This window comes from Dendropsophus ebraccatus, chromosome 6, assembly GCF_027789765.1.
Source record: "Dendropsophus ebraccatus isolate aDenEbr1 chromosome 6, aDenEbr1.pat, whole genome shotgun sequence".
Taxonomy (NCBI): Eukaryota; Metazoa; Chordata; class Amphibia; order Anura; family Hylidae; genus Dendropsophus; species Dendropsophus ebraccatus.
Genome location: NC_091459.1, coordinates 58,772,561 through 58,916,739, shown reverse-complemented (window position 1 = coordinate 58,916,739; position 144,179 = coordinate 58,772,561). Strand labels below are relative to the sequence as shown.

Sequence of the window (144,179 nt, the reverse complement as noted above, 5' to 3'; positions counted from 1 at the left end):
GTGCGAAAAATTGTTATATCGTTCAAATTTAAACAATAATCGTTCTGTGTAAAGGCAGGCAACGGTCAAAAAAATCGTTCGAATATCGTTGATCATTGATTTAGATCTGAACCTAAAATTATCATTACTAATCGTTCAGTGTAATTGCACATTGTTCATTGTTTTGCTAGGATCAGAAGGAATAAACAATCATAGTAATGATTGCAATAACGATAGTATCTAACGACTATCGTTCTGTGTAATATGGTGAACGGTTTCAGGTTAACAGTAAACAATCACGTTTGCAATCGTTTATCATTAGTCGTTAATTATTAAAAATCGCTACGTGTAATAGGACCCTTACTACTGCACCAAGGCTTGACTTCCTGGATAAAATGGTGATGTCACGACCCGACTCCCAGAGCTGTGTGGGCTGTGGCTGCTGGAGAGGCTGATGGCAGGGGGACACTGAGGGACACAGGGCACTGGAGGGACACTGAGCATCCCTCTGCCATCATCCTCTCCAGCAGCCACAGCCCGCACAGCTCTGGGAGTCGGGTCGTGACATAACAATTTTATTCAGGAAGTGAAGCCTTGATACAGTAGTAAGTGCAGGGGAAAAAAGCACTTTATAAGCATTTCCCATAGTAAGTGTATATTGGTAATTTGCATATCTTTTTTTTTTTTGGGGGGGGGGGGGGATAGAATACTTTAATTAAAATTTTAGCCAGATTTCTCCCTTAAGAGGTAGAACCTGAATACAGTATGGTATGTAATGCCACTGCTGTAAATTTCTAAATACTAACCACAATAGGAGGAATTTATCAAGACAGGTGTACCTTTGTGCCTGTCTTAAAGGGGTAATCCACTTACCTGTTCAATCCCCACCCATAATCTAAGCTTTTTTTGTAATAGGTTTCTATTACATGAGTTGGACCGTTTGTCTGCAGCATATCCTGATTTACAACCTGAAGCTTCTGAAAATCCTCCCTGCCTGGTCCACATAGTCTCCACTCCTCTGTCCTCCCCTTCCCATCTGAGACCAAAGTGACATGAACTTGGCCTCTTCTGTTGCCAGTACGACAGGACAGTGACAGCCTCCAGAGCAGTATAGCTGAAATGTAACAGTTTTTTCATCTCTCTCTCTCTTTTAAATCTATCTATCTAACTATGTAGATGGATATGTGTCCCAGGGTAAGCTTGTCTGTCACTGTCAAGGGTTAATTAATCCCCTCTTTCTGGCAGTTAGAGAAAGTACCAGCACACAACATTGCTAGTTGTCCAGCAGTAAGAGAGTTAACAGCAACCAGGAAGGGAGTCCAGTCAGTGTTCTGTGAGGTAAAATGATGCTCACCTCTGTGTAAGAGGAGAAACAGTGACAAAGAAAGCCATGTATACTGTATGTGGAAACAGCAGCCAGAGATCACAGCACATGAGCTGAATTTGCCACAAGGGGAGAGAATTCAGCCCAGTGGGAATCAGATGGATTATAGGAAATGACTGGTGAAACTCAGGTACCTGTAACTTATCCTCCTGTGAGAAGCAGTCAGACTGTGTGGGTGCTAGGAGGCGTTTCATCATTGTCACCACTGATGTTTCTTTCTGTTGGAGTTTTAGAGTTTACTGTATATACCTGAAAGAATCCTGTTAAACTGCACTACAACAGAGTCTGTTTAGCTTCATGAGGTGTGATATAGAGAGGATACATCTAAGGCCCAAGGCAGCCCCCCCAATTCCCCCAGAATCTCAAATAATTCACAATACCCCACACTGCCATACCATAAGAGTGGCTGTGGATAACAATGCCTCTCAGTAAATCAGGCAGATTTCAGAAATAAGAAATCTACACCTGCTCAGGAGCAGGACGTACATCAGGGAAAGGGCAATGATTTTCACGCACACCACTACATTTTGTGAACAATCATAGATATAATTCCTATTAGTGAAAGTATTCTTATATCAGACTTTGCAATCAGACAGTTCCTCCTCTGTATCCCCTATTGATCACTCCATACTACATGATGCAGCCCAAAATGGCCCAAATGACCAGTCGCCAGTTCTCATTTTTGTATTTTAGTTTTTTCCTCCTCGCCTTCTAAGAGCTATAACACTTTTATTTCTTCATATACAGGGCCATGTAAGGGCTTGTTTTTTTCTCAGGAACAAGTGTACTTTGTAATGTTGCCTTTTAATTTACCATAAAATATATGATAGAACCCCAAAAATATTATTTATGGGGTAAAATTGGAAAAAAAAAGTTCCTGTATCTATGTAATGCACTTTAGGGTTAAAATGACTTGTTATCTTTATTATATACGTCAGTTTGAACACAAAGATAAAATTTGTCTTACCTGTAATTTTCCTTTCCTCGAGTCCTCAGGCAGCACACATATACCAACTGTGCTGCCTTCGGATTTGAGGAAAGATAAAATGTCTTACCTGTAGTTTTCCTTTCCTCGAGTCCGAAGGCAGCACAGTTGGTATATGTGTGCTGCCTGAGGACAAAAAGGGAAATGCATGTTTACATAGCTTTTCTAATGTTTTACTATTTTTTTTTTTTTTACAGGTAAACTTTTTTTGCAAATAATTGTGACTGAAATTGCTCTGTGACTCTTGTGACTCTTATAATGGTTTTAGTTTTTCACCTACAGGGCTGTATGGGGCGTACGTTTTTGCACCATGAGCTCTAGTTTTTATTAGTATCATATTTGTGTAGATCTGACGTTTTACAAACGCTCTTTATAAAAAAAAATTCTGCTACATAATGTAACAAAAAAATCAGCAATTGTGGTGCTTTTTTGCTTTTTACTTTTACGCTGTTTACTGTGTGGGAAGAATATTGTTATATTTTAATAGATCATGCAATTGCGCGTGGAACAACAAATATGTTTTTTTTATTAAATTATTTCTACATGTTTTAATTGTATAATGGGAAAATGAATGATTTTAACTTTTATTTGGGTAGGGGCTTTGGCATATTTTCAAAAGCATTTTTATTCTTAACACTTTAAATTCCCCCTGGGGGACTATTACCAGCAATCATTGTATTGCATATACTGACCAATGCTATGCCATTGGATTGCATATACTGACCAATGCTATGCCATTGCGTAGTATTCAGTACCTGTGAGCCCCAATCGGACCACATGAAGGTAAGTAAGGGTTAATTTACACAGACAGACTTTCCAATGCAATTATTGGAACCAAAGACAGGAACAGACTATAAATATAGAACAGGTCATACACGAAAGACTGAGATTTCTCCTCTTTTTATATCCATTCCTGGCTTTGTTTTCACCAGTTGCAACCAAAAATCTGAACACATGAATAAACCATTAAATGCTGAGATTGTTGCTGTTTGTCATTAGCGGCATTTGCCCGGTTGATAGCAGCCGGTCCTGACACGCTATGACGTGAGCTCAGCCCTTGAACTCACTTCATAGCGCTGTAGTCACCCAATGGCGTACTGGTATGGCATGAGTCGTCTGGTCACATACGCCCATGCATTACCCTTACGGCATAAGTCATCTAGGGGTTAAAGGGAACCTGTCACCCCCCGTGCCGGGGTGACAGGCTCCCGCCCCCCCGCTACAGCCCCCTATACTCACCTGATCCCGCCGGGTCCCGCTTCTGGATCCGGTCGAGTCACGGAAATATCAGCCGCTGCAGCCCGGAGCGGGGCGCTGAGAGATGAGTCCAACGCTCATAGAGAATGACAGGAGAGTCCAGCGCTCCGTCATTCTCTATGAGCGTTGGACCCATCTCTCAACGCGCGCTGGGCTGCAGCGGCTGATATCTCCATGACCTGACCGGATCCAGAAGCGGGAGCGGGATCAGGTGAGTATAGGGGGCTGTAGCGGGGTCGGGAGCCTGTCACCCCGACACGGGGGGTGACAGGTTCCCTTTAAGGAGTGTCAACAGTGTCAGTTCCATGCTCTCCATCCTCCCATTAATTGCATAAATGTTTCAGCCCTCATTAACAAAACTCTAGACTTTCCAGGATTTCAAACCCCTATTCAAACTTTTTTTAAACTTTTATGTTGAATTTGTGTCAACTGAAACATAATTGCTTGTTTTAATTGCTGCAATGTGGGGGCTTCAAAGAGGCCTATACCATGGGGGGAGGGCTATACTATGTGGGGGCTACCCAGGAGGGATATACTATATTGGGGCTACACAGGGCGTCTATACTATGTGGGGGATACATGGGGGGCCTATACTATTGGGGGCTACACAGGGGGCCCTATACTATGTAGGGGCTACTCTGAGGGTCCTATACTATGTGGGGGTTACACAGGGGTGCTACACTACATGGGGCTTCTACACAGGAAAGGAGGGGGGGGTTATACTGTATGGGGCTGATGCACATGAAGAGGGGGGCTACACTACACTACAGAGGGGGCCTATGTTTTATGGGTTATGTTGCATACTGGGGACCTATATGATAGGGGGATTGCTGCACAGCAGGGGATTGTACTATATGGGACTGCTGCACACAGAGGCCCATTACTATATGGAAGCACAAAGGGGGCCCAGTCATATATATGGAACAAAGGGGGCCTAATAATATATGGGAATATAGAGGGGCCGGTTGCGGTGAGTGCTCCGACAGCGTCCCTGATGACCGGTCTGGCCAGTTGCTACAGGCATACCGGCAAAATCGTTCCTAGTTTTGGCCGCGGGCAGGGCTTTACCACCCCCAGATCGACTTAGGTGCTTCTAGTTATGACTTGCTGACTGGCGGCTCACACCGCCAGTCGGCTCTGTAACACTCTGGGGGCTGGAGTCTCTGCCCCAATCAGGCCTGGGGCTGGGCTCCAGCCTTCATAAAACTACTTCCCTCATCATCATCCTTGCCTGCGATAGAGCCTCTTTAGGGTGTGACTAAGCTATCGTTGTATTCTGGTTGTGAATTCCCTGATTTCCTGTTTCCGGCTTTACTTTCTGACTATTGCCCCCTACTTCCGATTCTGTACTGTGACTAATGATAGCTAGTTGACCCTGCGATTATCGTGTTTGTTTTGTCTCTGTCTTTGTGTTTCATATCAGCATAGCGACCAGTCTTCAGGTTGAGTCTGGCCTGCTAAGGAGCTGATCACTCCAAGAGGAAGGGACAGCGGGGCGGGTGCCACCGTTAGGGTTTCACTTGTCCTGTGTCTCTGGGTTCCAGCCTTACAGGATCTACCTCTATATGTTCACTGCTTAGGGTGAATATTGGTCTTTTTGTAGTGGATTTTATACAGTAAGGCTTAGTTCACACTGAGCAAAAAACGGCTGAATTCCGCAGCAGAGAGCGTCGAGAGCGGAGGTGCGCGCTCCCTCCCATTCAGACACTGCAGGACACTGAGCACGGCGGGATGTGAACTCAATGTGAACTGGGCCTAACAGTACAGTGGTATTATCCAGTTACTGTGTCGTGAAGATGGCAGAGGTCATGGTGTATTGTTTGCCCTGTGTATACTGGTATCATTGGTAATACTTGTGTTTATACATAGAGGATTTTCATTCAGTATCAGTATTCAGTTTTTGGAGAGAAAAAAGCAGCCATGTTTTTTGAATTCTGGGTAACCTCTTTAGTCTAGATTCACACATAATGTATCTGCAGAGGATTTCTTGCTGGGAATTGGCAGCGAAAGCAGTTTCACTTCAATGGGCTGACATTGAAGGCAAAACTAACGATTACAACATGTATAACTTTTATTTTATTTAATGGCTTTTAAAAAATGTAAATGCTTTAACAGGATTGTCATCCCGCTGCAAATTCAGTGCCATTTACTCCCACAGCTGGGGACATACTGTACCAGGTCCCAGCTCAGGCCCGCCCCGCACACTAATTGGCTGAGCACCTGGAGACGTCGAGAACCCCCAAAGCAAGCCGGAGCAGACACCCAGTAAAGTATGTTCCCTGGCTGTGGGGGTTAATGGCGCTGAGTTTGACATACTCGCAGCGCGATGACAATCCCGTTAAAGCGTTTACTTTTTTTAAAGGTTTTAATTTTTTAAAAGCCATCAAATAAAATAAAAGGTATACATGTTATAATCGTACTGACTTGAGGAAAATATAAAACATGTCAGTTTTACCATAGGGCAAACAGCATAAACACAAAATGTTTTCTTTTTTTCATTTTCACTGCGCAAATTTCGCTGCATCTTTTATGGAAAAATTAAAGAAGCAGTTCACCCAAAAAATTATTTGCCCCACCCCCACGGTAGCCGCTGGCATGTATACTCACGGAAGGTGATCGATGTCCATCGGTGTAGCTCCGTTCCGGTCCCGTGGTGCCGTACAAGTCCGGCGCGCGCTCAGTTCCGCCGACGCTGTGAGTCCTCTTCTCTGAGCTGTCATTATAGGCCGGAAGGCATGACTTCCGGCATTCAAATTACAAGGGAAAGAAGAGGAGTCACAGCGCCGGCGGAAGTGAGCGGGCGCCAGATTTAAACGGCATCGCGGGATGGGAACGGAGCTGCGCCGCGGGACATCGATCATCTTCCGTGAGTATACTTGCCAGCGGCTACCAGGGGGGTCAAAAAAATTTTTTGTGTGAACTGCTTCTTTAAGTCTGTCATTGCAAAGTATAATTAGTAGCGCATAAAATAAGGGCCCATGTGAGTCTGTAAGTCAGAAAAAGCGGAAATGAGGAAAAAGCGAAAGTGCAAAAGCAAAAATTGGATTGGTACTTAAAGGGCTAATATTTAGAATGTAATTCTAAAAGTAGAATTACACTAAGTATTACAACTGAATTTAAAGAGGTTGTCCAGGCAAACTAACTGTGGATAAGGGACAACTAAGAGATCACGCACGGGGGGGTCTTACCTCTGTATCCCTCGAGTAAAGCACTCGGCTCTTGCCGGTGGCTCCTTAGGAATGAATAGAGCCGCTGGTCATGTGTCATACCCGCGGCTGTATTCATAACAAAGGACCTTTGGGCCGATCTCTTACTTGTCCTTATCCACAGTTAGTTTTGCCTAGACAACCTCTTTTTAAGGTGGATACAGTACCTAAGTTACAATCTAGATGAGACTTTATGTAGTCAGACATTTCTGGTATACAACTCTGGTATAAAAATATTTTCTTTGCTTTCAAGCTAAATTCTGTGAAGCAAATATTACAACTGATCTCATAAGAAAACCATAGCACTTGTAAAAAAAAAAAGCTAAAAATACTTGTCACACTTAGCACAAGTGATAATTATATAGGATCTCAAGAAGCAAAGCGCAAAGCGTGAGATTAGACATAGCAGTGTGGGCTTCTCAAACAATTCAATTAGGTGTTACATATCTCCGCTAGGAAGTTACACCACTGTGTGGTGTGCTTACATGTTTGCCACCTCATTTTATTTTTATTTGTGTGTATTTTATGTTTATGTCTATGCTAATTACAGTCTTATTGATTTCAATGGAGCTTTCTATGTTACTATTGCCACCCGACGATTATAAGTGGCAATGTTTGCCATGACAGCCAGGGACCTAAGAAAGGCCCCCCAGGCCTGCCATAGCTGTGTATCTATTAGGCCATTCTAGAAGCTATTCTATGTACCCCAAATATGGTTATAAAGTCTGCAACCCATGCAACAAAAAAAAACAGGCCCTCATACAGCTATTAGGCTTTGTTCACACTGCGTATGAATCAGTCCGTAGATCGTACGCCGCCGTACATGTGCGGCTGAAACTACAGGCGTGGGAAAAATAGACATGCGGACGGATGCGTACGAACCGCGAACATACGCCCGTAGTACAGTTATGCTTCCCTAGCTTGTTTCGAAGCGATCTGAAACAGGTCATTTACTTGGAAATCTTCGCCCAGCCCCGTAAACCACACAGAACCTTTTGGATCGAAAAATCAAGTTCAATTTGGCTGAAATAAGTACTTCGTACGGGACCGCATGGAAATCCACGGCTGTGAGTTGGAACATTTCCGTCCTCAAACAATGGTCTTGTTCATTTTTCACGGCGCTGTATACGATCCGGCCGTAGGCTCATAGTCTGCACTGTGCGGGCGTATATCGTATACTTTTAAGCGAACGCATCAACCTCAAAACTACGTACGTATATTCGCGGTTCGCACTACGGACGGATTTATACGCAGTGTGAACATAGCCTTATAATGTAAAGAGAAAAAAATGTATGCCTCTTGGAATGCAGCAACACAAAAAAAGATTATTTTAAATGTTATTATACTGCAAAAATACTAAAGAAAACTACTAAAAAAATTAGTGATAGCTACAAATGGGATATTACCTCAATTGGCATCTACCTCATGAGGTTTTTTTTCCATTAATAACAATGTACATGAAGCGTAGCACTCAACAAATAAATTTGCAGATCTTTAATCCATGAAGGTTATGAGAAATGGGACAAAAGATGCTAGTGGACCGTTTCACGCTAGTGCATGTGCTTCCTCTAGGCAGAAAGGAAGCACATGCACATGAAACGGCCCGCTAGCATCTTTTATCACATTTCTCATGACCATTATGGATTAAAGATCTTCTGCAAATTTATTTGGTGAGTGCCACAGTTAATTTCTACGTTGTTATTATTGGATGGAACTTCTTCCTTATATGCCTAGCACCATTGTTTTGAAAAAGGGAGCCTACTGCATTATGTGTCAGCACGTGTTCCTGGTATGTCACAATTAGCACCGGAGTTGGAGTAGTGCTGAGGATATATACAGTGGGGAAAAAAACTATTTAGTCAGTCACCAATAGTGCAAGTTCTCCCACTTAAAAAGATGAGAGGCGTCTGTAATTTACATCATAGGTAGACCTCAACTATGAGAGACAAAATGAGAAAACAAATCCTGAAAATCGCATTGTCTGATTTTGTAAGAATTTATTTGCAAATTATGGTGGAAAATAAGTATTTGGTCACCTAAAAACAATCAAGATTTCTGGCTCTCACAGACATGTAACTTCTTTAAGAGTCTCCTCTTTCCTCCACTCATTACCTGTAGTAATGGCACCTGTTTAAAATTGTTATCAGTATAAAAAGACACCTGTGCACACCCTCAAACAGTCAGACTCCAAACTCCACTATGGTGAAGACCAAAGAGCTGTCAAAGGACACCAGAAACAAAATTGTAGCTCTGCACCAGGCTGGGAAGACTGAATCTGCAATAGGCAACCAGCTTGGAGTGAAGAAATCAACTGTGGGAGCAAGAATTAGAAAATGGAAGACATACAAGACCACTGATAATCTCCCTCGATCTGGGGCTCCACACAAAATCTCACCCGGTGGGGTCAAAATGATTACAAGAACGGTGAACAAAAATCCCAGAACCACGCGGGGGGACCTAGTGAATGAACTGCAGAGAGCTGGGACCAATGTAACAAAGCCTACCATCAGTAGCACACTACGCCGCCAGGGACTCAGATCCTGCAGTGCCAGAAGTGTCCCATTGTTTAAGCCAGTACATGTCCGGGCCCGTCTGAAGTTTGCTAGAGAGCATTTGGATGATCCAGAAGAGTATTGGGAGAATGTCCTATGGTCTGATGAAACCAAAGTGGAACTGTTTGTTAGAAACACAACTTGTCGTGTTTGGAGGAAAAAGAATACTGAGTTGCATCCATCAAACACTATACCTACTGTAAAGCATGGGGGTGGAAACATCATGCTTTGGGGCTTTGGGGCTCTGCAAAGGGGCCAGGACGACTGATGTGGGTACATGAAAGAATGAATGGGGCCATGTATCGTGAGATTTTGAGGGCAAACCTCCTTCCATCAGCAAGGGCATTAAAGATGAAACGTGGCTGGGCCTTTCAACATGACAATGATCCAAAGCACACCGCCAGGGCAACGAAGGAGTGGCTTCGTAAGAAGCATTTCAAGGTCCTGAAGTGGCCTAGCCAGTCTCCAGATCTCAACCCTATAAAAAACTTTTGGAGGGAGTTGAAAGTCCGTGTTGCCAAGCGACAGCCCCAAAACATCACTGCTCTAGAGGAGATCTGCATGGAGGAATGGGCCAACATACCAACAACAGTGTGTGCCAACCTTGTGAAAACTTACAGAAAACGTTTGACCTCTGTCATTGCCAACAAAGGATATATAAAACAAAGTATTGGGATGAAATTTTGTTGCTGACTATATACTTATTTCCCACCATAATTTGAGAATAAATTCTTACAAAATCAGACAATGTGATTTTCTGGATTTGTTTTCTCATTTTGTCTCCCATAGTTGAGGTCTACATATGGTGTCAATTACAGACCTCTCTTATCTTTTTAAGTGGTGGAACTTGCACTATTGGTGACTGACTAAATACTTTTTTCCCCACTGTAGTTACTTGCTAGCTCAAAAGGGTTTTTGCCTTCCCTCTACCTGCAGGGGGATAATACCTTATGGTATCTGTGTATTTTAGGGACAGAATAAACCCCATCTTGTCCTTGTTGATTGTTGATTAAATAAGTATTCCCATCTAAAATAGTTATACTTGTAGTTCTTGTCAAATTAAATATTTTTGCAGACACATTTATTAAGCAAAATCTCCATCTCCGGATTTGCTTGCTTCCCCACCCCCTCCCCCCATCTCTCTCCTCTAAAAGCATTGGCCTGGCTGGTTTATATATACATATTTATATATATCTTACAGTATATATACACTATAGGGGAGATTTATCAAACTGGTGTAAAGTGAAACTGGCTCAGTTGCCCCTAGCAACCAATCAGATTCCCCCTTTCATTCCTCACAAACTCTTTGGAAAATGAAAGATGGAATCTGATTGGTTGCTAGGGGCAACTGAGCCAGTTTCACTTTACACCATCTTTGATAACTCCCCCCTATATCTCTATACATCTACAACATATTTATATATACACCCACTAGACCACTGTTTTTAGAGCAGAGTGGTGGTTGGTAACTTAGACAACAGGCTGTCAACAATTTGTGGGAAAGAGCAGCATATCAGGACAAGGAGACAAGTTTGCTAAATGACTGTATTTACAAAAATATTAAAAGCAACTCTGTACCCACAATCTACTCCCCAAAGAGCTTGTACCGTCAGATAGCTGCTTTTAAAGGAAAAAAAATAAAATCTCCTTTTCAGCAGGCCTGTATTCAGAGTTCATGCTGCGCTAGGCACTTTACATGCTTAGGCGCCCCCCCCCCCCCCCCCCCCCCCGTGTCACTGGCAGGTTATATGCATGGTGCATACCCTGGCACGGCTGGCAGCAGTAGCCCCCAGCTGTCAGCGCAGCGGGGCTCCGCTCAGTAGTACTGGGGGCTGGGTACTGGGGTGCCGCTCTGCTTGATGCCTGCTCTTCTCTTCAAACAGATGTGATGGAGGAAGGAAGGAGGCCGGGGACGTCTTAGTTTGGGGACCGCTTCTGTCCAGTGTCGGACTGGGGTACCTGGGGCCCACCAGAGGAAATGATCCTTGGGGCCCACCAATATAGAACTAGTGAGACACGACATGCTGACCCCGTCCTTTCCTGGATACATCTGTATCTGTGACAAATTCCTTGTGAATAATATTTTTAGTCAAACTAAAACTCTCAGAACACCCTCCATTTATACAGCTCTCAGGGTATGCTGGGAGTTGTAGTTTCTGAGAGGGCAACCCTTTAATAAATCACTGTGTGCAGAGGCACCTGGTGGATGCAATCTGTGGGTGACAACTATCGGCCCTGAAGGTCCAGCAATACATCTGTCTACAGTGTACTACAACTCCCAGCATATCCTGAGGGCTGCAGACTGTCAGTAAATGCTGGGAGTTGTAGTGCCTGAAGCTGTTGTAGTTGGGTCCTATACACTGGATGCTTTGTGGCATATAATAATACATAGATCTGTGGGGGCTCAATGTAGGGAAGTGACCCCAGAACATCACTAATAGGGGGGTAGATGTTTTTGTTCTATCCCCTATTAGTGATGTTCTAGGGTCACTTCCCTACACTGAGCCCCCACAGATCTATGTATACTTATATGCCAGAAAGCATCCAGTGTATGCGACCCAACTACAACAGCTGCAGGCAGTACAACTCCCAGCATTTACTGACAGTCTGCAGCCCTCAGGAAATGCTGGGAGTTGTAGTGCCTGCAGTTGTAGTTGGGTTCTAGTTTAAAAGTTTGCGCTAGTGTACTGTAGTAACCGCTGGGCTGTGTCAGTACACTACCGCAAACAATACACTGACCCATTTAGACCCCAATGGTACAAAGGCTCTGCACACTATAGAAGTGATTACAGTGCAGTTACTAATGACTCACAGTTGACGTCTTCTACGATTGGCGTCGCTCACTTTTTGCTTTCTTCTCTATCTGGCGCAGCATCATGAAGACTTCTCCAACGACAACTCGTTTGCAGGTGGGCAGCTGGGGGTGACTGGTGAAGGGAGGCACCTGGGGGTGACTGAGGAAGGGAGGCAGCTGAGGGTGACTGGGGGAGCAGCTGGGGTGACAGGGGGAGAAGCTGGGGTGACAGGGGGAGAAGCTAGGGTGACTGAGGGAGGGGAGAAGCTGGGGGACAGGGGGAGAAGCTGGGGTGACAGGGGGAGAAGCTGGGGGACAGGGGGAGCAGCTGGGGGGATGGGGAGAAGCTGGGGCGACAGGGGGAGCAGCTAGGGGTGGCAGGGGCCGGTGGAGAAGCTGGGGAGGCAGGGAAGCAGCTGGAGGTGGCAGGTCGAGCAGCTTGGGGGCAGGGGGGACAATGGGGTGGCAGGGGGAGACGATGGGGGTGGCATCAGGGGGAGACGATGGGGGTGGCAGCAGGGGGAGAAGATGGGGGTGGCAGCAGGGGGAGAAGTTGGGGGTGGCTGCAGGGGGAGAGGATGGGGGTGGCAGCAGGGGGAGAAGATGGGGGTGGCAGCAGGGGGAGAAGATGGAGGTGGCAGCAGAGTGAGAAGATGGGACAGCAGGGGGAGCAGCTAAGGGGCAGGGGGAATAGCCGGGTGGCAGGGGGAACAGGGGGTACAGACGGGCGGCAGAGGCAGTCTGGGCAGGTCCTCTCCCAATTGCAGAGCCATGGTGAGCTTCCGATACAGGCTGAAAGCTCATAGTGCAGCCCCGCGATGCCCGAACTTCTCTGCTTGGCGGCGCACATGATGTGAAGCACTGTGAGCTTCCGGCCTGTGTCGGAAGCTCACCCCAGCCACAAAGGGGCACCCTGGCTGGCCGACCCATCCATGAGCCCCCCCACCCCCGGTGCGGACGTCAACGGCGGAGGGGGGGTTAACAAAAAAAGAAAAGATAACAAAAAATGTGTCCTGCGTGTGCCGCCCCCTGCAGGGCGCCGCCCTAGGCACCGGACCACGGTTGCCTAGTGGCAAATACGGCCCTGCTTTTCAGGCAGCTGATCCAAAAGTCACTTTACTAGCATCAATATGGTATTAGTGGGATTTTCTACTGGTGCAAAAAAACTAACCAAGAGGACAATGACCATATAGGGTGCCGGTCAAGATAGTAAAACAGCACAGGGGGTGTGAGTATACCTGGTATGTAATTCCCTCTTTAAGCAGGTTGACCATCCTGCAAAAAGAAGAGGAGGTAAACGAGGGATAAACTAACCAATTATCTATAGTCCATCATCAGACAAATAGTAGGCAGTAAACCATCTCTTCCGAATACGTGAAGAGAAAGGAATTACTGATGAAGCAGGAGGCATATAGACTCCCACTCAGTCTTGGCAAATGCATGAATGAAAATATAGGCGAACAGTTACATAACCAAGATGTTAATATAAAGAATTAAAATAATTAGAGAGTAGACAAGCAAATGTACCTGCAAGATAGACCATCAGTTACCGTCACAGTGAGGTGCAGTAGTAATCTGCCCTGTTTATGTAGAAATAGTGGCAGCCTCCATCAATGTGCCCCAGGACCTGATGGACCTCTTCATTTCCTGGGTCCTACTCTGGTCCATAATCAAGTTGGACACTTAGGTAGGACTTGTCTGGCTTGACTTTTGACTATCCGATTGTTACTTGATTCTGTACTACGCTGCCCGTTTGGTTCTGACCTTGCCTGTTTGACTATCCCATATTGTGTTTGTTTATCTGTCTTGTTCTGTGTGCACGTATCTAGCACAGAGAACGTCTTCGTGGTTGTCCACGGCCACCTAGGGCCGGTTTAGGCAAGTGGGTAGGGACAGTTGGTGGGTTAAGCATTAGGGCTCACTGTCGTGTATGGTTCCTTCCTCCCCTGTCCTGACAGAATAGCCAGCCAACTGGTTTTGCATCTTATTTGCTTATTAAGTTTCCGGCTTTATGAAATCAGTTGGGCTGACTTGGGGTAGTAAGACTTGTAAAAGTCAGGGGCATTAATAGATTCTGAATTCCCACTCCAGCCTGTTGAAGGCTTTATTTGCGTCCAACAACAGGATGGTCCGGACCAACTATTTTCAGAAACATCCTACTCATCCTTTGCGCTATGACCTTGAAAATTAATTTAAAATCCACATTCGAAGCGATATTGGACGATATGCCCCTAGGTCTAATTGGTCTTTTCCTTTTTGGGGGTTTAACACTAATGCTGCTTCCAACATAGATTTAGGAAAATCACCATAAACATAGGATTCATTAACAACTTGGATCAACAGAGGTAACAGAGGAATTACGGCCAGTACAGAGAGTCACGGCTCAATGTGTCCATCAATCACATGACAGCCTTCTCTCTGTGAGCGCTCAGATGACTTGGATAACACAGGACTTCCTGTTTTCTTACTGTTTCCCGTTTTCTTGAGAAAAAAACAGGAAGTGCCGTGTTTTTTTTAAATTAACTTATTGTTTATTTGTATAGTGCACACAGATTCCGCAGCACTTCACCTATCTGTATGTTTTTGGGTGTGGGAGGAAATCGGAGTACCCGGAGGAAACCCACGCAAACACGGAGAGAGCATACAAACTGTTTGCAGATGTTGCCCTTGGTGGAATTTGAACCCAGGACTCCAGCACCACAAGGCTACAGTGCTAACCACTGAGCTCTCATGTTTTCCATGATAACTAAAACATAAATAACATTTACATTTTGAAAGTTATAAGGACAGTGACACTTTAAATTTCGAATGGAAGGCAATCGATACCAGGTGCTGTATTTCCCTTAATTAACTTCAGAACTTTCTCTACGTCCTTCAAAGTTATAATTTTATCCATCCCCCTCTTATTCTCTTCCATTAGCTTTGGGAAGTCAATATTATTGAGATATACTTCCAATTAATTTTCCTCACCATAATTTACTGTTGTATAAATACCCTATACCCTAATAATACCCTATAATCTCTATACCCAATATGCTCTACTAGTTCTTTACTGCTAATAACTGCTTTTAATTATTACTATCTCCCTATTTTCTTTGTGGTTTTGAATTAATTTAGATAAAAGCCAACTCGCTCCCCCCCCCCCCTTACTAAAGTGCTGATACCCTGAAAAGAAAACTCTCTGTTGCGCTTTTCCCAGCAAAAAGTTCTCTTCTGTGATTGTTGTAGTGTATCAAAGTTTTCATCAGAGTCATCATTCCCATATATTTCCTCCTCCTTTTTAACCACCAGCCTTCAGTGTATCCCATGCAATATTAAGTATTGCCTTTCCCTATTTATTTCCCAAAATTGGGTGACTTCATCCTCTACTCCTTCACATATTTCTGGAGCAGTTGGCCAGTGAGGATTAATTCTCAACACCCTTATCTTCTTAGTATTAGTGGGGTGAACATATAAAACTACTGGTGAGTGATCAGAAATGGTTTTGGGCTTGTACTCCATCCTTTCCACTGTCTTAAGTGCACCCTTATTCCCAAACACCATATCTATCCTTGAGGCTGACGGGTAAGAGGCACTAAAACACTCTTTTCTCTGGATAAAGCAATCTCCATTGCGATGAGCGAACCTTGAGCATGCTCGAGTCGATCCGAACCCAAACTTTCGGCATTTGATTAGCTGTGGCTGCTGAAGTTGGATAAAACCCTGAGGCTATGTGGAAAACACGAATTTAGTCATTGGCTGTATCCATGTTTTCCAGGCAACATTAGAGCTTTATCCAACTTTAGCAGCCCCCGCTAATCAAATACCGAACGTTCGGGTTCGGATTGACTCGAACCCGGCTCGCTCATCTCTAGCTACGATATTTAACCTTCCATGTATATATATATATATATATATATATATATATATATATATATATATCGAGACTCCCCTTGAGCAGTTGATGAAAAAAGAATGGTATTCCTCTGCTGACCATTCTTTCTTAATCATATACAGTGTTTCCTCTCTCACATGTGTCTCTGTCAAGCACACAATTGCTGGCAGATGCCTATTAACTCTATCATATACTGCACATCTTTTTCTTTTGTCATGCAGACCCCTGACATTCCAGATAAAGATTTTAAATAACGAAGTCATCTACTGATGTACAAAGAAGAAGAGGAAGAAAAAAATATATAATAATAAGATATTATTTCATAGCATAGCAATTAACATTGTTGATGGTAAATAAGGACAAATATTGTATTAGGTACTTAAAGAAGATAGAGGGGAATCATCATTGGGGACTGTGGAAGCAGGAAAATTAAGAAGTAGGACACGGGCACAGTTGCCTATTGCTTGGCTATAGAAAAAGACATGGGAAAGGGTTAAAAATTGTATGAAAGTTGTGGGGAGCTTTTCTTTTATACCTCTTTGGCATAACTTGAACTTAACCGGATTTCAAGTGATGTCAAGCTACATGCAAGTAAGGGACGCATTGTTAAAAACAATAAATAAGGAGTTATTCACAATGGAGAAACACAAGTTGATGGATATAATAAGATAAAATAGATCTAAAGGGAGGAAGTTAATGGGGAGGATTTATAAGATTATAGTTCCGGTTGTAGGAGAAAAAAACACAGAACCGAAGTAAGGAAAGATGGACGGATTGTGTCACTAATCAGCATTGGGTAGAGGCTATAAAGAAGGTTAATAGAAAATCAATGAATACCAACCATAGGATATGTCAATTTTTGTATATATTCTATTACACCCTAAGATGTTGTTAAATATAGGTAAAAGAGACACATCGGAGTCCCCAAAGTGTCAAGTACGAGAAGCAGATTATATCCATATGATTTGGGGATGCCCTGTGATACCGGGTTACTGGCGAAAGATATATAGGAAAGTCGAGAAAGTGATGGGGAAAATGTTCCCCTATAATCCTAGGGTGGCCATTTTAGATATTGCCCAGAGGATAAGGCAGAAAATGCTTTAAGGACTAAACTGTTTTGTTTTTGTTTTGTTTTTTTGCTAAATTAGTAATATTACGGAAGTGGATACTGTATGAATAACTCTCTGTAGAAAACTGGAGTAATTAAATCATTAGGGCCAGTTCACACTGAGTGAGCAGGGCGAATCCCACCGTGCTCAGTGTGCTGCTGTAAGTGAATGAGAGGGTGCAGGCTCGTCCACTGCCGCCGCTCTCTGCTCAAAGAAGTAACATGTTACTTCTTTGAGCGGAGAGGAGAGGGTGCGGACAAGCATGTGCCCTCTCCATTCACTTACAGCAGCACAGTGAGCACGGGGGGATTCCGCAGCCCTAAACTGTGCTGAGTGCAGTAAAGTAGTAATAATAAATAAAGCAAAAAAAAAGGTAAAGAAAAGTTTATTGCATACATTTACTGCAACCATTATCCCTTCTCCTCAATATTCTCTCTACATACTTATTACTTATTCTCCATCTTTTTCCCCCTATACCATATTATTTCATATCTTTCCACCTTAGAGTAAAGATGACGTAATCCCGCCATGCTCAGTGTGCTGCTTTGAGCGAATGGGAGAGCGCGCGCTCGTCCATGTTAGTTCTTCGAGTGGAGAGCGGCGGCAGCAGACAAGCGCGCGCCCTCTCATTCACTCAAAGCAGCACACTGAGCACGGCGGGATTCCGCGGAAAGGTCCGTCACAGATTTACGCCGTCTTTACTCAGTGTGAACTGGCCCTAAGGTGAAAAGATATGAAATAATATGGTATAAGGGGAAAAAGATGGAGAATAAGTAATAAGTATGTAGAGAGAATATTGAGGAGAAGGGATAATGGTTGCAGTAAATGTATGCAATAAACTTTTCTTTCTTTACTTTTTTTTTTTGCTTTATTTTTTATTATTACTTTATTGCACTCAGCACACAGGATGGAGGGTAGTGGAAGGGGCATGTAGACAGGGACATTGATATGGTGATAATGCTTATTAATATGAATTGTACTTACAGGGCTCCAGATGGCGACCAAAATGGTCGCCAATGCGACTGACTTTTTGCAAATGGCGCCCAGATTTATTAATCTGGGCGCCATTTGCGACTGGCCCCGGCGGCGGCGCGCTGTCTCTTTAAGATGCGCGGCTGATGCGCGGCTGCCGGGGGTGTCCCGTCCTATCCCCGGCAGCGCGGCGCATCAGTGAGCTGCCTGGGGCCCTGACTTCCGGCACAGGAAGCGCACGTCAGAGACGCTTCCTGTGTCAGAAGTCACAGCCCCGGCGTACAGGAGCTCACTGACGCGCCGCGCTGCCGGGGATAGGACGGGACACCCCCGGCAGCTGCGCATCAGCCGGGGACAGCGTCTGAAGAACAAGAGGATCGCCGGGGGAGCGGGTTGTCAGGTGAGTTTGTGTGTTTGTTTTTTTTTTAAATATTGCTTAGCATAGAGGAAAGGGAGGGGGGGGGCTTTATAATGGGGGGAAGAGAAGGGGGGGCATCTATAATGGGGGGAGAAGAGGGGCCATCTTCAAGGGGGGGAGAGGGGGCCATCTATAATGGGGGGGGGGAGAGGGGGCATCTATAAGGTGAGGGGGTATCTATAAGGGGGGGAGAAGAGGGGGCATCTATAATGGGGGGGAGAAGAGGGGGTATCTATAATGGGGGGAGGAGGGGGCATCTATAATGGGGGGAGAAGAGGGGGTATCTATAATGGGGGGAGAAGAGGGGGTATCTATAATGGGGGGAGAAGAGGGGGCATCTATAATGGGGGGAGAAGAGGGGGTATCTATAATGGGGGGAGAAGAGGGGGTATCTATAATGGGGGGAGAAGAGGGGGTATCTATAATGGGGGGGAGAAGAGGGGGTATCTATAATGGGGGGGAGAAGAGGGGGTATCTATAATGGGGGGGAGAAGAGGGGGTATCTATAATGGGGGGGAGAAGAGGGGGTATCTATAATGGGGGGGAGAAGAGGGGGTATCTATAATGGGGGGGAGGAGGGGGCATCTATAATGGGGGGGGGAGAGGGGGCATCTATAAGGTGAGGGGGAATCTATAAGGGGGGGAGAAGAGGGGGCATCTATAATGGGGGGAGAAGAGGGGGTATCTATAATGGGGGGGAGGAGGGGGTATCTATAATGGGGGGGAGGAGGGGGCATCTATAATGGGGGGGAGGAGGGGGCATCTATAATGGGGGGGGGAGAGGGGGCATCTATAAGGTGAGGGGGAATCTATAAGGGGGGGAGAAGAGGGGGTATCTATAATGGGGGGAGAAGAGGGGGTATCTATAATGGGGGGAGAAGAGGGGGTATCTATAATGGGGGGAGAGGGGGCCATCTATAAGGGGAGGGGGTATCTATAAGGGGGGGAGAAGAGGGGGCATCTATAATGGGGGGAGGAGGGGGCATCTATAATGGGGGGGAGAAGAGGGGGTATCTATAATGGGGGGGAGGAGGGGGTCATCTATAAGGGGAGGGGGCCATCTATAAGTGTAGGGCAAACTGGCTGCAGACACTGGGAGATAGATATATGCACAATTATTATTATCAGGGCCCCTCAGGTGTCTGTATTGTAGGGGGTCACTTGCATTAGTCACTAGGTGAGAGATATATCTATCTATATACACATCTTGTGGGGGGTCACTATGGCTGCAGTCAGAAGTCTAGCTCAGTATGTATAGACTGTTGCAAGCTTTTAAAGGGAACCTGTCACCCCCGTGCCGGGGTGACAGGCTCCCAACCCCCCGTTAGAGCCCCCTATATTCACCTCATGGCGCCGGGTCCCGCTTCTGAAGATGGTCGGGTCACGGAGATCTCAGCCGCTGCAGCCCGGTGCGCACACTGAGAGATGAGTCCAACGCTCATAGAGAATGACGGAGCGCTGGACTCTCCTGTCATTCTCTATGAGCGTTGGACTCATCTCTCAGCGCACGTCGGGCTGCAGCGGCTGAGATCTCCGTGACCCGACCATCTTCAGAAGCGGGACCCGGCGCCATGAGGTGAATATAGGGGGCTCTAACGGGGGGTTGGGAGCCTGTCACCCCGGCACGGGGGTCGACAGGTTCCCTTTAAGTTCAAGTTCAGAAGAGTAAGCCTCATTAAAAGGCTAGCCAAGTGAGGCTGAAGTACTGAGTCAGACTGTATATGGTTGTCAGACTGTATATGGTTGTCAAGTTGCAAGTTTCCATGTTGAACGTTTTCAAACTAAGAAAAGAAAGAATCTAAAGGAGGAGGAGGAGGCTGCGGCCTCTGCACACAGTAAGTCCCATTTAACATAACATTAATTTTACATGGTTTAAAATGTTGGCGACCAAATATTCTATTTGGCGCCTAAATTTTTCAGGTTAGGAGCCAATGGCTCCTAGGTAAATTTTTTAGTCTGGAGCCCTGACTTATTATGTGATTTATGTATTTATGAAAAATGGAAAAAAATAAAGGAATATAAAAAAAAGTGTTCATATACAGTATTTAATTTAATAAATTGTTGCAAGTCTCTGGTCAGTAAATAGTTATGATTGCTATACAAACAGTGCCTACCAATATTAACAGTTTATTTTCTTTAGTAGAGAGAGAGAGTTAATATAGATGCCAGCCTGTCTTAGTGGACGTAGGCGATTACTTCCATTTCTGTATCTGCTCTTATACTGTTGTAAATACTTCTCTAGCACACCTATAATCCAAATGCGAAACTGAACTGTTGCCAGCAGTGAAACCTACAGATGGTGGCTCCTGATGGTGGACCAATGGATAAGGCTGTAACTGCTGAGTAACCTTCTGTGGATATGGACTGCACTTAATCATTTCCTGTGCAGAGCAGGATGCCTGCATAGAAGGTGACTGATTCCTAACCCATACTGAATGTTGATGCATTTAGCAACTCCTGACGGCTGCCATTCTGAATACCATTGTTTGTGCTAACTGTAGAATTCACAACAATTTCTTTATAATAATATTTGATTATATCATTTTCCTTGTATGTAACGTTTGTGCGCTATGTGGCCAAAAGTATGTGGAGGAGACCTGACTATAATACCTATAGGAATTCATATGTTCCTTTCCAGGTTTCTGTGTGAGTCTGTTCCTTCGCTTCCCATCCTCTACCGCTTATTTTTTTTTGTTCATCTGTTCCAGATGAGCTGTCATACTGTACTTTCTATTTTAATGCTGTCAGATCTCTCATTTACTGCCTGGTAATTGAGGTACATACCATTCCTGGTTCTGTTAGTAAATTCCCACTGTGTTATTTTGGATCTCTTCTTGACCTCGGTTTATTCCTGACCCTGTATTTTGACTCTTCCCTAGTTTTGGTGCAAGGTTTCTATTGTCCAGATTATTTTCCAGATTAGCAACCTAATTCTTGTCAAAGGGGTATTCTGGTGAAAATGTTTTTCTTTCAGATCAACTGGTGTCAGAAAGTTATACAGATTTATAATTAACTTCTTTTTAAACTTCTGTAGTCTTTCAGTACTTATCATCTGCTGTACGTCCCGCAGGAAGTGGTATATTCTTTCCACTCTTAACACTGTGTTCTCTGCTGCCGGTTATGTCTATGTCAGGAACTGCCCACAGCAGGAGAGGTTTTCTGTGGGGATATGCTGCTGCTCTGGACAGTTCCTGACATGGACATAGGTGGTAGCAGGGAGCACTGTGTCATAGTGGAAAGAATACACCACTTCCTGCAGGACATACAACAACTGATAAGTACTGGAAGACTGGAGATTTTTAAAGAAGTCCGGGCAAAGCTATTTTTTTAATAAGTGCTGGGGAGAGGATAAAATGAATAACATGCTCTTATCTCTCCCGCTCCAGCACTGGTGGCTGCGTACCACTGCTCTGGCCCCTAGCCGCTTCCTGCTCTGAGCCGGGACCAGAGTTGTGACGTGTGCACACATCATGCCCCAAGTCCTGGCTAAGACCAGGAAACAGCTGGGGACCCGGGACCAGCGGCCACCAGTGCTGGAGCGGGGGAGGTAAGAGCATGTTATTACTTTTATCCTCCCCTCTCCAGCACTTTAAATAGAAGAAAATTACAAAGCTATATAACTTTCTATAACCAGTTGATTTAAAAGGACAACATTTTTGCTGTAGTACCCTTTAAAATAGATGCCTACATGATAGTCAAATAACCAGTGGCCTCAGCAACTCTAGTGCCCAGCGATAAGCTGCATCTCCTCACCGGATGTCAGGCAGAACAGTTCTTTCTGTCACCTAAACAACCCTTTTCTGTTGTTTTTTTTACTTTAATAATTTTAATGGGGAACATGAGGAAAGGTGCGTGTGTGTGTGTGTGTGTGTGGGGGGGGTAATAAGTTGATAGAAGCTAAAATTATTATGTTAATTTGTTTTCCCTGAGACCCATTGGCATCACAACATATGGGGTAAATTCGCCCCTGCGACGAAGGAATATTTGATGAAAAAATAACAATTAAATTTTAATCCCCTCCTCCATGAGGTATAAATAGGCTCCACCTCCCCCTAGACCTCAGTCTAATTATAAAGAAACATAAAACACAGGGAGGGAGTCTTGTGATGCCAATGGGTCTCAGGGAAAACAAATTAATATAATAATTTTAGCTTCCCTTACGTCCCATTGGCATCACAACATATGGGGAATTAGCAAGCATTATCCCCAATGGGCGGGTTATTTATTACGTCCGCATTAAGAACAGATCTTGCAAAGGTTGTTCTTGACAAGAAAGAAGTATCCAGCCTGAAATATCTCACAAAGGTAGTCAAAGACGACCAGGTAGCTGACTGGCATATGTCGTCAAGTGGCACAGCGGCACGCTCTGCCCAAGTGGAGGCCACAGCTCTAGTAGAGTGAGCCCTGGTAAATTTTGGTGGATCCAGATCAGCAGAGGAGTAACATAAGGCAATGGAGTCACAGATCCATCTGGATATTGAAGGTTTTGAAGCCTTTCTCCCCTTGTTCTTTCCTGCGAAAGGGATAAAGAAATTCTCGTCTTTACGAAAATCACCTACTCTATGTAGATAGATCTTGATAGCTCTGGATACGTCCAATAAAAAAGATCCAAGTCTTCTTCAGATGATCCAGTAGGAGAAAATACAGGCAATACTATAGGCTGGTTGATGTTGGCAAATGAAGCCACCATAGGCAGGAATCCTGGAAGGAACCTAAGGATAACCTTGTCTTGGTAAAAAAAATCACGTATGGAGGTGCGGAGCCAAGGGCTTGAAGTTCTCCAATTCTCTTAGCAGAGGTAATGGCTAGTAAAAGAGAAACTTTCAATGTTAACTTGAAGTCTACTTCCTCCCAAGGCTTAAAGGGAGGAAGACACAGGCGTCTCAACACAAAGGATAAGTCCCATGGGTCTACCTGCTTTACCAGGTTAGGCCTAGTCTAGCCTTAACAAAATTCTTTACCTCCAAGATCTGAAAGAAACGTGAGTTTAGGTGTGCAGAGAGGGCTGCTATCTGCACCTTGATGGAACTAGGTTTTAATCCTTTATAGAAGCCTTCCTGTAAAAACTCCAATGACTGTGGAGTAGAAGGTTTAAGTCCATCAATACTCCTGCTTGCACACCAATCTTGAAAAATCTTCCAAATATGTGCATAAGATTTATTTGTAGTGCTACTACGAGCGTGAGAAAGGGTATACCATACCTTCTCAGAAAAACTAGAGTCTAATATGGTCCTCTCAGTCTCCAAGCTGTCAAGCTGAGGCTGGAAAGATTCCTGCACAGATGTTGACCCTGGAATATTAGATCCGGATGCAGAGGTAACCTCCAAAATTCCCCTCTGCTCATATTCATGGGCAGGGTGAACCATGACCTCTTTGGCAAGAAGGGAGTTATTATTATTACTGACGACTGATCTTCGTCAAACTCTGGGAATCATGGCTATGGGAGAAAATATATACGGCAGCTGGTATGTCCATGGTATTGTCATTGAGTCCACTACCATGGGATTGTCTGCCCTGTAAAGGGAACAGAAATTCCTCAGTTTGGCATTGCTTGCTGATGCCATGAGGTCTCTCTGAGGAAGCCCCCACCTCTGGGTTAACTGAATGAACACTCTCCTTGAGAGAGACCATTCCCCCGGGAATGTCAGGCCTCGACTCAGTCGATCCGCCAATGTATTGTCGACACCCCTGATATGAATCGCAGAGAGTCTGGTTATTCTGGTTTCTGCCCAACAGAAAAGGGGATATGGTACCTCCCTGTTTAGGTACACCACGTAGGCCATGTCGTTCATCCGGATTCTAACTGCTCTCTGTAAAATAAGAGGAGAAAAATGAAGAAGAGCTGGGTAAATCGCTCTGAGCTCCCTCACATTGGAGGGCAGAGCGAATTCCTGTTGACTTCAAGATCCTGCAGTCGTGATGACTCTCAGATGAGCTCCCTAACCTGTTCCTGAAGCATCTGTCATGATGGTTACCCAGTGTGGTTCTGAAATTAAAACTCCATGTTTGACTTGTCTCCACCACATTAGAGAATGTCTTGTTTGAGTCGATAGAACATGCATCGCATCCAAGTCCTTCAGTCCTCGGTCTTCTCTCTGAAGAAATCTCATGTGCCATAACACCCATGGCACCGCGTCCGCAGCTGAGGGAAGGAGCCCTAGAAAGCGCATTAATGTTCTTATGGATACCTGACGAGGAGGAATTAGGAATTAAGTCTGATTTCTCTATGTTGATAAGCCAACCTAATTGTTGAAGTATGTCCTGGACATAGTTCAACTGAACTCTCAGAAGATCCTGAGTCTGAGACATAATCAACCAATCGTCCAGGTAAGGGATAACTTTATCCCCTGTAAACGGAAGCGAACCATCATGGTGACACTACCTTTGTAAAAACAAAGGGTGCGGAGGTATTCCGAATGGAAGGACTTTGAATTGTAAGTGTCTTACCTTCCCCTGGATTTGGATCTTAGAGTATAGATTTTACCAATCTTATGTTCTCCATGTGGAACATCTTCTTTACGATGCACCTGTTGAGATATCGCAAATCTATAAAAAGCCTCCACTTTCCGGATGGCTTTAGCACTAGAAACACCTCTAGAGCCTCAATGGAAAGGAGGTGAAGAATTTCTGTCTCTAGGACTAAGTGTCTTTCTGGCTTAAGATTTCTTGACAGAAGAAATCTTGGAGGAGGAAGAGATGATAAATGAAGGACATAACCATTTTGAATAATATTTAACATCCAGTGATCTTTTCTTAATTCTTCCCAGGCAGGGAGAAACAAACTCAGACGTCCCCCCACTGGACTGCTTCTGGCACAGAAGTCTGGTTTCTTGTTGGTGTCCTTATTCTGCTGCTTCCCGGAACCTCTTCTGGAATAGTTTCTTCCTCGACCTCTGTACTGGTATCTCCCTTTGCCTCGCTGAGGAGATTTTGCTCTGCGAAAGGAATCACCGCTCTTATAGGACAATGGTAGTGACTTCCCCTCCTTGTCAGACAATTCCTCAATTAATTTATCCAGCTCAGAGCCAAACAGCCTACCTGGCTGGAACTCCATATTACAGAGCTGAATTTTGGAGTTAGCATCTCCAACCCAGGGTTTTAACCAAAGCGCCCTTCGGCAGCGGTCGAGAGCGTACTAGTTTTTTGATGCTAACCTGGTTCCCCGAGATGCAGCACCGCAGAGGAAGTCAATGGCCATAATGACCTTTTTAAGGAGCGAAGGACCTTGTCCCTGCTAGCTCTACTTTCCAAATTTTCCTGGACCTTAGCCAGCCATCTTCTTAGGCTTCTAGAAACCTCAAAAGAAGAAATGGAAACTGCCCCTTGGGCTGCCGCTGCCGTATATGATCTCTTGACGGCTACCTCCACCCTTCTATCCATCGGATCCTTAAGATTGGATCCGTCCTCTGCAGGCAGCACAGTACGTTTCGACAGTTTGGCTATGGCTGGGTCCACCTTTGGAGGCTCAATCCAGTCCTTACATTGTTCTTCCTTGAGAACATATAAGGTCTTAAACCTCTTGCTCAAACCCGGAGCCTTTTCCGGTTCCTTCCATTCCGCCTGTAACATAGACAATGAAGTCTTACCCACAGAAAAAGCCCTAGGCTTTTTTTGAGGAGGACTAACCCTTATCCTCTTCTATTTCCTCAGGGTGTATTTCAGCTTGCACAGCTTAGTAGAGCTTGTGAATTCTATCAGCTGTGAAATACCCCCTGAATAATTCTTTCCCATATTTAGAAGTAGAAGAGGTTTCAGAAGAAGAGGATGACTTAGCTTCATCAATCACAGTGAAAACTGAAAATGACCATAATCCTACAACCATAAAGTAATATACTCACAGGCTGGGAGTAGAGAGAGAAATACTTCGTTTGGTCTTTATCTTAGGACACGGGCGGCGATTCTCATTAGCTGCTAAAGTCTTTTGCACATAGTCCTTGACCCATACAACTACATCCTGAACATCAGGCTCCTCATAGGTTTAGGTCTGCATGAAGGACAGCGTACTGAAACACATAGGCATTCATAAATATTTTAAAAAAAGAAAGGATGAATCTTATCTGGAAAAAATGATCCTCCTATGGTATCCATAGTCGTCAGGTAGAGGAGTCTCACACTCGGCACATGAAGTGCTTCCTTAGAAGGTCTTTTGCCAGCAGCAGGACTGGTCTCCATTTCAGACATCTGCAAATAATCAATGTATTACAATACATATAAACCACTAGCCTGGCCAGAGTGATACTGGAAAGAGACACTAGGTGGCAGCAACACTTACTTTTAAGTATATAGAAGAGAGATCACAGCACTTTGCACAGATAATTTCTATTAGATCCAGATGAGCCACAGAAAATCCTTCCAGAGGAAGACAGCCAGACCTAGAGGTAGCAACAGCTTATCTTCTGCCTTGAACACACAGCTAATCTGGCGTGCAGAGAGCGCGCGCCGCTGCCGGCCCCCGGAAGTGACATCACGCCGACGCCGCAGTGCTGAGTGCGTTCCACAGTCGAACGAGACTGGAAGAGAAGCCAGCGGCTCGGGTGACACGCAGAGTGCGTTCCAAGACGCACTAGGTAAGAAAAACTTAAAAGCTAAGACCTGCAGAAGCAAATATCAGGATACTACCTGGACACCGGCTCCAGCGGCATCCCAGCAATCATTACCTGGAGAGAAAACCTGAATGCAACAGGTAAACAAAGCATAAAAACGGAGGAGGGACAAAGTCCCCTAGGGCTAACAGCAACAAAGTAAAAAAAGACTGAGGTCTAGGGGGAGGTGGAGCCTATTTATATCTCATTGAGGAGGGGATTAAAATTTAATCGTTATTTTTTCATTAAATATTTCTTCGTCCCAGGGGCTCGCAGGGGCGAATTTACCCCATATGTTGTGATGCCAATGGGACGTAAGGGAAGCTAGTTTGTAGACTAGGGAAGAGGCTGAGAGGGGGCTCCCACCTGGCCCCACATTTACTTTTACACAATATAAGTGACTTATAGGTGACGTTATCTCTGGAGTTATCTCTTTTTCTCTAACTCGACAAGTTATTTTTGGGTCGTTAGTTTCTCTCCAGTGTTTAGGAATTTATGAGGTAGCTCAGTTTAATGTGAAAAGTAATAGTATGCCTGGTGGCAGACTGACATTATACGGCTATATTCCCATTTTGTCTTTTTTCGGCCGTTTGAGGCCAAATAATGACTGTTATTTAATAATAACGGCCATTATTGTAATAACAGACGTTATTTTGCCTAAAGCGGCCAAAAGATGTTGCATGGTCGTGGCCTATATGTGAAAAAAAACAATGTGGATGTCACGTGTATGTTAAAACAGAACATGCAAGAAATCAGTTGCTCAATCTAGTTCCAGAGGTCTAATCTTTGAGCAACCAGATGAGGGATAATAACCCACATTTGCTGTTTGCATCTTGTGAAGGAGAGCAGGGCCTCTGTACCACCTTGTTAACAAGATAAAATTAATATCTTCATATTTATTGAAGAAGAATGAGCAAATCCAATATTATCTTTTTTTCAATTGAATTTTAGTTCTAAACTCTCTGTAATGACAAAATAGCCACAAGATCTGGATACGACATTTAACAATATCCTTTTATATTGTGCTCTTAGGGTGCCCTCACACTTGTTTTTTTTTTTGTTTTTTTTGTGTTGATTTTCTGGTCTAAAGGAAAAACGTCCATAGATCTACTGTGCAGCTTGCGGAGCATACCAGCCGTAGCTGCAGCAGTAAAGAGAGAGAAAAAAGAGGCTAGACTAACCAAAAGTAATGCACACTCAATATATAAAGTAATTAACGATAGTTTAGTTACAACCAACAAACAACAGCAAAAAAATTTGTTAAAACCACTTAAAAAGGCCTAATAGGACCAGATGTGAGTACACAAGTGCCCTTACAATATATAGGGCAACAAGTAATGTGCCAGACGAGGGAAAACCCTCACAATAAATATCCTGCCAATATTGCACTAAACATTCAGGGAAACATTATGAAAGCACAAAATGCCAAAAATATATACAGCACGTGATCAAAGGGAAAATTATATATATATATGTCAAATATTACCACAATAACCTAAATCATAATGTAGAAAATAACTGCAATGGCAGGACTACCCTGGCACACAGCACCTACACCTTTACCTCTATGAAGCGGTAAGTTATAGATCGGACCTGGGGGAGGCTGTGGATGTTGTATATCTGGACTATTCAAAGGCATTTGATACTGTGCCGCATGAAAGGTTGGTCTACAAAATGAGGATGCTGGGAATCGGGGAAAACGTATGCAAATGGGTAAGTAACTGGTTGTGTGATAGAAAACAGACGGTGGTCATTGATGGAACATGTTCAGATAGGGTTTTAGTTACTAGTGGGGTACCACAGGGGTCAGTGTTGGGCCCACTTCCTTTTAATATTTTTATATCTTGTTGATCTTGTTGAGAGGCTACAGAGTAGAATCTCCATTTTTGCAGATGATACTAAACTGGGTAATCAGTACAGAGGAGGATAATATCATATTACAGAGGGATTTGGAGAAGCTGGAGGCTTGGGCAGTGAAATGGCAAATGTGGATAAATGTAGGGTTATGCACTTGGGCCATAGAAATAATAAGTACAGTTATGTGCTAAATAATAAAACAATGAGTAAAACTACTTCCGAAAAGGACCTGGGGGTATTGGTGGACAGTAAACTCAACTCACTAGGCAGCAGCTGCCAAGGCTAGTAAAATAATGGGATGCATCAAAAGAAGTATAGAGGCTAAAGATGAGAACATAGTTTTGCCTCTTTATAAATCACTAGTCAGACCACATATGGAATACTGTGTACAGTTTTGGGCACCGGTATATAAGAAGGACACAGCTGAACTGGAGCGGGTGCAGAGGAGGGCAACAAAGGTCATTAAGGGAATGGGTGGGTTACAGTACCAGGACAGGTTATCAAGCTTGGGGTTATTTACGCTAGAAAAAAGACGTCTTAGGGGCGATCTGATCACAATGTACAAATATATGAATGGACAGTACAGAGATCTTTGTAGTGGTCTTTTTACTCCTAGGTCTGTAACCATGACTAGGGAGCATCCTCTACGTCTAGAGGAAAGAAGATTTTATCATCAGCATCGATGCGGGTTCTTTACTGTACGAGCGGTAAGACTGTGGAACTCTCTGCCACATGATGTTGTCATGGCCGATTCATTAAATAAGTTCAAGGGAGGCCTGGATGCTTTTCTTGAACAATATAATATCACAAGTTATGGGCATTAGATTTCCGGTAATACATTGATCCAGGGATTATTCTGGTTGCCATTGGAGTCGGGAGGGAGTTTTCTCCCTGTGGTGGGGCGATTGTCGTCTGCTTCATGGGGGTTTTTGCCTTCCCTGGATCAACACAGTAGGGTTTCCCTAGGTTGAACCTGATGGACTCTTGTCTTCTTTCAACCTTATTTACTATGTTACTATCTTTTTCACCTTTATAAAGCTACTGCTGCAGCCATGGCTGGTATGCTCCGTGAGCCGCACAGTAGATTTATACTGTGCTGCTGGGAACCATATTAGCATTATATTATACCGGTTCTCTTAACATATTTTTACACATTCATACAAACAGCGCAAGCAGGGAAGGGAGGCCACAGAATGGCCCTGCAACCCCACTGTCACAGGACCAAACCCCAAGGGCCCCCCCAAACCCAGCAGGTGCCGCCGGTAGAGAAAGCGGCCACCAAGCAACACAAGTGTGAACAAGGTCTTACTATTCAACACTGCACCGAAGGTAGAATGAGAGAACTAGGAGGTAATTACCATGTGTGCACAAGTGCTTTCTGCTAGCACTCCTTCTTGTAAGACCCATGTGACCCCAATTAGCAGGAAGCACCTGTGCACACATGGCAAGTACCTCCTATTTCTCCTATTCTAAGATCTTGTCCGCACTTGTATTGCTTGGTGGCTTTCTCCGCCAAGGGGTTTGGTCCTGTGACAGTGGGGTTGCAGGGTCATTCTGTGGCCTCCCTTGCGCTCACTTTGTGGGGTTAGCGGTCGCTGACCGACACAGTGTTGATTTAGGGACTCATGTGAGCCAGGAGACCTATGGTTTGATCAAAATATATACCAACATCCTGGTGTTGGTTTTTAAATGTAGCCAAGATGCATTAGTGTCAGCCATAGGTGTGAGGTGCACCAGCTCCTTCTCTCCATGTCCGTATTAATATGAGAACATTACTGCTGAATTATTTTTTTGTTATAGTCAGAGAAGACACAATGTTCTCCTACATTAATATTCTTGGCTCCGTTTTGGTGGCCGTGTATATCATATCCCAGCAGCGACACCCAGATCTGACAGCTGCAATGCACTCAACAACGTCCCTTTTCCTATTAGTAGGTGCACTCATTCTAAAACTTCTTTCCCAAATGTCTCATAATAGTTGCACTAGCTGTCTCTAAAACCACACTAAAATGTCTCAGGCATCTCAGCGACCCTGCAGGTTAATGGCTATCATTAAAATAAAGTGCCCATGAATGCTTTATATGTGTGTGAAGGGGAAGAGGCTGTGAGTGCATGGACCTTGTTAGATGTGCCTTAGATGCCTACCGAGACTATAACACAATTATAGAAGAGCATAAACTTTACCCTGTTCTTTCACATAATACTGATATAGAAACATGGCACTGCACTTTTATTACACCGGAAAGCAATAGTATCATAAGTTTATTAATGGCAATTGTTAAGGTTCAGATTTCGGACAATCTTATCTAAATAAATCCTGCACCTTTAACCTTGAACAACTTACTATACTTTTTTTTCCAAAGTCAAGGTATCGCAGCAAACAAACATTTTTAACCATTTCCAACCCCACAAAATTTGACTTTTAGGGTACAAACACACACGGCATATACGCTGCATATTTACTGCTGCGATACGCAGCAGATACGCAGCAGATTAGATCTAAATAACTGAACACAGCATCAAATGTGCACCATCAAATCTGCTGCGTATCTGCTGCGTATACGCTGTGTGTGTTTGTACCCTAAGCTCATACTTTTCTACTCATCGCCATCAAAGATGAGATTTTATTTTCTGTATGTATTACAAAGCCAAAAAGAAAAAATGTATTTTTAAAAATGTAAATTTTTTTTTTTTTAGGGGTTTATTATAAGAAAGCATTTAATTGCTTACATAGATCAATGGATTGCACTGAACTATTAGATTGGCATACAGCTGGTAAAGTCTGCCACAGGCACAGGCTCAGAGATGTGGGCTACCATGACAACTGGTCGGTACCCCACAATTACATTGTGGAGGTGACAATCAGGCCACATCGCCACCAATAACATCTGTAAAAACTGTTTAGATGCTGCAATTGCTACAGTTAAATGACAGACATTGGAGTGATCTATAACAGCTGTCTCAACATTCTGCGTCATACCCCCTTACTGCCATACATGTATGGCAGGAAGGTGTTAAAGATGTGTTCACTTTCAGAACAGCAGATTAAACAAATAAAAACTTTTTTTTTTTTTTTTTATAAAGGTAGCAAAACATGATTTAGCTACAGACGTTCTTTCTTATAAACAAGGCTGGTGATGTGGATCACACTGCAGCCCACACAGTCACTTTAGGTTCTAATTATGTAAACAAAGAAACATAGCAGAAATGCAACAAAAGGTGCAACCATGTTTGCCAGTGCCAGCCTCGCCCTCAGTTTGTGTGCAGCTCAGTTCCATTGAAGTGAATAGAGCAACATAATCTAAGGACAACTGAAGCGCTGTTTTTGGAAGAAAGTAGCTATGTTTATTCTAATCCCGGGTAACCTGTTAGCAGTTCCACAGATCAGATCTCCTCATAACAATGTAGCTAATCTGTCCCAGTAATAATGCCCCCTGTAGCCAGATGTCACTGTAGCCTGATACATTGCTCTCTGTTGCCATTAATAATGTTTCCTTCCCCAATAATAATAATGCATCCTGTAGCTAGATTATATACCCTCTTTAGCAATTTATAATGTCCCTTGTAGCCAGATTCAGTGCCCCCTGTAGCTAGGTATACCCAATTTGGCCAGTAAAAATGAAGTAGTCAGGTATGACCCCTGTATCCTGATATGCCCCCATGTAGCTAGTAATAATGCCCATGTAACCGGGTATTTTCCATGTAGCTAGGTGTACCTCCTGTAGCCAGGTATTTCCCCATGTAGTCAGAAATGCCCTTTGTATCCAGTTATAATGGCCCAGTAGCCAAGTTTGCAACACATAGCTAGATATATCCCCTGTACAAAACCTAGAAAAGGTGGTCAGCGCCCAGTAAAATAGATACTGTTTCCTTATATCACGGTTTCAGAGCATGAAGGTAGAGCCCCTGGATGCCGGGGTATGCACAAGAAGAAAAGACTGGATTCCTTCAGCTCACATAAAATCAGTCAATTTTATTTCAGTAATTCATTAAAAAGACAGCCGACGCGTTTCGAGCCTAGCCTGGCTCTTAATCATGGCATCTGTATAGTAATGTTACAAGACATACAAGAAATTAGTGTATATACAAACAAGGTGAGTAAAATAACACAAACCAGAATTAGTTAATTAGTTAGTCACATAAGGGATGGACAACAGCATGTTATAGAAAATGTACGGGGTGCATAACCCGTGTGATATTGTCATGATATGCTTAAACCATAGCTACATAATATATCAACCATAATCTACACATAGCTGCACCTAAATAAGGTGAAACGTACGGTGTGATATAGACCGATAGAATCGATAACATATTGCTCAAAATAGCAGGTATGGGAAGAGATCTGTCCAAATGAATAGGAGATACATGAATACAAAGGATCAGCACACTCTGATTAAATACCTGGAATTGGTGCAATCACTGGGGAAAAAGAGTAATGCCTCCCATATTAAACGGTCACCATGAAACAAAGGTCTCTGTAATACACAAATGGAATAAATGCCTAATGTTTGCAGAGACCGATGGCACAAGTTACGTAATCACGTCATATAACCTATAGGGGTCCACTCGGTATAAAGATACAACTACATTGCCACTCACCTATGGGACCAGATCAGCAGGAGAGACGCATTTGGCGCCGCAAAGGATTGCGGCGTCTGAGGCAGGTGACTGCGTGTCAGAATAAATGCCCGAGGAAACCGGAAGTGACGTCTCGCTTCATATTCGGTTTTTGGAACGCATTGAGCGTGTCATCGGTCATCGGTGAGTGGGCGGGCTTAAACTCCATAGTCATGTCGTATTGGCTCGATGCGTTCCAGCTCGGAGCGCATAGCTTGGATACCTGGGCCCCCCAAAAAAGTACATGAACACAGAGAGAAGAATAATAAAGAATAAAAAAACGGAAAAAGGGGAGGGGGTCTGCAGATGTAGTGATGTGGTATGTTGATAAAATGCAAATATAGTAATGGGAAACTTTAGTTCAGAGAAGGGAGGAAACTGTGAGAGGAGTAGGAATATATCACAAAGGAACGCAAAGGCAAATTGGCTGTTTGATTGCTGGGTATGCTAACACCCTCTTAGATGTGCAATCGATACTGATAGAAACATAAGTAAAAAATGTATTACCTATCATGAATACTGCATGAACAAAATGGAACAAATACAGAATTGGATGCGATGTATATATGGATGTTGTGAATACTATATGGACAACATATAATGAAATAGATTACTTAGTAATGTGCCAGATGTAAATAAATAACAAAAAAGTGAATAAATACAAATGTATAAGACGGAAAACATATCATGGTTGGGCGCACCATCAGTATAAAACCAGAATATTCAACAAAAAAGAAAAAAATCAAAAAACGCAAAATAGAAAAAAGCAAAATGTTGTATGGTGCATAACTCCAGGCAGAGTGGATCAGAAAGGAATAAAGAATTAATACAAAAACATGAAGTCGCTTCTGATATTAAGACCAAAAGGTGCTAGTGTACCCAATCTAAAAATCCACTCTGCCTCCTTTGTTAGCAATTTTTTTCTCCAGTCTCCTCCTCTTCTAGGTTCCAAAACCCTGTCTATAGCAAAACATCTGAAGGAATTTAAACTGCCGTTATGTGTTGAGCAAAAATGTTTGGTAGCTCCAGAGAGTTGTAAACCCCCATGTTTTATGCTGTGCACATTCTGCGATACGGACCTTAAGTTTTCTAATGGAGCATCCTACATATTGTAGGTTACATTCCCCACACTGTATAATGTATATAATGTGGTCCGACTCGCAACTTAAATGATGGTTTATGTTGTGTGTCTTGGTCATGTCACTAGAGTGAAAGGTGGTGTGTTTCTCTGTGTATTTGCACATACCACATCGTGGTTTGTTGCACGGAATGAAGCCTACTTGTCTATTGAGTCTTAGGCTTCGAGTTCGTTTGGTGCTAATAAACAGACTGGGAGAAAGTAAACTGCCAAGAGAGGGTCCCCTTCGGGAGACGAAGTCACCACCTTCATCTAATACCCACGCTAGACCCTCATCTTGACGTAGAATGCCCAGATGTTTTCGTACAATGTTTGTAATCTTCATGAACTCCTTGCTGTAGGGGGTGCAGAAATATATTCCCTTGTGGAATCTGTCTTTACAAGTTTTTCTATTATTCTTAAGAAAGTCCCCTCTGGACTTATTGGTTGCTATATTTTTAGCTCTATTGAGAGTAAATGTGGAGTAACCTCTGTCCCTTAATCTCTGTTCAGTGTCATGTAATTGGCGTTGTGTGGCCTCCGGAGTGGAACAAGCTCTAATAGTTCTAATGAACTCGCCTACCGGTATAGACTGGATGGTATGTCTTGGGTGCTGACTCGTGGCATGTAAAACCGTGTTGCCTGCCGTCGGTTTTCTATAGATGGCAGTGTCTACTTTGCCTGTTATGGGATTTCCCGTGAGATCAATGTCCAAAAAAGATATCTTAGTATTAGAGACCTCATGTGTGAAATGTAGGTTACATTCATTTTGGTTAAGCATCGCAACAAAGGATGGTATGGACGACACATCGCCGGACCACACAATAAGTATGTTGTCGATGTATCGCCCATACCACCCGATGCTACCGCCAAACGTATTCTGGTCTGAATAGATGAACTCCTCCTCCTACCAATCCATCACCAGATTAGCTAGCGAGGGCGAAAATTTGGCCCCCACCGGCGCGCCCAGCAGCTGAAGATAGAAAACCTCGTCAAAGGAGAAAAAATTGTTAGAAAGCAAATATTTGATTACTTCCAAAATTAACTCACAGCAATCCTCCGTGTGAGGGCTATATTTGTAAAGGTGATGTGCCACTGCTGTTATAGCAATATCATGTGGGATTGAAGAATACAGAGCAGTGACATCACACGTTAACCAAGAGTGGTTTTTATCCCATTTGAATTTATCAAAAACACGGAGGACCTCTTTGCTATCATGAATGTAACCTGGGACTCTAACCACCAAGGGTTGAAGAAGAGAGTCCACCCAAGTACACAAATTCTCATTTAGAGAGCCAATGCCCGCAATTATGGGCCTAAGTGGGGGAGGTAACACTCCCTTGTGGACTTTCGGATATCCCCTGTAGCCAGATATGCCTCCTTCTGTAGCCATGTATGCCCTATTTAACCAGGTATGCTACCTGTAGCTAGTATGCTTACGTATTATGCTTATGTAGCCAGGTATCCTTCCTGTAACCAGATACACACAATTTAACCAGGTGTACCCCCTGTAGCCTGATATTCTCCATGTAGCAAGGTATGTCCTTGCTACATGCAGCCATATGTTATAGAGTCAAAACTCAGTTCAGATTTCAGAGCTGTCCATCAGTTCATTAGGGTTATTAATTGTCCCAGATTGGCTGGCGGGATTAGGCATACCTCACTGAATATGTCCCTTGATTGAACCATTGTACAAGCCAATGTGGAATGAGAGGAATACACATAACTGTCTGTAGTTATTGGAATGTATAGAACATACTTTCATAACACTCTTCATCAGATCTGATGAAGAGGTTGACTTTGAAACACATCATCCTAATAAAATTTTGTAATTTCTCCACTACGTCTCCCATCATCTGTGATGGGGTAATCTAATGTCCCCCAATCTCTGAATGCTTGGACCTTCAACATGGCACTATCTTCTGATTGAATACTGGGCTCTCCCGACTCTGTGGACAGGCAGCAGGAGGTGAGACTTCAGGCTCGCAGCATGACCACCAGAGCTGAGCGGCCATGTGCGTCTCCAGTGTTTTTATTTTAGTAATGCTGTAACAGGCAACATTCTTTTCATTACAGATAGTTACCAGATATCAGATTCTGTATTTGCATCTAACAGCACAGAAATGGTCACAGTACAATATTCTTCTTTAGGATTGATTATTTGAATGGACTCTATACACAATATTTATTTGTCTGTCTTGTGCACATATGCCCTCCCTATGTGTCTGGGCATTGTAGTGAAGATTCTCTGCAGGTCAGTCATAAATCCTGCTGCGTTTTTTTCCCCCTATCTGCTAGCAGACGGCTTAGAAGTGACAGCAGACCCTGTTATCTGCCGGAAAAGGTGTCAAACTGCATCTCAGCTCAAACCTCTGTGTGCACAATGTCACTCGCAGGCATCTTTCACAACCATAGCTCTCTGTGATACTCCAGGATGAGGGATGCTGTGACAAGGACACACAAGCACATTAACCAATGTTGCTCCAATAGGTAAATATGGATTTATTTCTTTTGACAATAATCACTATTTGCTTATAACATTGTGACCATATAGAACATTAATGAGGTCTAAAGAAAACATTAGATACCAATCATCCATTAGGGGTTGTCTGGGGTAATAAAATGTATCCATCACTTATATTCCGCAGTAAGACATACTTCCCCACTTCAAATAATTGGCCAGTGCCATAAATAATGATAGGGAAAAATATAGTAGGGGTTTACCTCAGCCCAAACTGACACCAAACCTACAAACAATTATACAGCTGAAAACCCAAATTTATATTTAAAAAATCACTTTTTATTAATTTTCAATTAAAATACAAAATAATGATAAGAGAACGAATCAGCACTGGATTGACAGAGCACATGGGCCACTATATAGTAAGTTAAGGTAAAAGAGTCAGCTATAAGTTAGAGAAGACTACACACTGGGGGCATCATAATACAACCTCCTGTTATACAGTAAGTGTCAGTACACAAAAGCCCAGTGCCGTGCGCCCCAACGTACGTTTCGGCTGAACGCCTTTATCGATGGGTTCAGCCGAAATGTACGTTGTGACGCATGGCACTGGGCTTTTGTGTACTGACACTTATAATGGGAGGTTGTATTATGATGCCCCCAGTGTGTAGTCTTCTCTAACTTATAGCTGACTCTTTTACCTTCACTTACTACATAGTCGCCCATGTGCTCTGCCAATCCAGTGCTGATTTGTTCTCTTGTCATTATTTTGTGTTTTAATTGAAAATTAATAAAAAGTGATTTTTTAAATATAAATTTGGGTTTTCAGCTGTATAATTGTTTGTAGGTTTGGTAATAAAATGTATATACTAGGGGGGCACTGTTAGGCAATGTTCACACTATGTATATTTTCGTAAAACTACAGCAATTGTTGCAGAGTGCAACAACTGCCGTGGTTTTATGAAAATATATGTAACATTGCCGCTTATCGGATTCCAGACAGTGTATACACATAGTATACACTCCGGCCAGTTTTCTGCGGCCGCTATTCAATAAATAACGGCCGCAGAAAACACTGTCAGTGCACACAATGGAGCGGGCGGCCCCGGCCACTCGCTCCATAGTGTGCAGTGGGGAGTTCAGATGCAGACGGCCGGGTGATTTTTTCAGAGAGCGGCCGGGTCACAGAACGGCCGGTCTCATCGGTCTCATACTGTCGATTTAAACATAGAAAACGTTAAATTCTTTAAATTTCTTTAACCCCTTCACGTCAGTTATACGTAGATATACGTTCCTATGTATATCTACATTCCTGACTTCAGAGGCTGACCGATGTGTGTCGGACTGCTGCAGTGACAGTGGCCCCACACACATCAGTGTCCCGGGAGCTGAGGATAATGAGAGGCAGCTGCAAAAGCTGCAAAAAATGGTGTAATTAAAAAAGATAAAGGTTTTTAAAAGTATAAAAAAAAAAGCCTTATAACCCCCCCTCCAATAAAAATGTAAAATACCCCCTCCATTATAAAACTAAAAATATAAAATAAATAAACATATGGTATGTCGTAGCGTGCGGAATTGTCTGATCTATCTAAGATTATTATCTAAGATAACATTATTGTTCCCGCACGGTGAACGGCGTAAACAAAAAAAAAAAAAAAAAAACACATCAAGATTGCTGATTTTTTAAAATTATTTATCAGGAAAAAAAATCTATAATAAACGATCAAAGTTTTTCTGTTACACCAATATGATATTAATAAAACTAGAGATCATGGTGCAAAAAATGACACCTCAACCAGCCCTGTAGGTGGAAAATTAAAAGCGCTGTGGCTCTTAGAAGGCGGGGAGGAACATTGCATTAATTTGCATCAATGGGCTCTTGAAGTGGTTAAAAACAATTGTGACAGTGCCTCTTTAAAGCAAATGCATAGCTAGGCTTCCTATACCTGGAGAAAAGATTCAGTTTACACCCCTAAACTTTATCCAAATAACCTGGCTAAACCCATATGGATGCAAATATAAGGCAATGTATTTTTTAGCAACCAGTCTGTCTCAAATGATGGCTGCTCGGCGTAAAGCCGAGGGTTTAGAGTTCTATGGTGCTACAATAAAGGTTTCGTACCATAACTTATATATATGAGGTTACAAATGTTAAGATAAATGTGCATAGCTCACCAGGACAAATCAGGTGTCTAACATTTGATATCTAGCTGTCTCATACTATCATCATATGTACCAAATATAAATTAAAAAGTCAAAACAAGATACAGTGGTACCTTGGTTTAAGAGTAACTTGGATTAAGAGCGTTTTGGTTTAAGAGCTCACAGTTTTTCAAAATCGTGACTTAAGAGCATTGCTTTGGTTTAAGATCTCCTTGTACTGGGTGGGAGGCGGAGCAGGGGAGGGGCATGGTCTGCATAGTGGGGTCTACAGCACTGAATTCTGACCCAGGAAGTCTCCCTCACCTTCCATATCATAGCAGATCCACTTCAGGCTGAGGCTTGCATCAGGGGACAGGACTGTGGGGGGTAATCTCTCCATAGCTGTAACCCCTCTCTCCCCGGACAGAGAGCGCTGCTATACTGTGCCCACATCTGCTCTGCTCATTCCTTCCTGCTCCCTGCAGTCTCTGTCTGCCCTTGTGTTTCCCATCCTCGCCATTATGGAGATCTGCAGTTCCATTCTGTATCTACAAACTGCTGTTTCTTCAGGTTTATGCAGTTACTATACATTATACACCACATGCTGATTGCTATACTGTACAGTAACTTATAATATTACATATTCTGCTGTTTCTAAATCTTTGTTGTATTTGTTTTACATGTTACTCAGAATAAAAAAATCATTATTTTTGGGGTGTGGAACCAATTGTCTGCATTTCAGTGATTTCTTATGGTAAGTTTTGCTTTGGTTTAAGAGTAGATTTGGATTACAAGCACGGTCCCGGAACGAATTATGCACGCAATCCAAGGCACCACTGTATTTCCATTTGTAAATGCAAAGACCTAGATAATACTGCATGTGTGAGATGTAGCAGTGCTGACATCTTCTGGTCTAAAATGTATTGGTGTTGCCATCTGGTTGGCAAGTAATTCATAAGTGTAAACACACTGAAAAAGAAACCTTAAATCGTCACTCTGTCATTCCAGAACAGTTTTATTACAAAAAGAACACCAGTAGAAAACAGCAGTATAGGAGGAGGAAATGTGACAGCCAAGGACAAAGTCATGAGCTCACAATGGATGACAAGGATGTATGCAGCATAAAGCACAATGTCTCAAGGAGTTTTAGACCTCTTCTTCAGGCAGAAGCAGTCATCGCATACAGCGGCCATCTAATTAATTGGAAATATTGTTTATTCCTTTTTACGGACTTTTGATTTTGGTGCTAAAAGTAAAAAATAAAAAAAAAGTAATTCATTGAATGAGTCATTTATCTTGTGTGTAAATGAATAGAGATACCAACCATTAGGGTTTTCTTGCTTGTAAAAGGTCTTCAACATCTCCACAGCTTTCTCAGCTTTGTATCCTGGTATGTACTGTTAAAACAGCAGACCAGAAATCACTAATTCTCTCTTTGCACTGGCTATCTTTTAGACTAATATTTGTAAAGATTAATGAATCAAACATTGGAAATGCAACAAAAAAGTATTTGACATGTCAAAAGTAATTTGCACATCCTGGTCATGTGCAATTTTAGGGCCCATTGATTTCTATTGGGCTAATTCACATGACCCGAGTTTCAGCTGATCTGCAATCCATGCTGCGAAGGAATAGGACATGTCCTAGTGCAGAGCAGGGTCGCGGCATACATTTCCCAATAGAAGTCTATGGGATCCGTTTTTGTTTTGAAGGATTCCACAGATTTAACGTCTGTGTAAGATATGGATGTGATGTCAGCCATGTGATGTTCACTCTATTATAACTAGCAATGTACAATTTTAATGGATCCGCAGGAAAAATGGACACAGATTAAAAAAAACAGATGCAATCATGGACTTTTTTATGCTTTGTGGATGCAACTTTTTGGGGGTTTATAAAATGCCACAATAACCTGCCAGCTTCACACTTCAGTGTAAATTACTATCTGCATTTTTTTATGTTCCTCTGGCATTCTATTCTTGCATTTTTTCCATTATAAGTCATGTGATTCCAAATTTTTTATTGGAGAATTGTGTGAGTGTGGAGGGGAACACAACATGCATACAGACATGACACCTTTTCTAGCATTTTACCTCCCTATAGGAGTCTATAGGGGAAAAATGCCAGCAGAACGTAGGTCCTGCTGAGAGATAAAAAAAAAAACTGAACAAACACATCCTGTGTGTATTGTGTCTTATTATTCCATAGGGACTCTCAGTTAACACCTGGCCGCAGTGTTTTAGACCCCAAAGAAACACCATGTGCTAAATTTGGCTTTAGAATAACATTTAGGGTCCAGCCTCAAAGGGGTTCTTGTAAATGTGGCTTAAAGGGAGTATGTCACCTCCAACCCACCCTCCTCAAAACCCTAAACTAATGTCATCTATAAGTAGAATAAAGGATGATTCCAAATCTGTAATTTGCGTCTTTCTAATCCTTTGTGTTTTCTCGTTGTAAGCCTACAAACTGTGTTGATGCATAGAGAGGACTACTTATACTCCTTCATTTGTGGGCTTATAGCAAATGAATACAAAAACAGACAAAAATTGCAGATATAGAATCAGCGTTGTATACTCTACTGATGTATAATATAATGATTTTCTGGTCTGGAGAGTCTCTTTAAAAAGAATGTACCATCAGGTACATCGCTTTTTTTTTTTTTTAGCTGCTCAGTGCGGGGATCCCAGTAGCATGGTCCTTCTTTTTTTTTTTTTTTTAAACGTTGCCCAGTTCCCTGCGCTGGTCTTTTCACGAGCACCAGCCTGGAGTACTGTCCTCCAGTGAGGCTTGGCCATAGTGTCACGAAACCCCCTCCCCCTCTGTGACTTGGTTTCATTAGAATCAACAAAGCCACGTCACAGAGGGGAGAGCATATGGTCACTGGGGGTGCGCTGGGCCTGGGACCAGTGACCGGGCTGGTGTTCAGGGAAAAAACTGGCACTGAGTGTGGAAACCAGGCAGCGTTTAAAACAAAAAAAAGGACTACGCCACCGGGATCCCGGCACAAGTGGCTAAGGTAAAAAAAAAAAAAAAGCAATGTACCTGATGCTACATTCGTTTTAACCCTTTAAGGACGGGGTCAATTTTCGTTTTTGCGTTTTCGTTTTTTCCTCCTTGTGTTTAAAAGTCCATAGCACTTGCATTTTTCCACCTAGAAACCCATATGAGCCCTTATTTTTTGCGTCACTAATTGTACTTTGCAATGACAGGCTGAATTTTTGCATAAAGTACACTGCAAAACCAGAAAAAAATTCAAAGTGTGGTGAAAATGAAAAAAAAAAAACACATTTCTTTTATTTGGGGGGTATGTGTTTGTACGCCATTCGCTCTGGGGTAAAACTGACTTGTTATGATTATGATTAAAACGATATATAACTGTTTTATCCTTTTTGATTACACCTGTTTGTAATTGCTTGTGAACACATGTATGCATTTAGTTTGGTGTATTGGGTTTACCCGATACCATTTCTGTATTTGTTCTGCGGATGTGGTCTTGAAAAAACAATAAAAATGTGTTTAAAAAAAAAACAAAACGATATATAACATGTATAACTTTTATTGTATCTGATGGCCTGTAAAAAATTCAAACCATTGTTAACAAATATACGTTGCTTAAAATCGCTCCATTCCCAGGCTTATAATGCTTTTATCCTTTGGTCTATGGGGCTGTGTCAGGTGTCATTTTTTGCGCCATGATGTTTACTTTCTATTGGTACCTTGATTACGCATTTACGACTTTTTGATCGCTTTTTATTAAATTTTTTCTGGATTTGATGCAACAAAAAATGCGCAATTTTGCCCTTTGGGATTTTTTCGCGCTTACGCCGTTTACCGTGCGAGATCAGTAATGTGATTAATTAATAGTTCGGGCGATTACGCACGCGGCGATAGAAAACATGTTTATTTATTTACTTACTTTTATTTAAAACATGGGGAAAGGGGGGTGATTCAGACTTTTATTAGGGGAGGGGGCTTTTTACTAATAACAATCCTTTTTTTTTTTTCTTTTTTACACATATGCTAGAAGCCCCCTGGGGGACTTCTAGTATATACACTTTGATCTCTCATTGAGATCTTTGCTGTATAGTAATACAGCAAAGATCAATGAGATCGGCACACGTTTGCTTTCGGCTGCTGCAGCCGAAAACAAACGAGTGCCGAGCCGGGGTCGGCACTATCTTGGAGCGGACCCCGGCCGGCACCACACACGGAGATCGCTCCTCCAGGACGTTCGATCTCCCCCACTAGACACCAGGGAACGGCTGCCCCTGGTAATCGGAGGCAGCTGTCAACTTTGACAGCTGCCTCCGATTACCTAATTAGCGGGCATGGCGATCAGACCGTGCCCGCTAATAGCTGCAGTCCCGGGCTACACGCGACACCCGGGATCGCGGCGGTTCAGAGCAGGGTCGCCGTGCGGCCCCGCTCTGAACACCTCCTAGAGACATATGACGTACGGGTACGTCATATGTCCTTAAGAGGTTAAATAGAATCCGTCTGTTGCCATTAAGATTCCAAACTGCTGACACTGTTAGACTGCCGTTCGGACACTTGGTACCTTTTATATATCTGTCTGTGCTTTCAGAATGTACAAAAATGCTTTCATTCTATAGTACAAAGAGTCAAAGAGGCTTTCCTGAGCTCCTGAAGAGCAGGAAGCTGTAACACCTCTGCTCTTCTCCCATACCTGATCCTGCTGGGACTCAGCTTCCAGGTGTCAGTCAAGTGGGCGAGGGAGAGACGAGACATATCACACACACATATATATATATATATATTCATTCTTTGTGAAGCACACTTCATAATAATTGTGTCCCACATTGTCACAGTTCTGGTACTGGCCCAATAGATAAAGTCACAGTATGAGACCAAACTCCTGGGAAGACTATCATTTAAACGAACATTGCCATCTCATAAACCTCTATGACCACCACTGATTGCATAGTGGTCCATTGAACAGCTGGGCACCACTTTGTAGAATTCCTATCCTTTCAAAAGGCATACATGCAAAGATTTTTTTGCAGTAAAGGAATTGTTTGGCAATGTAATGACAATGGATCCTCATACCTTAAATGGCGCTCCTGTGTTTGGTATATCATCTTCAGCAACATTCAGAACTGATCCGCATCCACCAAACCGTTCATTACGGCAACCGTACACCACAAGAGGAATTCCCAAGTTATTGTTAAGAATGCATTTAGGTATATTTCAGCAAAGGTTAGAGCCTTAAAGGGGAACTATCAGCAGGTTAGACAAACCTAACCTGCTGATAGCCTCCTATAGCACCATAGCACCAGGGACACTGAGGAGGAAGGTATGTAAGTAACCTTCCTCCTCTGCGCCAGTCCTGCGCTGTTAGTCAGGGTAAACTCTGCTCCAGGGCACCATTAGGAGCACTGCTGCGTCATCCGGTCCACCCCCTCCATTATTATCATTAGAAGAGGCGGGCTGGATGATGCTACAGTGCTCCTAAGGGTGCAGAGTTTACCCCGACTAACAGCACAGGACCAGCGTCGAAGTGGAAGGTATAGTGCTATAGGGGGCTATCAGCAGGTTAGATTCATCTAACCTGCTGATAGTTCCCCCTTAAAAGCTGCGGGGATGAAGGCTTTAGTGAGTTTTGAGAGGAAACTTTATGGAATTACTTTTAAAACAGGTTCTAAACACCCAATTATCAGATATGTGTGAAGTACTAAGTGACCATTGCCTCGGGTTGCCTGCCCACAATCATAATAAACACTCCATATACTAGTGCACTGCATTTTGGTTTTCACTACACTGTTTTGCAATACATGGTAAAATAGAGGGTTAAAAAAAACATATATGCCCTGCAAAAAAACAAAAATGTCACTGGACAGAAACCCCTCGTGTGGGTCTTTGACAGTAAAACAAAAAAGTTATGGCAGAAAAAAAAATCGCTACAGCTTGCAGGGGTTAAAACTTATGCTGTTTACATGGAACGATTATTATTCAAATTTTCGCAATAACGATCGCATTTGAGCGATAATTGTTCAGTGTAAACACAGCAAGCGATCAAGTGACGAGCGAGAAATCGTTCAACATGTTCTCAAATCGTTGTTCGCTAAAAATTTGCAGATCGCCTTGTGTAAACAGTCTTTCAAAGATTCACCCTATGTGAAAGATGGGCTTAAGCGATGTTAAAAACTATCGCAATAACCTTTTTTCTTACAAATTTTCTAACAATTTATTTGTCTAAACGCTGATCGTTATAAAACCCAAATTGTTGCTTCAAAATCGTTAAACGATCAATTGGGCGAATTATCCCTCCGTGTAAACGCAGCATAAGTCTAAGCTTTATTCAAATAATTTAAATAAATAGTCATTTATTTCTATTAAAAAATCTCCAGCCTTCCAGTACTTGTCAGCTGCTGTATTTCCTACAGAAAGTGATGTATTCTTTCCAGTCTGACACAGTGCTCTTTGCTGCCACCTCTGTCCATGCCAGGAACTGTCCAGCGAGAGGTTTTCTATGGGAATTTGCTATTACTCTGGACAGATCCTGACAGGCAGCAGGGAGCACTGTGTCAGACTGAAAAGAATACACCACTGCCTGCAGGGCATTCAGAAGCTGATAAGTACTTGAAGACTGTAGATTTTGTAATAGAAGAAGTGTCTCTTTAATTACAATTGTAAATGGAGATTTCGTAGTTATTGTCTGCAATAATTTAACTAACAAACATGGCAACATAGTTTAAAGGTTAACAACTGTACAAAGGGCAGGGCACGGATTAGATCTGAAGACTGAAGATGAAATCTTATCTGCAAATTCCTGGAAATGGAACATCAAACTATGGGAAAGAGAAAGTCTCCTGTTACAGGTACTCCTGCCTAGTTCATAAGCGATATCATAACCATACATCCTGCAACTGTGGAGGGTTCTCTCTGGCATTGAACTAGGATTACTGGTAGAGTATATCACACAGCTCCTAAATCTATAGGTTTGCTATATGTCTGTAACTTGTTAAGTGACAAGCTCTGTTTTACACATAGGGGGCTCCACCTTTCAAAGCCATCGTTAGAAACAGAAGTCTTTAGTTAAGATTTACAGAATAAAGATCTTTGTAATATAGGAAGGATACGGAGTAAGCGGAGTGCTCCGGCACACATGATGCACGGTTCCACCGTCACATACAAGATGGTGTTCTGGAAAACTTCTATAGAGCTCTTGCTATTCTTCTCACACCATTCCAATGCCTGATCAATTGCCACCATTTCTGCATGACGCGTAGCCTGCAACATTAGGAACGTGAAATAAAGTTATTACAAGGATAATCAAGTATTTTAAACTTATAGGGAACATACATTTTAGATAATGTTCTTTCATGTATGGGAGCAGATCATATTGGTGAAACAATCAAAAACCTCACCAGCCCACAGCAACCAATCACAGCTCAGATAACATAAAGGTTGATGGAGTCTGGGCCAATGTGAATCTGGGCCAATGTGTATGCACCCGGCTCTGCTGCTAACAGACATATTCATCACTTACCTACAGCAACACAATATCTTCTGGCTGCATCGTAGTGAGCCCGCTCTGTAGTAATAACATACATGCATTGGTGATCCACTGGCTGAATCAGCTCCATGCAGCAGGATCACAGGGAGCTGATCCAATGTCAGTAAAGCCCACGGCCTTTGCAAGGCCTCTGGGGCTGCCCGACATCTGGGATTGCTTCAGCCTGTCTCTAGCAGGCTAAAGAAATCAAGCCATGATAAAATGTATCAATGCAGTACATATGTACTAAATTGATCTCTCTGAGCAATCAGGGTATTGCTCATAATAATCCTACTCCAAACTGATGAAGTGTATGTGGATTGATGCCTTGCTTTGCTATTTCCCTTGTCATGTCTCAATACTCGCAAATGAGTTAGGCAGCCAAGGTGGGACTTTAACCCCTTAAGGTCAAAGCCAATTTTCGTTTTTGCTCTTTTGCTTTTTCCATTTTATGTTTAAAAGTCTATAACTCTTGCATTTTTTCACCTAGAGACTTATATGAGCGCTTATTTTTTGCGAAACCAATTGTACTTTGTAATGACAGGCATTATTTTTCCATAAAATATGCTGCGAAAACTGAAAAAAATAATTTGCGCTGTCAAATTGAAAAAAAAAAAAACGAATTTGTTTTGATTTCGGGGAGTTTTGCATTTACGCCGTTCGCCCTATGGTAAAACTGACTTGTTATGCATGTTCCTCAAGTTGTTACGATTACAACGATATGTAACATGTATAACTTTTATATTATCTAATGGCTTTTTAAAAAATTCAAACCATTGTTAACAAATATATGTTCCTAAAAATCGCTCTATTCCCATGCTTATAGCGCTTTTATCCTTTGGTCTATGGGGCTGTGTCAGGTGCCATTTTTTTGCGCCATGATGTGTTCTTTCTATCGGTACCTTGATTGCGAATATACGACTTTTTGATCACTTTTTATTACATTTTTTCTGGATTTGATACGACCAAAAATGCGCAATTTTTTTGCACTGACGCAGTTTACCGTGCAAGATCAGGAATGTGATAATTTAATAGATCGGGCAATTATGTGCGCGGCGATACCCAATATGTTTATTTATTTATTTATTAATTTATATTTGTAAAATGGGAAAAGGGGGGTGATTTGGACTTTTATTAGGGGAGGGGATTTTTTTTATTAATAAAAACACTTTTTTTTTTTTTTTACATTAACTAGAAGTCCCCCTGGGGGACTTGCATATACACAGCACTGATCTCTCATAGAGATCAATGCTGTGTATATACACAGCAAAGATCGATTAGATCGGTCATAGATTGCTTTGGCCTGCTGCAGGCCACAGCAATCTATTGCCGAGCCGGGATCAGCGTCATTTCGAAGAACCGATCGCGGGGGGGGGGGGGGGGGGGGAGGTGTTATCCGTCCAGTACAAAGCACTTCAATGCAGCTGTGAGGTTTGACAGCTGCATTGAAGTGCTTAATTAGCCGGCGCGGCAACAGGACCCCATCCGGCTAATAGAGGCTCTGCCCGGCTGCAGATTGCAGCCGTGAGCGGTGCCGTTCAGAGCGGGGTCCCGGCGGGGGTTTGGTGATCTCCCGACTGGGAGGCACCCCTTAGCAGCAGGTTTCTTTCCCAGGCGGAATATTAGGCTATTCTAGGGCTGGGCGGTATACCGTGAAAATACCGATACCGTCACTGGCGTCGGTTAACCGACCTCAACTTGGCCAGGACGGTATCTGCGGTATTTTCTGTATTCCCCGTCTTCCTGGCGCCGCCTAATTGCTGTCCGGACCATGCAGGAGGCATTAAGAATAATCTATTCTGCTGCTGGGGGAGGGGGGACCTGGAAGCAGTCTCTAATTAATAATGTGCTTGGCCAGCCAATCCCCCCCTACACCCGTATTGCGTCGCCCACGTACCGCCTCTGCAGCCCTCCTTTTTATTGGCTGCGTGCGGGTGGGCTTTCTTGTGTTCGCGCGGGCTGGCAGTTGGATGTGCGCCACAGGCGGTAAGATGGCAGCGGCTTGTCACCCAGGCCCGGCCCCTGTGTAGTGATAAGTGATAGAGTTTGGTACGGGACTGCCGATGGTATGCGGGTGAGGGGGCGGAGCCGGCCGCCGCTGTATTGTACACTATTGTTCTGGATGGAAGCTGCTGCTGCACTGTCAGCGTGCACCCAGACCCCCTGTGTGGTGGTAACAGGCTGTTACATCCAGATCGACAGTGTACAGTACAGCGCCGGCCGGCCCCCGCATGGCCCCGCCCCCTCACCCGCATCAATTGCTACTGCACCCATGGACCCCAAGGCTGCTATCACTACTCGGGGGCCTGGGTGCACGCTGACAGTGCAGCAGCAGTACAGCGCCGGCCTCACCCGCATACCACCGTGGCCGGGTGGAGAGGTGGGGGCTAGAAAGCTGATCTTCCGATTTACCTCCCGAGCCACAAGCCACAAATACTGGTGCAGGGCAAGGGATGGAAGATCCTGCTGCGGGGGACTGGAGAGGAAGGCTGGAGATGTGACAGGCTGCGCACAGGAGGCAGCGTCTCCTCCAGTGTGTGCTCAGCACTGCTGCTGCCGGGCGGCTCACTTCTCCTAGCTTCTCTGGAAGCTGCACGGTGAGCCCTGCCCCCCCCTCTCCCGCACATACAGTTGGGGTCAGGTATGGGTCAGCACCTCCATGCTTTACTGGCCACCGCACTCTGTCCCGCACAGGAATCTTCGGAGCCCTGTTATCTTTTGTCAGTGCTGGAAGAAGCCGTGTGTGAGGCTCTGCCCGGATATATGTGCTACATCACTAAGTGACAGGGGCCGAGGATTCCTATGCGGGAGAGAGAGAGCGGTGCCCGGGGGAGCAAGGAGTTGTCCACCTATACCTGACCCCCTGCAGCCACTGAGTGACTGGGAGTAGATAGGAGATAGATAGGAAATAGGGAGATGGATAGATAGATAGATAGATAGATAGATAGATAGATAGATAGATAGATAGATAGATAGATAGATAGGTAGGTAGATGGATAGGAGATAGATAGATAGATAGGACACACATAGATAGGACTCTTATCTATCTCCTATCTATCCATCTCTATCTATCTATCTATCTCCTATCTATCTATCTATCTATCTATCTATCTATCATCGGAATATATACTGTATATATAGTATATATATACAGTGGCACTTGAAAATGGCGTAGGAGACGCCAAAACATTGTGTATTACTTGTGAAGTTTGCTGCATATTGTTATATGGAATAAATTCACGTTTGTATTACCATCGGAAAATGGGGTTTTCGAAAGGGGCGTGGCTTTAAAAGGGGCGTGTCATAATTATCGTTCGATTTATCGTTACCGCGGCTACATGTACGATAAACCGCGATATTGATTTAGGCCATTATCGCCCAGCCCTAGGCTATTCCCATATTTTTTGCATATTTAAATTTTTTAGGAGGTAATGTATCAATGGAGACTCTTGGTTGAGTACTCCATTGGATTTCTTTGCTGATCACCTTGAGCTCAGTGATTGTTGTGTATTGCTCTTTAAATCCAGTCACATATTCATAAAAAAATTACACCTTAAATAGCCTTTAATAACAAAAAATAAAAGTTTTCTAAGAAACAGAATAGAGCAATTTCAAGCACATTTAATAATGTTTAATAAAAGTTGACTTTTTTAAAGCAGTAAAATAAAAGTTATATAAGTTGTCTATCATTGCAACTGTCCTAACCTGAGAAACATAGATAACATGTCAGTTTTACCACAGGGCGAACAGCGTTAAAGACAACTTCCCCCAGCCACGAGACCCTCCCCCCCCCCAAAAAAAAAAATATTTCATTCATATCCTGAACCAAGTGAATTGCAAAAAATACTCAGTTTTCCCAGTTTGTACAGCTGAAAAAAGACATCCACCCATCCAATTCATCCTATTACCCTAAAGGGAACCATGAAGAAACAGAAAGCCTTAGCACCCTTCTCCTTCAGCAATAGTGTTGTTTATTTAGCGAGCCATCAGGTGGTAACACGTGAATACTGAACAGCCTACATGTCACAGCGTGCTTCGTCACAGCCTGTGACGTGTAAAACAGCTGTAGCCTGTTCAGTATTCACATGTTACCACCTGATGGCTCGCTAAATAAACAACACTATTGCTGAAGGCGAAGGGTGCTAAGGCTTTCTGTTTCTTCATGGTTCCCTATTAGGAAGATTTCTACTGTTTCTATTAAGCCTATAGCACCTTCATACAGCGGTGATCTATCGTGGAGTGTCTCAGGAGACAGTCGGGATACTTTTTTTGGTGTCTACTACTACTAAGTATTAATCCAGAGAAAGGCAAAAAAACAAAACATGATCTAGAAGCCAATCTTCCTCCTTTTGAAAAGAAAAACTTCTGCCTGACTCCAACTCTGGCAATTAATAAATCTCAAGATCAATGACCCTTCTCCAATTTTTTTCTTTTTTTAGATCAAATGGCGCCAAGAAGTTATATATATTTGTAAATTAGTTCTATTAAAAAATCTCTTACTTATCGGCTGCTGTATGCCCCGCAGGAAGTGGTGTGTTCTGTCCAGTCTGACACAGTGCTCTCTGCTGCCTCCTCTGTCCATGTCAGGAACTGTCCAGAGCAGGAGAGGTTTTCTTTCTATTTTCATGAAGCTTCCTTTAGGCTGGGGCTACACTGGGGCACTACATTGGAAACACAGGAAGAGACAACTGTGTCACATTCCTTATCATGCTGTATTGCAGCTAATGTAAGTGGATACTTAGTTGTGAGCCACAAATGGCCACAATTGCAACCTGATAATCTCTTGAAATCCATCCAGATGGATTCCTGGTCTTGGTTGCTACTTTACATTACATTAGCATGGCGATCTTTGCCTATATTCCTGTGTTGTAGCCAAAGTTGCTGTGTAGCTCTAGACTAAAGGTGATAGGTCTTTAAGTTAGCGTTTTTCCTATCATTTATACCATATACCCCTTACAGATCACAGGAATACTACAATGAATATATACAATTTTGAGAGCTGCCCCCAGGGCTGTTTTGCAGTAGCGCCCCCTTTTCAGAACACATGACCCCTGTCGATGATGGGAATTAGCATGCACACTAGAGGAGCCACAGTGATGCCTGTCAGGACCCATGCTGGATGCTACACAGCAGTGCAGAGACTTCCTGCTGCTCATATAAACACTTCTAATGGGGGGTATGGTTTAAGTATCAGTGCTCATTAGAAATGCTTATAGTTAAAGGCATGAGGAGGAGGAAAACGCTTTCCCAGGACATGATTTTGCCAAGACTGTCTCTCCAAAACCGTGACTGTTGGCAACTCTGCCCTTACAAGCATACTACATTGATTAAATAGAATGTAATTAAATAGAATGAAATTCTATGAATTCTGAACAGACATACATTTTTTGTTTCGTTGACTTCATTCCTTCCTTGTCCCACAATCTGTTGGTCATGGACCAGGAGACATCCAACAGGGACTTCACCATTATCCAAGGCATCTTGAGCCTGAAAACATTAAACATTACATTATAGGCAACAATACATTAGAACAATGTCCATACAGCATTGTCAGCAGGAAACCATCAGCAAGCTGCACATCTTCTGATCCCCATTTAGTATCTTATGCTGCGTTTACACGGAACGATTATCGTTCGAATTTGCATTATAACGATCGATTTTGAACGATAATTGTACGTGTAAACGCAGCGAATGATCAAACGATGAGCGAGAAATCGTTCATTTTGATCTTACAACATGTTCTTAAATCGTCGTTCGTAAAAAATTTGCAGATCGTTCCGTGTAAACAGTCGTTCACTGATTTAACCTATGTGCGTGATAGGCTTAAGCGATCGCAAAACGATTTTTCCATACGACATATCGCTCCGTCTAAACGCTGATCGTTATAAAAAAAAATGGTTACTTCAAAATCATTAATCGTACGAATTATCGCTCCGTCTAAACGCAGCATTATAAAAGCATCAAGCTCACAGGTGCACAGTTTTCATTTAGGCTGGTTTGCACAGTAAAAAGCTTTTTAGGTTACAAACCCACTTGCCGGATCTGCAGCGAGTCTCCTTGCTGCGTTTTTGCAGCGAGACTCGCTGCAGATCCTGGCCCTATACTTTCAATAGCAGAGAAACTCGCAGCAGGGATGTACATCCCTGCTGCGATTTTGTCTGCAGCCCACCCCATTAACCCCCCGGCCGCCGGACATTATACATTACCCGGTCCCCGTTCCTGCTTGCTTCGGGGCTCCCGGTGTCTTCACGGGCCGCCCGGCGAATCAGTGCGCTGCGGCGGGGCAGCGCACTGATTGGCCAGGCGGAACGTGCCGGGAGCCGCTGAAGCAAGCAGGAGCCGGGATCAGGTAATGTATATCGCCCCAAACCCCCGGCCGCACGATCGCCCCCAGCCCTGCAGCCCCCGGCCGCATGATCGCCCCCAGCCCCGCAGCCCCCGGCCGCACGATCGCCCCCAGCCCCCGGCCGCACGATCGCCCCCAGCCCCCGGCCGCACGATCGCCCGCAGCCCCCGGCCGCACGATCGACTGCAGCCCTGCAGCCCCCGACCGCACGATCGCCCCCAGCGGGCGATCGTGCAGCTGGGGGCTGCGGGGCTGGGGGCTGCGGGCGATCATGCGGCCGGGGGCTGCAGGCGATCGTGCGGCCGGGGGCTGGGGGCGATCGTGCGGCCGGGGGCTGGGGGCGATCGTGCGGCCAGGGGCTGCGGGGCTGGGGGGCGATCGTGCGTCCGGGGGCTGGGGGCGATCGGGGCTGCAGGGGGGCGGGCAGGATATACATTACCTGATCCCGGCTCCTGCTTGCTTCGGCGGCTCCCGGCACGAAGCAAGCAGGAACGGGGACCGGGTAATGTATAATGTCCGGCGGCCGGGGGGTTAATGGGGCGGGCTGCAGACAAAATAGCAGCAGGGATGTACATCCCTGCTGCGAGTTTCTCTGCTATTGAAAGTATAGGGCCGGGATCTGCAGCGAGTCTCCCTGCAAAACCGCAGCAAGGAGACTCGCTGCAGATCCGGCAAGTGGGTTTGTAACCTTAAACTGAGTTTTTTCTGTCAGTATTATTAGCCAAAACCAGCAGTGATCCAAACCACAGAAAAACACCTAGCCTTATAATGGCTACAGCACCTGGATACTTGTGGCCCCACTGAACTGCAATTCAGATCATCACACGGTTCAATGCTGGACTAAGGGCCCTATTCCACAGGAACGATAATCCGCCGAAATGGCCCGATTCGTCTGATAATCGCTTGGTGGAATAGAGAGAACGATCAGCCGATGATCGAGTTATCGGCTGATCGTTCATTTAGGGCCAGACCTAAAATCATTGTTCCCCCACTGCGCATCGCTTCAGTGGAATAGCGGTGCGCGGCGGGCGACCGACGATTTGAGAAGCACAATACATTACCTGCAGGGCTTCTCCTCCGCTCTGTCTTCCTCCCCGGGTCCCACACGCTTTAGCTTCAGAATGGCCTGTCAGCTGAAGGAGCGCTCAGCCAATCACAGGCCGGGACCACCGCGGCCTGTGATTGGCTGAGTGGCCTGTCAGCTGACAGGCCATTCTGAAGCTAGAGCACGCGGGACCTGGGGAGGAAGACAGAGCGGAGGAGAAGCCCTGCAGGTAATGTATGCTGCAAGGGCTGCAAGGACATTGGTAACGATGTCCCTGCAGCCCTTGCTCAACAGTTATCGGGCCGTGGAATAGGCCCAGTAAATGAGCGGCGATCTAGCAGATCAGCGCTCGTTTACATCGTTGATCGGGCCCTGCTCGGCCCGTGGAATAGGACCCTAAGTTTGGGTCCAACTACAAGGAATCCCAGTGTGGCTCCCATAATACCAACCCAAAGCTGCGGCCACATTATGTGTGACACTAATATTAGCAATAGTTGTTCTACACTAAAAAAAAGAAAAAGAAGAAAATATGTGAACAAAAAAATAAAAAAACACTAGTGATTCCAAACAAGCTAGATTTTCATGACAAGTTGATTTTAAGGGGTACTCTGGTGAAAAAAATTGGTCTTTAAATCAACTGGTGTCAGAAAGTTATATAGATTTGTAATCTTGTCTTCCAGTACAATACCTTGCAGGAAGTGGCATATCTGTCCAGTCTGACACAGTGCTCTCTGCTGCCACCTCTGTCCATGTCAGGAACTGTCCAGAGCAGTAGCAAATCCACACAGTTCCTGACATGGACAGAGGAGGCTGCAGAGAGCACTGTCTCAGACTGGAAAGAATACACCACTTCCTGCAGGACATACAACAGCTGATAAGTAATGAAAGACTGGAAATTTTTAAATAAAAGTAAATTACAACTATAACATAACTTTCTGACACTTTTCACTGGAGTACCACCTTAAGGTAGAGCTTAAGTTTAAATTGTGATCATGAAGCCCCCATTTGTGATTCTTAGGAGTAAAGTAGTATTTCAGTACTTAACTACTTACTTCTTACTTGACTGGTACCCCTGGAAGTACTAATATAGTATGCCAGATAAGGTCCAACCACAATAACTTATTATAAAGGAGTTCACATACCATTTGGAAGGCCTTGTCCATCCAACATGTCATCTCTTCAGTCATTTGTGGTGGTTCCATGCTTACATATATTATGCACTAAAATAAATATATCATATTAAGTCTATTAGGGAAACCATACTAGACAGACACAATCCAAAGAATACACAACTGATATATTGTTTACACATTGTATAGGTTGCAACTATGTATCGCTTTGTTTGGTGCACACCTTATCAATAATACAGGCATGATCTAGATACTTATTCATGCCACAAACTATAAAAACCTTCGTGTGAATCTTAAAGGGGTTATCCGGCAACTTTTAATACCCTGCTGCTTAGGCTATGCTTAGCTCTCCATGCTCCCCGTGTCTGTATTCTGGTGTCTCCTGCTGATCGCAGCTGAAATCTTTCACCATATGTCACATGCCTGAGGAAGGCTCTATCTTATTTGTGAGCCGAAACGCGTTGCGTCTCTGAATACTGCTTGTTATATAATACCGCTTGGAGATTCTCCTTGGTGGTGTATGATATACTGGATTTCCCTACACCTGCGCCAGGCTCGTTTGGAAGGTTGTTTCCTGTTCCAGTTGGTTGCTGCTGAGAATTCGCTCTACTGCTACCATATTACACAGAAAGATAGTCGTAACTACAATTGTTCACTCCATCTGATCCCAGCAAGAAAGCGAACGATGTGGAATTACACTGAACGAATAATGAACAAATGCGGAATTACAGCGAATGATTAACAATGATTTTGGTGTCAGCACCAAATGAACGATGAACGGTTTCTCGTTGGCCGGTTAATCGTTGCCTGCATTTATTCAAAATGATTGTTGTTTAATTTCGAACGGTATAAGGATAATTTGCACAATTACTAGGGCTCTAGGACACCGGGGGAGCACAGAGAGGTGAGAATAGCCTCTTTTTTGTTGTCTATATAACAGCAGCAGTGTAGTAAATTTTTGTCAAACAACCTCTTTAATGAAATAAGAAGCATAAAAGAATTTACCTTTTGTGATTATAATAAAAATTACACTGCACTGGAGTGGCTCAGATGTAATAAGTCAATGTAAAGTAAAGCTTTATTAGTCAGTCTTCATGCATGTTCTACCTCTAGGATCCGCTCTGTAAACAAGGTCTTAAGGTAAACTGTTGTATGTGTTTTCTTCACTTCAATCCCAGAATCTCTGGGGCCTCGGAGCCTGTGGTCACCTTTCTGGGGAACCTCATAAAGTACCAGAATAAAACCTATTTAATGAAACATATAATTAGAAAAATAAAATTATTTCTCTAATTTAGTAATAAAAGAGAGTTGGCAGCAGTGAAAGAGGTTATCCAGAATAAAAAATATATTGTGTGCGCTATTACAGCTCAGTTATTGACGTGAATGGAGTTGAGTTGTAATACCAGATGCAACCTGAGGAAAGGGGTGGCGTTGTTTTTGGTAGAAAGCAACTATGTTTTTCTAATTGTAGATGTGGACACACATTAGGGTTTTCCCGCACTTCAATTTGCCATAGACCACAATGTAAAGTACATCCGGGAGCCATACTTTACACTGTGAGCACAGGCTATCTTGTACGGCCACTGTTCACTGAATAGCGGCCTCACTAAATAGAACTTTCAATTATTTTGTGCGGCCACAGAGAACCCCAGCCATAGTGTATACACTACGGCCGTGGTTCCATAAACTACTATTCAATGTAGCAGTACTGTTAGACAACGGCCATTAAACTGTGTGAATGTGGCCTTAGGCTAAGTTCACACTACAGGATTTTTCTGCTGTCTTTGCTAGCGGCTGTCAAAAAGACATCCAATATTTGCTAATAATGGCTGTCTATAATGATCATGATCATGTTGGACATCTTGTTGAAGCCTCTCAGCAATGACAGTCAAAAACGTGCCGGACTAGTATCTTGGTCTATTGCTTTCCAAGGAATTTGAATCCATATTATAACATTAGTTTTCGCTTGCAGATACCATTGGGCACTTATGAGCTGTACTGTGGCCAACAGGATAGAAGGGTGATTGCTGTAACGTGAGCTGGTCACAAAGGTCATTACATTAGAAGCTGTATAAGGCCTTGTTCACTCATCTGTAATTTGCAGTCCACAACTGCGGACTGGCATGCAAAGATGGTATAGGACAAACTAAAGTCTATGGGACAATGCAAACAACCCTAAATGCCATGGCCTGAGCAGGTGCCCAGAGCTTATACTGGGGGACAAAAACTGACATGAAAATTGAGAATTGACATGTTAATTCCACCAGCACGTATCATTGAGTCTATAAAGCGGTTGAACTTCAAGGGGAGGGCGTCCAGTGGAATCACCTTGAAGTCGCTGCGGAAATTCTGTGCACGTACCCTTATGGAGCAGAAGGAGGCTAGAGGCAGCAGCAACAGAAGTAATGCCCATCACAACCCTCTAGAGCTGCTGCAGGTAGCCAGCTGGACGGTGTGCTCTCCTCGCCCAATATTAGTACCGCCTGGGGCTAAATTTAGATTCACAATTGTGATGAAAAATCCAAAAGGTACTCCAAAAGAAAAAAAATACTTTTAAATCAACTGGTGTGAGAAAGGTATAAAGATTTGTAAATTACTTCTTCCAGTACTTATCAGCTACTGTATGTTCTGCAGGAAGTGGTGTATTCTCTCTAGTCTAACACAGTGCTCTCTGCTGCCACCTCTGTCCACGTCAGGAACTGTCCCGATTTGCAGTAGCAATCCGCATAGGAAACCTCTCCTGCTCTGAACAGTTCCTGACATGGACAGAGGTGGCGGCAGAGAGCACTGTGTCTGACTGGAAAGAATACACCACTTCCTGCAGGACATAACATTCTGACAAGTTTTTTTCTCCAGAGGATCCATGTACACACACAGGGTTTACAGTCGTTTTTTTTGTTACGTGTTTGAATCACAAGAACAATCGGGAGTAAAGCGAAGACCTGCAGCGTCAGCCCTGAGCCCCGGTCACATGACTGTACCCCACATTACTGCATGTCTAGGTGTACAGTAGCAGCAGCCCGGTCACAGTATGGCGGCAGTGTGCGTCTGGAGTCACGGGGACCTGCTCCCTGTGTGTGAGACCCCACAGAGCACCATTGTGGACGTGCACACCATGTATATTACTCCGTGTTACTCCATCCTCAGCAGCAGCGCTGCTCCCACCCCGCTCACCTGCGCGGACACACGCCGGTCACATGTTACCCCGGAACCAGGAAGCGCAGCTCTGTATCCGGAGGAGCGAGGAGCCGGGTGCGCTGTGTCCTCCTGATTGTGTCCGGGCAGGCGGACCGCATCTGCTGAGAGCTGAGTATGAACAACACCTCTGCTGCATGACATTACATACAGGGGGCAGGAGGAGACAGCTGACCATGGGAAGCCATGGTGCCACCTGTGCTGTAGTAGCAGCTGAGCCATGGGCTGTGTATAGCACTATACCATAGGCTGTGTATACCACGGGCAGGGTATACATCACATCGCAGTGGGTAGTGGAGGTGCTGCCAGGGGTCTGGAGAAGAAGTAGTGGGCACACTTTGGACTTTGCTCCTTGGCATAGACTTAGAGATAACTATATTTATACTGTATTAGCAATAGACAAGAAGACTGCACCCAGTGTGTATGTATATATAACATTTGTTTTGAAGATGTATGTGACCTGTGATAACATTCTCCTACATATCTACCTACTGCATTCCTAAATGAGATGATGTTGCCTCAGCCCTGGCATTATGTTGTGTTGGCATGATGTCACATCAGACCGTCATTGCCCCTTCCTGCACAGTCATGGTTGGAAAATACTTCCCACTAGAACTGATACTTACACGAACCTGTGCCCACTTCATGCTGCTTTGGTCCAAAGCATCTCAGAAGAAACGTGATGTTGGCAGGCCCGCTCAGCCATTCAGCAGCAGAGGCAGGACACCACTACAGCCACTGAATGGCTGAGCGGGCCTGCCAACGTCACATCTCAAGTTTCTTCTGAAGTGGTTGGAGAACGTGGTACCTCAGCAGCATGAAGTGGGGAGGTCACTAACTTGGTAATGCTTAAAAAAAAAAAGCCTTGTACCCCTTCAAGCAGTGGCTGATCTGCTGCTCTGTAGTAGAACACACAGTGTTCATTTCCAGGATTTTTTTATTAAGATATTTTACCCATTCAGGCATTCACAGTGGATTTTCTTACTCCTAATGTCTTTTGTAATGTTTTTTCATATCTAGTTTTTGCTATATAAATATAATTTAGTTTTTCTCATTACATTTCAGGCCTTCCTTACCTCTGCCATGCTTTCTGTTTGGAATTTCTTAAAGCGTCACAAGAGAAAATTCATCATTGTTGGTGCATTTGCAGGAGGTAATCTTTGTGGGAAAACTGCATACTTAGGGTCCTATTAGACGCGCCAATGACTGCCCAATCAATAATGTAAATGAGCGCTGTTTTGCTAGTCGGCAGCTGATGACTTCGGTGTCAGACCATTTGACACAATCAGCCAATGATCGTTGTCATCGGCTGATCGTTGTCTCCATTAGGGTCCATTTACACAGAAACATTATCTGACAGATTATCTGCCAAGATTTAAAGCCAAAGCCAGAAAGAGACTATAAACGGAGAACAGGTCATAAAGGAAAGCCTGAGATGTCTCCTCTTTTCAAATCCATTCCTGACTTTGGCTTCAAATCTTTGGCAGAAAATCTGTCAGATAATCTTTCTGTGTAAATGGACCCTCACACAGAGCAATAATTGACCTGATTCGGCCAATTATTGCTCAATGTATTTGGGCCCTTAAGGGGCATTCACACATTCCGTAAATGCGGTCCATGCACAGAAGATGTGCTATGGATTAAATTTATGGTGCTGTACTGACACAGCCATGCAGCTGTGTCAGTATAGTACTATGGAGATTTAAACTGATGTCAGGGGGTTTGTAGCACATCGTCCATACAGGGACCAAATTCATGGAATATGTGAATGCTCCCTTAGTTTCATGCCTCAGTCCTTCAAAAGCAGTGCTTCTCAGCACTATCTAGCATACAATTGTGCCAGCATAGAGCAGTACAGCTGTAGCAGTAGATACCCCTTATGTTTTTAAAAGAAATTGATAGCATGTATATATATATATGTAAGTGCTGACAGTTACCTGGAAGTCTCACTGAAAGATCGACAGACAACTCATCTTTACCTACGTTGAAATCCTGCGCAACCGAGCATGAGCCGGCTGTCAATCTTTTAGTTTGGAGGTGGGGGCGGCCTGATGACAGATTGGTGGTTAAAGAGAAGGATGCGCGCTAACAGTGTCGGAGCACTTGACAGGTCAGAGCAGTGTGCTGATGCTGTTCTCCTGAGCGCTCTGTTATCTGGCACAATGGAGAAAAGGCCTGAGTGTGCGGCATTGTGACTGTACATCATTTTGTCCTCTCTGTCAGATCGCAGAGCGATCAGATGCATGGTGTCTGATTGCTGTTCTCCTGACCTGTTAGGTCCCTTGGCCAGTTTGAGAGTCTCTGGGGACCTGACAGGTTCTCTTTAAAAGCAATTTTAGTTTTTCTTTTGTTATTTTGTAATATGGGTTCATTAACAGTTTTATGCTGTTTGGTTTCTGCAGCTCCTATGTACTATTTACTATGCACTATACAGAATTCTGTCACCAGCTGTTCCCACCTTCTCATCTTGGTTCAGTTACGAATTAAAGCGACTCTGTACCCAAAATCAGCCCCCTACAAACCACTTGTATTGTCAGATTACTGCTTTTAATCCTAGATCTGTCCTGGGGGTCCGTTCAACAGGTGATGCAGGTATTGTCCTAAAAACAACTTTTAAACTTGCAGCCCTGTGTCAAACTGCTGTGGCCTGGAGTATCTGTGACCTAACCTTGCACATCCCCCTCCATCCCTCCTCCCCACCATTAGGAATGCCACTGGCAGTATTTTTCTATTCCTCTGCAGTGAACGCTGCACAGGTGCCTTAACAATCCAGCCCATGTGCTGTGCTGACACAGGTGATGAATAGCAGACAATCTGCCTGGAGCATTCCTAATGATGAAGAGGGCGGGAAGGAGGGACAGAGAGGTTGTACCAGCCTAATTCACAAACACTCTAGGCCACGCCAGTTTGACACAGGGCTGCAAGTTTAAAAGTTGTTTTTAAGGACAATGACTGCATTATCTGCAGAACAGGCCCTAGGATAGATCTTGGATTAAAAGCAGCTATCCGAAGGTACAAGTGGTTTGGGGTGGGCAGATTGTGGATACAGAGTCACTTTAAAGCGATTCTGTACCCACAATCTGACCACCCCCCCCCAAACCACTTGTACCTTTGGATAGCTGCTTTTAATCCAAGATCTGTCCTGGGGTCCGTTCGGCAGGTGATGCAGTTATTGTCATAAAAGACAACTTTTAAACTTGCAGCCCATGCCAAACAGGAGTATCTGTGCCTTAACTTTGCAATACCCCTCTGTCCCTCCTCCCCACCCTCTTCATCATTAGAAATGCCACTGGAACATTTTCGCCATGCTGAACACTGCACAGCTACTTAACGATCCAACCCATGTGCTGGGCTGACACAGGTGGGGAATAGGAGGCAATCTGCCTGGAGCATTCCTAATGATGAAGAGGGTGGGAAGGAGGGACGGAGAGGTGGTGCAAAGTTAGGGCACGGATACTCCCGTTTGGCACGGGCTGCAGGTTTAAAAGTTGTTTTTTTAGGACAATAACTGCATCACCTGCCCAACGGACCCCAGGACAGATCTTACATTGAAAGCAGCTATCCGAAGGTACAAGTGGTTTGGGGGGGGGGGGGGGCAGATTGTGGGTACAGAGTCGCTTTAAAGCTGAACAGCTGTAGGCATTCTCACTGCGGCGCAGCAATGTTGTAGTTAGTAGTCCGATTTCTTTTCCTTACTTTTATATTTCTAGGTGTATACATCCTTGGAAAGTATGCACAAAAGAAAATCCGTGAAATTCAGGAAAGAGAAGCTGCTGAATACATTGCACAAGCTCGGAGACAGTATCACTTTGAAAGCAACCAGAGAACATGTAACATGACAGGTGGTTCTTATATTCTTAGGGAAATGTGTCAAAAACTATTTTGTGTGTGGAGTGGTCTACGTGGTTATTAGTCACTGAAGTTAGAGTTGTATTCTCTTATTGAGGCAGTGCAGATTTATAAGAATGGAGCATTATGCAAAAAGGATTAACCGTACCGTACAATAAATTGTACACTTCACGTGAGGCACTTTTGTGAAATGTATTTATTTATTTTTTAAAGAAATCAACGTTAGTTGTGATCACAAGCAGTTTTGCAATATACTATTTTTTTTTTTTAGTATGTTCTGTTTTTTAAATCAATGTTATACATATGGCCACTAGGCATCTCCTTTCACTGAGCATTTATACAGCTGCTGCATGTCCACATTCAGTAGCAGAAAAACCTGAGGGTGCTCACATTGTATGGTCAGCTCTCCCATCACACAGCACCAAAACCTCTGACTGAATTGTTAGGGTGGGTTCAGACTACGGAATCCGCGTGGATAAATTCAGAGGGATTCCGTTGCTCATACCTGTTCACGGCGGTGCACATATCTGACGGCTCCATAGACACCATTCTATGGCCAGGCGGATTCCGCATTCCTTTATGACTTGTTCTCTGTATATTGTCTGTTCCTGGCTTTGGCTTAAAAAATCGGCCAGATAAATTGTTATATATCTTTTTGTGTGTAAAAGGACCCTTATATAGTATCTGCATGAAGTCTGTGTCTTTCCTCGTGTGAGTGTGCAAAGGACTTGGACTTCCTGTGTTTGGGCTCATTTTGGACAGAGAAAAGACACAATATCTGCACGGAGAGAGCATGGAGCACAGTTTGGCCAAATGTATAACATTTATATAAAGATAGGAAAAAAAAATCATACACTTTAAGCATAAAAAGAATGGAACAGTCCAGGACGATGGATTTGAAACAAAGAGAACTATTTGAGATTTGCCTCTAGATTGCATCCAGTTCAGATCTTCCACATTGATGGATAATGCTTGTTACTCGGCAGATCCTGTATTTCTGTCAGCACAGTCTGGTATAAGGAAGCCCATGAGGAGGGATTATCAATAATGTTCATTATTATCAAGGCTTAAGAAGTTTCACATTTTTTCCAGCAATAACATTTGATGGCTAGTCTATCTGTAACAAAGACTTTGCCATATAATTCTTTATAATATGTTGCTTTGTTGGCTGTATAACAGTTGTTAGCCTCTCTGTTCTTCCTATGTAGTATTATCAATGCTCCCTGCTCTGAGAGAGGCGTTAATGCAGCAGCTGAATTCAGAAAGTCTTACAAGTTTGCTGAAAAACAGGTATTCTTAATATTGAATCCATCAGATTAATTTATAGTTTAATTTTAAAAGTATTATTGGTAAAATTCTGTCCATGCACACATTATGATGCTGGGAGCCGCACATACCCCCCCCCCCCCGCTGTGCTGTATATACTTATACAGAGGCTGCAAGACACAGCAATCATGTTGGGCAGCCCCTGGGTACTGTATATAACAATGTGTACTGTACACCTGCTCTGCATAGTGCTGTTAGGCAGCGCTAGATCAGAGCAGGCGATCGGGAGTTCCCGACACACGTGTTGGTGTCGGCAAGGGGGACCCCTTACTGCTGACACTAACCAAAAATGAGCAATAATATTAATGATATTATAACTTTAATAAGGCAATATATTAAAAACTATTTGTCTCCAGAGTAAAAAACATAATTTCGGATCATCTGTAATTTGTGCCCAAACAATTCCCTTAGTCAGTGACAGCCCACCCAGCCAGTCACTGACTGTAAATTATGTACAGTATTTATGTGAGTGTATGTCCTATACTCCAATGATGTTCAATATTTGTGTATGTTGTATGTTAGTGTATGTTGTATACCCCAATGATGTGCAGTATTTATGTGAGTGTATGTTGTATACTCCATGGGCTTTGGTTTTGTTTTCATACATTTCATGTATTTGTTGTTCACCTAAAATTAAATGATTTTGTTCTGCAGACCATCAAACAAGATAGAAATATGGGAAGATCTAAAGATTATTAGTAAGTACTGTACCATCTGAGTAAACTTTGTGCTTAGTTTTCAGAATTACATTCATATTACATGATAAAGAAGACTTAATTATGGTATTATGGTAATATGGTATTCTAATTATTTGCCGTGTTTGAATAGATATTTTTCAGCATTTTTTAACAGTTACTTTTTGAGTATCTCTTTGGAAAGCATGTCCATAGATTTCTGTTACTGAGACTCTGTCAGCAGGTTTATGATGTCCCATCTATGGGTAGCATAAACTAGTGACAGAGAAGCTGAACACAATGTTTTATCGCTTACGTAGTTCGGAGCAGCTGATTCAAAAATCTCCTTCTAAATAACACTGACTCTGAGCACCGCAAGCTAGTCCTCTCTATTATGTGTGTGTCTCAGTGATTCTCGATATTTATGAGCACTAGCTCAACTTTCAAATCAACTAGTGCCAGAGATTTTTAATTTACTTCTATTTAAAAATCTCCATTCTTTCAGCACTTACCAGCTGCTGCATGTCCTGCAGGAAGTGGTGTATTCTTTTCAGTCTGGGAAGCAGCATAGGTTTTTTTGTGTGGATTTGCTACTGCTCTGGAGAGTTCCTATCATGCACAGAGGGGGCAGCAGAGAACACTGTGTCAGACAGAAAATATTACACTACTTCCTGCAGGATATACAGCAGTTGATAAGTACTGGAAGACTGGAAATATTTAAGTAGAAGTAAACTACAAATCTATGTAACTTTCTGAAACCAGTTGATTTACAACTTACTCTAAGTTGTTACTCTTACAATGGGTTGTTTATGTTATCAGTGGTGTAAAACAAAACTGCATGCATAATAATATGCTTAGTCTTTTATTAATGGACTAAAACAAATCTTCCACTTTCCCAAGAGAAAGTATCTGACCAGTAACAATAAAGGCAAAGGTTTTGGGGTACTATATGTGATTTGTATGGATAAAAATATTGAAGGTATTTATTGTGTTTTCCCCTGTTATTTGCAGGCTTTACTAGAAGCATGGTGGCAGTTTACAGTACATGCATGCTTGTTGTGCTTCTGAGAGTTCAGCTAAACATTATTGGTGGATATATCTACCTAGATAATTCTTCAGTGGCAAAGAATGGCAATGTAAGTAAAAAAAAATGTTAGATTGAATACTAGTTTGATTTTACAACATTTAGTCGATAGTTCATAATAATCACTCCACAGGGATATATACAACAATATAAACAATGTCACAGAGCACGTGTACCAACGGTTGGAACTTTGTCAGCTTTTCAGAGAAAGTTAATTCCAGAAGTTTACAGAGCACTTGATCTGTGCTGGCTATTTGAAGTTAGTGCCCACCATGTTTTCTGCCATGAGCTCCAAAACTGTTCAAAAGTGTGCACTACTGACTCCAAAAGAATGCTGGTCCAAAGAATGCCGTCTCTGCACGGAAAGTTTTTTGCAGACGTTGTAATGCCCCCTTAGGGTCCGTTTACACGCACAGATAAATTGCTTAAGCAAACAACAAGCAATGATTTTTTTCTTTTAGACAAAAAGATAAATCACTACAGCCCAAAACATGCAATCAGTGATGTATAAACCAATTTTCATTTGCTGTTTGATTGTTACCACGTTTACACCAGAAGATTATCGCTTAAATTGTAATAATTTAAGGATTTATTGCACAATAATAGTTTTGTGTAAAGGGCTCTTTTCTATGCTTCCTGGCCACTATTATTACTGAGCTCTGGTCCCACTGTGTGCTTTTAGGTACAGGGTCAGCATGTGGTATGGCCCACACAATGGCTGCAGTGGAGACCCTCCTCAGCCACTGATTGGTTAAGCAGGAAATACTTTGACCCCCAATCTCAGAAGCACTGTGCAGCAGGACTGGAGCTTCATGATATCAGAGGTGGTGGGGAAGTGAGCAAAGAAGAGATGAGCAAATTTACAGTACAAACGAAGCAAAGTGCTTTGTTAGCGCAGCAATCTGCTTATCAGCCTTCTGCCTTTGAAGTCCATGCTGCTCTGTGCCACTCCACCCTGGGTGCCTGGAAAAGCTGGATCCACTCCTGGGAGAGTTTCCCAGGACTGGATCCAGCTTTTCCAGGCACCCAGGGTGAAGTGGCAGACCTCTAAAGCAGCAGGCTGGTAAGCAGATTGTAGAGCTTGCGAAGTGATTCGCTTCATTTGTACTGTAAGGAAAGTGAGTATAGCTTTTTTTTTTTTCTGTTCACATTTTTATGTGTTTTTTTTGTGGAATTTAAACATTGTCCAATAATACAGTAAACGGTTTAAAACAAATAGTTAAAAAAATAGTTGGTTTGTATAATGGACACGTACTGTAATGACTGGGAAATAGCAACGCTGGAAAATTCTTCATACAGGAAGGATAGCACAGAGAGAAGCAGAGGTGGAGTAGCCACTTAGTAGCCTAATAGACTACTATGTACTGGTAATTTTGACATTTTTGGGGGGCAATCCTCTTTAATGGTTTATTATCTATGCTCAGACCTTTGCTCTTCACTATAACATTGTGGGCAAGATGTAATTTTGTTTTTAACATTGGAAGAACAAGAGCTGTAACTGTGAATCATCCCTCTGACAGCATTTATTCTGTCTAATGAAATGTTATTCCTATTTCAGGGATTGCAGGCATCCCCCGAGGTACAACAACAATATCTGTCCAGCATTCAGCACCTCCTAGGAGATGGTAAGATTTCATTATATTCTTTACTGCTCTTCAGCAGACCACTATTACTACATGTCACAATATCTGAGACTACATGGTGTAAGAAACTTGGCCTGTCATTTCTTTTACCTTAGGTCTCACTGAACTGATAACACTTGTGAAGCAGGCCGTACAAAAGGTGCTTGGCAGGTGAGTCTATTAGGATGTGAAGAGATTGTCCAGGGAAATCTTACACTAAACATTCTGCCTTTCTGTGGTATAAAACAACAAATAAGCCATACAGTACTTGCTGCCCCTACTGCTTCCACTGTGCGATCTTCTGGTCCAAGCCGTGTTTCTGATTCTGCCAGCTCACACTGATGTCCTGCTCCCCCCCCCCCATTCAGCTCTGTGATTGGATGAGCAGGGAGTGTCCCACTTATGTCCCATAAGGAGAAGCCAGCAAAACGAGAACACACCTGGGACCAAAAGATTGCACAGCAGGGAAGCAAAGGGGCATAAGTATGGCTAGTTTGCTTTATGCTATGGGGAGGGACTAGAGGGGTACTTGAGAGATTTTTTTTTCCTTCACATCAGCTGCTCTCAGAAAGTTATACAGATTTGTAAATGACTAATTATTAAGAATCTCCAGGCTTCCAGTGCTTATCAGCTGCTGTATGTCCTGAAAGAAGTGGTGTATTCTTTCCAGTCTGACACAGTGCTCTCTGCTGCCACCTCTGGCTGGACCAGTAGCAAATCCCCATAGAAAACCTCTACTGCTCTGTAAATTTCCTGACATGGACAGAGGTGGCAGCATAGAGAATAAAGAAAGAGAAAGAATACACCACTTCCTGCAGGACATATACTGTATGACATAGAGGTAAATTACAAATCTATATAACTTTCTAAAACCAATTGATTTCCTGGGCAACCTCTTTAATGATGGTTGTACTTTTTTGACACTATTCGAGATTCAATGTTTAAAATCTTTTATTAGTGTAAACTAGTGCACAACGATGAAAATACAAAATGATTGTCAAGCAGTGCTAAGTATATAAGAAAATAGATAAAGCGTTCCAGCATTACAGTTTTTACATACTGCAAAATTTAAACACATAAATAGGCAAACAGAAAAAGATTGTATGCAAATAGAAAGATTGTGCACCCCAAATGTTATACAACAATATTACAGTAATGCGTTGGATGCTTTAGTGCCCATCTGCAGCTGTATCATTGTTTTCCTACAGTGGTAAGCACACTTTTTTTTTTTTTTTACTTATAGTGTAAGTAGTGCAAGTACTAAATATCCTCAGCAGAGCATAAGACTCCCAGATGGCCTTCTTTCCATAGTGCATCCTGTTGATTTCTGTTCCCTAAATGATGAGCTTGCACCTTGCTATCCACATAATGTAAAGGGAAATGTGATACTTAGCTTGCTTTTAGCTGTGCAGAGAGGAGATGAAGAGGCACAGAGCATTCAGACAATGTCCTCCTGGCTCTTCCTCTTCATTCTAGCAGTTTTGTCTAGTGGGGTCTGGGTGCTGAGACCTCCACTGATGTAAACTTCTGACACAACGCTCTCAAATGATAGGTAAAGTTTAAAGGGGTATTGTGGTCAGGTAAAATATAAATCATCCCCTCTTCTGGAGACTAACAATTTGTTAAGTTAAAGACATGTATGGAACAAATTGTTAGTCTCCAGGAGGGGGTCTGATACAACATGTATTTTACCTGAGTGGAATACCCCTTTATGGGTTTTTTCCCTTGACAAGGTTCAGAAGGATTTTTGATATGTGAACCTAACCTGTTTAGGAGTCTCAAAAACATAATGAAATTTGTCACCCTATGTATTCTATCTTACCAGTTTCTCTCTAAAGCAGTGTCTTTCACTTACTGATTTGGAGCAATACATTAAAGAAATCCGTACATTGGTGGAAGATTGTAATAAGACCTCAGATCTGGAGGCATCACAGAGCAAGTCACTTTTATGTCGTTTCATGATGCCAGATGAAGAGAACCCTCTGACTTCTCAGGTATTTATTCCATAGAACTATAGAATGTACGTGGGCAGAAGGGATTTACTACATTTGTACATTCTTTGTGAGCTGAAACAGAGAGTCATGATGGTCTAAGCTTTAAACAGCTGATAATGACAATCTGCTTAGGGAGGGGGGGGGGGGTTATAACCAGGAGTCAGGACACTGTACATAGTAAGAACACAGGTATGTACACAATAGATAGTTTCCCAAGACTTTATGCTGCTGAAAAGGGGGAGAGGGTTGCCGCCCAGGGTGTCGACTTGATGCAGGCTCCTGGTTGTGGGGCACTTGTTCTAGAAGGGCAGGGAAATTTTTTTTTTCCTGCTTAAGTGTTGTTTTTCAAATGCAAGCACGTCCATAGGACATGTCAGGAGGTTAGGTTAGGTGAGTAAGCTAAGGGGATTTGACTACTGGGGAAATTACATACAGGAGGAGCTGGCTACTGTGAAAACTTCCTACAGGGAGGTACCTGGCTTCTAAGAATGCTATCAACAGAGGGGAACTGGCTACTTGGGATAATGCCTACAAGTGGGTACCTAGCTACAGGGAAAACATGAGACAACAGGTTGTGAGCCTCCAGGTGATTTGCACTGACTATACAATCTCAGCTAATCTTGTTGTGCTAGTGCACCTTGCAAACCCAGTGTATTAATAGCCCCTTCTCCCCTACATGCCATCTATTGTAGTGTACTATACAGATTGCCAGCCCAGCACAATGCAAGCAACAGCACAAAGTAATGACCTAGTGGGGAGGAGTATGTGATGTGTTCTGCTGCGCTGTGATTATTTGGCTAGAAAAGTCAGGGAAAGAAATAACCTGCATGTAATACTGGAAAACAGCTAACCCTGGTCCCACCCATAATGTAGTGAATAAGAAATTCACTGTGCATTATGGAGGGGAGGCTCAGTGGTTCAGTAAAGCTGCGAGAGCAATAAAATCATCTTGTCACCACTTGGAAGATTTAATGTGATAAAATGATACATTGTATACAGTCTCATTGGTGAACAGAATGAAGTATATGATTTACAAATGTACAAAGGTATAAGTGCACCTGCTAAAAGGTGGACCAAGGAACAGAGGGGGGGATGCTACCGCTAGTATCAATGACACCTCATAACAAAAACAGAATTTTTAGGATGAAATTTATTTTCTAACATACTGGTAAAATAGACCCAATAGGGGAGATTTATGAAAGGGTGTAAATATACACCTGGTGTAAACTGCCCACTGCAACCAATCACAGCTCAGCTTTCAGCTCTGGTCAAATTAAAGATGAGCTGTAAATTGGTTGCTGTGGGCAGTTTACACCAGGTGGATATTAACACCCTTTCAAAAATCTCCCCCAATATTTTACGTATGACAATACCTTTTATAAATGCCGAATAGTTTTATGCAAAAGAACACTGCAGAGACACCATCACATGTCTCGACGTCAGTGAACTAGCCAGACCTTCCCTCCGGGAAGGAACAACCAAGCCAAAGCGTTCTCCAGTCAAGGAAACCACCTCAGCAAGGTATCCATCCACAGACAGCCGTTTCGGGGTTTTTGCCCCTCATCAGTGTGGAGTAGGTTTCTGGCTAGTGGGAGCAATGACTAGTAAGTGCATGCAAAAGGACGCTGGTTGACCTCAGGGAGATCAACCAAAACACCGCAGAGACACCATCACGTGTCTCAACGTCAGTGTATTCTAGAACATTGCCCCCTGGGAAATCGAATATGCAAAAGAACACTGCAGAGACACCATCACATGTCTCGACGTCAGTGAACTAGCCAGACCTTCCCTCCGGGAAGGAACAACCAAGCCAAAGCGTTCTCCAGTCAAGGAAACCACCTCAGCAAGGTATCCATCCACAGACAGCCGTTTCAGGGTTTTTGCCCCTCATCAGTGTGGAGTTTTATGACGTCTTGTCTAGACATGAACCGTTGTGATTTTCAGTCACATTTCTGGAAGGCGCAGACAGGGAATCTGGAGTCATTCTATAATTTGTCATAAAGAAAATAGAACACTAAAAGGCAACACAGGAACAAGTCAGTCTGACCTTGTCTATATCTACAGCCTCTCTATTTCTCAGGATTTCATAGTGTTACCATATTACATCCATTTATCACATTTAATAATCATTAACTTGGACGTGTTCCTCCTTCATTTGTTCCTTCTGAAATGCCGGTTTTATAGATCAACCTGAAGATAGAGTTAGGTTAATATGTATATTAAGGCCTCCTTAGCATGTGTAAAAAATATCTTATCTTTTATAACAGTCCAAAGGATCAAACACTCTTTGGAGATTTTGTACCTATGATCACATGCAGCCCTTTTTTCCCCCTATGATTTGTTACTTTACTTTTGCACATTGGGCCTCTTAATAGCCAGTCAGATCGTTTATATCATTAAAGAGGATATTGGGACTCTCCTCAATATTAGATTGATGGGTTCAAACTCTTTAACAACCACGCCGCCAATGGGTGTCTATTCACGTATCTGTTTTGTTCTGATCACCTGCTGCCGTTGCAGCTTCTTGATTAATCACACTTTCTATTTTTAAAAGATAAGCATACCCACTGAAGTTAGGTCTTATTATTATTATTATTATTATTATTATTATTATTATTATTATTATTATTATTATAGCACCAGTGTCCTGCTATTTAGGATATACACCCTCTGCCCCCCTCAGCATGTTTCGGCACCATTCGCTTCATTTGTCAAGAGGTTTAGTGGACACTGTGTTAAAGATGATGCTCCGAGGGTTTTAGAAGCTCTCATCTTGACATCATTAGTGTGCTGCTAGCCTATTGCATAGGTGGACCTCCCCCTGTTTTCTGTTCAGTCCAATAGGACTAAATGTGTCAACCAAAACTTATTAGAGAATTTACTAACAGCTAGGCTGATTGGCAAATGTCATTGGAGAGAGTGATTATACAGATGCTCAGGAAGACCTGCCAGATTATCTGCCAAAGATTTGAAGCCAAAGCCAGAAATGGATTTGAAAAGAGGATAAATCTCAGACTTTCCTTTATGACCTAATTTCTGATTATAGTCTGTTCCTGGTTTTGGCTTCAAATCTTTGGCAGATAATCTGTCAAATAATCTTTCTGTGTAAATGGACCCTTGGATGGAATACAAATCGAGTCCTTGTATTGCACATGTGACGAAGGAGTTAGCCAGGAATCCCCTCAGAGTCTTGAAGTCTTGAACGTGTCACTAAGGGGACTTTTTTTTTTTTTTTTTTGTAATGGTTGAATTTGCCCTCTAAAGGCCCTATTACACTCAATGATTATCGGCCGTATTTGGCCAATATTGGCCGTTATGGACGATAATCCTCTGGTGTAATAGAAGACAACGATCAGCCGTCATGAACAATGTCGGCTGATCGTTGCTGTCGTTTGTCTTTCAACATGTTGAAAGACAAACGACCAGGATAGCAAAGAGCTGCTGTCGTCGCTCTGTGGAACAGGAGCGGCAGCAGCAGACCACTGCTATCTTCTATGGGCTGCCTGGACGATCACCTGGGCAGCCTGCGCTCGTTTGCTCTTCAACATCTCCTTGTGTAATAGGGGCTTACCTGCCTGTCTACGACCCTGTGGGTATGGAACAAGAAAATTTTCCCTGGATAACCTCTTTAAACAATTACAGCTCTCCCGGAATCATATTGATACATGATGCCAGGACAGCTGCAAGCCCACTTTGCAGCTTCATGCTTCGTAACCTACGTAACCACAGTGCCCATTTAAATGGCGAAATGCTGAAATTTCTAGTTCTTCCGCTACGGAAAGTATGACATTTGCTTGTACAAACCAACATTAAATATAAATGTTACAGAAGCTGCAGCACCTTTTTTCATCTGATCAGTGGGGGAATCGGGAGTTGGAATAATTAACATTGTAATCCTATAGATAGGTCATCAATTTTGGATGAAAATTACACTAAGAGAAAAAGAATAATTTGGCGCATGTCACTATTTATTAACCTGTATAAACAAGGCATGATAAGCCATTTAAAAACCCTTAACTTTGCTTAGAAATATGGGCAAATGAGCCAACCAAAGGGGGAGCCCTTTAATAAGGGCAATACTTGGGGATCAGACCTAGAAGAATATTACAGCTCACTAAAATCCATATAAAGCCATAAAAATTTGGACACAATATAACCCAATGCATATAGATAGTGCTGAATGCAAATAAAGAAGTTCTAAAGCTATATATGAATACATACTGTGAGAGTATATACATGTACTGCAGTTTCCCCATACAAATATATGTTACAGGGAAATAAAACATAATTAGGTATAGGAAGCCAATTTGTTCCCATAATCCCCACTCATATCATTGTGCTAAAGATTGTTGGCAGTAAAAGCCCACCTGGTCCATCTAGTCTGCCCTTTTTAAGGCCCTATTCCACGGAACTACTATCGGCACTTACGGCCGATAATCGTCCTGTGGAGTAGAATGCAACGATCAGCCGACGTCGTTCAAGTCAGCTGATCGTTGAGGTCGTTTGTCTTTTAACATGTGAGAAATAGCGGCAGCAGCGAGCAGGGAACGAGGAGCAAACGAGCGCTCACAGCTCCTCACTGTTGGCCCGTGGAATAGGGGCTTTAGTATTTCCTTTCTTATTATGTTAGAATAGGTATATGTTAATCCCAGGCAGGTTTACATTCTGTTGTTGTAGATTTTCCAAGCATCTACTACTCTTTGAGTAATATTTTCTCACGTTGCTTCTGATCTTTCCCCCAAGTAACCTCTCATTGTGTCCTCTTGTTCTTGAATTAAGTTTTTTTTTTTTTTTTTTTTTTCTCAAAACATATTTAGGGTGCCTTCACACCTACCGGATCCACAGCGGATCTCACTTCTGCGAATTTGGAGCGAGATCCACTGCGGATCCGGTACCATTCACCCTAATGATAGCACATACCCGCAGCGGGATTGACATCCCGCTGTGAGTATGAGCTTTAACCCCCTGATGCCCGCAGCCCCGCCGCATCCCCGCCTCCTGCAGCTCCACCGCTGCCCCCATCAGCCCCGGCGACTGCATCCCCAATCGCCGCCCGCACGCATCCTCGATCAACGCCTGCATCCCCCATCATCTCTGCAGCCCATCTGCATTCCCGATCATCCCCCCAGCCGGCACGCATCCCCGATCGCCGCCCGCAGCCCCCCGCTTCATCCCTGCAGCCCGCCGGCCGCCGAGAGCATACATTACCTGCTCCTCGGCGCAGCTGCTGGGATGATGCGGGCGGGCTGCGGGGATGATCTGGGATGCATGATGGCTGCAGGGATGATGGGGGATGCAAGCGGCGATCGGGAATGCGTGATGGCTGCAGGGATGATGGGGGATGCGGGCGGCGATCGGGGATGCGGGCGCCGGGGCTGATGGGGGCAGCGGTGGAGCTGCAGGAGGCGGGGATGCAGCAGGGCTGCGGCCATCGGGGGGTTAAAGCTCATACTCACAGTGGGATGTCAATCCCGCTGCGGGTATGTGCTATCATTAGGGTGAATGGTACCGGATCCGCAGTGGATCTCGCTCCGAATTCGCAGAAGTGAGATCCGCTGTGGATCCGGTAGGTGTGAAGGCACCCTTAAAGGTTTCAATCAAGTCCCCCCTTTCTCTTCCTATCTCACATATTGTTAAAGCAATACCTCTCACTTAAAAAAATGTTAAACTACATTAACCCCTCAGAGTGGTGACATAGTATATTTTAGTGCTCCCACTGAGCCCCTGATGATCCCCTCTATGGTGCAGAGCTAATTTTAGGGGGCGGGCCCAGAGCTGGGTTGTTTGCCATTATACACACAGGGGATACCCCTACTCCTCCCTGCTATTAACATGTAACCAAAGTGCAAGCTACTTCCATTTAAACATTTGCTGTGTTTTTTTGTGTTTGTTTTTATTAGATTATACTTATTTAGGCGTTTATCAATGTATACAGTCAACATAGAAGAGAGAATAATTGTATCAGAACAGAAACATCAAATGATGTATAACACCAACAAGAAAAATAAGCAAAAATAAAAAGAACTATCTCTTATTCTGTGCGAGAGATAAAGTGAGGTGGAGAACCTAGCCTGCCATCAACCAGTGCACTTATGTGTATAATGGAGCCTGGGGTGGCAGTAGGCCATTAAAAGGACATTGAATATGACAGTCAGTTATCTCAAGAAGGGATTGAGAAACATTTGCAGTAAGCTTCTACAATTTTGTAGAAGTATCCAACCACTTTCCATAGAACAATTCATATTTACAGAAACATTTTCCTCTCTCCGATCTGATTGCAGCATTCTTCCTGGGAAGAACAGAGTCCATCGAGAAGCAATGGTATTTCATGCCTGATATAAAACATATTCATCGTTTGCAATAGGGGTCGTTTGAGATCGTTTATCGTTGAAAAATCGCTTTGTGTAATAGTACCCTAATACTAGATGGGTTATGAATGTTGGTGGTAAGGCCCCCTTCAATTCAGTGATTAGTAGGTTTACAACACAGCAGATAAGCAAGTTGTCCTGACAGTGGTTTGCAGTCAGGCTAGAATAGGGGCAATGATCACCTTGGATATGTTGCATACCACACCATTCTAAATCCGCATTCATCTATCAGCCAATAGTGAGAAAAGATCAGCAATGATGTGACTTTCAGCCAAGGTAAACATTTATTTGCTTTTACTAGGCATGTGGACTAACCGAGAAGGACATCACCACCATCCGCCTTTTGAATGAAACCAGAGACATGTTGGAGAGGTAAAGTAAAAATTGGCTTCGTATGTGTGATGTGAACTGTGTGCAATCTCTGATCTGTGCACACTTTTTCCAGCAGTTCTAGCTGGTTGTGATGTGTTCTGAAAACTCCTATATGGCTTGTTCCCCTAGTGATTTGTAGGTTATGCTCACCACCTCTGGAAATGATTTCTTTTACTTGACTTCAAGATGTTTGCAGCAGATTCTTTTAAAAAGCATAGTCGCAAATTTTTTTTTTTATTATTTTTTTTTTTTTTTTAATATTTAAATCAACGCTATTCATATGGCCACTAGATGTCTCCCTTCGCTGCACATGTGTACAGCTGCTGCATGTCCACATTAAAATTTGATCTGTCTCACTTTATGCGGGTATAGCTCAGTAATGCTGTAACTTATCTATGCGATTCTGAGAATGTTTGTTTGTTTTTATCACATTGTACTTTAGGTTAGTGGTAAATTTTGGCCGATATCTGTAAATTTCCTTGCCCCATTTCATGAAAAAAAATTACAATTTGCATTTTGTGCAATTACTGTGTGGGTTTACTCATGTGATAATTTTATTTGCTGCGTGGTTACGCATCTGCTGATGCACTTTTTACATTTATTATTGCATTAGGGGGTTATGGGCATTATGTGCATATTGCGCTTCATTTATTTATATTTTTTTGTGTTCTTTATTTTCCTGTCCCACCATGGGGACTTTACAATTAGATTGCCTGATGACAGGCAGAATACATTGCAGTGCATTGCATTGTTATTTGCCTGTCATAGGTGATTGCTGATTAGTCACTGTAGCTATGACACTGGAAGCCTCCAGTTGTTGTAACTACCATGGCACTAACTCTCCCTCTGTTCTGCCCTATAGATGCTGTGATTACACTGATTGAACCATCTATACGGTTAAAGAGGTTAAACTAATCCCCTATCCACAAACAAATAAGAGAATGTGTGTGTGTGTGGGGGGGGGGGGGGGGGGGGGGCGACCTCTATACCCCCTGGTGATATCCAGATCGATCCCTGGCTTCTTTGTTTTGTTATGGATATGGCCCATTCATTCTCTATGTTGCCACCGGAGGGAGCAGAGTATAGCATTAATCTCTGTCCAATGGCTCCACAGGAATTAAAAGAGCTGTGGGTGACATGCTGTACCCGTGGCTGTATTCAAAACAAAAGTCGGGGGACGATCTGGGTGTCACTAGGGGGTATGAAGGTTGGACCCCCCCATGATCCCTTAATTGTGCCCTATCCTGTGGATAGGGGACTAGTTAGTTTAGGGTGGACAACCTCTTAAACTGCCACGATCCCAGCTCAGTTCAGGTTGCGGCAGATTCTGCACCCTTTTCATCTGAGGATATCAGTAGCCCTCTGCGTTGGGTTGCTCATTTTGTTCTGGGAGCAGTGGTGCCTCCTACAGCTCACTGAGGGTTAACTCCCTGGCACCATTGCTCCCAGAACAACCTGAGCAACACAGAGGGCCACTGATACCAAATGCAGCACAGTTTGCACATACGAAAAGGTATCCCTTTACAGGGGTTTGAAAGGCAAACTGACAGGCACTCTGCTCCCATTCCGATAAACTGTTTGGTGCCACACTACAGGGAACAGAGTTTGTCTCTGCTAACTGTGTAGCAGTGGCAACCTCCTCTAACTGAAGCTGAGCTCCTATTCACTTGAATGGGACCTGAGCTGCCATTACTAATCACCACGGCTACACAATGTTTAGTGACAATGTGACTGCGTAGTGCAGCACCAAACTACTTTTTTCTATTTTCCCATTCTAAAACCTAGGTGCCTCCTATTATCAAGTGCGTCTTATAAAGCGAAAAATGTGGTATATAGATTTGTAACTTACATCTATTTAATAAATCTGCAGTCTTCCAGTACTTATCATCTGCTGTATGTCCAGCAGGAAGTACTGTATTCTTTCCAGTCTGACGCTGTGCTCTGCTGCCACCTCTGTCCATGTCAGGAACTGTCCAGGGCAGTAGAAAATCGCCATAGAAAACCTCTCCTGCTCTGGACAGTTCCTGACATGGACAGAGGTGACAGCAGAGAGCACTGTGTCAGACTGGAAAAAATAAACCACTTCCTGCATCACATACAGCAGCTGATAGACTGGAGATTTTCAAATCTCGGATGCCCAACAGAAAATCTGCTGCGATACGGTGTGTGTGAAGCTACCCTAAAAGCTATTTCTTTTCTCCAGCATATCCCATTAACTGTGTGTATTTATCTGATCTGTGTTTTAAGTCAGGACTTCGGCACAGTGTTGAACTCATGTTTGAATCGAGGATTCGGAAGACTTCTTGACAGCATTGCAGAGTTTTTTCGACCAACAGAGCAAGAATTAAATCACAACAGCTCATTAAACAGGTATGTTCTATCTGTTCCCTCACATCACTACATAAGCATACTTACCCTGCTCCTCCTGCTGCTCTCACTGTGCAATCTTCTGGTCCTAGCTGTGTTCCCATATTCTAGACTTCTGCTGAGGACCTGCCCAGCTCTGTGATTTGCAGCACAGGAACACACTCAGGACTGGTGGATAGCACAGCAGGGGGCAAGGGATTTATGATTTCCCTGTTGAATAAAAGTGACTTCCTGAATGGACACTAATTCAATCTGAAGTCACACACTCCCGGAAGCACTCCTCTAATTGTTTTAACTCATTATGTAGCTAGTCCACCAGTTTATATAATTCAGTTAGTATTACCTCATTAAGTTACTACTTTCTATGTGAAAATTCCTTGAATCCCCCCTCCTCTTAGCTTATTTAGAAAAATAATAAATAGAGGTAAAGATTAAACCTTCCTCTCAGCAGGCAGAGATGGTACAGCTGCCCATGTGATGCTGAGCTGATACATTATGGGTTTGAAACAGAGAGAATGCAGTTTTAAATGTGTAGATACAGCAGAGCTGAAATGATAATGATGACACTGCAGGAATAGTGGTGGTAAATGTGTATTATATAAGAGGATCTGGGAGTGCTTTTTTAAAGTGGCACTCCGGTGAATTTTTTTTCCAAATTAATTGATTATAAAGTTATACAAATTTGTAAATCACTTCTATTACAAAATCTCACATTTTCCAGCACTTATTAGCTGCTGCACGTCCTGCATGAAGTGGTGTATTCTTTCGAGTCTGAAACAGTGCTTTCTGCTGCCACATGTCTGTGACAGGAACTGTCCAGAGCAGTAGCAAATCCCCATAGAAAACCTCTCCTACTCTGGACAGTTCCTGATATGGACAGAGGTGGCAGCAGAGAGCACTGTGTCAGACTGGAAAGAATACACCACTTCCTGCAGGACATACAACAGCTGATAAGTACTGGAAGACTTGAGATTTGTAAATAGAAGTAAATTACAAATCTGTATAACATTCTGAAACCAGTTGATTTTAAAAAAAACAAAAATTGTTGCATTACCCCTATAATGTATAATAAAAAATGTTTAAGTTCCCACGTTTAGTTTGTCTCTACCTAATATATATCGACAAAAAGAAAAAAATACATTTTCACTTTATAATATTTAAATGAATCCTCTAAACTTTTTTACAGCCTTTCCAACATTAGTCTTCCACTGGCCAAAATTATCCCTATAGTTAATGGACAGATTCACTCCATCTGTAGTGAAATGCCCAACCACTTTGTCCAGGTAAGCACTTTTTTAGATAGTGTATAGATTGTGACTTTCTGCCCTGTGGCAATTGTGTTACCACTCCTCTATTCACTTATCCATTCATGGGATGATTCCTTTAAGTCCTGAGTCTCCCCTCTAAATGGAGAGGTGGTCATGCATGTACATTTTCTCTCCATTCAATTTCAGTGGTACTGCTCAGTACTAGAGATGAGCAAGCCCTCCGAGGTTCATGTTTATACGAAACTGAACTATTGGCTTTTGATTCCTGCTGTCTGCCCGCTCCGTAGAGAGGGTGGATGCAGCCTGAGGACCACCTGGAAAACTGGGATACAGCCTATGACCTATATCTGTATCCCAGTTTTCCAGGTGGTCCTCAGGCTGCATCCACCCTCTCTACAGAGCGGGCAGACAGCAGGAATCAGAAGCCGAAAGTTCAGGTTCGTATGAACCTGAACCTCACCCAGCCCGCTTATCTCTACTCAGTACCCATACCCATTTAAATGTAGCGATTTGGGTTTTTTTTAGTTCTCCAATGCATGCTGTATTGCTGTGTTATTGTCTACTGAGAGTACAAGTGCTTGGAATAGGGAAAACAATGCAGCATGTAAAGTGAGTATGTGTCCATACTTCCCACATGGGGCTCTGTTTCCACATAAAAAAATAGGCTGCAAAAAATAGACTAAAAGCGATTTGGTACATTTTTTAATTGTTCTTTGGTTTTGCTCCTTTTTTTTTTTAGCTGTTTTGCAATCAATGTATGCATGAGATCTAACAATGTTAAAATGGTTGTACTGGGACCGCTGATCCCTACTAATCTGACTGACTTTAAATAGGTTGTTCAGACCATCACCTATAGGTAGAATCAGCAGAGAGATGCACTTGCTAAGCTTTTTTTCTCAATGCTCTGTCTTTATAGCAGGAGACTGATTTCAATAGAAGTCTATGGGACCACCTACTGCAGTCAGATAGAGGAGCTTAAAGGGGTAATCTAGAGAAAAAAAATAAACTGGTGTTAGAAATTTATATGGATTTGTAAATTACTGCTATTTAAAAAAAAATCTCTGGTCTACCAATACGTACCAGCTGCTGTATATGCTGCAGGAAGTGCTGTATTCTTTCCAGTCTGACACCGTGCTCCCACCTCTGTCCATGTAAGGAACTGTCCAGAGCAGCAGTAAAGTGTAGTATCTGTTTTTATCAGTTTAATATCTGAGACGTCCCCTATCTGGGGACCATATATTAAATGGATTTTTAGAACAGGGAGATGGAAAAAGAGCTTGCTTTGTCCTCTCCAGGCATTGACCTGGTATTGCAGTGCTTTCAGGTTCAGTGCATAAAATAGTGCTCTGGAAAGTTCCTGACATGGACAGAGGTGGCAGCAGAGAGCACTATTTCAGGCTGGAACAAAATACTCCACTTCCTGTAGGACATACAGCAGCTGATAAGTACTGGAAGACTGGAGATGTTTAATCGACTGTATAAAACTTTCTGACACCAGTTCATTAAAACTTTTGCCATGTCTCTAGGACATTTTTTAAAATAAACTGGTGCACTTTAATGCAGTGTCAGATTTACTTGTCATAAAAGTCTATTTTGGAACCACTTTAACCCGTTAACACCACAGCCACTTTTGGCACCAAGGACCAAGGCATATTTTTCAAATGTCTTGCTTTATGTGCTAATAATGTAAACTTGTCCAAGAGGTTCTAAGATTCACCCTTTATCTATGAAAAACTCTAAAATGTCATAAAAATATAAATATAAAATAATTAGCATTTTTCTAGGTTTTTAATTCTCTGCATGTAAGAAACATAGCAAGACAACACAAATGAGAGAATTCGCACTCATAATATACACCTACGACTATGCCTGGCCCTATCTATAAAACATACAAACACTCCCAAAAAGAGAGCAGCAGACCGCCGCTTTCTTCAGTGGGCCATCTGGACAATAAGGATCGCCTGGGCCGCCCCTTCCGGAGCCCCACCAGCTCCTCCCTCTTACTCTCTGTGCACTACAAATCAAAATTAACTAAAGGAACATTAAATTAGACAAAACTAAAAGGTTACATCAATTTCACCAATATGAATTTCAAGCACAGTTACCACTCTCTAAACACACACATCTCCTCACTCCTCTCCCTGTGACCTCCTGAGCCATGTTTGGCTCCCTTTTTTATACCATCATGCTGCATTGTTTTCCTTTATACTTGCGGACATCCTGCCTCTAACTTGTTAGAAAGAACCCCTTTGATCATTGCAGGGCCAACATATCAGTTGGTCTCACATTGTTATATTGCATCTGTAAACACTCTTACCTGTGAAACCAAGTGACGACCCGATGTGAGAATCTTGGCAAACAATGGGTATTTAGCACTTTTGCAATCCAGACATGCCACAATATACATAGTCCTACATTTCCTTAAATGAATACCTAATAAAATATATCTGCCTGCTGTAAGATTTTCTAAGGTCCATTTCTTACAACTGGGATCTATACACCATTCTATTACATCACTGGTATCGTCTGTATGCACCATTCTATTACATCACTGGTATCATCTGTATGCACCATTCTATTACATCACTGTTATCATCTGTATGCACCATTCTATTACATCACTGTTATCATCTGTATGCAGTGTTGCACTGGCCCACCAGAGGATCTTCCGGTGGGCCCCCAGCTTAAGAACATGCACTAACACTGACTGACATGTTTCTCGCTGGTTCTTCATTGGTGGGCCCCCAGGATCATTTCCTCTGGTGGGCCCCAGATACCCCAGTCCAACACTGTCTGTATGCACTTTTCTATTCCATCACTGGTATCATCTGTATGCACTATTCTATTCCATCACTGGTATCATCTGTATGCACTATACTATTCCATCACTGGTATCATCTGTATGCACTATTCTATTCCATCACTGGTATCATCTGTATGCACTATTCTATTCCATCACTGGTATCATCTGTGTGCACTATTCTATTCCATCACTGGTATCATCTGTATGCACTATTCTATTCCATCACTGGTATCATCTGTATGCACTATTCTATTCCATCACTGGTATCATCTGTATGCACTATACTATTCCATCACTGGTATCATCTGTATGCACTATACTATTCCATCACTGGTATCATCTGTATGCACTATTCTATTCCATCACTGGTATCATCTGTGTGCACTATTCTATTCCATCACTGGTATCATCTGTATGCACTATTCTATTCCATCACTGGTATCATCTGTATGCACTATTCTATTCCATCACTGGTATCATCTGTATGCACTATTCTATTCCATCACTGGTATCATCTGTATGCACTATTCTATTCCATCACTGGTATCAGAATATATTCACCATTCTGTTACTTCACTGGTATAAGCTCCCAGTGGCAGGGGAGAGGACAGAGATTGTGGCAGTGCACTCTGCCAGCCTTTCCCTCTCTCTCTCTGTGGCCTCTGTAAACAGCCAGGACACCCCTCTCTCTCTGTGGCCTCTGTAAACAGCCAGGACACCCCTCTCTAACTGTCAGGCTCTGTAAACAGCCAGGACACCCCTCTCTCCCTGTCAGGCTCTGTAAACAGCCAGGACACCCCTCTCTCCCTGTCAGGCTCTGTAAACAGCCAGGACACCCCTCTCTCCCTGTCAGGCTCTGTAAACAGCCAGGACACCCCTCTCTCCCTGTCAGGCTCTGTAAACAGCCAGTTTCACACAGTGCTCTCTGCTGACATCTCTGGCCGAGACAGGACCAAAAGATGTCAGCAGAAAGCACGGTGTCACACTGAAAATAAAACATCATTTCCTGCATGACATATAATAGCTAATAAGTATGGGAAGACTTGAGATTTTTTAATAGAAGTAAATTACAAATCTATATAACTTTCTGATACTGGTTCATTTGAAAGAAAAAGATTCACTGGATAACTCCTTTTAAAGGAGTTATCCAGTGCTACAAAAACATGGCCACTTTCTTTCTGAGACAACACGACTCTTGTCTCCAGTTCAGGTGCGGTTTGCAATTAAGCTCCATTCATTTCAATGGAACTGAGCAGCAAAACCTGCACCCAAGCTGGAGACAAGAGTGGGGCTGTCTCTGGAAGAAAGTGGCCATGTTTTTGTAGCGCTGGATAACCCCTTTAACTAATTCATGTACCTGTTTGCGCTAAATTGCAGCAACCCCAGACAAACATGTACGTGAAAATAATTTGTCCTCCTATATCAAACATGCTGAAATGATGGGATAAATTTGTTACTGATGTTTATTTCAACATCTGTTTTGTCTGTAAATGGATTATTCTATAGGATCTCTTGCTCATGGAACAAGTAAAGGACTTTGCTGCCAATGTGTATGAAGCTTTTAGCACACCCCAGCAGCTTGAGAAGTAATGGTCCACCACACTGTCTCCTGAGAAGCCACAATGTTTACAGCCGGTGTGTGACATTCCCCTTTTAAAAATACGGTGTCTCCTTCCGGACCTGCGGAATGGATGTCTGCTGTCAGTGCTGTACAAGAAAGATGTCACTACTGCTTCTACTCATCAGGATGTCATTTACAGCAGATTCATGGGAGACCTCCAGTCCTATCTTTACCTAATACTATATGAGATCTATACATTTTCATTTTTGGTACAAAAGATGCATTAACTTTATAGTCCAATCCAAAATACTGTGGCATAAAGAGCTTACAGATATATATTAAATATATCTGCTTTATAAATATAGGCGGTACTAAAAGGCCATATTAACCCCTGGTTTTAAACAGAATATTGCTAAGTCATAACTACTTTTATACTTAAGATAAAACTAGTAAAACACAAAATACAAGAAACTTTAAGGGGATTTCTTTTTTCAAATGAACTCGTTTTAGAACATTATATGGATTTGTAATTTACTTCTATCTAAAAATCTCCAGTATTTATCAGCTGCTGTTTGACCTGCAGGAAGTGCTGTATTCTTTCCAGTCTGACACAGTGCTCTCTGCTGCCACCTCTGTCCATGTCAGGAACTGTGCAGAGCAGGAGATTTTCAGTGAGGATTTACTACAGCTCTGGACAGTTCTTGACAAGGACAGAGGTGGCAGCAGAGAGCACTGTTGTCAGACTGGAAAGAATACACCACTTCCTTCAGCACATACAGCAGTTGAAGACTGGAGATTTTTTAATAGAAGTAAAATTACAAACCTGTAAAATTTTCTGAAACCAGTTCACTATAAAGAAAAAAACAAAACACCAGAGTACCGCTTTTAATAGGTTGTAGTCACCCAGCCTATTTGTGAAGAGAGCATCATATGTTTGTTTCACTTTTTCCCCCCTTTTGACCATATCCATTTTGCTAGTAAAGACAGAACGGAACCATGTGCTGACTTTAGATCGTGACTACTGTATTGATGCTGCTTTGAAATATTTTGTGTTGTACGTTTTGTTATATCCAGTGAAATTCAGGTATTTCCCTTTTTAGAGCGCTGAAATAGTTTTTTGTTTTCTTTGTTATGGCTCCATCCACAGATAGACAACAGTCAATTGTCCGATGGAAACTCCACCACATATGTAGAACCTTATTTTTCCTAGATACTATTAATTTTAAAACGCGCTGCCTTCTTTATTCTAGAAAAAAAGAGAATACAGACATTTTCTGTACATTGTTTTAAATTGTCCAGATAAAGTAGAAAAGTTAAAATATCAGTGACGCTCTCAACCATTTTTTTTATATTTCTATGAATTATTGACTGACTTTACCACAATAATACAGATATTGTGCTGCTAAAGACACCTTATTGCCAAGCAGCTAAGCTCAAGGCTTCGGGACAGGTTCATGCTGATATTTTTGGCATGTCACCAAAGTGTGTGCTGAAAAATTTTGCGACATACAGTATGCCCATTGTATGCCCAAAACGATTTTATGTACGATATATTGTACCATCTAAACACTGATCGTTATGAAAAAAAAAAACGTTACTCCGACATCGTTAATCGTACGATCGGGCCAATTATCGTTTCGTGTAAACGCAGCATTAGCAATGTCACTTAATCCCAAGGATTCAAAATGCAGGATGGTGTTTAGACTTATTAAATGATGCTAATTGGCATCCCTAAGCAATATACCAGTGTGGTTCTAAGGCCTCATGTCCCATGTAGAGATAAGCAAGTATACAGTATTAAAGAGGCAAAGCTCTTCATTTCGATCAGCTGTTGGCTTGTCAGGCTGATGGCTTTGAACTCCGTGCTACTCCAGGTGCCTGGAAAAGTCGACCATTTCCGAGGACTGGATCCAGCTTTTCCAGGCACCTGAAGCCGAACTGCACTGAGTTTAAGGCTATCAGCCCGACGAACCGACAGACGATTGTAACAAAGCACTTTGCTTCATTAATACTGTATACTCGCTTATCTCTAGTTCTGTGCATGGTTCATGGTATCATATATGTTTGGAATTTACATTCATTATTTTCTTTTTTTTATCATGCTAAAGAAAATAAAGCTGAACTTTCCAGAAATCCAGGTCCAGTCTTCTAAAGGCAGATTTTTAGACTTGTGCTCATTGAAAAAAACCCGAAGCACAGGAAGTCTGACCAGTACAGTGTCTCACAGTTCAATGCATCCATCAATCACATGACTGCCTTCTCTGTGAGCGCTCAGATGACCTAGGAAACACAGCGCTTCCTGTGTTTAGACTCTTTGACAAAGAAAGGCCAGAATACAGGAAGTGCAGTGTTTTTTATGATAACTAAAAAAATAAAAGAAAATAAATGTATATTGCAAACTTGCTTTATATCACATCCCAACAATTTAGATTTTAAAAGTTATAACGACCGTGACACTTTAAATCTTTGCACTTCTGTTCAGATAATCCGTATTGGTGCACACCGGCCATATACACAGACCGTGCACAGAACATATGCATGAAGTGTCAATTTGAGTCTAACCTTGGAATTTTCACCACTTACTGCACAGCATATTCAATAATAAATAATTACTTAACACCTTTTGATGGGCTCTTTACTTATATTTATTGATTGGCTTGATATATTAAAATTGACTTTGATGCAGATAAAAACCACCTTAGGAAATGAGCTGAGCCCTGACTGGTTGATGCCTGTTGGACTTTTTCAATAAATGAGGCCTAGTGGAATATATTGGTTACATACAAATATATATATTTTTTTCTCTGCTCTTCCCACTATAATCTGACAAACAACCGGCAGTGGCGGCACCTACTTTTTTGTATTAGTTGTACAAGAGTTCTTCAACCAAACGTCTAGCATTGACAGAAAAGCATTAGAGTGCCTTTACACCTACTGGATCCGCAGCGGGTCTCACTTGCGGATTCGTAGCGAGAACTGCTGCGGATCTGTTACCATTCACCCCTATGATAGCACATACTCTCAGCGGGATTGACATCCCGCTGTGAATATGCTTTAACCCCCCGCTGTCCGCATCCCCCCATCCCCGGCCGCATCCTGCGGCCCGCCGCATCCCCTGCCGCATGCTGCAGCCCGCCGCCGAGAGCATACATTACCTGCTTGGCGGCGCGGCTGCAGTGAAGCTCCCGACTCCGGTCCCGCTCAGCTGATCTGAGTGGGACCGGAGCCGGCAGCCTCACTGCAGCCGCGCCGCCGAGCAGGTACTGTATGCGGCCGGGGATGGGGGGATGCGGCCAGGGCTGCGGACAGCGGGGGTTTAAAGCACATATTCACAGCGGGATGTCAATCCCGCTGCGAGTAAGTGCTATCATAGGGGTGAATGATACTGGATCCACAGCTGATCTTGCTGCGAATCCGCAGAAGTGAGATCCACTGCGGATCCAGTAGGTGTGAAGGCACCCTTAGATATATTTTGCTCATTTCAGTGCTGTAATTAATATTCTTTTTTTTTTTTTTTGTATTTAAGTTTTTTCTTACAAATGCTTTGCAGACTTTAACACACGGCCACTGTAGATACGTTTTTAATAAAGATTTTAATTCAACCAATGAATTGTCTATAATTCAATAAACTAGCATTTTTTTAAATGAATACCTTTGTTTAAATTTTTTAAGAAATTTATAACAGTCATTTAGGCAATGTCTTGGTTTATCTGTAGCATCACAAAATATTAGACATTCTGACTGTAAAAATACACGGTGAGAATCCCTAGACATCCACTAAATCTATCCAGATTTTTTTAAAATATATCTTTATTATTTTTAACTATAAATACGATACAAAAAGAGTGATGGGAATCTTTAACTTACAACCAAGATTGTATTATCGAAGTTTACAAATTCCATTCCCTTTGGGTTTCACATATAACCTTTAGTTATTCTGCTTTATCAAACTCTACAAACATCAAATGTTCTCATCAGACTGAGGCTGCTGTCCAAATTTCTTATTAGGGAATCCAGATGAATTTATGGACCCATAGTGCTCTATTAGGCTCTGTGCCAGAAAATAGCTCCAGAAAATATTGGACATGTCCTATATTTGGCCATAATTAGGATACAGATGTCCTATGGGAGCATCCAGAATTCCGGACAGCTTTGGATGCACATCTGGAATCTTTCCGGAATTCTGGATTCATTGCATGGCAGCCCAAGTCAACAATGCATCCAACAAGCCCAAGACTTGTAGCATGATTCCCCCCCCCCCCCTCTGTTTTGACATCCAGCAAAAACTCACTGTTAAGAGACAATTGACCTGCTCTCAAAGTTATTGGGCTTCCAAGCAGTTGGATACCCGCCATTTAGCTATTTATCACCTATTCTGTGAATGAGGGATAACTTTAGAGGAGAAGTCCAGCTAAAACAAAAAAATACATTGCTGGGAGGAGTAGTAACATAATAAAGAAGCTATACTTACTAGAACCCCTAGCCCCTGCAATGCTGCATCACTGCACCCGCTCCTGTCACGTCACGACCCGGCTCCTTTAAATCTTGGGGTATCCCCTTTATAACTCAGGTGTGTAATTAGCAACAACAGATAAAGCAGCATTAAAGGGGTTACTGTATCTGATATGAGAAAATTGTATCACTGCAAGACATAACTTTCTATAATAGTGTTATCCCTAATAGTGCTCACTTCAGTGTGGTTCTGTGTGCTTCAGGAAATAGAACGACTACAAAATGTGTGTTGTCTACACCTCCCAGTCTCCTCCTTACTCTCCTCTTAGATAACACATCATCCTCTGATGTCACAGGGGGCATGGCTGGATCCTGTCTGTGAGCTCTAGCCCCTCCTGCTAGTGATGTCACCATCGCCTCCAGCCTACTTCACAATCATCCTGTCATATATACATACACTCACCGGCCACTTTATTAGGTACACCATGCTAGTAACGGGTTGGACCCCCTTTTGCCTTCAGAACTGCCTCAATTCTTCACGGCATAGATTCAACAAGGTGCTGGAAGCATTCCTCAGAGATTTTGGTCCATATTGACATGATGGCATCACACAGTTGCCGCAGATTTGTCGGCTGCACATCCATGATGCGAATCTCTCGTTCCACCACATCCCAAAGATGCTCTATTGGATTGAGATCTGGCGACTGTGGAGGCCATTTGAGTACAGTGAACTCATTGTCATGTTCAAGAAACCAGTCTGAGATGATTCTAGCTTTATGACATGGCGCATTATCCTGCTGAAAGTAGCCATCAGATGTTGGGTACATTGTGGTCATAAAGGGATGGACATGGTCAGCAACAACACTCAGGTAGGCTGTGGCGTTGCAACGATGCTCAATTGGTACCAAGGGGCCCAAAGAGTGCCAAGAAAATATTCCCCACACCATGACACCACCACCACCAGCCTGAACCGTTGATACAAGGCAGGATGGATCCATGCTTTTATGTTGACGCCAAAGTTTGACCCTACCATCCGAATGTCGCAGCAGAAATCGAGACTCATCAGACCAGGCAACGTTTTTCCAATCTTCTACTGTCCAATTTCGATGAGCTTGTGCAAATTGTAACCTCAGTTTCCTGTTCTTAGCTGAAAGGAGTGGCACCCGGTGTGGTCTTCTGCTCCTGTAGCCCATCTGCCTCAAAGTTGGACGTACTGTGCGTTCAGAGATGCTCTTCTGCCTACCTTGGTTGTAACGGTTGGCTATTTGAGTAACTGTTGCCTTTCTATCAGCTCAAACCAGTCTGCCCTTTCTCCTCTGACCTCTGGCATCAACAAGGCATTTCCGCCCACAGAACTGCCGCTCACTGGATGTTTTTTCTTTTTTGGACCATTCTCTGTAAACCCTAGAGATGGTTGTGCTTGAAAATCCCAGTAGATCAGCAGTTTCTGAAATACTCAGACCAGCCCTTCTGGCACCAACAACCATGCCACGTTCAAAGGCACTCAAATCACCTTTCTTCCCCATACTGATGCTCGGTTTGAACTGCAGGAGATTGTCTTGACCATGTCTACATGCCTAAATGCACTGAGTTGCCGCCATGTGATTGGCTGATTAGAAATTAAGTGGTAACGTGCAGTTGGACAGGTGTACCTAATAAAGTGGCCGGTGAGTGTATATCTGCTGAGTACTGCCATTGCTGTCAGGTGCTGCAGTTTCACTATGCAATAGTCTGCAGTGAAATTAGATGTTTTGGATGGGGAACTAGCAGGAAAGTTGTGGGAGGGCTGTAATTAACAGCTGAGGGAAAGTAATATAATAGAACTAAGTAATGAAATACAGAACTAAGACCGACACCTCCCCCTATCAAAGTCATGTATAAAATCATTCATACAATCATGTAAGAAAATAAAAACTTTGTTTATATAGCAATATTCCACCAAAATTTTGTCTGATTAAGTCTTCTGTAACCCCATACACCCTTATAGAAATCCCAACTATGTCTAGGTCCTAGGTAATAAAACTTCTTCCTTTAGGTTAGTGATTTTCAGTGTCCAGCCCCATGGGGCTGTCATCTGTGAGGGACTGAGTGTTGGCAAAGATACAATCATTCCTTTCTCTCCAGATGGAGACCATGTTAGTTTTCCTCCACATCCAAGCAGCTGAACCTGAAAGAGACAATACCAAAATCATCACATAATGCCAATGTAAAATTATTTGTTTTGACATTGACAACACTAATCATAATAGGGGGTGTGAACTATCAGGATTCTACCAAGCTAACTGGAAGGAAAATTTAAAAACATTAAAAATTGACCCTTAGCATTAAGCACTAGAAAACAAATCAGCAAGTTAAGGTTATTATGGGGTACTTTAAGTACCCCAATATAAATTGGAAAGCAGCTCCAGCAAAGGAAGCAGATTTTTGGAAACAATAAAAGAGAATTGACCTGATTTTAACCAATAGGCCAGACAGAATAACAAAAGAAGAGGTGGGGGTCTCCTACATAGTGACCACAATATAATAAGCTTTCATTTATCCTTTTATAAAATGCTTAGTGGGGGACAACAAAAACATTAAAGAACAACTCCGGTGCAAAGAAAACAAAAAATATCAAACATAGTTTTTATACTTATCATCCATCCTGAGCTGTTACTGTTTGAATTTCCCACCGTCTACCTACCCCCTGAGCTCCAGTCTCAGTCTTCATTTCGTCTTTACTTCCTGGTTTCATCTTTCCATGATGCACTTTGGCTGCTGTGAAGTTGCAAGTGCCTGCCCCTCCAGTCACTTCAACTCCCATCATACACTAAACATGACCCCCTCACTCTCTCTCTCTCTTCAATCAGGCTGCTATATAAACACACAGGTTCTCAGCCCCTGCACTGAAGCTGCACATACATACTTTCACTTTGCAATTTAGTGGGAATTGCAAGGTGAAATCTGCATGATAGCTGTCCCCAATTAGGTCAGGGCAGCAGGGGAGAGATAAGACAGGAGTCTGTGTAGCTCATCTGCCGGGAGTCAGTCACTGAGGGAAGATAAGCAAGTGACATGACTCATTCACTCACTAAGTCCATTTGGCAGCAGGAGAGAGTATAGGGGAGGGGGGGCTGCCTATTTGCTGGGAGTCAGTCACGGAGGGAAGATAAGCAAGTGACATCACTCAGATGGCTTTCAGCTTGCTCAGCCAATGGGAGCTGAGCAAGCAGAGTCATCTGACAAGGCAGGACCTAGAGCAGCCTCCCTCCTGATGATGACATCGTCACAAGATGGAGCTGAGAGAAGAGCCTGGGGTCGACAGTAATTAGGTATGTATGAGTTTAGTACACTTCCGGTGGGGGGTTAAGGGTGGAAAAGATAGGGAAGGGGAGCAGATAGGTGATTGAAGCACATTACAGAGTTAATGTAATGTGCTTCAATTACTGGAAAAAAAAAAATTTTCATATACTAAGAGAGAAACTTGAGAACACAGACTGAGACAATGCCCTCAGGATTAGGCTGAATCCTGGAATTCCAGGCGGTACACAGGCTGTCTCCTCCTTCCCCATGGACCGGGAAGGCATCGGGAATCAAATGCGGAAGGTTCAAAAAGGTTCAAGTTCTATAGAACCTAAGATTTTCCAATGTTTGATCATCTCTACTCAGGAGTAAAAGAGAAATTTATTAACAACTTTGTAGAGGGGCTGCAGAGTAGAATCTCCATTTTTGCAGATGACAGTAATCTGGGTAAAGTATCCACCACAGAAGGGGATAATATATCATCAAAGGTCATTAAAGAAATGAGTGGGTTGCAGTACCAAGACAGATTATCAAGATTGGGCCTTTTTAGCTTAGAAAAAGCACCATATTAGGGGCGATCTAATAAAAATGTACAAATATATGAACGGACAGTACAGATATCTTTGTAGTGATCTTTTTACACCTAGGCCTGTAACTATGACAAGGGGGCATCGCTGTCAGTAATAGCCGGGCACCCGCCGCAACTGTCGATATCTGAACCGAGCCCGGATCTCGGCAGTTAACCCTATAGGTGCTGCGATCAGTTCGATCTCAGCACTCTATAGTGCTGCAAGAAGTGAGAATCCTCCCTTCGTTCCTCATCGGGCCTGTGCAGTGAGATCGCACAGCCCCGATGGTTGCTGTGATGTCAGGAGGCTTCCCCGAAGCCTCCTGTTGTCTCAGCTACGGAAGCTGATTAGGGTAAGCCTAAGGCTGAATCTGATCAGCTTTGCCAATTACAGGCATATTGTATTGCACTGCTGATCAGCACTGCAATGCAATAATGCCTGTAATCAGGCAATAACATAGTGAAGTCCCCATGGTGGACAAAGAAAATTAAAGTGTAAAAAAAAATATATATTTATAATAAAGTTAAATACACATATAATCCCCATAGCTCCCAATATAATAATAAATGTTGGAAAAATAATAAGAAAAAAAGTACACATATTTAGTATTGTTGCGTGCTGGTAAAATTATTACGATTGAATCTGCGCGGTGACCACAGAAAATTTTAAATGATAAAAATGCTATTTTTGCCATTTTTTTTCATATCAGCCAAAATTTACCACTAACAAAGTACAATATGTCACAAAAAAAACTATTTCAGAATCAGAAAGAAAAGTTATAGCATCACATAGCTACAATTTTATGAAGTGAGACAGGTTGGATTTTTAAAAAAATGGGCTCTGGTCTTGATGGCCAAAATCAGCCCAGTCCTGAAGGGGCTAATGTTTTTTTTTTTAGTTATAATAGAAAACATGGCACTTCCTGTTTTCTGACTCTTTCCCAAACCATCTAAGTGCCCACAGAGAAGGCAAAGAGCCTGGACCTGGATTTTAGATAAGTTCAGCTTTGTTTTACAGCAGGATAACAAAAAAAAAATTACTATATAGCAAACTTGCTTTATTTCATCTACTATTGATTTAGATTTTGAAAGTTGGAACAACAGTGACACTTTAAGGAGAGTCTGTAAAATGATGTGTGGAGACATAATAACCATTCCTGCTCCACCAGGAATTCTAGTTAGAAAGGATATGCAAAATACATCTCACACCATAGATCCCCAGTCAATGTTCCAAAGTTGCCAACATCTAATTTTTTTTTCCCAGGGAGTCCAGGACACTTAGGCTTTGGCAACAAGGGCTATGGCTTATTGTGGGCATACATGGTCTACTGTGCGTGTGTTTTGTGGGGGTGTGGCTTGTCATCTATGTTTACTTTTTTTTTACCCCTACATTATCCTTATTGTATGGACCTTGCCGTTAGGACCATGCACATGAGCACAAGATGCTGGGGACCTCCATCATACTGACTACAACATGCTGGGGAAGCTGGGTGACCTACATAATACTAAGTATATACATAATAAGTACAAGATGGTAAGAAAACTGGTTTTACCACAGTTGCTGTCAAATTCACCCCCAGCCAATTCCCCCTGTAGGTATAGGTAATAACCCTCCTATAGTTTATTTCTCTTTAAATTAATATGCTTATGTCAGCAATCCCCCCATTAGTAAAAACAATAAAAAAAAGAAATGAACAACAAACGCACCTATTTACCTGGCTCCCTGCAGTACTCCTCCATGAGCTGGGAGGAGAGAGCGGCCTCTAGTCGCTGGAAGCAGAATACAACCTGCATCCTTAACATCGGAACCTAACATCACAGGGGCGGAGCTTGCCATGACATACCAGGGGCATTTGTTGGGATTGTAAGTTCAAATTCAAAACTGTTGGCAACTATGATGTTCTAAGACTCTGAGATGGAGTGAAACACTGACTAAAAGGGATACCAATTTGTGGTGGTGAGTGGTGTGAGAGTTATTTTTCAGTAGAATAGAAGAATTTCATTAAAAACGCTCCTTCACAGCATGGTGTACTGAATTGCAGGCAGTGATCTATTTCAGAGTCTATCTATCTTTCTATCTATCGTTGTACTTTGCTATACATTGTTCCTTCTCTGTACAAGTTGCACTTACGTATACTGGGAATCATAAATAGTAAATAAAACAAGTCTGTCATTTGTATCATTGTCTTTTCTACACGATTAAGTGCCCATAGCAAGCATCCACAGTACAGCCATAGTCAACTCTGTTTATTTTATACCAAATGCATGTTTGTATGGTATAACTTTAGTCTAGACTTAGCCTATTGCTATAGCATAAAAATATATATCCCATTATCAGCTTATATGAGCCTTATCTAGTACCCAGGATGCTAGGTACTAGGATGTAATTGCAAACATGCTTTATTTTACATCTACTGTTGATTTAGTTATAACGACAGGGACACTTTAACCCCTTAACGACATCGGGCGTAAACTTACGCCCTCGCGCCCTGGTACTTGGCGCATCAGGGCATAAATTTACGCCCGATGTTTCCCCGATCGCTGCGTGTTCGCACACAGCGATCGGGGAAGATGGCCTGCTATAAATCATAGCAGGCCATCTTAGCTTCTCGGCACGGGGGGTGGTTAACACCCTCCGTGCTTACGATCGCTGCTATAGGCTGATCAATTCAGATCAGCCAATAGCGGCGATCGGAACCTTTCCGGGTCATCGGTGACCCGGAAAAAAATGGCGGTCGGTGCTGTCCGAGGACGGCACCGACCGCCATTACTGTAACGTTCACGGCGATCGGGCCGGTGGCACGGCGATCAGAGTCCCAGAAAATAGTAAATACCTGCCCTGGACCCCTCAGCTAGGTAGCGGAGGGGTCCAGAGCAGGTATTTGTACATTACTCACCTGTCCCGGGCTCCTGATCGGCGTCTTCCGGGTTCGCGGCGTCCTCCATCTTTCCATTCGGTCTTCGGATCTTTCCGGCGGTCCCCGTCGTCTTCTCTCGGCTATTTTCGGCGCCAGCCTCGTCATTTTCCGGAATTTGCGCTCTGCTGCCCTCTAGCGGCTGATATGTGTAATACACATATCAGCCACTATAGGGATGTTCAGAATGTAGAAAAAGTTTTGGGGTTTTTTTCCAAATTTTTTTTTTTTCTATTTTCCGCACCCTATCGCCGCTGAGTGTTGATCAGCATCGCACGAAAGTGCGCTGCTAATCAGCAACTCCTCCTTTTTGGCGTAGGGTGTTTTTTTTTCTATATTCTACTGCCACGGTCTGCTGATAAGTGCCGCACATAAGTGCGGCATTTATCAGCAACTCCTTTGTTGGCGTAGGTTTTTTTTTTATACTTACTGTAAAAAAAACACGTAAAAAACAATACATTACACCACACTACATTGAATAAAGTTTGACACTACACCACTACATACCCCATATACCAATCCCCGTATAAAGATGGCCCCCAGGGTGTTTTCGGCGTCAGAGGGATACGTTATTATTGCCTCCGACACCGAAACAGCCAGTGTGGATGAATGGGGGGGATCCTTCTTTCCTCCATTCATCCTCATCATCCTGTGACGTGTCTGGGGGGTAGCGTAGCGTACGCTGCCCCCCAGACACGTCTTTTTTGCCAGTACCGCCCCAATAAGAGATGACGGTATGGCGTGAAATTCTCCAAACTCTGTGAGCGTACCTCAGGGTACACTTACAGATCCAGGGTACGTGCACACTGCGGAATGGCGAAGGATAACCCTTCGTGCATTCCGCAGCTGGCACCCGCCGGCGGACTGATGCGGGCGCATGTCTCTACCCGTGTCATAGACTCCATGTTATGCACAGGTGGATTCCGTCGTCCATCCAAAGAATGAATACGTTGGACGGAGAGCGGAATCCGCCCGTGCATAGAATGGAGTCTATGACACGGATGGAGACGTGCGCCTGCATCAGTCCGCCGGCGGGTGCCAACTGCGGAATGCACGAAGGGTTATCTGTCGCGATTCCGCAGTGTGCACGTACCCTTAGAGTGTATGTAGAAAGGGACACCCGAATCCAGCCCCCAGATGCCCCCTCCCCCCCCCCCCCCCCATCCTCGGAACAAGTGGGAAGATCGTCCGGGAACTGATCTTCTTACTGCTGGATAAAGGTCACCACCTGTACGGGGATAACTTTTATACCAGCACCCCCTCTTCCGGTCCCTCGCTGCCCGAGCTACTGTAGCTTGCGGCACGATACGAAAATATCAGAAGCAGTAATAGAGCCCTAATATTTAGCAGCCATGGAGCGGACCCAGCGCTTCTGGATATGAAGGACCCCGTATCGCACCAGGACAACATTTACCAGGTGACGTCCCCCACACTGGAGAACGGGAGACCCCAGAAGAAGTGCAGAGTGTGGCGTAACAGGGGGATCAGGAAGGACACCATTTTCCAGTGTGACACCTGTCCTGATCCCCCCAGCCTCTGCATACAGGATCGCTCCAAGGCGCACCACACGTCATCGGAGTTCTACATTATCTAAATTCTGTCCCTTATTCGTATTTCAGGGGTCACGTTGATCCAGGGATTATTCTGATCGCCATTATGGAGTTGGGAAGGAATTTTTCCCCTGTGATGAGGCTGTCGTCTGCCTCACGAGGGGTTTTTTGCCTTCCTCTGGATCAACACAGGTTGAATTTGATGGACACCTGTCATTTCCAACCTTATAAACCAATAGTTGGCCTAATACCCCCAAATAAATTAGAATTGTCCCTTTTCCCCAGCTAAGTAGGTATGGCCGCCATTCCCATTAGAGGATGCCATGATGCAATTACAAAGCCTCTGTGCGGCCAGGACAGTAGAAACCCCCCACAAGTGACCCCATTCTGGAAACTACACCCCATAAGGAATCTAACAAGGGGGGCAGCAGGGATATGGCCCCCTGGTGACGGCCACATTTGGGACGTGAAAATGAAAAAAAATGGTATTTTTTATTTTCTCGGCATATGTTCTACGTAAGTGACTGTCACCAGTGGGGTCCATATCCTCACTGCACCCCTTGTTAGATTCCTTATGGGGTGTAGTTTCCAGAATGGGGTCACTTGTCGGGGGTTTCTACTGACCTCGCAGCACAGGAGCTTTGTAATTGCGACATGGCCTCCATCCTCCATTCCAGCCTCTAAATGGCGCTCTGTCCCTTTGGTGGCTTGCCCTGTGCCCATATGGCACATTATGCCCACATGTGGGGTATTTTCGTACTCAGGGGAAACTACCCTACACGTTTTGTGTTCATTTTCTTTTTTAACCCCTTGTGGAAATGGAAAAAATCAAGGCTAGACCAACATTTAGTGTAATTTTTGTAAAGTTTTTACTCTAAATCATTAATCTTGTCATGATTTTTTCATTTTCACAAGGGGCTAAAAGATAAAAAAAACAATAAATGTGTAGAGCAATTTCCCCTGAGTACGGAAATACCCCACATGTGGACATAAAGCGCCATGCTGGTGCAGGGTAAGCCTCTGAAGGGAAGAAGCGCCATTTCGTTTTTGAAGGCTGGATTTGAATGGAATGGATTTCGAGGGGCCATGTTGCATTTAAAAGGCCTCTGTGTTGCCAAGACAGTTGAAACCCCCCCAAGTGACCCCATTATGGAAACTACACCCCTCAAGGAATGTAACAAGGGGTGTAGTGAGCATATGGACCCCACTGGTGACTGGCACAAATATGGAACAATATGGCGTGAAAATGAAATATTACATTTATTACACTATAATGTTGGTTTAGCCTTGAATTTATCATTTTCACAAGGGGTTAAAAGAGAAAAAAAACACACAATATGTGTAGAGCAATTTCTCCCGAGTCTGTAAATACCCCACATGTGGACATAAAGCGCCATGTGGGCGCAGGGCAAGCCTCCGAAGGGAAGGAGCGCCATTTGGATTTTGGAGGTTGGATTTGGCTAGAATGGATGATGAACGCCATGTCGCATTTACAGAGCCCTCCTGCTGCCAAAACACTGGAAACCCCCCACAAGTGACCCCATTCTGGAAACTGCACCCCTCAGGGAATCTAACGAGGGGTGCAGTAAGGATATGGACCCCTTGATGACGGGCACATTTGTGCCATGAAAGTGAAAAAATTAAATTTTTTACTTTTACGTCACATTGTTCCACATTTGTGCCCGTCACCAGTGGGGTCCATATGCTCACTGTGCCCCTTGTTAGATTCCTTGAGGGGTGTAGTTTCCAGAATGGGGTCACTTGTGGGGGGTTTCCAGTGTCTTGGCAGCACGAGGGCTCTGTAAATGCGACATGGCCCTTGAAATCCTTTCCAGTGAAATTCAGCTTCCAAAAGCCAATTGGCGCTCCTTCCCTTTGGAGGCTCGTCCTGCGCCCCCTTGGCACTTTATCGCCACATGTGGGGTATTTCCGTACTCGGGAGAAACTGCGCTACACATTTTGTGTCTTTTTTTTCCTCTTATCCCTTTAAGAAAATGAAAAATTGAAGGCTAGAACAACATTTTAGTGTAAAAAAAAATTTTTTCTTTTTGGAAAATCTGTGAAGCACCTGTGGGGTCCAAATGCTCACTGCACCCCTTGTTACATTCCTTGAGGGGTGTAGTTTTCTAAATGGTGTCCCTTTAGGGGTGTTTTTTAGGTTTTGGCACCCCAGAGCCTCTGCCAACCTGAAGTGGTACAGTCAAAAATGACCAAATATAACGGAGGCGTTGAAATTCACTAGGCGCTCCTTTGTATCTGAGGCTTGTGGTTGCGTCAAATAGCGCAATAGGGCCACATATGGGGTATTTCTATAAACTGCAGAAACGGGGCAATAATTATTGGGGTGCATTTCTCTGGTAATAGGTTTATAATTATGAAAAATATTGGATTACAATAAAATCTCTGCACAGAAAATTAAAATTTTCAAATTTCTTACACACTTAGCTTTTATTTCTGTGACTCCCCTAAAGGGTTAAAACACTTTCTGGATATGCTTTTGCAGAGTGTGGGGGGTGCAGTTTCTGAAATGGGGTGCTTTGTGGGGCTTTCTAACATACAGGCCCCTCAAATACACTTTAAACCTGAACAGGTCCCTAAAAATATCTGATTTTGAAATTTTACTGAAAATTTGGAAATTTGCTGCTAATGTTTTAAGCTTCCTATCGTCTAAAAAAAATGAAAGATCGTTTAATAAATGCCGCCAACATAAAGTAGACATGTTGCTAATGCTATTTAATATATAATTTATGTGGTATAGCCAATTTCTGTATACGCAAAAAAGTTTCAAAGTTGGAAAAATGCAGTTTTTCACATTTTTTCACATTATTTGGGTTTTTTTCATAAAGATTCATTATGAGTATCGACTCCAATTTACCAGAAATGTAAAGTACAATATGTCACGAGAAAACAATCTCAGAATCAGCCGGATAGGTAAAAGCATCCCGAAGTTATTAATGAATAAAGTGACACTGGTCATATTCATAAAATTTGTCTCTGTCATTAAGGCCATTTCAAGCTCTGTCCTTAAGGGGTTAAAGGGGTATTCCACCCCAGGGGTAAAAAAATGAAATTCTCCCAAACCTAGCTGGTGTTACTCAACAAGTCTCTTTGAATATTTTGAGCCGTCTCCTGTCTTTCTAGCTGCCCCTGTTCCTAAGTTACAAGTTTTTCTAAAAGCCAGTCTATATCCAAGATAGCGTCCACTAGGAAACAACATTTTCCATCATGCATCGCTTCTTCCTGATTGGTCCGTGATGTAGTAAAGCAGATGATGATGTAGTACTCTAACAGCAATCCATGATCTAAACAGCTGCAGCAGAGGTATTGAGCAGGCCGTCCCTGAAGTACATGAGCACTATGCTGGGAGTTGTAGTTCCTCATCAGCTATGAGTAATATATAGCTCTATCTGCATCATATTACTGATAGCTGCTGAAGAACAACTTCTAGCACAGTGCTCAGCAGGATAGAGCAAACATTCATGAACTGCAGAGCCAGCCAACTTCACAGCTACAGGTTTTATACAGCTGGCCACTATGCTGGGAGTTGTAGTTCTCCGGTGGGCGGTAAGGAGGGTTTGCGACAGCCGATGCCGGGATGGGGGTCGGGAAGCAGACAACTGGAGTGGAGGCTGGTAACAGCTAAAGCTGCCAGGGGGGTGGCAGCAGGGGGTTGTACAGCATGGCGGCTGGTGCTGGGGGTGCTGCCAGGCATTTACGTTCAGGGGAGAGCTGATAGAGGACATGTTGCTAAACAGCATGAAGGGGTCACAGGATTATTGTGACGTTTCCAGTGGGCAGAGTTAGCTCTCATTGGTTAGCTAACCCCGCCCATGGGTCACCAGACCCTGTCTCTGACGGAGGGGGGAAAAGAAGAGAAGCATGTTGGAGTGGACCTGGACAGATAATTTCTTCATCTGAGAGAGAATTGGCGCAGAAAGCTAAAAAACGGTGCAAGAACGAAAATAGAAGCATATTACTGAATGCAGGTAAGTATGCTTCTACGTTTTACTAATAAAAGTTTTAAGGGGAATAACTCTTTACGCCCCCTCCATCTAACTATTAATAGAATTGTCAAAGTCTGGGCCACATTCCCACTATTACGGTCACTTTATGCAGCTGAAACCACGCCCCCATTTCTTCACCAATAGTAGCACAATGTTGCAACATCACATGCATATTGGTGAAGGAATGGGGGTGTGGTTTCAGCCATATCCATTCCTCTGCATGTGGGAGGGATCGATTATCTAGCAAGCTAGGAAATATCTGGTTTCCCTGTGGTGTTTAAAACGTAACTTGTATTGGTAACATTTGTTAAAATTCTTTATTTAACCCAGTGTAATTGTGCAATTATAAAACACTTGTGAAATACAGCAGGGTCACTCTCGATGTGTTCTGGAGGTCCTGGCTCCACAAAGAGGCAGTGATATAACCACTTGCCTAATGTCTAGTAGAGTCTAACGGTGATGCATTACCGTAAAGGAGCCCAGTCTGCATGTGGGAACGCAGTTATAAACCCACATATCTTGGGAACAGGAGGGCATGTCAAGAAACTGTAATATTTCAGCACATCTGGATCCTGTGGAAGAACATAAGCTTGGCAGCATACAGACGTTTGTATTTGTGGTGATTTGAATTGATTGATGACTGACATGTAACAGTCACAGCCTGGGCACCTGTACCTTCCGTATAGGTAGGTGTCACATACATTGGGGGTCAATTACTTTATGTTAAACAAGCCAAACCATTACTGACCTCTGTCTTCCCAACATAGGGTTTAGGCTCTCCTAGAGTTATTTTCCAGTTGGTGGGCCACTTTAGGAATATAGCATACACCGACTGCTCCTTAGGTCTACATGTATACCTGGTAATAAAATACGGCATTAATAAACCTTTACATCAGGGATATCAAACTCAGGCCCTCCAGCTGTTGCAAAACTACAATTACCATCATGCCTGGGCAGCCAAAGCTTTAGCTTTGACACGTGTGCTTTACATCATAGGATGGCAAAGCTATGGACAATAAAAGCGATGGTGCGATGTGAGGCACTATAATCGTAGAGCAGTTGCCTATAGTAACCAACCAGATTGCCTTTTTTAAGGAAGCAAGGGACTTTTTTTTACATATGAAACATAGAAGATTGTTGGCAGAAAAAGACAACATGGTCCATCTAGTCTTTTAGCAATTACTTTCTTATGATAGAATTATGATTTAGCGCCATTATCCTTCCATTCCATCTCGTTGTTCCGCCGTTTCCAGATCCTGGGGCCATAACATCATAGGCCGCCTAGCCAGTCAGCAGCTGAGGCGGGACACGTCTGCAGTCGCTGACTGGAAGCAGCCAATCAGCGGGACAGAGCAACAGGATAGCAGCGGCAGCTCTGAAACCAGGGTCGGCAAGTTTTCTTTATTACTTTGAAACAACCCATCCTTGGGCATATGTAAAAGAAAAATATCCCTTGCCGGAGTACCTCTTCAATTTTAAAAAATCTAAATGGTTGCTATGAGCAACTGCTCCACTGCTCCTTTGCACAAGGATTGATAGATCTCCACAACACAACACTTCTTTTATCTACAAGGACAGCTGAGATAAGGCAGTTAATATGACAGAAGTAAACATAGTGTATGGTTATATATACAATTTTGAGAATGGGGCTGACCAGTGCCCTGTTCCTATTTGACAGCTGGCATTACATGTGTAGTCACATGGAAGGTATATAAAGAGGGAGACCCTTTCAAAGAAGCGTTTTTAAAAAAAAAATACTTTGGGATCAATGGAAAATTTTCTCTGTGAAACTACATGCCAGTACAGTGGTCAATGCCCCTTTTTTACTATTTATATTGATGGTAAAAATCCATGATGTTTAAACCCTTTAGGACCAGAAATTTAGTGCCCAGAAATTAAATGTCCCTCGCCTACATTGCTCTGTGCATGTCAGTGTGGGATCTGCGCTCCCTGCTGCAATCTAACAGCACAGTAGAGCTGGAAAATGTAAAGCTGAATGCTGTCATTTCTCATGTTCTAATTAAAGGGAACCAATCTCTTCTCTGAGGGAGCAGGACTTGACCCTGATACCTTACTTCTCTCATGCTGAGTCTGAAAGACTGCAATTACAATATATCAATCTTTAATCCTCCGTCCCAGTGCCCGATAACTAGGCATGAGGGTGGAGCTGCAGCGTCATGTATTCACGCTGCCTCCAGCCTCAGACTCCAGCTTTAAAGGAAATCTGTCAGCACCTGGACCGGACCCCAGGAGCTGAAAGTGCAGTGTAGGTCTCTGTCCCCCTGTGTGCATATTACCTGTATCAAATGCATCAGTGCTGTAGATTTCATACAGTGTTGCCAAACACACTGTAACCAAGTGTCAAAAAAAGAGTAGTGGCTTAGCTTTTGTTCCCACACTTTGGCACACCTCACCACTACTTCCTCCTACCTAATTCTGCTGCATATTTACAAGTGGAGTAAGGGAGTAGGAGTGAAGCATGCAAAATGACAGGAGGAATGTCGGCACATGTATCATATTGCCCTATACTCCAGTCAGTCTCTCCAAATCCTCCTAACTTAAGACAAGGGATGTGGTAAGCTGCCTTTTGGTGTAATACTGACCAGCAATAAGATTGCTTTCGTATACTAAGTTACAAAGCATTATAAAAGGGATAGAATAAGAATAAAAATGACATTTTCAGAGAGTTTTACCAATTTTAATGTGTTAAACTAGTGTTAAAGGTGAACTAAAGCACCGTTATATAACGCAGCCTTCTATATAACGAGATGGCCGTGTTCCCCAGATATGTTCCCAAAGCCTTATAGTTTTTACAAAGAATTGGTCTCTTACCAAACTCCTGGTGTCACCGAATCATTCTGAGCTCTCCAAGGCTTTGTACTATAAATGGCCTCACCATTAACTTTAAGCCATGTCCCCATCTGTTTCAAACGCTCCTCAAATACAACGGGAATTCGACCATCATGAGTGGGACCAATGTTCATTAGCAGATTTCCACCACACGATACAGTTTCAACTAACTCCTGTTGAAATTAAAGCAGCGCGTGTTACTTATTGGACTAAATGTAAATACAAAGTTAACACCCTAAAGGGGTTGGGCACTGTATAGTAAAATTATTCAGTGTACAGTATTAGTAAGTGTACTCATTATACTAAGGATATGTTCACATCTCGTTTTTGGCCGCATGTCGGGCTACACGTCAGGAATCAGTGAAAAAAGGATGCTGACGTGCAGCCTGACGGCCACATTGACTTAAATGAGCAGGACGAGTCATTATGTGACTACGTTCTGCTCATTTGCTGGACGTACACTGCTTTTGTGCAGGACTCAAAAGCGTGGTCGACCACGCGAGTCCTGCACACAAGCAGTGTACGTCCGACAAATGAGCAGAACGTAGTCACTAGAGATGAGCGAACCTCGAGCATGCTCAAGTCCATCCGAACCTGATCGTTCGGCATTTGATTAGCGGTGGCTGCTGAAGTTGGATAAAGCCCTAAGGCTATGTGGAAAACATGGATATAGTCATTGGCTGTATCCATGTTTTCAGGCAACCTTAGAGCTTTATCCAACTTCAGCAGCCCCCGCTAATCAAATGTCGAACAGTCGGGTTCGGATGGACTCGAGCATGCTCGAGGTTCGCTCATCTCTAGTAGTCACATAATGACTCCGTCCTGCTCAGTTAAAGTATCACTGTTGTTAAAATTTTTATTGCAGAAATCAATAGTACAGGCAATTTTAAGAAACTTTGTAATTGGGTTTATTAGCCAAAAAATTAATTTTTATCATAAAAAAGCTGTTTTAAGCTCCCCTGTCTTTATGGTTTTCCTATGGAGAGAAAAAGTAGAGGCAGCAAAACAGGACAACAAAGAGTTAATTTACATTCACATCAGGGACTCTCTCCTCTGCAGTCACCACTGACCTCTCTGACCTCTGAATAGGGCTCTGAATAGCTCCCCCGCTGTGCAATCCTTTGTTCTCAGCTCTCTGCTGCCATCTAATCTCCCTCCTTCCCCCTCCCCTCTTCATAGAACAGACAGATCCGACTGATGAAAAAGCAGTTGAGATTTCCTGATTCTCAGCAGTGGATGACAGAAAGGAGAGGAGGGGGGAGATGCAGATAATGTTATATTTGTCTAATAAACCCACTTACAAAGTTTCTTAAAATTGCCTGGACTATTGATTTCTGCAAAAAAAAATTTAACGACAGTGACTCTTTACGTCAATGCGGCCGTTGGCCGCCCGCACGTCAGCATCCTTTTTCACTGATTCCTGACGTGTAGCCCGACGTGTGGGCAAAAACGAGATGTGAACATACCCTTACTGACAGCAGCTCCCTATGTACCTTATAGAGCTAAAATCAGACTCCCCTCTTCCAGGCTGTGCTGCCCTACTCTGTGGTGAGTCTATCCTTAAGATGGCCGACATGGAGGAGCATCTGACCATGCCCCGCCCCCAAGTGTCCAACATTGAGCCTGTATATGCCTATGGTGGACACTGGGGGGCTGGGGCACGATCACATACTTCTTCATGTTGGCCATCTTATGGACATAATCACAACAGAGCAGGGCAGTCCAGCCTGGAGGAGGAGAGTCTGACTTTAGCTCTATGAGGTACACATAAAGCTGCTGTCAGTAGGGGCTGTGAGTACACTTACTAATACTAAAAATTTTACCATAAAGTGGCGAACCCCTTTAAATACAGAGCAAAACTGTATTTAGTTTTTTCCTTATGTTTAAAAAGCCACAGCACTTGCATTTTGTCACCTACAGACCCATATGAGCTCTTATTTGTGACACCAATTGTACTTGGCAATGACACACTTCATTCTTCCATAAAATATCCTGCAATTTAAATTATTTGCATTGTGAAATTGAAAAAAAAAGCTATTTTTAAAAATGTTGTGGGGGTTATGTCTTTTTGCCATTCACTGTGTGGTAAAACTGACATGTTATCTATGTTCGTCAAGTTAATATGATTACAATGATAGACAATGTATATAACCTTAATTTTCTCTTATGCCTTTTAAAACATTCTAACTTTCTAAAAATTGATAAAATGTGTTTTTGGCACTCTAACTCCTTGAGTGCGGACTTCACGTGGCTTGTCTTACCGATCAGTCAGGGTCTAAACACTCAAAGAAAAACTTGAAATGTTTTCTTAAAACATATCACAAAGCATTAAAATCACGCTAAAACACATAAAAATGCAACAGCTCACCACAATGACAAGATACAGACCCACCACAGACATGAAAAACCTCCACAAAAATAATGAGGCTTTTGGTTACCATTTGAAAATGGTGTAAACCACCCCACCACGTTACGGTGGCCTCATACTGGGGCAGTCCTACACTGTACTATGGCCTCTCCATGGCATGAAATACGCCTATGCTCTGGGCATGCAAGATTAAAATCATGCTGACGTGTTTCAGGACAGGGTCCCTTAATCGTGGCCCTATCCCGGAATGTGTTGGCGTGATTTTAATGCTTTGTGACATGTTTTAAGAGGACTACAATAAAGTTTTTGCCTTTTTTTGGGAGCGGTGGACATTCCAAGTTTTTCCTTGATTCCACTCACCACCTGAAGGCTCCAGGTGTTTTGAGCTGCCTGCTCCAGTCCTGGGATCCAACATTGGATTGAGTAAATACTTGATGCAGAGTGGTGAGCTGCCACAAACTTTCTTTCTCTATATTTGTCTGAACACTCAAACCCGAACAATCAAAAATTTTGACATGTCTCTCTGTATTTTATAACGGCAGTGACACTTTAAAATCATTGGTAATTTTCTTACATTAGTGGGAAGTATTCTCTAAATTAAAGGAGAACTCTGTGGAAAATAATTTTAAGGTATGTTATTGCCCAACAAAAGTTATGAAAATTACCAATAGACACTTATTACGGTAAACACACCTATAGTGCATTTCTCTGCACTTACTGCAGTACAGAGTGTTCAGGTCTCTGTAAAGTTGACGATGTGACGTCAAATCAACTACCGACACCTGCTGCAGCGGTGGGACAGACTGGAGCAGCAGGTGTCAGCAGTTTATGTGACTTCTCCTTTAACCAATAAACTGTGCATATTTTATGATCACTGGTAAAGGGATTATCAGGGCTACAATATTGAGGGCCTATCCTTAGAATGGTCCATCAATATCAGACTGAAGTAGACAGCAGCACTTCAGCGGGTGCTGTACACCCTTTATTGTTCCCAGACACAGATCTAGTATAGGACTAAGTTCCTGATTTAGTTCCATATTAGGCACAGACATTTACCAAAATGTCAGGAAAACAAGTCAATCTATTTGTCCCCATGTCACAGCCTCTGCATTAAGTAGATCGACTGGGGTGCTAGGAATCAGATCCATTGTTATCTAACATTGATAAACTAACCAAGGTCCGGACAAGCTTTATATTTTGTCTTAGACAACTCCATTAAATTTTACAAGTCTATCAGTCGTGTTATGTTTGCAAGTATTAAACTTAACCATACCTGTACCAATTCTTCAATTGTCAATAATTCCGATATTAAAGCATTCCTCCGATATCCCCAGGAGCGTGTGTCAATAGTCATACAGTTTTCCCATTTGTGAGGCAGTAGATGGCCAGGATTATAGCGGTCACTGCAAGTGTAAAAACCACCGTGCTTACACATGCAGTCCGATCCCCAACGGTCGTTAGTTACTACGATGTCTTTAACAGGGCTATAAAAGAAGAAGAATACAAAGATGTGCATGAAATTATCTGCAACTAAAATATATTACAAGGAACAATAATAATATCAGTGTAGAGTAACGATGTATACACTCCCACCTTTCCCTCGTTCTCAGGAACAGTGGCGGTCCAAGCTAATAGACCCCAATGATTACATAGCTAACTGACATTCCATAGGATCTTTACATGGACTGCAAAACGATCAACTTGCCTTTCATTGTACAGCCAAGCCAAGAAGCCAGTGCTGTTCCAGTAGGTACATGGGGCTTCACCATCTCCATCTGACCAAAGAATTTCTGGTTTATATTTTATTACAATTTCGTATAATTCAGGCAATGATTTAGTATGTGGGAAATAGTATGTTCGGAAACCATTCTTTTTATCGGTCAGGAAAAGAGGGTTAAACCACTCAAAAAGAGAGTGATAAAGTCCAAAGTGCAAATCTGTATTCTTCCTTACGGCATCTGCCAGCTCACCGACTAGGTCACGTTTTGATCCCACATCCAAGGAGTTCCAATTCCAAGAAAATTTAGAACCCCATAAGGTGTAACCTTTAAAGAAAATAATGTTTGATTACTTAAATAAAAAAATAAATAAATACACAACATAAAACTAAGGCCTAAATAAAGTATACACTATGGCTTAGGGTGGTATTACACGGAACGATTATCGTTCGAAAAATCGTTAAATCGTTCGGATTTGAACGATAATCATTTCGTGTAATAGCAGGCAACGATTAAAACGACCAACAAGAAATCGTTGATCGTTTAATAGGATCCGGACCTATTTTTATCGTTTGATCGTTCGCTCATCGTTCGCACATCGTTCGGTGGAATAAGAATTCACAGCTGAAACGTACGCAATATCGACGACTAAACGACCGCAAGAACGATCATAAATAACGATCATCATTTCGTGTACTTGGGCGAACGATTTCGGGTCGTTTGCTCTAGCGGTCGTTTAAGATCGTTTATCGTTAATCGTTATTCGTCGGAAAATTGCTTGGTGTAATAGTACCCTTAGAGTATACACTAAGGGGTGATTTATCAAAGGGTGTAAAATTTAGACTGGTGCAAACTGCCCACAGCAACTAATCACAGCTCCTATTTCATTTTACCAGAGCTGGAAGCTGAGCTGTGATTGGTTGCTGTGGACAGTTTGCACCAGTCAAAATTTTACACCCTTTGATAAATCTGGGCCTAAGAGTTTTTGCAGTCCATTTAACATACATGTTTTATAAAAAAAAAAAAAAAGGATGAAAAAAGATTTAAAAATGGACGCAATTGTGTGCAATGTGTTTGAATCAATTTTTCATTGACTTACATTAAAAAAAAAAAAAAAATCAAAACTGATTTTTTTTCAGCGTACACAAAAACGCGATTGACGTTTTCGTGTTCATATATGTTAAAATTAAACATTTAAAAACGGATATGTTAAACAAACTGCAAAAACACAGTGTAAACCCAGCCTAAGATGCATTGTAGCAGACGCAGAGGGGAAAATAAGCTTATCCTACTCTGTACTCTGTAGGAGAAGCTTATTTTCTTTGTACTGGATTAATTGCACCTATATGAACTTGTTACCTGTATAAAAAAACACCTGTCTACACACAATCAATAACAATCCAACATCTCCACCATGGCTAAGACCAAAGAGTTGTCTAAGGACACCAAGTACTAAGCTATAGACCTGCACAAGGCTATGATGGGCTACAGGACAATAGGCAAGCAGCTTGGTGAGAAGGCAACAACTATTGGTGCAATCATTAGAAAATGGAATGGAGACATGATGACTTTGTTTTAGGGTTTTATACAGGATGTTGTCGTGAGGTAAGGATGATTCTGAAAAAAGTCAGGAATCAGCCGAGAACTACCTGGGAGGAGCTCATTAATGACCTGAAGAGTGCTGGGACCAGTCTCAAAGTTTATCATTAAAAACAACAGTGTATGACAGTGTAACTATCATTTAAAAACACTTTGCATAAATCAATAGTGATAAATAAATCAAGTGATTTTAAAGGAGAACTCCAGGCTGATGTGATTTTTGGCAGTGCTGGGAAGGATGAAAGTAGCAACATGCTCTAACCTCCCACCTGGAGGCCTGGAACATGACGTGTTCGGCCCGCTCAGCCAGTTAGCGGCTGTAGTGGGGCCTGGAGGTGCGGGATACCAGTATCAGCGCTGGAGCTAGGCAGGTGAAAGCATGTCACTTCTTTCATCCCTCTGCCCAGCACTCTGCCAAAATCATCCCAGCCTGGAGTTCTCGTTTAAGAAATTCTGTAATAGGCTTTATTAGGCTAAAGAGCTTCCATCTGTTTTCCCATCTCCTTCTTACTTCTTATCTGTTCATTATCAAGGCAAAGTCATCTAAATTATTGAGAAAACAGGTTTGCTGTGTCCATGATAACCAATGGAGTGGGGAGGGGCTGAGTGAGCAGGAAGAGCAAACTAACAGTGTCAGGTAGGGTACTGGGAAACAAAAGACAAGTGCAATCCTACAACTCGCACCCACCCCAGCTATCCCTACCTGCTTGCCTCAGACAGTTACTAGGGACACTGCGGACAACTTGTCGACGTTCCTTACACTGTCGCAAGTGAGACACAAGACAAGACAAACAACACAAAGGAGAATAGTCAGGAAAGCTAAGTCGGCAACAAGCGGGCAACTACAGTACAAAATCAGAGTCCAAAAGAATAGTCGAAGTCCAAAAGCCAGAGGTCAGGAAAACAGGATAAACAGGTCAGAGGAATGCTAGCTCAAGATACACTAGGGTTACTAGGCTCTTTCACATGCAGTGGACTGAGGCCTAGGGCTGGATATATAGTGTATACCTAGGTGCTGACAGCTGACTGGCCAGGTCAGCTGTCAATCAGAACACAGACAGAAACAATCAGTGAGTTAGCCACAGCAAGGAAGGTGCAGGGAAAACTGAAAAACATGGACCGGATGACAGAAGACACAAACAAAGAACGCAACAAAACCAGGAACGGACTAAGGTAAAAAAGCGTTGCAGCGCACAAACAGCAGGCTGGCTGCTAAGGATGCCGTTGACGTGCCCTCAGCAACCGGCCCTGCCCTTAACCAGGGACGCCATCGCCAGAGGCAGGGGCTGAGCGTGCGGCTCGGCTCCTGACAAACAGCCTATGCAGTTTGGAGACAGTCTGGCCACAGAAAATGCTGGATTTACAGGGCAGACTGCTTACTGGTGGTCTGGGAACTTGGTGAGGTAAGATGGCAGAATAATCTACTGTAGTGGCTCCTATACAGTGACTGTTTTTCTCCTCTCTCTGCTCACTTGAACCCCCTTTCCCTTCCTCCTTTCATAGACCAAAGTGGACACAGCAAACTTGCTTCTCTGCAGAGGAGGTGGCTGAAAAACAGCTTTTTGAGTACAGAAGAAACTCTTTTGTCTAATAAAACTTATTACAGAGTTTATTAAAATCACTTGTACTATTCATTTCTGCAAGTTAAATGATATGGACACTTTAAATTTCATATTAGCTTAGGGGTGCTTTCACACATACAGGATACGGTACGTGTAAATGTTGTTACAGAATTCCTTATGTAAAGCAATATATTCGGGTAGTTTTATAAACAGCTGCTGCATTCAGTGATTGAAGTTTTCCATAATATCACCTGCAAGGAAATGTAAGTTAGAAACATAGAAGATTGTCGGCAGAAAAAGACCACTGGGTCCCTCTAGTCCAGGGGTGGGGAACCTCCGGCCCGCTGGCCGCATCCGGCCCCTGAAACCTCCCGATGCGGCCCGCGGCCCGCAGCTCCCCTGTGATGCGCGCCGCTCTGGAGGAGGAAGGAGCCGGCATACACAGCATCCTCCGGTGTCTGTGACAGCTGCATAGACAGAAGGATGCTGTCTATGCCGGCTTCTTCCCCAGCAGAGTGGCGCGTCTTCAGTCTCCTGCGGGCCGCGCACGATGACGTCATTTCATCGCGCGCCGCCTGCAGGAGAAAGACCGGCACAGAGAACCTGGGTCAGAAGAGGACATGGGCAGCGTGGGAATGGAGGTAAGGTGAGTGGGATGTTTATTTTTTTTTATTTGGGGGTTAACTAGGCCACCAGGGACATGCCTGATGGGGGTTAACTAGGCCACCAGGGACATGCCTGATGGGGGTTAACTAGGCCACTAGGGATATGCCTGATGGGGGTTAACTAGGCCACCAGGGATATGCCTGATGGAGGGTTAAATAGGCCACCAGGGACATGCCTGATGGAGGGTTAAATAGGCCACCAGGGACATGCCTGATGGGGGTTAACTAGGCCACCAGGGACATGCCTGATGGGGGTTAACTAGGCCACCAGGGACATGCCTGATGGGGGTTAACTAGGCCACCAGGGATATGCCTGATGGGGGTTAACTAGGCCACCAGGGACATGCCTGATGGGGGTTAACTAGGCCACCTGGGACATGCCTGATGGGGGTTAACTAGGCTACCAGGGACATGCCTGATGGGGTTAACTAGGCCACCAGGGACATGCCTGATGGGGGTTAACTAGGCTACCAGGGACATGACTGATGGGGGTTAATTAACTAGGCCTACCAGAGGCATCACTGGGGGGGTTAACTAGGCTACCAGGGACATGACTTGGGGGTTAACTAGACTACAAGGGGCATCACGGGGGGTTAACTACAATAGCAGGGGAACTAGGGGAACAATACTTTGCCTTGCCCTGGGTGCTGCAAACCCACGCTACTAACTGCCGCACACGGTATGCGGCCCTCGAATGATTTTATTAATGCCCGACCGGCCCTCGACATGGAAAAGGTTCCCCACCCCTGCTCTAGTCTGCCCTTTTAGTATTTAGTATTTCCATTCTCTAGAAGTTCTTCATAATTTACTTGTGGGTGCCCTAGTAGACATAAATGGGTAGATCAAGCAGTCATATTGTAAGAAAAAAAATTGCCGGAGTAACCCTTTAGGCTCTGGCTGCAATGGGTTTGATAAATCCCCCCTCTAAACGGTTTTATATCAACCTCACGCTATAGGCTAACAAGCTGGAAGAAAAACAGTAAACCCTGAAAATTTACCTTCATGATGCTTGGAGGTGAGGACAACATACTTGGCACCCGAATCCTTTAAAATGTTTGCCCACTGTTGTGGGTCATAGAATTCAGCGGTAAACTGTGGCCCGAAATCCTGATAAGTGAAGTCTGGAGGGTAATTCTTTGACATAAAATTGACATAAGCCTCAGATTTACTTCCTTGCCAATACCACCTAAACAATAAAGAAGAAGTATATTCAATCTACAGTGTTGTCTTGGACTATAAGCATAATTCGTTCTGGGAGTGTGCTTGTAATCCAAATCACTCAAACCAAATTTTCATTAGAAATCACTGAAATTTAGACAATTGGTTCCACACCCCAAAATAATGTTTTGTTTTTATTCTGAATAACATGTAAAACAAATGAAACAACATTTAGAAAGCTGGATATGTCATATTATAAATTGCTGGACAGGATAGGAATCAGCATGTGGCGTATTATGTATAGTAAGTGCATAAGAATGAAAAAACAGCAGCAGTTGGTAGATACATGATAGAGCTGCAGATCCCCATAATGCAGTAGTGTAGTACAACAGGCTAGAATAGAGAAGCAGGGATGCTGTCAGAGGTCTGTGTGGTTGCATCATAGCAATAGGGAAGGGGTGTGTGTTCAACATGGATCAATCAGAAAGTGAGAATCACAAAGCTGTGCAGGAGGACAGAGACAGAAGCTTTTCTATACAGCAGTGTGAATGAGTGTGAAAGCAGGCACAGTATAGCAGAAGTGTGTATAGCTGAGTATAAGTGCAGGCATATTATAGCAGCAGTGTGTATAGTGCAGGTAGATTATAGCAGGAATGGATAGCATGGAAAACACAAGGGCTGACAGAAACTGCAGGGAGGAATGAGCAGGGTGTGTTATTTAAGTGAATGGAGCGGTCCGGCCGGCCTCCCAAAGATGACGTCGTAGACCCAAGATGGCGGCCAGGGTCGACAGAAATTCAGTAAGCACCACACTTCCGGGGTGGGGGGGACACGGGGAAGGGGGCCATTCACTTAAAGAACACAAATTACAAAGTTGTATAACTTTGTAATGTGTGTTATTTAGTGAATAAATGTTAAATGCCGCACTACCCCTTGAAGTGGATCTGCCATGATTTGGAAGGTGATAGAGACTTCCTCGGTCAGAGTACAGAGCTGTTGACCCCGCTATGCAGACTATTCCCCTCCCCCACTCCCTCTCCCACCCAGTACAGGGAGCTCTTAAACCAAAGCAATGCTCTTAAACCAAGTTACAACTTTGAAAAACTGTAAGCTCTTCTGGCAGAACGCTCTTAATCCAAGTTACTCTTAAACCAAGGTACCACTGTACATGGTTTTATGGAAGGGGATCCAACCTCTTTAAGAGAATGTATGGACTAGATATGTTTCTACCCATTACAGTCACATAGTGGTACATGTTCTTTTTTTCTCATCTGTTTTAATTTTCTGATTGTATTATTTTTTTTGTTTTACTTGTATATTATTATGAGATCTGCCATGTTGCTTAAGCCGTTTTTAACAGCATTTAGTGACATGCTTTATGCCAAGCTTGACAAAGACCCTGGACGGGGTAGAAACGTCGTATTTTATGTAAGCTGTTCTGCAAAATAAAGCATTGAAGATTTCCTGTGGATGCTGTTGGATCTTCTCTAGAATACAATGCTTTATTTCAAGCGTCATGACACAGACAAGGGAGGGGGGCTGAGTTGTGAGCAGAAGCTTATGGGGGAAGAGTGATGGGTAAGTATCCTTTAAAGGGGTACTCCGGCGAGGGGCTATTTTGGGATCTGGCCGGGGAGGAGGTGGCTGAGGGAAACAACGTCCACTCACCTCCTCGGTTCCAGCGGTGGGTCCCGTATTGCGGCGCTCCGGTCCCCGGCCGCTTCCTGGTGTCTGACGCGGACCCGAGCCGCGACGTCTCAAGCCCGCTCAGCCAGTCAGTGACAGAGGCGGGATCTATATCAAGTCCGTCCATATCATATCGGTCACTGACTGGCTGAGCGGGCTTGATGTCACGTCTCGAGCCCGCGTCAGACACCAGGAAGCGGCCAGACACCGGGGACCGGAACGCCGCGATACGGGACCCGCCGCTGGAAGCAGGGAGGTGAGTGGACGTCTTTCCCTCAGCCACCTCCTCCACGGCCAGATCCCAAAATAGCCCCCCCCCCCCCCCCCGCCAGAGTACCCCTTTAATTGTTGTGCTCCCACCCGTCCACGCTCTCCCACCATCCCAATTTTTTACATTATGCCCAGACTTCCCCATTAAGCCTGGTGGCCAGATTGAAAACTGCAGGACTTTAGGATTATTCTATAATAAGGATAGTATAATGGAATATATACATATTTTATATATATTTTTGTTGTTGTTGTTTTTAAATCTACTGCTATCAGAAAGATGAGTTAAAAAGATTTGTAAATTACTTCTATTTAAAAAATCTCCAGTCTTCCAGTACTTATCAGCTGCTTCTGCTTCCAGAGTCTACCTCAGACAGACTCTAGCAGCAGAATACGGATCTCACTGTTTAATACTATACAATAAAATAACATTGGCCAGTATAATTAATCTAATATCTTATCTTACAATTGCTTATAAACTAGAGGGACTTAAAAGTGTAAATAAGATGTTTTTTTTAGAAATATTTCAAAGTCCCTTCTGGCATAGTGACTGTCAGGGATGGGGAGGCTGGGACAAGACACGACAGTGAGCCCTGATGCTAAACCCACCAACTGTCCCTACCTGCCTCAACCGGCTGTGGACAACCACAAAGACATTCCCTGTACTAGGTACATGCACCCAGAACAAGACAGAGAAACTAACACAATATAGGATAGTCAAACAAGCAAGGTCAGAACCAAAAGGGCAGCGTAGTACAAAATCAGTTAACAATCGGATAGTCAAAAAGTCAAGCCAGAGGTCAGGTAACAAAGTTGAGCAAGCAGAGGGAGTTAGGACGGGAATTGCAGTAATAGACAGGTTTCACAACCCGGTCCCAGCTCCCCCTAATAGCCAGCGCTGGGAGACTGGCTTAGCTTTCTTTTATGATGACCCAGAGCCCTGTCCGGATATCCATTGGACTGGCACTCTGATCTTCCAGGTTCCATACAGGTAGAGAAACCAGTCAGTCAAAAGACTTACTCAGCTGTATAATCAGGTCTAGAAGTGATCAGTTTAACTCCTGCAATGCCAGAAAGCTAAAAAGCAAGCGGGTTTGTCACACAAAAGTACAAACAGGCCCAGTTCACACCAGGCTACTGCACATTTCTGACAGTGACCAGTGCAAACGAGAAAAACATGCCAGGATTGCACTTTTTGATCACAATATAAACCAGAAAACAATTAATAAAAAGCAATAAAAATGCTGGGACTAGGCTTTGAGCAGCACAGCAGTTCCCAATTAGTGATGTCATACCAGAATTTTGAGTTTAATACCAATACCAACTTTTTTTTTTCCAATGCTCGATACCAATTCGATACTGAATAAATTATATAAAAAACAAACAAACAGAAGAATCGAAATGCACTTCAGCTATCGGGGGTGATGGGGGTTGTAGTTATGTAATACACTTTAGCTATCAGGGGGATGATGGGGGTTGTAGTCATGTAACACACACTTGTTGGGCGGTAGGGTAATCTGCAGGTTACAGCCCCCTCCCCCCCTTCCCAGTCAGAGCAAGGCTGACCCCCTCTTCACCCCCCACTGTTTCCCCTGGGAGTTTCCTGCTGCCCCCATCTCACAGTGCAGCCAGATGTAGTGGCTGCATCTCCTCCTGACTCCCCCACCTCCAGCCTTCTCCTCAGTCCTCCTGACCCGGATCGCGCCGCTCTCCCTCTCCTGCCGCCGACCCTGCTCTGCCCTTTGGATGACCTGAGCTATGCAATGCTATACAGTCATGGCCAAAAGTTTTGAGAATGATACAAATATTAATTTTTACAAAGTCTACTGCTTCAGTTTTTAAAATGGCAATTTGCATATACTCCAGAATGTTATAAAGAGTGACCAGCTTAACAGCAATTACTTGCAAAGTCAATATTTGCCTAGAAAATGAACTTTATCCCCCAAAACACATTTTAACATCATTGCAGCCCTGCCTTAAAAGGACCAGCTAACATCGTTTTAGTGACTGCTCCATTAACACAGGTGTGGGTGTTGATGAGGACAGGGCTGGAGATCAATTTGTCATGATTAAGCAAGAATGACACCACTGGACACTTTAAAAGGAGGCTGGTGCTTGGCATCATTGTTTCTCTTCTGTTGTGCACTGCACAAAAATGGCCTAACAGGGCAGAGTATCGCAGCTAGAAAGATTGCACCTCAGTCAACAATCTATCGCATCATCAAGAACTTCAAGAAGAGAGGTTCCATTGTTGCCAAAAAGACTCCAGGGCGCCCAAGAAAGACCAGCAAGAGCCAGGACTGTCTCTTAAAAGTGTTTCAGCTGTGGGATCTGGCTACCAGCAGTGCAGAGCTTGCTCAGGAATGGCAGCAGGCAGGCGTGAGTGCATCTGCACGCACTGTAAGGCAGAGACTCTTGGAGCAAGGCCTGGTCTTAAGGAGGGCAGCAAAGAAGCCACTTCTCTCCAGGGACAGACTGATATTCTGCAAAAGGTAAAGGGAGTGGACTGCTGAGGACTGGGGTAAAGTCATTTTCTCTGATGAATCCCCTTTCCGATTGTTTGGGACATCTGGAAAACAGCTTATTCAGAGAAGAGGAGGTGAGCGCTACCACCAGTCTTGTCTCATGCCAACTGTAAAGAATCCTAAAACCATTCATGTGTGGGGTTGCTTCTCAGCCAAGGGAATCGTCTCTCTCACATTCTTGCCTAAAAACACAGCCATGAATAAAGAATGGTACCAGAATGTCCTCCAAAAGCAACTTCTCCCAACCGTCCAAGAGCAGTTTGGCGATCAACAATGCCTTTTCCAGCATGATGGAGCACCTTGCCATAAAGCAAAGGTGATAACTAAATTGTGAACTCATCAAGAGGGTGGACAAACAAAAACCAACAAATTCTGACAAAATGCAAGCATTGATTGTGCAAGAATGGACTGCTATCAGTCAGGATTTGGTCCAGAAGCTGATTGAGAGCATGCCAGGGAGAATTGCAGAGGTCCTGAAGAAGAAGGGTCAACACTGCAAATATTGACTTGCTGCATTAACTCATTCTGTCAATATAAGCTTTTGTTACTCATAATATGATTTCAATATATTTCTGTATGTGATAAAAACATCTGACAGGTACGTGTACCCCTCTCTGAATTAAAAGCCCTACAAAAGGACATTTTTAAGTTTTTATGGGCCTCTAGGCAACACCGCATCCCTGCATCTGTAATGATGTGCAGTAAATCTCAAGGCGGCCTGGCAGTGCCTAATCTTCTGCATTATTACTGGGCAACTCATTTACGACAAATCCTTGCTTGGTCTAAGTACCTGGCATATAAGAAATGGGTAGAAATTTAAAAAATATGGCTAGCTCCGTTTCATCCCAACTCTTTCCTGTGGCATACGTCTCCCCCTTCGTCTTCTCAATTGCAATTACTAAGCCCAATTTGCTTTACTATGCTTATTTGGTCATCTTGCTCTCAAAAATGTTAGCTATTCTCTACTGCCTCTCCTCTTAACTCCTTTCTCCTCTTTCCAGACTTTTCTCCAGGCCTGCAGTCCCAAACCGTCCGACTTTGGGGCACTAAAAAAACTTTTTCAATTCGCGGACATTGTTGACCCTCTCACCCGCACCCTCCTCCCGTTTGATAAGCTTGTAGACAGGTCAGAGATACCACATTCTGAACAATATACATATTTGCAAATCCATCACTTTATGATGTCTCGCCTGCTATCCGCTAGCAGGTGCAAGGGACAGATTACGCAACGGACTTTCCGTCTAAATTACATACCCTATGAGTTTGCTGTGGTGAGCCCCCCCCTGGTGGCTGCAAGCCGACATACTGTACACTGTTCCTGCTGTGCATGTGATGCGAAATTCTTCATGGTTTAGATAAGACATCCCCTAAAAATAAGACCTAGGGCATCTTCGGGAGCAAAAATTAATATAAGACAGTCTTATTTTCGGGAAATATTGTGTGTGTGTGTGTGTGTGGATAGATAGATAGATAGATAGATAGATAGATAGATAGATAGATAGATATTAAATAAATAGGAATCCTGTTTTGCAGCTCATTAGGAGGAAGAGGCTGGAAACAGAAAAGACAGAGGTAAATGTTCTCTTCAGTGTAATGTGACCAGACAGACATTTTTTTGCTGCCTATAATAGAGCGAATAGGAACAGCCATAGGAACAGTAAAAGACATTTCAGACATTTTTGACTGAAGGCTCAAAAAGTAAAGTGAAGGTAAAACCTGTTTCCTTTTAATTCTGAGGACTCTTCAGATTTACTAACCATACGTATACTTTCTGGGCATTTCTCAGAGTCAGGCTCTTAATGTAAGGGCCCTATTACATGGGACGATTATTGCGAAAAAAGTCGTTAAATCGTTCGAATTTAAACGATAATCGTTCTGTGTAATTGCAGGCATCAATTGAAAAATCGTTTGTATGTAGTTGATCCTTGATTTATGGTGCATTTACACAGACAGATTTATCTGACAGATCTTTGAAGCCAAAGCCAGGAGCAGACTTTAAACAGGGAACAGGTCATAAAGGAAAGACTGAGATTTCTCTTCTTCTCAAATCCATTCCTGGCTTTGGCTTAAAAAAATCTGTTATGGTTCGCTGCTAAGCATGGTGGGGGGTGAGGGGTGACTGCTGAATGATGAAAAGAAAAAAATAAAGGCCAGCCAGGCTTGGGTCCACAGAAACCCAACTTGCCCAATACCCCTGACGGTCACTTGGTGGAGAGCAGGATAAGGCTATGTGCACACAATGTTCAGGCTTTACTTGGTCACAACTTTGTGCAAAACACTGCTGGTGCCACCTCTTGCCGCCGTCCCCGCACAGAGCCGTATTTACAACTAGACACCCCTGGTCCAGTGCCTAGGGCAGCACCTTTTAGGGGCGCAACAACAGAGCAGAAGGAAGAAAACAACTTTTTTTTTATTTTTGTAGTCTCCCACCTCCTGTTCAAACTTGCCAGTAAATCTGGTGTCCTTTTGAGGGGGGTGGGGGGCTATGGTGTTATTGGTCAGATCTGGTATGGCGGTGTTATCCAGTCACAGTATGGCGACATTGTTCGAGTCTGGTGTGGCGGTGTTAAATGTGACGCTTGGAGCTATTACCTACCAATTTAACAATCTTGATGCTAATTGGTGGGTGAAGATGGGGCGTCTTAAGGTTTAGTGCCTAGGGCAGCAGCAGCTGTTAATACAGCCGTGTCCCCGCATACCAGCGCCCCCCTCAGCATGGAAGGAAGTTGGCGGCAAAAGGGGCCAGTGTAGTGTGGGAACGGCGACAAGAGGGGGCTACAGCAGTGCTCTGCAGTGCGCAGCAGCACTGATGTATCCAGGCCCAGGAGGCTGCCCGATGGGGGGGGGGATTTTAAGGGGTACATCAGGATGGGACCGGAGAGAAGCCAGTAATGGGATATATAATGAAATCTGAGCACAGAGCTAGATGCACGGCCCTCTCTTCAGTGGGCAGGGTTATAATCACCAACCCAGCCCATTGAAGAGAAGGAGGACAGGTGATCTTGAAGAAGGGGCCAGGAAGTGTGGACTGTGGACTTGTTTAGCTCATTTTTGCATAGAGAGGGGGTGAGTTGGGAGAAATATCCCATGCTTGTTTTGAGCAATATATGGAGCTATGGGTGTACTAGTCAGTGATGTAAAAGAGATTTTGAGGGAATATTCCTTTAAGGGGCGCTCCAAAGACTTTACTGCCCTTCTGTACTTGGCAGGAAATAATAAATTCCCCCAGTGTTTAATGGTAAGTATGGAATTTGTTTCAGGATCTAGACACAGAAGCATGGGGCTGATTTATACTAAGCAACCAATCAGAGCTCACACTTCATTTCTCATATAATGGTAAAATAGAGGGTCGGATCGGTTACTGTGAGCAACAATGAGGATAGGACAATGCCCAAATCTCCCCAAATCTGACAGCAGGAGCACACAGCTCACATATCACTGCACACTACAGCAGGTGCACACAGATCACTGCACACTACAGCAGGTGCACACAGATCACTACACACTCCAGCAGGTGCACACAGATCACTACACACTCCAGCAGGTGCACACAGATCACTGCACACTACAGCAGGTGCACACAGATCACTGCACACTACAGCAGGTGCACACAGATCACTGCACACTACAGCAGGTGCACACAGATCACTACACACTACAGCAGGTGCACACAGATCACTGCACACTACAGCAGGTGCACACAGATCACTGCACACTACAGCAGGTGCACACAGATCACTACACACTACAGCAGGTGCACACAGATCACTGCATACTACAGCAAGCGCACACAGATCACTGCACACTACAGCAGGTACACACTCCAATCACTGCACAAATATCACTGCACACACCAGCAGGTACACACTCCAATCACTGCATACAGATCACTGCACACTACAGCAGGTACACACTCCAATCACTGCATACAGATCACTGCACACACTAGAAGCCACACTGATATAATTCCATAGACCCCTGAATTTCCGGCTCACCAGAACCACTCGCTGCCGAAGCTGGGGACGGAGAAGACCCCCCAGTGGATGAAGATACCGAATTTTACGTCGTCGAACCAGTCAGGGATGGGCCGGGCATCCAGGGACTCCCAGGTGGGCTCATAGGTGACCCGAGCGGCCCCGAACTGTGCTGGGAGCAGAAGCAGGGCGGCCAGCAGGGGGAGCATGATCCTCAGCGCCCGCCGTGTCACCGGCTCTTTTCACCAATCCGTGCGGTTTCTTTCTCTCCTCACCGGTGCTGTGCGGTTTCTTCCTCCTCTCACCGGTGCTGTGCGGTTTCTTCCTGTCTTCCCGGGTGCTGTGCGTTTCCTCCTCTCATGGGTGTTGTGCGGTTTCTTCCTGTCCTCCCGGACGCCCAGTCACGTGACAGCCGGCTGAGGGATGAGGAAGCTTCCTCACCTCGTGATGTCTGTTCTATGATAGTATATGTCATAACAGGCTGCATCTATACACAGTACTGATCCTGAAAGGCTTTACAGTTCAGCGCAGGAGATGACTGCCCAACTAATAGCGCCATACACACACACACCCTGCCCAAGTAATAGCGCCATACACACACACCCTGCCCAAGTAATAGCGCCATACACACACACACCCTGCCCAAGTAATAGCGCCATACACACACACACCCTGCCCAAGTAATAGCGCCATACACACATACACCCTGCCCAAGTAATAGCACCATACACACACACACCCTGCCCAAGTAATAGCGCCATACACACACACACACAGCCCACGTAATAGCGCCATACACACACACACAGCCCACGTAATAGCGCCATACACACACACCCTGCCCAAGTAATAGCGCATACACACACACCCTGCCCAAGTAATAGCGCATACACACACACACCCTGCCCAAGTAATAGCGCCATACACACACACACCCTGCCCAAGTAATAGCGCCATACACACACACACACCCTGCCAACGTAATAGCGCCATACACACACACACCCTGCCCAAGTAATAGCGCATACACACACACCCTGCCCAAGTAATAGCGCATACACACACACCCGGCCCAAGTAATAGCGCCATACACACACACACCCTGCCCAAGTAATAGCGCCATACACACATACACCCTGCCCAAGTAATAGCGCATACACACACACTGCCCAAGTAATAGCGCACACACACACCCTGCCCAAGTAATAGCGCCATACACACACACCCTGCCCAAGTAATAGCGCCGTACACACACACCCTGCCCAAGTAATAGCGCCATACACACACACACCCTGCCCAAGTAATAGCGCCATACACACACACACACACCCTGCCCAAGTAATAGCGCATACACACACACCCTGCCCAAGTAATAGCGCATACACACACACCCGGCCCAAGTAATAGCGCCATACACACACACACCCTGCCCAAGTAATAGCGCCATACACACATACACCCTGCCCAAGTAATAGCGCATACACACACACTGCCCAAGTAATAGCGCACACACACACCCTGCCCAAGTAATAGCGCCATACACACACACCCTGCCCAAGTAATAGCGCCGTACACACACACCCTGCCCAAGTAATAGCGCCATACACACACACACCCTGCCCAAGTAATAGCGCCATACACACACACACACACACACACACCCTGCCCAAGTAATAGCGCCATACGCACACACACCCTGCCCAAGTAATAGCGCCATACACACACACCCTGCCCAAGTAATAGCGCCATACACACACCCTGCCCAAGTAATAGCGCATACACACACACCCTGCCCAAGTAATAGCGCCGTACACACACACTGCCCAAGTAATAGCACCATATACACACACCCTGCCCAAGTAATAGCGCCGTACACACACACTGCCCAAGTAATAGCACCATATACACACACACACTGCCCAAGTAATAGCACCATATACACACACACACTGCCCAAGTAATAGCACCATATACACACACACACACTGCCCAAGTAATAGCACCATATACACACACACACAGCCCAAGTAATAGCACCATATACACACACACACAGCCCAAGTAATAGCGCCATACACATGCACTGCCCAAGTAATGGCATCATACACATACATTTTAGGCTCCTCATGCACTATAATCATTTTTTATATCTATATTGCCCCATCTGTGCCCTCATATAGTGGTTAGTCCTGTGCATCTGCATAGTAATTAGGCCTCCCTAGTAGGTAGCCCCCTCCCCTGCAATGTAGCTATTTCCCCCATAGGCAGTGTCCCGGGTAAGTAGACTTCCCCCTGTAACTCCCCACCACCACCCAGTAGTAAGCAAACTAATATAAATTATACCCCATGTGGGCACTCCCTCCCTGTAGATATTCCCTCCACTGGTAGTTACCTCCCCCCCTCCTCCTCCCAATTTAGCAATTTCCTGCGCTAGTTAGCCCCTTTGTATAGCCATTAGAGATGAGCAGACCTCGAGTGCATGCTCGAGTCCATCTGAACCTGATCGTTCGGCATTTGATTAGCAGTGGCTGCTGAAGTTGGACAAAGCCCTAAGGCTATGTGGAAAACATGGATATAGGCTATGTGGAAAACATGAGTGGGACCAATGTTCATTAGCAGATTTCCACCACACGATACAGTTTCAACTAACTCCTGTTGAAATTAAAGCAGCGCGTGTTACTTATTGGACTAAATGTAAATACAAAGTTAACACCCTAAAGGGGTTGGGCACTGTATAGTAATATTATTCAGTGTACAGTATTAGTAAGTGTACTCATTATACTAAGGATATGTTCACATCTCGTTTTTGGCCGCATGTCGGGCTACACGTCAGGAATCAGTGAAAAAAGGATGCTGACGTGCAGCCTGACGGCACATTGACTTAAATGAGCAGGACGAGTCATTATGTGACTACGTTCTGCTCATTTGCTGGACGTACACTGCTTTTGTGCAGGACTCAAAAGCGTGGTCGACCACGCTTTTGAGTCCTGCACACAAGCAGTGTACGTCCGACAAATGAGCAGAACGTAGTCACTAGAGATGAGCGAACCTCGAGCATGCTCAAGTCCATCTGAACCCGATCGTTCGGCATTTGATTAGCGGTGGCTGCTGAAGTTGGACAAAGCTCTAAGGCTATGTGGAAAACATGGATATAGTCATTGGCTATATCCATGTTTTCCAGACAACCTTGGAGCTTTATCCAACTTCAGCAGCCCCCGCTAATCAAATGCCGAACGATCGGGTTCGGATGGACTCCAGCATGCTCCAGGTTCGCCCCCCCCCCCCACAATGTGCTTATCTTCCCCTGGTAGTTAGCCCCCCTCCTTTGTACTCATCTCCCACTGGTGGTTAGCCCTGCCTTTTTCCCATATAAGCAAAATATAAGACAGCGCTTTATAGCGTAATTCAGGCAGGGCTGAAGTGGTGAAAGAAAGCACATAGAACTCTCACCTGAGTAGGTTGTGCTGGTGTAAGGCACAACTCTTACTGATAGCATGTGAATGAACCGCAGCCACTCCCGACTAATCCCCACAGGGATTAAAGACAATATCCTCCTCCACTCCAAGGCGGGTAAAACAGGCTCAGGTCCAAGATGTAGTAATGATATAAAAGTTTTTAAAACAATTATGATAGCGACATTTCGAGGCTCTTGAAGCACGTTGCTGGCATAATCCTTTTAATAAATTTTATGATACTTTATATCACTACTACCTCGTTGATCTGTGCTTGTTTTACCCTTTCTTTTAGTGGAGGAGGATACTGACTTTTCACCCCGTTGGCAACAGGCTAGAGATATCTGGCTATCCCGTGTTTTGAGACTCGTAACTGAGGCTCCACGGACTCTTGTTTTGCATATTTAAATTTTTGGGGGCATCAGTGGAGACTCTTGATTGAGTACTTCATTGGAATTTTTTTCGCTGTTCTCCTTGAGTTCAGTGATTACTGTGTTTTGTTAGGATACTGACTTTTCCCCATATAGGTATCTCCCCTGTTAGCCTGACACCCCCCTCCCCATTAATGTACCTCCCTTGGTAGCTAGCCCCCCCCCCCCCCATGTAGACATCCCCCTGTAGACATCCCCCTGTAAATTAACCACCTCCCCATTCAGGCATGCCCCCTGTAAGCAGGGGTGATTCTAGCCTCTCTGCTGCCCGAGGCGAACTATAGAATGACGCCCCCCCCCCCCCCGTCAATCCGCCCACATTATAATCCACTACTGCCCCCCCCCCCCCACTGCTGTCCCCAATAAACATAATGTTTGGTCCCTTTCTGCACAGAGGATGTCAGGAGAGGAGGGGGCTGACTTTATAGGAGAGGTCCCAGCAGCACAGAGGATGTCAGGAGAGGAGGGGGCTAATCCTATAGGAGAGGTCCCAGCAGCACAGAGGATGTCAGGAGAGGAGGGGGCTATCCTATAGGAGAGGTCCCAGCAGCACAGAGGATGTCAGGAGATGAGGGTGCTAATCCTATAGGAGAGGTCCCAGCAGCACAGAGGATGTCAGGAGAGGAGGGTGCTAATCCTATAGGAGAAGTCCCAGCAGCACAGAGGATGTCAGGAGAGGAGGGTGCTGATCTTTTAGGAGAGGTCACAGCAGCACAGAGGATGTCAGGAGAGGAGGGTGCTGATCTTTTAGGAGATGGTCCCCCTCTTCCCCCCTTATAGATGGTCCCCCTCTTCCCCCCCTTATAGATGGTCCCCCCCCCCCTTATAGATGGTCCCCCTCTCCCCCCTCCCTTATAGATGGTCCCCCTCTCCCCCCTCCCTTATAGATGGTCCCCCTCTTTCCCCTCCCTTATAGATGGTCCCCCTCTTCCCCCCCCCTTATAGATGGTCCCCCTCTTCCCTCTCTCCCCCCCTTATAGATGGTCCCCCTCTTCCCTCTCTCCCCCCCTTATAGATGGTCCCCCTCTCCCCCCCCTTATAGATGGTCCCCCTCTTCCCTCTCTCCCCCCCCTTATAGATGGTCCCCCCTCTCCCCCCCCCCCTTATAGATGGTCCCCCTCTTCCCCCCCCTTATAGATGGTCCCCTCTCCCTTATAGATGGTCCCCCTCTCCCCCCTCCCTTATAGATGCCCCCTTATAGATGGTCCCCCTCTTTCCCCCTCCCTTATAGATGCCCCCTTATAGATGGTCCCCCTCTTTCCCCCTCCCTTATAGATGGTCCCCCTCTTCCCCCCCCTTATAGATGGTCCCCCTCTTCCCCCCCCCCCTTATAGACAGTCCCCCTCCCGCCCCTCCCTTATAGATGGTCCCCCCCTTATAGATGGTCGCCCTCTTTCCCCCCTCCCTTATAGATGGCCCCCCCTTATAGATGGTCCCCCTCTTTCCCCCCTCCCTTATAGATGGTCCCCTTCCCCCCCTATAGATGGTCCCCCTCTTCCCTCTCCCCCTCCCTTATAGATGGTCCCCCCTTATAGATCGTCCCCCTCTTCCCCCCCTACCTTATAGATGGTCCCCCTCTCCCCCCTCCCTTATAGATGGTCCCCCTCTTTCCCCTCCCTTATAGATGGTCCCCCTCTTCCCCCCCCCTTATAGATGGTCCCCCTCTTCCCTCTCTCCCCCCCCCTTATAGATGGTCCCCCTCTCCCCCCCCTTATAGATGGTCCCCCTCTTCCCCCCTTATAGATGGTCCCCCTCTCCCCCCCCCTTTATAGATGGTCCCCCTCTTCCCCCCCCCCCTTATAGATGGTCCCCCTCTCCCCCTCCCTTATAGATGGTCCCCTCTCCCTTATAGATGGTCCCCCTCCCCCCCTTATACATGGTCCCCCTCTCCCCCCTCCCTTATAGATGCCCCCTTATAGATGGTCCCCCTCTTTCCCCCTCCCTTATAGATGGTCCCCCTCTTCCCCCCCCTTATAGATGGTCCCCCTCTCCCCCCCCCCCTTATAGACAGTCCCCCTCCCGCCCCTCCCTTATAGATGGTCCCCCTCTTTCCCCCCTCCCTTATAGATGGTCCCCCCCCTTATAGATGGTCCCCCTCTTTCCCCCCCCCTATAGATGGTCCCCCTCTTCCCTCTCCCCCTACCTTATAGATGGTCCTCCCCCCCTACCTTATAGATCGTCCCCCTCCCCCCCCCTTATAGATGGTCCCCCTCCCCCCCTACCTTATAGATCGTCCCCCTCTTTCCCCCCTCCCTTATAGATGGTCCCCCTCTCCCCCCCCCTGCACAGCAGATAAAACAAAAACAAAAAACAGCACACAACTCACCTGCCCTCCGTTCCCCCGTCGAGCCTCTCTGGTCTGGTCCCGGCTGATGTGCGGCTGCCCGGGGTGTCCCGTCCTGTCCCCGGCAGCGCGCGCATCAGAGAGCTCCCCGTGTGCCTGTGACTTCCGGCGCACGGGGATCTCTCTGATGCGCGCGCTGCCGGAGACAGGATGGGACACCTCCGGCAGCCGCACATCAGCCGGGGGACTAAGGCTGCATTCCCACGTTCCGTGATCCTGACGGATCACGGACGTGGAATGCATTTACCGGAGTCCCCCCGCGCCCGGACAGCATCTGTAATGAGATGCTGTGAGCGGGGGAGACTGTATTCATAAGCGCCGCGCGGCTGATTCATTACAGCGCGGCGCTTATGAATACAGTCTCCCCTGCTCACAGCATCTCATTACAGATGCTGTCCGGGCGCGGGGGGACTCCGGTACATGGTACAATCAGTGGCGGATTATAATGTGGGCGGCCGCCCGAACCGCTCATATTATAATCTGCCACTGAATGCCGCCCCCATGAAGACAGCTGGTGGCGCCGCCTGAGGCAGACGACTCAGGTCGCCTCATGATTGCGGCGCCCCTGCCTGTAAGTTAACCCCCTCCCCCATGTGCAAATCCTTCTGTAAATTAACCCCTCCCCCACAATGTAGACAAATCCTGTTGGGTAGAATACCCCCTCCACCCCGCCTATGTAAAAAAAAAAAGAAAACTTGCCTACTGCAGCGTCCTGTGTCTCCCTTCTTTGAGCGCACATCAGTCGTGCACCATAGCTCTGGGGGAGAGGCAGAATGCTGCCTCCAGACACAAGAGTGATTGGCAGGGTCAGGAGCCAATGGCTATCCCTGTCTATCACAGCCCTGCATTTTACTTACTAGCACTCTTCAGAAGCGCTCGCAGTGCGGATCTGGACATTTGGAGGATCTGCAGCACCCGAGAGGCCCGCTTGGCCGCTGGGTGCTGCAAGTTGAAGTACGTTCTGGGGGCCCAGTCTAATAAAGGATTGGCCCACCAGGCCCCCAGTTCCACTCCTGGTTTTGGTTGAAAAAAGACTGACAGAAATGCTATGTGTGAACATAGCATTAAATGGGTACTCCAGTGAAATGTTTTTCTTCCAAATTAATCCAAATGATGTCAGAAAGGTATAAAGATTTGTAATTTACTTCTATTTTAAAATCTCCAGTCTTCCAGTACTTATCAACTGCTGTATGTCCTGCAGGATGTGGTATATTTTTTCCAGTCTGACACAGTGCTCTCTACTGCCCCACTGTCCATGTCAGGAACTGTCCAGAGCAGCAGAGGTTTTCTATGGGGATATCTATCCTAAGATAATAAGAAGGGAAATACTAAAAGGGCACACTAGATGGACCCTTTTTCTGCCAACAATTTTCTATGTAATGTATGTTAAGAAGCTCTCTGGCCCTGCTCTGGTCTCCACTCTGATCTTGCCTCCCCTTCCAAGACCGCTTATGTAAACTGCGGCCCTTGCCAGCTGTGTTTGCTCTTTGTACACAGTGAGGTCATTAGTAACTTTGCAGGTTGTAATACACAGCTACTGTAGATAGGTTTTTAATGAAAGATGTTAATTCAGACAATGAACTACCATTTTACCATTACCTTGTAGTTTGCTGTTATCTGGATCCTTTGGTAATCTGTCTGGCAATATTTTATTATTCTGTTAAAGGGGTAGTGCGGCGCTAAACAATTATTCACAAAATAACACACATTACAAAGTTATACAACTTTGTAATGTATGTTATGTATGAAAATGGCCCCTTCCCCGTGCCCCCCCCCCCACGCTAGACCCGGAAGTGTGATGCACTATACTCACCTGATTCGTGTCGACCCCCGTCCGCCATCTTGGGACAATGATGTCATCTTTGGGCGACCGGCCGAACCGCTCCATCCGTCCTTCGGGCCGCCCCCCCCTCTGCCGCGTCATCAGCTACTCAGCCGCGATTGGCTGAGAATAACTGTGCTCAGCCAGTCGCGGCTGAGCACAGTAATGACGCGGCAGAGGGGGGCCGGCACAAGGGACGGATGGAGCGGGTCGACACGAATCAGGTGAGTATAGTGCATCACACTTCCGGGTCTGGCGTGGGTGGGGGGAACACGGGGAAGGGGGCCATTCACATACATAACATACATTACACAGTTGTATAACTTAGCAATGTGTGTTATTTTGTGAATAATTGTTTAGCGCCGCACTACCCCTTAAATTCCCAGGGATTCTCACCTTGATAATGTGTAAATACCATTATCAGTATAACTTTTATTAAGATTACACAAAAAGCTAAAATCGTCTATAGCAGCCTATTATTATCAGGATAATAGTACCACTCCTACAATAAAACAGCAGCACTGGGGAAAAAAGGATAGGATAACCAGCTTCATAATCATCTAATGTAATGCTGCGTTTACATGATCAAAAGACGAGTGAGAAATCGTTCATTTTGATCTTTGAACATGTTCTCAAATCGTCATTGATCGTTCGCAAAAATTCGCAGATCGTTCCGTATGAACAGTCATTTGCCAATTTAACCAATGTGTGAGATAGGCTTAAGCGATCGCAAAACGATCACAAAACAAAATTTCCGTACGATATATCGCACATCGTTAATTGTACGATCGGGCCAATTATCGTTTCGTGTAAACGCAGCATAAGGGCCCTACTACATGGATAGATTATCTGCCGATTCAGGCAGTGACAGCAATGAGCAGAGGAGCCGATCATCGGCTGATTGCTGTTTTTAAACATGTTAAACATGTCATAGGCCACCAGACATGTATCCTTTGTGTAATAGGAGATGTGAGACCAATGGTTAATTACAGCAAGAACTGCAAGCGCATCACTAAGGATACATATAAAGCTCTGCCGCACAATTCTTATGCCCAGTAAGTGAGCTGTTACAGCATGGGGCGACAATGGCTGCAATATATTATACAGCTTAAAGGGGTATTCCAGGGAAAATCAATAATTTAACAAAGGAAAGGGTTAACCAAGGTTAACACTTTCCTAATATACTTACCTGTTGTTTTTTGGCCCCCCAAGGAGATCTCCGGTCCAGTCACGTGATCTTGCAGCTTGTGGCTCGGATCCTCTTCTTCTTCCGGTTCGGTGACGTCACCACCCGGCCGGCGCCGCTCTCCGTCTCATTAGCAGCAGAGCACTGAACCCTGACTGGCTTGGTAGCGTGCAGCCAATCAGGGTTCAGTGCTCTGCATCCCCACACGCTTCAGAATGGGGGTCCCCTGAGGCTGCAGTAAATTATCAGGGGTTGTCGGGCTCAGTGCCGGTCACCAGTTACATGGGCCGGCACTGCACTACAGCAGGTGATCACTCCGCAACCCCCCCCCCACCCCACCCCACCCCCACCTTGTCAGCGATGCCGACCGAGTCCCGGGAGGGGATGCGGCGGGCGGCTTTACTTCATTCATAGCTACTAGACACTCGGCTGCCCACCGCATCCCTTCCCCCCAGGGACTCAGGGTCGGCATCGGTGGGGAAGTAATGTGTATCGGCTGCTGATCCCCCCCGGCCCCCCCTCCCTGTGTCCCTGTCAGATCACTCACCCCCACCCCCGGAGCATGCTGCGTGCCCCGATCTCTGCACTGGTCTGAAGCCCCTGTACTCAGCTGACAGGCGCTGTGTACAGAGCAAGAAATCTCTCCTGCCTCAGTCACAGCGCCTGTCAGCTGAGTACAGGTGCTTCAGACCAGTGCAGAGATCGGGGCCAGCAGCACGCTCCGGGGGTGGGGGTGAGTGATCTGACAGGGACACAGGGAGGAGGGGGGAAGTCCTGCAAAGTAATATGTATTTGCTGCTGGTCCCCGGCCCCCCCTCCCTGTGTCCCTGTCAGAGATCACTCACCCCCGGAGCGTGCTGCTGGCCCCGATCTCTGCACTGGTCTGAAGCCCCTGTACTCAGCTGACAGGTGCTGTGTACAGAGCAAGAAATCTCTCCTGCCTCACTCACACAGAGCCTGTCAGCTGAGTACAGGTGCCTGAGACCAGTGCTGAGATCGGGGCCAGCAGCACGCTCCGGGGGTGGGGGTGAGTGATCTCTGACAGGGACACAGGGAGGGGGGGCCGGGGGGGACCAGCAGCAAATACATATTACTTTGCAGGACTTCCCCCCTCCTCCCTGTGTCCCTGTCAGATCACTCACCCCCACCCCCGGAGCGTGCTGCGTGCCCCGATCTCTGCACTGGTCTCAGGCACCTGTACTCAGCTGACAGGCTCTGTGTGACTGAGGCAGGAGAGATTTCTTGCTCTGTACACAGCGCCTGTCAGCTGAGTACAGGGGCTTCAGACCAGTGCAGAGATCGGGGCACGCAGCACGCTCCGGGGGTGGGGGTGAGTGATCTGACAGGGACACAGGGAGGGGGGGCCGGGGGGGGATCAGCTGCCGATACACATTACTTCCCCACCGATGCCGACCCTGAGTCCCTGGGGGGAAGGGATGCGGCGGGCGGCCGGGTGTCTGGTAGCTATGAATGAAGTAAAGCCGCCCGCCGCATCCCCTCCCGGGACTCGGTCGGCATCGCTGACAAGGTGGGGGGGGGGGTTGCGGAGTGATCACCTGCTGTAGTGCAGTGCCGGCCCATGTAACTGGTGACCGGCACTGAGCCCGACAACCCCTGATAATTTACTGCAGCCTCAGGGGACCCCCATTCTGAAGCGTGTGGGGATGCAGAGCACTGAACCCTGATTGGCTGCACGCTACCAAGCCAGTCAGGGTTCAGTGCTCTGCTGCTAATGAGACGGAGAGCGGCGCCGGCCGGGTGGTGACGTCACCGAACCGGAAGAAGAAGAGGATCCGAGCCACAAGCTGCAAGATCACGTGACCGGACCGGAGATCTCCTTGGGGGGCCAAAAAACAACAGGTAAGTATATTAGGAAAGTGTTAACCTTGGTTAACCCTTTCCTTTGTTAAATTATTGATTTTCCCTGGAATACCCCTTTAAGGCCAGGTTAACACTATGTAAAAACAAGGGCCGTGTATCATAACAATATCCAAAGTTGTGCAAACAACAGCCATTGTTTGCACAACTACGGCCATTGTTATGAAATACAGCCGGGACAATGCCCCCTTGTCTTTTTGAGGGGGTTTTACCTGGAACATCTTTTCCCCATATTTCTTGTCGGGGCCATTTATATATTCAAATAAATTATTTATATCTCCCCTTTTACGTCTCTTCTCTAGACTAAACATATTTATTTCTTTTAATTTAACCTCATAACTTAGAGGTTCCATTCCCCTTATTAGTTTAGTTGCCGCCTTTGTACCTTTCCAGCTCTAAGACGTCCTCTCTATGAACCAGTGCCTAGAACTGAACAGCATACTCCAGATGAGGCCGCACCAAAGCTTTATAAAGAGGTAATATATCCCTGTCCTGAGAGTCCATGCCTGTTACATACATGACAATATCCTGCTGGAATAAGAAGCAGCTGTGTTCCTATATTCCCCCAGGCTGAGAGGGCCTGACGCGTCACGTGCATGGTCCCCACTCAGACCTAGAAGAGGCTAGAACCCCAAGCAGGGGACAGCAGACCCCAGCACTTGAGCCGGGGAGGTAAGTGCATGTTGTTATGTTCACCCACATCCTCCTTGTTTTGGGGAAAAAAAAGTATGTGCCTGGACTTCTTTAACTTTGCCCAGCGTACCCATTTCTGTTTAATTGAAAATGTAAATTATGCAATTTGGTGCACTGCCCCCCCTGCCAGCTGCCTTTCCAGGAATATTGAGGAAACACTCTGCAGTGACTCCACTCCAGCTGCTAATGACTGCATGAGTAGGCAGCTCACAGATGTGGCAGATTTGTGCACCAAGGGTTCTAGTTCTACCCCCAGGATAATTAATAACTGTATAGATATTAGAGAGCATTTCTACCCCGGCCCTCAGTCGTTTTCTCCGTATTGGAAATATAAGAGATTCTTTATTGTGTGACTAGTTTTTTAATTGGTAAATAAAAGTTATGTTTTACTTTCCGAGGGTGTGTTTTCACGTACAGGATCCGCAGCAGATTTGATGGTGCAGATTCGCAGCAAATCTGACGAAATCCAGTACGTAGGACCGCACCCTTTTAGGGTGTAATTTATCCTCCAGTGATATTTTGGCTTGTTTGATACACCATCAACTACAGTACAATTAGGGGACAAACACACACGCCGTATACGTAGCGTATTTTCTGCTGCGATACGCTGCAAATACGCAACAGATATGCAGCATATACGCAGCAGATTAGATCTAAATAACTGAACACAGCATCAAATCTGCTGCGTATTTGCTGCATATCTGCTGCTGTGTGTTTGTACCCTAAGGCTGCGTTCACACTACGTATATTTCAGTCAGTATTGTGGTCCTCATATTGCAACCAAAACCAAGAGTGGATTAAAAACACAGAAAAGATCTGTTCACACAATGGTGAAATTGAGTGGATGGCCGCCATATAACAGTAAATAACTCCCATTATTTCAATACAACAGCCGTTGTTTTAAAATAACAGCAAATATTTGCCATTAAATGGCGGCCATCCACTCAATTTCAACATTGTGTGAACAGAGCCTTTCTGTGTTTTCAATCCACTCCTGGTTTTGGTTGCAATATGAAGACCACAATACTGACTGAAATATACGTAGTGTAAACCCAGCCTCAAGGTGTGCAGATAGCCTGATGACCATTGTCTGCAGTGGCCTTCTGCCTCTAGTGCGCCTAATTTACATATTAAGAAAAACAAGGCTGAGGGTGAAGGTAAGAAATGACCTTCATTATCAGAATCCTGTGGGCTATGAAAACCTGTTTATCTTTAATAGGGAGCTTGAACTTTATGGGAAAATCACCAATTGTAAGGTTAAAGGAGAAGTCCAGCGAAAATTTTTATCTAAGTATTGTATTGCCCCCCAAAAGTTGTACAAATTACTGATATACACTTATTACAGGAAATGCTTATAAAATGCTTTTTCCCTGCACTTTTTACTGCATCAAGGCTGGTGATGTCACGACCCGACTCCCAAAGCTGTGCGGGCTGTGGCTGCTGGAGAGGATTATTGCAGGGGGACACTGAGGGACACAGGGCACTGGAGGGACACTGAGCATTCCCCTGCCATCATCCTCTCCAGCAGCCTGCACTGGTAGTCTGGTCGTGACATCACCATTTTATCCAGGAAGTGAAGCCTTGATGCAGTAGTAAGTGCAGGGAAAAAAGCACTTTATAAGCATTTCCTGTAATAAGTGTATATTGGTGATTTGTATAACTTTTTTGGGGGCAATACAATACTTTAATAAAATGTTTCACCTTTCGCCGTTTCCCTTTAAATGAAATCTGTCAGTTGCAATTAATGTTCCAAACTGCTGACACTGCTAGATGGCTTTTAAAGAAAACCTTTTCACCCTGTGGCTCTGGGAAGAACCAAACCTTCCCTGTAATAAAGATCTTTATACTGAGGGTGGTATTACATGGGCCGATGGGGGCCCGATAATACCTGTAAACGAGCAGCGATCTGCTAGATCGTTGCTCGTTTGCTTGGCCTATTACACGGCCCGATAATTGTTAAACAAGGGCTGCAGGGACATCGTTACCGATGTCCTTGCAGCCTTTGTTTAAACTGTATACATACCTAATCCATGGTCCAGGGTTCCTCTTCTTCTTAACTTCTCCCCGGGTCCGAGCACTTCAGCTTCACAGCGGCTTGTCTCTGCTGACAGGCCGCTCTGCCAATCACTGGCTGCGGCGGTTCCGGCCTGTGATTGGCCGAGGGGCCTGTCAGCTGACACAGGCCGCTGAGAAGCCGGAGCGCACGGGACCCGGTAAGAAGCTCTGAGGAAGAGGAACCCTGGACCATGGATTAGGTATGTATTCTTCTTTGCTAATCATCAGCGTCGTCCGCGCACCGCTATTACACGTAGCGGTGCATGGTCGGCGCCCGACGATTATAGGTCTGAACTTGTATCAACGATCAGCCGATGACAACGATCATCGGCTGATCGTTGTCTTTAGTACACGGAACGATAATCGTCCGAATCGGGGCGATTCGGCCGATTATCGGTCTGTGTAATAGTACCCTTACTGTCCCGGATCCTGGTCTTAACATGGAGAATCACTAAATCTTCTTCTTGCGCCCATTATGCTGCGAGCCGAGATTAGTCCAACATCCATAGCAATTCAGAGATGAGTTAGCCGTATTCATGAGGTCTTCTCGTTGCTGGCCATCCTTGCCTTCTGGAACTTGATTGATTTCTTCAGTCTTCTTGCTCTCTCATGCAGGCGCCTTGGCGATTCTCTCCTGGGTTCTTCTGCGCATGCGCTAAACACAGGCTATGTCCGGGAGACGCTCCTGTGTACCACGCATTCGCAAACTTTACGACATCACTTCACCTGCAACAAAGATTCTAGAGAAAAGATCCTGCTTGTCTGTGATGGCTGTAATGTCACCTCCTGGACTTCTCTCAAGCACCACTACAGCTGAATCAACAATGTTTTAACAATTTAGTTACTGTTGTCCCCTGCCACCAATGCACCCTGGGGCCACCAGTATATTGCTGGGCCACCACTGGCCACCCCTGGCTGAACCTGTGAACTACCTGTGACTCTCCCTATAGCACCACAAAGCCACCAATGGTGCAGATAGAAAGCCACCAATGCTTAATATCTGCACCTATTAGTTACATTTTACCCTCCCTATAGTACCACTTAGCCACCAGTGCCTCCTATCTTCACCTATTAGTTACCTTTTAATCTCCCTTTAGCACCCCTGAGCCCCCAATGCCTTCTATATGTACCTGTTTTAACCATTAAGTTACTGTTGTCCCCTGCCACCAATGCACCCTGGGGCCACCAGTGTACTGCTGGGCCACCACTAGCAGGGGCGGATTATAATGAGGGCAACCTGGGCAACCGCCTAGGGCCAAAGGCTCCGGGGGGCCCAGCGAGATTGCCCCCATTATAATAATGCCGCCGGCCGCCTCATCCCGTGTGTGCACTGAGGATCCATTTGCGGCCGCACTACCCCTTTAAACTACGGTCCAGCAGACGTGCCACGCGTAGGCACGTCTGCAAGAGCGTCCTCTGGCCAGTGACGTCACTACCTGGACGCGCCGGCGCGTAAGTGCACAGAGCTGAGTCCCTCACCATGCTGCTACTGCTGCTGGAGAGATGCTGCTGGGGAGCGCTGTGAGAGGTAAGTTTTTGTTATTTTGTTTTCTCCATTGGGGGGAGGGAAGGGAAGGAAGAACTCCCAGCATGCCCTCCCTCTGACAGCCTGTGTATAACTACTCCCAGCATGCCCTGCCTTTGACAGCCTGTGTATAACTACTCCCAGCATGCCCTGCCTCGGACAGCCTGTGTATAACTACTCCCAGCATGCTCTGCCTATGACAGCCTGTGTATAACTACTCCCAGCATGCCCTGCCCCTGACAGCCTGTGTATAACTACTCCCAGCATGCCCTGCCTCTGACAGCCTGTGTATAACTACTACTCCCAGCATGTCCTGACAGCCTGTATGTGTATAACTACTACCCCTAGGCTGTATGTGTATAATTACTACTCCCAGCATGCCCTTATATCCAGACACCCCCAGTCCCTCTCAGTCCCCCTCAGTCACGCCCAGCTCCCCCTCAGTCCCTCTCAGTCACCCCCAGTCTGCCCCAGTCCCTCTCAGTCACCCCCAGCTCCCCCTCAGTCACCCCCAGCTGCCAAAACAATATTCTGCATAGGGCGCCATCTACCTGGATGGATTTACATGGAATGGCAGGTAGGTTTGGCAGTGGGACCTGTCATTCCATCCCCCCCCCCCCCCGATCCAGTTTGGGTTTTGGGATCAGGTGAGCTCTGACCCTAATGAGCCTGAGAGGGTAAAAGCTCTCACAGTGTGCAGGTGGTTGCTCTCAGCCAGGAGTTAACAGCCTGTGTGTTTGGAGGAAGCTGTGAATACAGCCCCTGCTGTAACTAATATACACCCAGGCTCAGACTGGCCCACAGGGGAGCAGGGGAATCTCCCGGTGGGCCCTACCCCTTGGTGGGCCCCTGGCAGGAGGTGGGCCTTTCTGTCTGACTCTTTCTACTAGAGAATAAAAACATATTCTATGCTATACAAGCACAGACAAATATATTTAAGGTACCATGTGTCTTGACCTAACAGCCTCTAACAGTGTCAGCAGTTTGGAACACGCATTACAACTGACAGAAGTCTCGTAACAAATAACAGGCAGGAAGGGGAGTGCGGGAAGATAATAAAGAAACTATACTCACCAGTCCCTGTGCCCCTGCACCGCTCTCTCTCCCACAGCTGCTGGAAGTCATTTTTAGTGATTTTCAACCAGATTCAGTAATGCTGCGTTTACACGAAACGATAATTGGCCCAATGCAAGACAGCACTGATTGACTAAAGAGTGGAGTCGGGAATTTCAAACGGCTCCTCTTCAGCCAATCAGTGCTGCCTTGCATTGATTGGCTGAAGAAGGGAGGCGGGAATTTCAAACGGCTCCTCTTCATTCAATCAGTGCTGAAGAGGAGCACTGATTTGCTGAAGAGGAGCCGTTTGACATTCCCGGCTCCCCTCTTCAGCCAATCAGTGTACTGAAGAGGGGAGCCAGGGATGTCGAAAACCTGCTACGCGGACCAGGTAACGTTTGCTCGTGGCGGGGGCGATCGGAGCGGCGGCGGGGGGACGACCAGAGTGGTGGTGGTGATCAGAGCGGCTGGGGTGGCAATCAGAGCGGCGGCGGGGGTGGCGATCGAGCCGGCGCAGGGGACTGTGGATGAGCGCGGAGCCAGGCTGCGGGAGGCCGGACTATCGCGCGACGACTGTTTACACAGAACGATCGGCAAATTTTTAGCGAACGACAATTTGATAACATGTTGAAAGATCAAAATGAACGATTTCTCGTTCGACGTTTGATCGTTCGCTGCGTTTACATGTACGATTATCGTTCGAATTCGATCGTTACCGCGCAAATTCGCACGATAATCGTTACTTGTAAACGCAGCATTAGTGGCTGAGCAAGCGATCCATCAGCAGAGTATGTGATGTTGCAGCTGGAGGAACTGCAGGAGGCCGGTGGCTATTGGATATCATTAAGGCATATCTTCAGGGGCACAGGGACGGGTAACTATATTTTCTTTATTATGTGCACAAGCCAAAAAGACAGAAATGGCTGCACATTGCACCCATGGCTGACACGAAAGCTTGTTCAGCTACATTTAAAACCAACATCAGAAGTTATTATATAATTTTGCCAAACCATATTGCCTCATGTACCAACCTGCAGGTCTTCTGATACACGAGTCCCTAACCAAAAAACATCACTGTGCCGGTCTTTGACCACAATCCCTGCAAAACGTGCGCAAGCAGAGAAAAAGGACCACAGAATGGCCCTGCAACCCCATTGTCACAGTACCAGACCTCAAAGGGCCCCCCGGACCCTGCAGGCGCCACCGGCGGAAAAAGTGGACGCCAAGCAACACAAGTGTGAACAAGCTCTTACCTCTCTCCATTCCTCTGCAGGTAGAATGGGAGAATACTAGGAGATCCTACCCTTATGTACACAGGTACTTCCTGCTTATTTGGATCACATGGGTCTTACACAGCACGAGTGCTAGCCACAATGAAAAAAGGGACAGAATACATAAAATATGCACAAGCAAAAAAGACAGAAATGGCTGCACATCGCACCTATGGCTGACATGAAAGCTTGTTCAGCTACATTTAAAACCAACATCAGAAGTTAGTATATAATTTGGCCAAACCATATTGCCTCATCTACCACGTGCAGGTCTTCTGATACACATGAGTCCCCAACCAAAAAACATCACTGTGTCGGTCAGCGACCACAATCCCCGCAATCCTGCAGAGGAATGGAGAGAGAGGTAAGAGCTTGTTCACACTTGTGTTGCTTGGCGTCCACTTTTTTCGCCGGTGGTGCCTGAGGGGGTCCGGGGGGCCCTTTAGGGTCTGGTCCTGTGACAATGGGGTTGCAGGGCCATTCCGTGGCCCCCCTTCTCTGCTTGCGCACGTTTTGCCGGGATTCTGGTCGCTGACCGGCACAGTGATGTTTTTTGATTAGGGACTTATGTGTATCAGTGTTAGAGTTCAGTCTGTGTGTGTGAACTCGGCTGGAAGAATCAGCCGACGCCCGATTTCTCTCTGACCTGTTCACACTTCTTGCTCTGCTGCCAGGGAGCCGACACCCGGCTTCATGCTTCTCCTGACTCCTCTCTGGTGCTCGTGGGGTTAAGCCTTCAGGTGTTGCATTCTCCTGAGGCTTGCTCCTGTCTGACTACAAGGGAGGGCTCCCTGGCTGCTATTGGTGTCTCATGCTGCTGTCAGACCCCTTGCTCCTATCAGAGGCTGGGGCAGGAGCTCTGGTAGCATTTAAGCTGGTGAATTACACTGGCAACTACAAGTTGTATGTTTGGCCTCCAGCTACACCAGCATATCTTATTGTTCTGCTAGACATTTTGACACTTGGACTTGGATTGACCTAGGACTGGACTCTGTTTACCCCTTGTTTGCTGATTCGGATTTTGACGTGACCTCCTGTTGCTGACCTGTTTGTATATACCTGTCTGTGTGTACTGTCTACCTCCCCGTATCCCTAGGTAAGTTAGGGACTGTCGCCCAGTTGCTGCCCCAGGGGTTAGCCTAGGGGGGCAAGCAGGTAGGGACAGGGGTTGCAGGTCTAGACAAGGGACTTCCATCTTCCCGGACCCCAGGACTCCCTGACAGATACACTGGCCCACAAAAAGGCTGAGTCTTATATAAGACCAGCAACGTTTTTTCCTCCAATGGATAAGATGTCTGCAATGGCGGGTCAGATTGATGCCCTTACCTCCCTGGTACAGGATCTGTCTGCTCGCTTCGGCATCAGGAGCAGAGTGTGGCACCCGCCCAAGTTCCAGTCCTTCCCGTCACTGTCTCTGAACCACATGCTACCTTGCCCGATTTTTTTTCGGGTGATAGGAGACAGTTTTTTGCTTTTCGGGAAGGTTGCAAGTTATACTTTGACCTTCGTCCTCGCTCTTCTGGCTCAGAGGCTCAGAAGGTAGGAATAGTCATTTCCAGACTTAGAGGGGATCCCCAGAACTGGGCGTTCTCTCTACCCTCAAACTCCCCCACCCGAAAGACTTTGAACGCTTTTTTTTCTGCCCTAGGTCTGTTATATGATGAACCAGATCGTACAGCTTATGCCGTGTCTCAGTTGATGTCACTCCGACAAGGCCGTCTATTGGCAGAAGATTACTGCGCACAGTTTTGCCAGCACTGTACTGAGTCTGGGTGGAACGACCTAGCCCTAAAGGATTTTTTTTTTGGCTGGCCTCTCTAACTCATTGAAAGATCTGCTCATAGCCCTTCCAGAACCGAGATCCCTGGAAGAGGCCATGTCGTGGGCTAGGCGTTCCAACAGATCTAGTCCGGTCCGCTCCACTCCATCGTCATCAGCCAACACTGGGTTTCAGCCTCCAGCTGAACCCATGGAGCTGGATACTATGACTCCTCAGGAGCGGAGGGATTTTCGTTTTAAAAATAATCAATGCCTGTATTGTGGGAATTCTGGTCACGGGGTAGCTACCTGTCCCCGACTCCCCGCTAATAAAAAAAAGTCACAGGAGGAAAACTCCCACTCCTAGACAGTTTATGGGAAGACTGTCTAGGAGGTCTGTGTTAACTTGATCACAATGACGCATTTAACTCGACACTCTAATTGACTTAACACAGCTCCCTGACACAATTTTTGCGTCAGGGATCATGTTAACCCTGGCTACCATAAATTTATAAAAGATTTCTCGGTAATCGCAAAACCCTTAACGGATTTAACCAGGAAGTGTGCAGATGTGAGCGCCTGGACCACATCGACCCTAACTGCATTTGCTACTCTGAAGGCCTCATTTTCCTCAGCCCCTGTCCTCATTCAGCCTGATCTGACTCGTCCATTTATTGTAGAAGTCGATGCTTCTGAGTTTGGAGTGGGGGCAGTATTGTCACAAGGTCCATCCACACTCACCAATCTCAGACCTTGCGCCTTCTTTTGCAGAAAATTCTCTGATACTGAACGCAATTTTGACATTGGTAACCGTGAGTTACTTGCCATCAAATGGGCATTTGAGGAATGGAGGCATTATTTGGAAGGTGCAGTTCACCAGATAACTGTTATTACTGACCATGAAAATCTCATTTATTTAGACTCCGCTAAAAGGTTAAATTCTCGACAAGCTCGTTGGGCATTGTTTTTTTCTCGTTTTAATTTTGTGGTTACTTACAGGCCTGGTACTAAGTATGTCAAAGCAGATGCGTTATCTAGAAGCTTTGGCACCCCTGAACCAGTGAATACTGAACCTGAGAACATCCTCTCCCCAGGAGTTCTTCTAGCAGCCTTCTCCTCCGACCTTTCTCCACTTATTGAAGCAGCCCAAGAGTCTGCTCCTGAAGCCCTTCCGGAAGGCAAACTATTTGTCCCTTTGTCTCTCAGGTTGAAGGTTCTGGAGGAGACACATTGCTCAATTCTAGCTGGTCATCCAGGTATCAAGGGTACTCAGGAGCTTCTGTCCAGGGTATATTGGTGGCCACATATGTAAGATTATTTGTTTCTGCCTGCCCGGTCTGTGCCAGGGGAAAGAACCCCAGGAGACGTCCTGAGGGTCCTCTTCTCCCTTTGCCCATTCCATCTAGGCCCTGGACACACCTGTCTATGGATTTTATAACTGATTTGCCACTGTCTCACGGCAACACTACTATATGGGTGATTGTAGACAGGTTTTCAAAAATGGCTCATTTTGTTCTGCTTAGCAAGTTACCTAATGCCAAATTATTGTCTGAAACTTTCATCAAAGAAACTGTTCGATTGCATGGGATTCCGGAGGATATTGTATCTGACAGGGGTGTACAATTCGTAGCTCGTTTTTGGAGAGCCTTCTTTAAAACTTTGAATGTTAATTTATCATTTTCTTCAGCATTTTACCCAGAGTCTAATGGGCAAACAGAGCGTATGAACCAAGAAGTAATTCAATATCTCTGTCTTTTTGTTTCTGATAACCAATCCCAATGGTCCACTTACTTGCCTCTTGCTGAATTTGCCATAAATAATCATGTTAATTCCTCCTCTCAAACCTCACCTTTCTTCTGCAACTATGGTTTTCATCCTCGCTTTTCTTTTTCTTCTCCATCTGCATCTGACACACCTCAGGCTAACGTTTCCACTGATGAACTGTGCACAGTTTGGGCCCGGGTTCTAAGGAACCTTCAGGGTACCCAGAAAAGACTAATACATAAAACCAACAATAGACGCACCATCTCTGCACCATTTGTTGTTGGGGATCAGGTTTTACTTTCTTCCAAGATTTTGAAATTAAAAGTTCCTTGTTTAAAACTTGCTGCTCGGTATGTTGGTCCGTTTACTGTTTTACAGGTTATCAATCCAGTTGCATATAAGTTATCCCTTCCCAGTTCGTGGAAAGTTCATAATGTGTTTCATAAAGGGTTGCTCAAGAAATATGTTGTTCCGGTATTGCCCACCCATGACCCACCCTCCTGACTCCTCTCTGGTGCTTGTGGGGTTAAGCCTTCAGGTGTTGCATTCTCCTGAGGCTTGCTTCTGTCTGAGTACAAGGGAGGGCTCCCTGGCTGCTATTGGTGTCTCATGCTGCTGTCAGACTCCTTGCTCCTATCAGAGGCTGGGGCGGGAGCTCTGGTAGCATTTAAGCTGGTGAATTACACCTTGTAGTTGCCAGTGTATGTTTGGTCTCCAGCTACACCAGCGTATCTTATTGTTCTGCTAGACATTTTGACACTTGGACTTGGACTTTGCTTTTGCCTCATCCTCTGTACTGCGTTACCTCTCGTGTTTGACCTAGGACCGGACTCTGTTTACCCCTTGTTTGCTGATTTGGATTTGCGGGGTCCAGGGGGGCCCTTTTGGGTCTGGTCCTGTGACAATGGGGTTGTAGGGCCAATCCGTGGCCCCCCTTCTCTGCTTGCGCACGTTTTGCGGGGATTGTGGTCGCTGACCGGCACAGTGATGTTTTTTGGTTAGGGACTCATGTGTATCAGAAGACCTGCACGTGGTACATGAGGCAATATGGTTTGGCCAAATTATATGCTAACTTCTGATGTTGGTTTTAAATGTAGCTGAATAAGCTTTCGTGTCAGCCATGGGTGCGATGTGCAGCCATTTCTGTCTTTTTGGCTTGTGCATATTTTCTTTATTATGTTCTTGCACCCTCCTACCTACCTGAGATTTGTTAGTTTAATGGGACTTCTCCTTTCAAGAAACTTAAGTGGCACTTTATGCTGTTTGCATAGAGTGACTGACAAGTTACTAGCAATGAGCTGGCATCGCTGGTCACATACACAGCGCTGTGCAAAGTTGCTATAGTAATGTGAAAGGTTTGGTGCTTGGTATATCTGGTGTAAGTAAGGTGGGCCAAAAAATCTAATTCCCAGGTGGGCCCAAGGTAGCCCAGTCTGGCTGGGCCGGTGCTTCCCCTAAAATCCATAGGATAGGGGACAACAAGCTAAAAATTTTTTCTTTCAAATCAACTGGTGTCAGAAAGTTATATAGATTTGTAATTTACTTCTATTAAAAACCCTCAAGCCTTCCAGTACTTATCAGCTGCTGTATGTCCTGCAGAAAGTGGTGTATTCTTTCCAGTGTGACCAGGGGCGTAGCTAGGATTCATGGGGCCCCATAGCAAAAAACTGTATTGGGCCCCATGAATCCTGTACGCCCCCCCCCCCCGCTGCCCCGCCAAACACAGACAATGACACACATATACACACACGGAGGCACCATTAACATATATACAGATACGCCATTGACATACACACATATAGGGTATAAACCCACACACCGTATATGCAGCGTATTTACTACTGCGATACGCAGCAAATACGCAGCAAATACGCAGCAGATTAGATCTAAATAACTGAACACAGCATTAAATCTTCACCATGACATCTGCTGCGTATTTGCTGCGTATTTGCTGCGTATACGGTGTGTGGGT

General features: G+C 44.5%; 3 protein-coding genes, 1 long non-coding RNA gene and 1 pseudogene across 9 annotated transcripts; 3 read left to right on the top strand and 2 right to left on the bottom strand.

Annotated features, from left to right (window-relative positions):
• Nucleotides 1-26,922: 26,922 nt before the first annotated feature.
• On the top strand, nucleotides 26,923-40,744 carry LOC138795663 (uncharacterized). Its single transcript, XR_011363653.1, has 3 exons — nucleotides 26,923-27,097; nucleotides 37,008-37,196; nucleotides 40,318-40,744. It is a non-coding gene; the product is annotated as an uncharacterized lncRNA (long non-coding RNA).
• On the bottom strand, nucleotides 40,291-58,585 carry ADAT2 (adenosine deaminase tRNA specific 2). 4 transcript variants are annotated; one of them, XM_069975038.1, is made up of 8 exons: nucleotides 57,708-57,774; nucleotides 56,454-56,590; nucleotides 55,359-55,436; nucleotides 52,208-52,312; nucleotides 46,410-46,560; nucleotides 44,377-44,483; nucleotides 40,634-40,706; nucleotides 40,291-40,555 (listed from the first exon to the last, which is right to left on the bottom strand). In XM_069975038.1, the coding sequence occupies exons 1-8, from the start codon at nucleotides 57,757-57,759 to the stop codon at nucleotides 40,524-40,526; spliced, it is 735 nt and encodes a 244-aa protein (XP_069831139.1). In that variant the 5' UTR covers nucleotides 57,760-57,774; the 3' UTR covers nucleotides 40,291-40,523. The 4 variants fall into 4 exon arrangements, with proteins under 4 accessions (XP_069831139.1, XP_069831140.1, XP_069831141.1 ...); XM_069975039.1 differs by lacking the exon at nucleotides 57,708-57,774 and adding an exon at nucleotides 58,521-58,585 and having other exon boundaries at nucleotides 40,292-40,555; nucleotides 56,352-56,590; XM_069975040.1 differs by lacking the exon at nucleotides 57,708-57,774 and adding an exon at nucleotides 58,461-58,495 and having other exon boundaries at nucleotides 40,292-40,555; nucleotides 56,352-56,590.
• On the top strand, nucleotides 46,072-84,461 carry PEX3 (peroxisomal biogenesis factor 3). Of its 3 annotated transcripts, none has more exons than XM_069975036.1 (13): nucleotides 46,072-46,148; nucleotides 59,607-59,694; nucleotides 62,252-62,383; nucleotides 63,599-63,680; nucleotides 64,371-64,414; nucleotides 65,402-65,526; nucleotides 67,033-67,099; nucleotides 67,213-67,267; nucleotides 68,922-69,090; nucleotides 75,760-75,830; nucleotides 78,078-78,200; nucleotides 79,384-79,480; nucleotides 83,775-84,461. In XM_069975036.1, the coding sequence occupies exons 2-13, from the start codon at nucleotides 59,625-59,627 to the stop codon at nucleotides 83,856-83,858; spliced, it is 1,119 nt and encodes a 372-aa protein (XP_069831137.1). In that variant the 5' UTR covers nucleotides 46,072-46,148; nucleotides 59,607-59,624; the 3' UTR covers nucleotides 83,859-84,461. The 3 variants fall into 3 exon arrangements, with proteins under 3 accessions (XP_069831137.1, XP_069831138.1, XP_069831136.1); XM_069975037.1 differs by lacking the exon at nucleotides 46,072-46,148 and adding an exon at nucleotides 46,182-46,235; XM_069975035.1 differs by lacking the exon at nucleotides 46,072-46,148 and adding an exon at nucleotides 58,569-58,656.
• Nucleotides 80,603-80,805, top strand: LOC138796149 (U2 spliceosomal RNA; annotated as a pseudogene).
• Nucleotides 84,462-87,403: 2,942 nt separating the features above from the next.
• Nucleotides 87,404-121,393, bottom strand: LOC138795659 (plasma alpha-L-fucosidase-like). The gene is made up of 7 exons (XM_069975034.1): nucleotides 120,994-121,393; nucleotides 112,361-112,548; nucleotides 107,524-107,863; nucleotides 107,092-107,302; nucleotides 103,433-103,623; nucleotides 101,349-101,457; nucleotides 87,404-90,448 (listed from the first exon to the last, which is right to left on the bottom strand). The coding sequence occupies exons 1-7, from the start codon at nucleotides 121,179-121,181 to the stop codon at nucleotides 90,284-90,286; spliced, it is 1,392 nt and encodes a 463-aa protein (XP_069831135.1). The 5' UTR covers nucleotides 121,182-121,393; the 3' UTR covers nucleotides 87,404-90,283.
• Nucleotides 121,394-144,179: the final 22,786 nt, after the last annotated feature.

Bases quoted from the DNA above. Each gene is read 5' to 3' on its own strand.
- ADAT2 (XM_069975038.1), bottom strand. From the start codon at position 57,759: ATGGGCATTACTTCTGTTGCTGCTGCCTCTAGCCTCCTTCTGCTCCAT. The intron at 56,591-57,707 runs GTACGTGCACAG...TTCATTAAATAG, and splicing joins CCTCCTTCTGCTCCATAAGG to GTTTTATTCTGGTACTTTAT. The intron at 44,484-46,409 runs GTATCCTTCCTA...ACAATAACTTGG, and splicing joins CGGAGCACTCCGCTTACTCC to GAATTCCTCTTGTGGTGTAC.
- PEX3 (XM_069975036.1), top strand. From the start codon at position 59,625: ATGCTTTCTGTTTGGAATTTCTTAAAGCGTCACAAGAGAAAATTCATC. The intron at 62,384-63,598 runs GTGGTTCTTATA...CTTCCTATGTAG, and splicing joins GAGAACATGTAACATGACAG to TATTATCAATGCTCCCTGCT. The intron at 79,481-83,774 runs GTAAGCACTTTT...ATTATTCTATAG, and splicing joins TGCCCAACCACTTTGTCCAG to GATCTCTTGCTCATGGAACA.
- LOC138795659 (XM_069975034.1), bottom strand. From the start codon at position 121,181: ATGCTCCCCCTGCTGGCCGCCCTGCTTCTGCTCCCAGCACAGTTCGGG. The intron at 107,303-107,523 runs GCAAGTTGATCG...CTTCTTTTATAG, and splicing joins GCTTGGCTGTACAATGAAAG to CCCTGTTAAAGACATCGTAG. The intron at 90,449-101,348 runs GTCAGTAATGGT...TGTCTCTTTCAG, and splicing joins CCTATGTTGGGAAGACAGAG to GTTCAGCTGCTTGGATGTGG.